The 144,179-nt window shown below is 40.9% G+C and overlaps 1 protein-coding gene across 1 annotated transcript; it reads left to right on the forward strand.

The window, feature by feature from the left end:
* The first annotated feature begins 7,268 nt into the window (after window positions 1-7,268).
* Window positions 7,269-92,251, forward strand: LOC121491391 (ectonucleotide pyrophosphatase/phosphodiesterase family member 3). Its single transcript, XM_041756284.1, has 25 exons — window positions 7,269-7,390; window positions 11,209-11,284; window positions 17,208-17,330; window positions 17,820-17,945; window positions 20,148-20,208; window positions 20,905-21,002; window positions 26,645-26,724; window positions 30,702-30,821; window positions 31,315-31,424; window positions 32,646-32,711; window positions 33,388-33,460; window positions 42,151-42,259; window positions 44,161-44,289; window positions 44,944-44,975; window positions 54,469-54,596; window positions 60,783-60,849; window positions 62,838-62,925; window positions 64,581-64,759; window positions 66,724-66,775; window positions 68,084-68,238; window positions 78,392-78,527; window positions 79,676-79,753; window positions 81,419-81,551; window positions 83,499-83,655; window positions 91,983-92,251. The coding sequence occupies exons 1-25, from the start codon at window positions 7,313-7,315 to the stop codon at window positions 92,151-92,153; spliced, it is 2,625 nt and encodes an 874-aa protein (XP_041612218.1). The 5' UTR covers window positions 7,269-7,312; the 3' UTR covers window positions 92,154-92,251.
* The last annotated feature ends 51,928 nt before the right edge of the window (window positions 92,252-144,179 follow it).

The raw sequence follows: 144,179 nt of genomic DNA on the forward strand, positions 1-144,179 counted from the left end.
ATACACATATTCACAAAATCAAGTTTGTGTAATTTTTTTTTGACTTTGTGTAATTTCAAGTGGACCACAGAACTTCCCTTGAAGCCTATACATGCAAGTACATGAAACTGTGGCAGAGATTGTGCTCTAAACATAATCGGCATGGGTGATGGGACTTAGGATCCCGCTACTCAGCCATAGTGCTTGAGTTACATTTTAAGTTACATAATGTGTATTAGAAATGTTACCTATTTTTTATTTTTGAAAAGATTTTATTTATTTATTTATTTATTCATGAGAGATGCAGAGAGAGGAAGAGGCAGAGACACAGGCAGAGGGAGAAGCAAGCTCCATGCAGGGAGCTCGATGTGGGACTCGATCCTCCGACCCCAAGACCACGCCCTGAGCCGAAGGCAGATGCTCAACTGCTGAGCCACCCAGGCGTCCCAGAAATGTTAACTCTTACCTTATGGAATTGTTTCCCTAAAATTCATATGGTGAAGTCCTACTACTGCAGAACACGACTGTCTTTAAAAAGTCTTTAAATAGAGTCATATTGAGAGAATATGAGGTCATTAGAGTAGCCCTTAATCAATATGGCTACTATTCTTATAAGAAGAGAGGACTGGAATGCAGACAGAGCCACCAGACAGGGGCATGCACAGAAAGCCAACCATGTGAAGTTACAGGGAGAAGGCGCCTGTCTGCAAGCTTAAAGAGAGGCTGTAGGAGCAGCCAACCCTGCAACACCTTGATTTTGGACTTCCAGTTTCCATTATTATGAAAACGATAAATTTCTGTTGCTAAGCCACCCAATCTAGCGTATCTTTCATGGCAGCCCTAACAAACTAATGTTTGTACCTTTCTGAATTCTCTTAGGAAAGTTTAATTATTTCAACCTCTATTCCCCTGGTATTTCATTAATATCTGGCCTTTGTGATAGATACTGGACCAAATGACAAACCAAAACTGACCTTCTTCCTATACATGGTAGAAGCTGGACGTGCCAGAGAGATTCTAAAGTTTTGGGAAATAATCCAGGTCCTGCCTGGCTTCAAGGAAGTAGAATGAAACCACAGCCTATACTTTCATTGACCTTGGAGAGCCTTGGAGAACTCAGGTAGCATGATAACACTCTGGCTTTAGGATATCTTTTCTGGAGATGTCTCTAGAATTTCTGTCCTAAATGAGGTCCACTGGAGAACACTGAAAACAAGAAGAGCCTACTAAAGCTTAGAAAACTTTTGACAATAAAATTATTTCTGAGTTTTGAAATGAATAAGAAAGAGTTTTAAAATTCTAACATTACTAGGCATATTTCTTTACTTGACGCAAAGCAAGAGGAACAGTGCTCCAGGACCCAAAGACAACCTTAGAAATGTTGGTTGTTCAGTAGAAAACAACTGCAATGCTATAGGAGGCATCAGATCAGGTTTCTGATTTCTGAATCATAAGAGGTAGTAATTGGTGGTTCAAGTGACCAGCTGTTGCAAGTCTCTTTGGTCAAGTACATTAGGGGCAGCCTTTGAAAGTTGGAAGAAATTGGAGATAGATTGGGGGTTAGCAATACTACAAAGGGCCATTAGTAAATATTTTACAGCTTTGTGGGCCAAGAGGCAAAACTAAACATATTATATAGTTATGTGTATAAAATCAGAGCTGTGTATGTATTTATATAATACATTATATATTAAAGATTGCTTTTCCCTTTAGCAAGGCATTAACATTCCTTCCTTGTTAGCAAGACATTAACATTAGAACAACTGGAAGCTTCCTGAGGTAGTCACACACATCCCACCCTGGGTGGGGTTGTTTGTGGGATATCAGCTGTGCTTTGTCCTCAGCTAGCCCAGCTCCCTCATCAATAATAGAGTACTTTTTTTTTTTTTTTTTGGTAATACAGGTTTACTGATAAGTATGGAACTCCTTCCCCCCACCCCACCCCCAGGGTTGGAAGAAAATTTTTGTTTAACTGAGGTTCAAAATGACAGTTCTCTACCTCCAAGTTGATTATAAATGTTCAACTATATTGATTAGCAAAGAGATTCTATTTTCCACCTTGGAAAATGTCTTTTCACACACAAAGGTACTATAAAATACTGATATCAATCTACAGGCACTGATTCTACTTTATTATTGTCATTGTCTGAATGTCTAGTAACCCAGTCACTTGACTTGTATTTCAGCTTCCAGAACTATAACACATGCTGAGCTTTTGCCTTGACCCTCATGTAAAACGTTGCCTCTCAGTCCTGGTTCAGCATTGCTAACACGAATCTCACCGGGACTGCTAGTCGCAGAATCACCTCCAATATTGGATCTTTACTTACCAAGGACTAACATCTGCTTTACCTGTACTGCTTATCAGGGTAGTTTTCTGTTTGCTAGGCATGCTTGTCAATCTCTTTGTATGTTTTTCTGCCTTTTCCTTATAACAGACCCTCCTTGATGTTGGCCACCTGTCCCTTGTTATGTCATGTTACTTGAGATTTTTCAACTTTGACAGACTCCTTCTGGCTGCTTGGCCTGAGCCTAGTATTTGCCTTATCTCCACCACCTCTCTCAGTGTATCTAGTTTCTTCGGACCTTCTCAGTCTGGCTTGTCTAAGTACTGCTCAAGTTCTAGTGCTAGAACCAGAAAGGGCAGGTTTATGTGACTTAAGAAAAGTTGATGTTGGCAGGCCATGGGACTTTCCCAAGACAGCAGCAAGTAGGTTTTCTGTGATTTTTAGAAAAGTTCTCAGAGTTCTGTATGATGACCTTGTTGAGTGTGAGAAATATTTATGATTGGTGGGAGATGAAATGCTAGCTGCCTATCGGAGCACAAATGTTCTAGGCCATTAAGCATTACAATATGCAGAGTGAAGCTTTCAGAACCCAGAAGGTGCAGACTGTTCTAAAGTTTGAAGGGGAAAAGAATAGCAGTGCTTCCAAAGTTCAAGTAACTTAAAGAGCACAGAATCCAGTCAAGCTAACTAGACAGTCTATGCAGTGCTTCCAAAGTTCAAGTAACTTAAAGAGCACAGAATCCAGTCAAGCTAACTAGAAAGTCTAAGTTGTATGGAGGGTGTGGATTTGGCCAGTGTCCAATGCCCAGGTGAACTGTTGGGAATAAGTTTCTAAGACTTGACACACTCAAAAGAGGTTGGAGTTTAGGGCTCATTTAGGGGAATTGCTATAGTGGAAAATATGACTAGACACTGGACTGTGCTAACATCTTTACCATACCTGCCATGTGTATGTCCCAGGTAGACTTCCTGAGGTTTACTCACCTCAGGACCTGAGGGACTAAGATATTTTTCCATTAATTTGGTAATTTAGAGATAATTTGAGGTCACCTTAAAAGTTAATAATTTGATGTCGAGTCAATTAACTTGCAAATGAAAGAGACAAGATTTTATCAGAGGCCTCTGGACTTTCTTATCTACTGCTTTTGTGTTCTCAGGGTTGAAAGAGGGAGAAGGATGAGGGAGGAAGAAGAGGAAGGATGTTCTGACAGTGGGGGGAGGTAAGGAATTACATAATAAAAATATGGAGCCAGAGTCAGTGGTATTCTGGTGAACAAAGCTGATATAGAATCAAGTGGCACCATGGAGAGTAACAGGAAAGAGCATCTGAATGCAACTGGGGTATTAATACCAGGTTAGCATCGGGGAGTCAAGGTATACAAATTATTATAGCAGACAGAGGGGTGCCTAGGTGGCTTAGTCGGTTAAGCATCTGCCTTTGGTTCAGGTCATGCTCTCAGGGTCCTGGAATAGAGCCTGCCCAGTGGGGAGGCTCCCTCACCCTTTATTCCTCCCTCCCATCCCACTCCACCCCACTCCCACTTATGCATGCACTCATGCCCTATTGCTCCCTATATATCAAATAAATACAATCTTTAAAAAAAATTGAGAAGGCAGAAACCAAGATAACAGATTCTGGAGTTCCAAATGAGAGGTTAAAATAGGGCAAAGTCTTAAGAAGAAGGAAAAATATAAGAAGATGCTCAAAATATGTATCAGAGCAAAGTCTTTTAGAGGGAGGGAGGGAGAGAGAGAAAGGAATTAACTCATTTGATTGTGGGGACTGGCAAGTCTGAAATCCATAGGGCGGAGCAAGCTGACAGGTTGGAAACCTGGGCTAATGGTGTAGTTTTGCAGGAAAATTTCTTGTTCTTTTAGCCTTAAACTGATTGAATGAAACCCACCAACATTATTGAGGGTAATTTCCTTTATTTAAAAGTCAAATGATTGTAGATGTTACCACATTTACAAAATACCATTGTGGCAACACCCTAGATTAGATTTTGATTAAATAACTAGATACTATAGTTTAGCAAATCGACACAAAACTACCATCACTGACTGGAAGATTAAAGTAGGAGAACTGTTCATGAAAGTCAAGGCAGATTAGATAGATTGTCATAAATACAAATAGAAAAGTTGAAGCTAGATGTCAGATGACTAGATAAAAGCCATGATTCCTAGGAATCTAATTTTGATGCCAACTGTGATGTAGACTTGATTTTTTTTTCTTACTCTCTGTTTGTCACAACAGCAATGATAACAGTACTCCCTGAAGTGGGAATCTCAAGACCAGGTGGAATCTCACTTCTGAGATAGCAGTAATCAAGGTGACCTTGGGCAGATAGTCAAGCTCTAGAGATCCTCTAGTCTTATCTGTAAAATTGGCAGTTTAAGCAAATCCAGAGAATGTTTGCAGAAAAAGAATTCAAAAGTGCATGCACTGCTCAAAGCAAAGTGTTTACACTGATCTTGGCTGCATATAAAATGGCTAGGAGGGATAATTTAGCCCAAAATCCAGTAGATTCTAATTCAATTGATGTGGAACCTGGGCCTCAGAATTTCAAAAATTAAAATTAGAAGACTATTCTGGTTGTTTCTAATTTTATCTAGTGCAGAGAACTGTTTGCCAAAGTTATTCAAATATGTTTTTATTCACTTCTGACTTTTAAAGACCTGGTATTGGGGATCCCTGGGTGGCTCAGTGGTTTAGTGCCTGCCTTCAGCCCAGGGCATGATCCTGGAGACCTGGGATCGAGTCCCACATCAGGCTCCCTGCATGGAGCCTGCTTCTCCCTCTGTCTGTGTCTCTGCCTCTCTCTGTCTGTCTCTTATGAAAAAAAAAAAATCTAAAAAAATAAAAAATAAAAAAATAAAGACCTGTTATCCACCGTGGTCCAGAGAAAGAAGTCTTCAGACCTTGGTTTAGGTTATCCTTATATGGCATCTTCTTCTAAAACTAATTCCTTCTATTCTAGCAATCAATGCATACAGATGCTCCCACTGGGTAGGCCTGAAGGTGAAGTTGGAGGTATACTAGAATGAGAAGGATAGCACAAATCCTTAAAAGGAAACAAGGCTCTTCTTCTTCTTCTTCTTCTTCTTCTACTTCTTCTTGTTCTTCTTTTGGATTAGAGAATAAATTTATTTCTCACAGTTTGGAAGGCTGGGAAGTCCAAGATCAGTTGCCAGCATGATCAGGTGTTGGTAAGAGCCCTCTTCCTGGTTTGTCGATGACCATCTTTTTTGCTGTCCTCATATGGTGCAAAGAGAGAGGTCTCTGGTCTCTTTCTTTTTTTATAAGTGTAAGAGGCCCGTTATGGAGGCTCTATTCTCATGACCTCATCTGAACCTAATTACCTCCAAATATCATAATGGAGATTATAGATTCCACATATGAATTTGGAGGAGACACAAACATTCATAGCATTCTGCCCTTCTTTAAAAATTCAGCATGGCTCTTATTCTGAAGAGTTTTCCTTAAGGGAGTGGGCTCTAATAATACAATCAGGGATTTAGCCATGGCTTTCAGAAATAATCTTCACGTTTATAAGTCATTGCATATTAGGATAGATTTCCTATTTTTTTTCACCGCTTTTAGGGTTGTAATAGTTTAGGTTAGTGTTTTCCAAAGAATATACTGCAACCTACAGGATTTTTATAATCTTTATGTCAGAAAAGGGTTCTCAAGTTTTTATTGACCAAGGAAGTTATCTTAGGACTAATGTTTCATGGAATTACACTTTAAGAATTACTGCCTTGGGGTCATTTAAACTGGAAGAGTTTATGCCCACCATTTACTATAACTCTCTTTGGCTACATTTGCTATTAATTGAGCTTCTTTCGTCATAACCTGTACCCCCCTTTCTTAGGGAGAGGTGTGTATTAGGATGCTCTGGTCTATATAAATAAGGAAAGAGTAAGTTTATTTGGTTAGGGAAATTGCCTTGAATTTGGGGGAATTAGAAGACTCGGATTTCAGTTCCACTTCTGGCATCTGTAATATACATGACTTGGAACAAGAAAGTCATAGATCTTAATTTGAATAATCAGACCTTTACTCAACTACAAAATAGGAATAAAATGTTTGTAAGGGATATTAACTTTGACATGAGATAAAACGTATGAAAACATATCAAACTTTTAACCTCTGTGAAATAAAAGATACAATTATTATATAATTAAATACTTTATATAAATTCAACAGAGTTTGGGGATTCCTATGTGGTTAAAGCACATTTTTAATATGTTGGTTTTCAGCTGTGCTATGAAGTTTATACAAATGAGAGACTCCCTGGAATTTCTGTAACAAGGCCTTTTGTTCCAGATTATTTTTGAAGAAAACAAATGGTCAGATTGTATTAAAACTTGATTATAATCTTATGATCTCTTTTTATTTATATTTTGATCAGTATTTAATATTTGTCTACAGTGTCCTGGAAAAGGACTTTTTTTTTTAATTTTTATTTATTTATTTATGATAGTCACACAGAGAGAGAGAGAGGCAGAGACACAGGCAGAGGGAGAAGCAGGCTCCATGCAAGGAGCCCGATGTGGGATTCGATCCCAGGTCTCCAGGATCGCGCCCTGGGCCAAAGGCAGGCGCCAAACCGCTGCGCCACCCAGGGATCCCTGGAAAAGGACTTTTATCTCTTTTTAAAGATTTTTATTTATTTATGAGAGACACACACACAAAGAGGGAGAGAGTAGTGAGAGAGAGGCAGAGACATAGGCAGAGGGAGAAGCAGGGTCCACACAGGGAGCCTGCTGTGGGACTCGATCCCAGGACCCCAGGGTCACACCCTGAGTCAAGGACAGACACCCAACTGCTGAGCCACCCAGGTGTCCCATGAACTTTTATCTCTTGACACTGTTTGTTATTACAACTTTCTTCCTCTCCTTTCATTGTCCAATCACTGAAGAGGTATAATCTCTCCAAACATTTGAAAGTTAGTCACAGCCGTGTAACTCATTCAGTTTTTCTTTGCTGGACTAGAAAAAGGAAGGAGTACTACTGTCTTCTAGTAAAACGGGTTTATACAATAATGGAGTCTATGCTGGTTTTACCAATGGAAGAAACTGTTAAGAGGAACACTGCTACGAAATATAAAATAATCTGTATCGTAAGTACAGTTTTTCATTTTAATCTTTGTAGCTTTATGACAAATGTTAAATGTATGACTCCCCATTTCTATTTGTGTTGCTATTTAAGTGTAAAGTTTAAAGTGCATGCATTTAGTTTTATCCCCTCCGACAACCCTGATGCCGAATTAATATTTTAATCATGTTTTGCCTAAAAAAAATGTGAGTAACAAACTAATATTTGATCAATCTAAAAAGTTGGGATCTGTGGTAAAACACTTTATAGCATTGACTTTAGCATGATTATAATCACCCCCTTCCAAGACACCATTTTACTGCATGAATATTTTTAAGACCAGAGAGTGAGAAATTAAAATCACTGTATCTTATATTCTTATGTTGGACTATAGCTTTTATCTTAGATTATTTCATTTCTTTTTATTATTTTATTTTATTTTAGATTACTTCACTTCTAAAGATGGTTTCACCATTCAACCATTCCGTTTTCCTGCTTGTTTTTACTGTCCTGAATCACCTTGAAAGTCAGTCCTTCTCTTCTGTCCTGCTGCATCTATAACAGTAATACTAATGTATATTATTATTATTATTTTCTCTTGAATTCTCTCCCCTTGCTTCCATGATGGTATTGGCATCCTAATTTTTATAACTTCTGTTTATCTGCATTCTTGGCTGATTTATCTTTCTTCTCATTGCACATTGCACATGGTATTTCAACTGAACCCTGTCTAAAGATCTTTTCTTTAGGCAATCTCATCTTTTTATGATCTTAAAAGTGACATTGTCAACCAAGAATTTCAAGTAAGCCAGTAGGTCTGACTTCATGGTGAGTTTCTGCCACACAATTGTTTTTTTTCAAGATTTTATTTATTCATGAGATGTGCTTGCTTGGGCAGCACATATATTCATGAGAGACGCAGAGAGAGAGAGAGGCAAAGACATAGGCAGAGGGAGAAGCTGACTCCCAGGACCCCAGGATCACGATCTGAGCCAATTACAGTCAGTTACTGAGCCACCTAGGTGCTCCCTCTGCCACACAATTTCAAATGCCTTCTTACTGGCTCCTCATCCAGTATCTTAAGGCAAAACCATAATTTCTCATACCTATCCTGCCATAATTTTCTCCCAAATTCCCTACTTTAGTTAAAGTCACCATCATTTTGTCACTCAAGCATTGTTTCTAGAAGTAAATGAAATAATGTAAGCATTGAGCCCAGGAACTAGGGCAAAGTAAATTGTCATGATATTCTATTTATTAAATATCCTTCTGGGAACTTTGGAATGCTCTTTTAACTTCTATGCTATTTATTATATTTATCCCCTTATCTTATGAATTCAAGACATTATAACTCCTTGAAAGCAAAATTTTGTAGAACATTTATTTTTCTTCCTTGTATCCTTCTAATGGTTTACTGGTATGTATAAGAGAAGCTGAGGGCAGTCCCGGTGGCTCAGCGGTTTCGCGCGGACTTCAGCCCAGGATCAAGTCCCGCCGGCTCCCAGCAGAGAGAGAGAGAGAGAGAGGCAGGGACACAGGCAGAGGGAGAAGCAGGCTCTATGCAGGGAGCCCGACGTGGGACTCGATGCTGGGTCTCCAGGATCATGCCCTGGGCCAAAGGCAGCGCTAAACCACTGAGCCACCCGGGCTGCCCTTAACAAAAGTTTCATTTAAAAAACCTTAAATGTATCTGCTGTGTCTTTAGCACTCTTCATTCACCCATCTAAAGCCAAATATTGGATTTTCAGAGGTTTTTGGAGTTGAGTCCTCCCCTCTCCACTTTTTTTTTTAAATTTATTTATAGTCACAGAGAGAGAGAGAGAGAGAGAGAGAGAGAGAGAGAGGCAGAGACACAGGCAGAGGGAGAAGCAGGCTCCATGCACCGGGAGCCCGACGTGGGATTCGATCCCGGGTCTCCAGGATCGCGCCCTGGGCCAAAGGCAGGCGCCATACCGCTGCGCCACCCAGGGATCCCCCCTCTCCACTTTTTAAGATACATATGTACCTCAATATCAAGAAGCTGATTCAGAATTACATATTTAGAGGAAATGTTTATGTGAGATTAAAAATGAACCTTCTCGAGGAACTTATAGAATAATGCAGGGATCAAGCCAAAAATATATGGAACAAGTAGAGTCATGAAGAAACAGACACTGAGATTTAACAGGAGAATGTCCTAGAATAGCCTGATCACACCTAGATGCTGTTTATTTTTCGATCAAATTTGAATGGCAAAAGGACCAAAGATAAAAATGTAAAATCAAAAATACCAATTTGTAAATCTATGATGCATGAGGTTTGTTGTAGTACTATTCCCCAGTGTTTCACTGCTTTGTATTCCTAGTCTTGGTCACCTGTGGCTTTTGAGCATCATAACGAGGGACTAAGTGGTAGCAATGCTGCTTAATAACTGTTTACATTCACTTTTCCCTCTCCATTCTCTCCACTGACTGCATGCCTGTTGGAAGATCACTCAAACGTGGGCTAACTTTCAGACTTCATAAAAGAATTGTTAATACACTATTCTAATGTATTTTCCCAATTGTTGAATCGACTTCTATAGTAAAAGTTATAGGTTTATTTTCCAGTGGATTTTCAGAATGAAAACAAACACAATGCTTATGTAGATCTTTATTATCTAAGCAGATTTTGATGCTTTTTTATGAAAGAGATTTTTTTAAAAACAAAGGTCATAAGTGTTGTAAAATACATTTTTAAGGATTTGTGTGTCTGTTGCATTCATATTTTATGGTTATACATTATTCAAGCTCTATCATCTAGCATACTTACTTTGGACTCACTGGGTAGGGAAAAAGTGGGAAGAATTCTCTAAGTATATTTTAGTTTGGGATGCCTGGGTGGCTGAGGTCAGGTCGTGATCCTGGAGACCCGGGATTGAGTCCCACATTGGGCTCCCTGCAGGCAGCCTGCTTCTCCCTCTACCTGTGTCTCTGCCTCTCTCTGTGTCTCTCATGAATAAATAAATAAAATATTTAAAAATTTATATCTTAGTTTAATTCCAGACATCGCATAAAGTCCACTATACTGTAGAGCCTTGTCAGCAGTAGTGATAATGAAAGACACACACAATCTTTGGTCACAGAGCTTCCACGTCATTTGTCCGAGCTGTAGATCAAAGTGGATCATTTGCCAGTGAATTATTTGGACACTATATTTTTACATGTGCTAAGCATTTTCATTTCCATCCATAAGACAGAGATAGGAGGGAGGGGGAACCTCTGTTCCCTAAGAGTGAGGTGTTAAAGATTTCATAGTTCAGGAATGCTTTTAGGTAAATGATCTTGAAACAAGTATCTAGTTAAGAATGGGAAATGGGCAAAGGTAAATGACTCCGATTGTTTCATTCATACTTTACATAAATTTGGGGTTAAACTAACCAGGACCCATGTATTTGAATTTGAAGATCTATAATAAATATTACTTTAAAATTCTTCCCAAAGCTTTCTTATTTTCAGGCATTTTTTTAAAAAGTACATTTCTTGGGATCCCTGGGTGGCGCAGCGGTTTAGCGCCTGCCTTTGGCCCAGGGCGCGATCCTGGAGACCCGGGATCGAATCCCACGTCGGGCTCCCAGTGCATGGAGCCTGCTTCTCCCTCTGCCTATGTCTCTGCCTCTCTCTCTCCCTCTCTCTGTGACTATCATAAATAAATAAAAATAAAAAAAAATAAAAAGTACATTTCTCTATCATTGTTGGATCTGGTGTTATGCATAATTAGCAAGCTGTGTGCCTTTAATTTTCACTGAGAGGGAGGGAGGGAGGGATCTTTGTTCCTTTTTATGTTTTTAAAAAATTGTAAAAGGTCACTTTTTTTTTGTACTAGGTTCTTCTTGCTTTGTTGGTGATTGTGTCACTTGGATTGGGCCTGGGGCTTGGACTCAGGAGACAAGAAGAGCAAGGTATACTCCTTAGTGTTTTCTCAACACAGTTTCTTATTTCTCCTTTCTTCTTACCTTTACCCCTTGAAACCTGTCTCTCCTCCTGAGCCCACTGTCTCCAGCATGGAGCACTCTCCTCCTAGGCTTCTCATCCTACCACACCACACTAATTAGGAGCCCATGTGTGTGGTAAGCATTATCCAGTCATTTTGGACTTTAGTCTTTTGCCCTCACCCCCTGTTCCTTTGAGATTCATATCATTCCTGTTTGTTCCCTGTATTTGTCCTTACCTTTGTAGAGGACTTTGATAACTGGATCAAAGGCTTCTTTTGTCTTGGCACCTACTCTACTCATTCCTTTCTGCTGATAAACTTGGTGAACTTGGTCTTGAAAGTCTTGGTTGCTTACCTCCCAGGACCTCCTGCAATGATGTTAGTACTGCTCCCTCCCTGAAATTTCACTATTTCTTGGCCAGGCAGTGCTCCATTCTTGAAGTGTAGTGCAGAGTAAATACTTCATGTTGATTTATTTATTTTTCCTTATAAGAAGCAAAAAGAAATGGGAGATTGATTTTTATCAGAATATCAAACCCCCAAGCTGCCATATCCATTCAGTATGTACAGTTAACAACCATTTACAAGTGACTATATGAAAAGCATTTTCTATATCTTGTGAAGCATTGCTTTGGTACTTTTTTACAAAGGGTAAGTATGAAGTTGAATATTAGATAATTTATTCGCCTTTTTAATCTGGCTGGTGAATTTCTGATTTGACTCTCTTTGGGAAGGTCTTGTTGCTTCTTTGTTAGGGGGACTCTTGGTGAGATTAACAGACAAACTTACAGTTATGTTTTCCCTTAAGAATTAACAAACCCCAGGGCAGTCTGGGTGGCTCAGCGGTTTAGCACCGCCTTCAGCCCAGGGCGTGATCCTGGAGACCCTGGGATCAAGTCCCACCTCAGGTTCCCTGCATTGTACCAGCCCTCTGCCTGTGTCTCTGCCTCTCTCTGTCTCTCTCACGAATAAATTAATAAAATCTTAAAAAAAAAAGAATTAACAAACACCTAATTAACACCTAAGTGGCTGGGCGGTTCAGGGTCTGCCTCCAGCTCAGGGTGTGATCCCAGGGTCCGGGATTGAGTCCTGTATCGGGCTCCCTGCATGGAACCTGCTTCTCCTTCTGCCTGTGTCTCTGCCTCTGTATCTGTGTGTCTCTCATGAATGAATAACGTCTTTAAAAAAAAGAATTGACAAACTTTCAGTACATCCATTGTAACATGGAAACTGGAAAGGTGGACTTTACTTGGACAATTACTGTCTTTTTTGGGGTCACTTGGCTGTTGTGTTTCTGAACTACTGTACCAGTCCTAGATCTAACAAATGTAGGTGGGCCACTTTGGTCATTTTATCCTGGTGTTAGTATGCACAGGTGTGCCTCACTTCTTGGTTCTTTTTTTTTTTTTTTTTTAAAGATTATATTTAATCGAGAGAGAGAGAGAGAGAGAGAGAGAGAGAGAGAGAGAAGCAGAGACACAGGCAGAGGGAGAAGCAGGCTCCATGCAGGGAGCCTGATGTGGGACTCAATCCCGGTTCTCCAGGATCACGCCCTGGGCTGAAGGTGGCGCTAAACCGCCGAGCCACCTGGGCTGCCCTTCTTGGTTCTTTTATGGCCAATTCACATAAATTAATTGCAAGAGACATACACTAATCTTTGAACACAATCTCCAATTATTTTGGCTTCTTCCTTTCCTTACATTAGTACACCTACTGGCTAATTTCCCAGTGTCATTGTTCCTTTTTCTTGTCCTTTCATCTCAGTCTATAAGTCCTTGTGTGACATCACCCCCTCCACCTCCCATCCTGGGCTTTGGTACTTAACTCCAGCTCCTCCTTTACCAGAGTTGTTAAAATGTTCATCCCCTCATTCTTCCACAACTGATTCCTAATCCCTAACCCTGGGCCATTTTTACCATTTTCCACTCCAATTAGCTCTAGTGTGAGTTCTTAAACAGGTTTTTCTGGTTTGAGTTTGTATGTGTTCTTATAAATTTATCCCTTAATGTGCGTGTTGTTTTTACTCATTCTTCAACAATTTGGCACTAACTATATGCTATGTACTATTCTAATTGCTGGGAATATAGTGGTGAAGAAAATAGACTCATCCTTCAGAGAATTTACAGTCTAGCATGGAAGATAGACAATAAAAAGAATAAATAAACCAAATATATATAATATGATCAGGAAAATGCTAAGGGGTAAGTGAAACTGAAAAGGAGATTATAAGATATACAGTGGGATGGGGGATATATGTGAAATAATCTTTGTAAAGGGCTAAAAGTGAGGGAGAAATAGGGATATTTGGGGGAAGAACATTCCAGGAAAGAGAAAGCAAGTGCAAAGGCTTAAGGCAGGAGCTTGCCTGGCAAGTTCATTTAAAGAATAACGAGGTTGGTGAACTAGAAGAGAAGAGGGAGGGAAGTCATAAAATGAGTCAACCAAAAGACCTAAAAGAAGCCAAGTCAATCAGGTTGTTCAGTCAAATCTGGCTGTAGACTTTCATTCTGAGAGTGATGGGAAGTGATTGGAGGTTTTGAGTAGAGAAATGACATGCCCTGGTTTGCTTTACAACACACTCATTCAGACTGTTGTGTTATGAATAAATGGCAGGGTGCAATGAGATGCAGAGACACCAATTAGGAAATTATTACAATAATCCACACAAGCTCTATGTCTTGAATTAGGGTGGTAACATTGTTGCTGATGAAAAGTATTTGGATCCTGGTTATCTTTTGATGTGGTATATAGATTTTACTGACAAAGTGGATATGGAGAAAGAGAGAAGTCAAGAATGACTTCAAAATCTTTGGTATGAACATCTGAAATACAGAATTTCTGCAAGTGAGATGGGGAACACTAGAAGAAGCTGGTTTGGGGAGAATGATCAGAAGCTCATTTCGGACATGTTAAATTTGAGATATCTATGAAATGTCTAACTGGAAAAGCCAGAAGATAGCTGATTATATGAGGCTGGCTTTCCAAGGGAAGTACAAATGGGCATGCAATATGGTGGTTATCAGTATCATACATATGTGGATTTACAGCAATGTGACTGGAACACACTAGCCTTAAAAAATTGGTATGATGAGGAGGGGGAGGAACCATGGATGAAGTCTAGGAAGAATTGGTCAGGGATGTGGGAGGAAAGCCAGGTGGTTATTGTCCTGCCTGGAAGCCAGGTGCAGAAAATGTTTCAAAGTAGGAGAGTGGACATACAAATGTAAAAGCCATCTGTGGGATCCCTGGGTGGTGCAGCGGTTTAGTGCCTGCCTTTGGCCCAGGGCACGATCCTGGAGATCCGGGATCGAATCCCACGTCCGGCTCCCGGTGCATGGAGCCTGTTTCTCCCTCTGCCTATGTCTCTGTCTCTGTCTCTCTCTCTGTGACTATCATAAAAAAGAACCTTAAAAAAAATAAAAGCCATCGGTATAAATGGTATATTAGCTTTTTTGGTTACTTTTTAACCAAATGTTTCTTAAGATCCATATAAATTGTTACACGTACATCTATTCTTATGCATCTATCTACTTATTACTTAGCATGTATCGCAATATGCTATCTGACCTGTGCCCTCCCTCAGTGCTGGATACTCAGGTTGACTTTTGTCCCTTTACACTACATAAATCCTGCAGGTTCCCTTATGGACCTAGGGGAGATTGCTTCATCATCAACCCAGGAATAGAATTCCTGGGTCTTAGGGTCTGTATTTTCGCTTGGGTGAGTAACCCCAGATTGATTTCTCGAATAGCTGCCACGGCCTTCTCTGTCTCTACCATGCATCCCCAGCAACCCTTGGCATTATCTGGCTCTCATTTTGGGCAGTGTAAATGTAGGTATAGAGTGTTATCTTTTATATTTAACTGTTGTTTATACCCTGCTGCTCCAAATTGTGTTGGTTACTCTCTCTCAATTTGACATATGGTTGGTGTTCCCCTAGACCCTTCATTGAATTGGATCTCATATTTATTTGATCTCTTTGTTTTTCATTTTGCTAAAAAACATACTTTAGTAGCTTCTTAAAATAGGATACATACAAGCTATAACTTGAGTACTCATCTTTGTCATAAGAACCTAACACTTAATAATTTGGCTAGATACTGAATTCCAGATGAACATAATTTTCCTCTAGAAATATGAAGACATTGCTTTCTTATCTTCTAGCTTTCAGTGCTGTGTTTAAGAAACTTGATACCATTCTGACTTGTGATGTTTTATAGATTGCTCATGATCTTTCTCTGGGAACTTTCTTTTTTTTCTTTTTTTAAGATTTTATTTATTTTTTCATGAAAGACACAGAGAGGCAGAGACACAGGCAGAGGGAGAAGCAAGCTCCATGCAGGGAGCCCAATGTGCGACTCTATCCCGGGACTCTGGGATCAGGCCCCGAGCCAAAGGCAGATGCCTAACTGCTGAGCCACTCAGGCGGCCCTACTATCTTCCTTTTTTTTTTTTTTTCACTTCGAAGCAAGCTTTAGTAAGACCAGACTGTTGACATTTTAGGAACTTAATGGCAAAGTGCAGGCACTAAAAATAATTTACATTCTCTGATTATATGTGTCAGATCCTTAAATATATATATATTTTTTATAATAAATTTATTTTTTATTGGTGTTCAATTTGCCAACATACAGAATAACACCCAGTGCTCATCCCGTCAAGTGTCCGCCTCAGTGCCCGTCACCCATTCCCCTCCAACACCCGCCCTCCTCCCCTTCCACCACCCCTAGTTCGTTTCCCAGAGTTAGGAGTCATTATGTTCCGTCTCCCTTCCTGATATTTCCCAACATTTCTTTTCCCTTCCTTTATATTCCCTTTCACTATTTTTTATATTCCCCAAATGAGTGAGAACATACACTGTTTGTCCTTCTCCGATTGACTTATTTCACTCAGCATAATACCCTCCATCCAGTTCCATCCACGTTGAAGCAAATGGTGGGTATTTGTCGTTTCTAATGGCTGAGTAATATTCCATTGTATACATAAACCACATCTTCTCTATCCATTCATCTTTCGATGGACACCGAGGCTCCTTCCACAGTTTGGCTATTGTGGGCATTGCTGCTAGAAACATCGGGGTGCAGGTGTCTCGGCGTTTCATTGCATCTGAATCTTTGGGGTAAATCCCCAACAGTGCAATTGCTGGGTCGTAGGGCAGGTCTATTTTTAACTCTTTGAGGAACCTCCACACAGTTTTCCAGAGTGGCTGCACCAGTTCACATTCCCACCAACAGTGCAGGAGGGTTCTGCCTGTCCCTCTGATCTTCCCTTAATGGTGCCTGGTGTTTTTGCATCTGGGACCTCTCTGGAGTCCTGGGGAAAAAAATCACTTATTACTTACCACTTCACACTGATGAATCATACAGCACAATTCAAAAGTATCTATTTGTCTGACCTGGTCTGTGCTAGGTACCTCTTCTGTATGCTTCTACCATCTAGTTCCGAGATATCAGAGAACTTCTTTTATTTTTTTTAAGACTTATTTACTTATTTATTTATTTTTTATTTTAAAGATTTTATTTATTTATTTATGAGAGAAAGAAAGAGGCAGAGACACAGGGAGAGGGAGAAGCAGGCTCCATGCAGGGACTCGAGCCCAGAACCCCAGGATCATGCCCTGGGCTGAAGGTGGCCCTAAACCACTGAGCCACCCTTGATGCCCCTTCTTATTTTAGAGAGAGTGAGCATGGGAAGGAAGGGCAGAGGGAGAGGGAGAGAATCTCAAGCAGACTCCCTGTTGAGTGTGGAGCCTGATGCCAGGCTCCACCAAATGACCCTGAGATCATGACCTGATCTGTAATCAAGAGTAAAATGGTCAACTGACTGGGGTACCCAGATGTCCCTCATATAACTTTTAAGCACTGGTTTCCTTATTTCCTCCACTCCCGCAGGCAGTTGCAGGAAGAAATGCTTCGATTCTTCATTCAGAGGATTGGAGAACTGCCGGTGTGATATGGAATGCAAGCAGAGAGGCGACTGCTGTTGGGATTTTGAAGACACTTGTGTGGAATCCAGTATGGGTTCTGAGGATAAGTTCATTATAGCTTGTTGGTTGTGCTGACATTAACACATGTCCAAATGCTTACCATACACCTCATGTATTGCTTTGCTAGGGCTGCCAGGACATAAAAAGTGAGGGGCTTATGTAACAGATATCCATGTTCTCAGTTCTAGAGGCGAGAAATCCAAGATGCAAGTTTAATCAGGGCTAGTTCTTTCTAAGGGTTGTGAGGGAAATCCCTTCTTTGCCCTTCTCCTAGCTTCTTGTGGGTTACAAGTCATTGGAAATGGTTGGCTTTTGGCAGCATAACCCCAGATTCTGCTTTTATCTTCACAGAGAGTTTTCTTATGTCATCACAGTCTTTCCTGTGTGTCTGGGGGGTTCGTGTCCAAATTTCCCCTTTTTATAAGAATATCAGTTACCCTGGATAGGGACCACTCTAATGCTATTGGATACTTAACAGTAAGTTAAATGCTGGGAACTGAATCGTGTGATTTTACAGCTCGAATATGGACATGCAATAGATTTCGTTGTGGGGAGACCAGACTAGAGTCCAGCCTCTGCTCTTGTTCGGATGATTGTCTGCAGAGGAAAGACTGCTGTACTGACTACAAGAGTGTCTGCCAAGGTAAGCAGAGGAAGTTGACCCATTTACCTCTGTGTGTTCAGTGACCCCAGAGCTGGCATAAATTAAAACAAATGAGAGTTTCTTGACCTACTCTGTCAGAGTAGGTCTCTTCTGTGTAGAAGAAATGGCAATGTGTTTACTATGGGAAGAAATGTAGCTCATGCACCACACAGAGAGGGAACTAGCATAGATACTATGCTACTAGCATAGTACTATACTAGCATAGATACTATGAAAAGAAGAGAAAGATTAAAGTTCCATATTGGTTGTTGAGGCATTCTCCAGACCAATGACTATGCTGGAAATATCTGTGGTTTGAGATAGCGGATGGCAGATCCTAAAGTTAAAATATGACTGAAGTGGTTATCCGGTCCTTCTATCAGTCCGTTAAACCAAAGTTACTGTTGAAATGACTGGTGTCCTGAGTGTTTAAATTACTGATTAAGGACCTTCAGAGAGTTAATGCAGAACCAAGATTAGGATGTGATTATTCAACTCCTGGTTCCAACTCTAAGTGAGTTACTGTAGATTTTTTTTTTTTTAGATTTTTTTTTTTTAGAAAGTGCCAATCCTCTGAACATCTAATGAAATTTATGAAAAATGTGTATAAACACAAAGCAACACAATTGCTTCAAGCTATCAACCCCCTTTTCATAATGCCATATCCAGGAAAGGTTTACTAATTTAAAATTTTAATAATTCTAGACAAAAAAAGATTAAGTTGAACTTGATTTTTTTAATAGTAGGAAAATGTTATGGTAGAAACATTAACTATAAACTCTTTGTAGAAAATAGATTTCACACCAATGGATGAATCCATTTTTATTACAAAATATAATTGAAAATCAACTAAAAGAGCAATCAAAAAGGAAAAATAAATGCCTGAAATGTTAACTTATTTTTCAAATAACTATTGTTGGACATTTACTATTTCATCATTAAAAATTCTGCTACCTTCAGGAAGGCAAGCATAATTTCTTATAAGTTCACTGACCACAGTGCCTCTGACCATTCTATTTTCCTATCTTCTACCTCAAAGTTATAACTCTCAATTTTCTATGTCAAGACTCATCCTTATAAGGCTCATATGGTCAAATTTCCCACTGAATCCATTGCACATTGCTGAAATTTAATAGAAACAACAGGAATTGTTATAAGCAGTTTTGACACTTACCACCACCACTTACTGGGTACTTTGATGGAATTAATTTTACCATTTCAGTTTATTTTTCAAAATAAATGTAAATGTTTTCTCTAAGGATTTAACACTTTGTTACATGATTTTTTGCCAAAATTAAAACTTCAGATAGTAGTTTGAAGGTATTTGAATAATTTTTTAAAAGCTTTTATTTATTTATTCATGAGAGAGAGAGACACACACACACAGAGGCAGAGACACAGGCAGAGGGAGAAGCAGGCTCCATGCAGGGAGCCTGATGTGGGACTCAATCTCTGGTCTCCAGGATCACACCCTGGGCCAAAGGCAGGCGCTAAACCACTGAACCACCCAGGGATTCCCAACATTTGAGTACTTTTTGTACAAGAAACCAGATAGTCACTTTTACATTTTAAAAATCTAACATACATAAAGGAGAGAATTGTATGATGGTTTCCCTATATGTCCAGCACCTATCTTCAGCAATTATCAACTCCTGGCCAGTCTAGGTTATTCAACTCCTGGTTCCAACTCTCCTCTTGGCAAAATATAATTTTCAAAAACAAAAATATGACTCCCATATAAGTGTAACATGAACATATTAAAGAGTAATTAGGTCATTCCTGAGATAACCACCTGGAATGTCCAGCAGGCTCAAAGAGAATGAAAGAGACTATGTATACAACTGAAAGGAGGTTGGAATGAAATCATAAATATTGTAACTACTGGTGGAACAGAAAGGATTTGCATTTCTCAGTGATGTTGCTATTACTTTTCTACCAATTAACTGCTACTGTTACTATGTTATAAAATGAATAGTAAGGCATAAGCTAGATAAAGGTATATACTCCCAGGTAATTACATAATCCATATGTGGGCTGGGAATGAATATATTGCTCTTAATAAGTTCTGGAAGAATTTAGTCATTGGAAAAGTCTATGTTCAAAATAGTAGTTTGGAACAAAGTAGTTTGGAAAAATCATGTTCATTGAACATATTTCTTTTCTGTGGTGCAATTGTCTAAGGATTATGATCTTGTTTTTCAGGAGAAACACCATGGGTGAAAGAAGAGTGTGGCACAGCCCAGCAGTCTGAGTGTCCAGAAGGGTGAGAAAACAGGGAGTGTTAATCCTCCATTAACAAATAGCTGAGAAGCAGGGTGGAGTTCTCTCCACTTTATATATATATATATATATATATATACATTTTTTTCTTATTTTAATTTTTTATTGGAGTTCAATTTGCCAACATAAAGCATAACACCCAGTGCTCATCCCAGCAAGTGCCCCCCTCAGTGCCTGTCACCCTGTCACCCCCACCTCCCGCCCACCTCCCTTTCCACTACCCTTTGTTCATTTCCCAGAGTTAGGAGTCTCTCATGTTCTGTCTCCCTTTCTGATATTTCCCACTCATTTTTTCTCCTTTCACCTTTATTCCCTTTCACTATTTTTTATATTCCCCTAATGAATGAGACCATATAATGTTTGTCTTTTCCGATTGACTTATTTCACTCAGCATAATACCCTCCAGCTCCATCCACATCGAAGCAAATGGTGGGTATTTGTCATTCCTAATGGCTGAGTAATATTCCATTGTATATATAAGCCACATCTTCTTTATCCATTCATCTTTTGATGGACATTCATCTTTTGATGCACATCTTTTGATGTGGTTTCCAGGATTGTTTTCTTGCTGTACTTTCTAAGTATTTTCTGATTTAGGGAATTGTAACTACTAGAGGAAAATATCTTTATTGTTTTGACAATCAAAATAACAGACTAATATTTTGTTTTCCATTTTCAGATTTGAACTGCCACCAGTTATTTTGTTCTCCATGGATGGATTTAGAGCTGAATATTTGCAGACATGGGATGCCCTCATACCTAATATTAATAAACTGAGTAAGTCTTCCAAAACCACAGGCACACAAAGATTAAGGACACCTATTTAGCCAATCTGTAGATGGGTGTCTTTCTTCCTGACCTTCCATATTAGTAGTTTGCCCTCTCCCAGGTCCTCCAAAAATCCTGAGGACTTTACCAATTGTGATACCTATTTCCATACTTTTTTGGTAGCAGGGTTCATCTTTTTGATTGTTTATTGTGATTTGTTTTGTATTTAAATATTATTTCCATCCTGTGGAAATCTGCTCACATACACTGTCTTGAAAGTGGTGTTTGTCTGACTTGAATTCTGGGTTGTAGCAAAAAGAAGGTACCAGCAAGGACAGGATTCCTGAAGGAGACTGAGTGGCAAAACAGACTGCAAAAAGTCCATCTGGTATCTATGTCTGGTTTTGCAATTAAACTGCATGGAACCTGTCTCCACTGCTTATTATTAGCTGGAGACCTTGGGCAAGCCGACCTCACCTACTGTTGCCCATTCTCTTCAGTTGTAAAATAGTCCCTTCCTATCTGATAGGAATATTATGAGAACATAAATGTAATACACACTGAAGGATTTTAAGCTATTATTATTATTATTGATTTTATTATCATGTTTATCAGGATGTTACACTTCTATTTAGGACACTTGGCCTTCATACACTTTTATAAAGTTAATTGAAAAAGAAATTAAATACCTAAGGACGTAGAGCCAAGATGTATCAGAGCATAGTTAGAACCAGAGGGTTGGCTCCAGGGTCTATATTCTTTACTGCCCTACAATGCTTTCTTTTTTCCCCTTCTGCCTGGACCTCTTGACTTCTCAGATTTACTGGTGTGCTTTTTATTTTTTTCAAAAATTGCTAAAAAAAATACCTGTTTGAGCCTAAGTAACTCATTTCCCTTGTCTGGGTCTTAATTTCCTCATTTGTAAAATGAGAGGATTAGCTCTAATGATTTCTACTGTTTATTCCAGCTCTAAAATCCCATGACTATAGAAAGATGGACTGTGTCCCCCTCTAACACAAGGTGCCATTTATCCTGTATTTTATTAATGTGTGTCCAGTGATATCTCCTTTTCCTCTCACTATCTGTGCCATATCCTTTGCAAAAACAGTGAGAGTTTGGGGTTCTGACAGAATTGATTCCAAATTCAGGACATGTCATTGAAGCACTGAGTTACTTTGGCCAGTTTCTATTTCCTTATCTGCATTTTCTTTGGTAATCTGGGTATCAAGTTCTGTATCTGAAAGGGAATTTAGCTAGCCAGGCTGAACTGAACCCCACTTGAAGTGGAATTATTTGATTTGCTCATCCCACCCAGAGTTGGAAATGACACCAGCGAAATATTGGGCTATTGAGAGTTTTCCCTTTCTAAGGTTTAATGTGTATTTTTTAAGTCACACAGACAATACTTTGATCCTTTATTTTATTTTTTTAAGATTTATTTATTTATTCCGAGAGAGAGAGAGAGAGGGGCAGAGACACAGACAGAGGGAAAAGCAGTCTCCATGCAGGAAGCCTGACATGGGACTTGATCCCCGGTCTCCAGGATCATGCCCTAGGCTGCAGGCAGCACTAAACTGCTGCACCACCGGGGCTGCCCTACTTTGATTCTTTAATGTGTAGACATCACTAATTATGTCTATGAAGCAAAATGGGCTGTTTGTTTTCAGGAGGTCTGATTAAGAGTAGATGTGACAAGGCTTAGGATTAGGACCTCCTGGGAAGAGTAGGCTTGAGGTGAGGTATGTGACCACAGGCATTACTTACTTTAGGGAAGACTAGAGCCTCCTGTTCCTTTATCCCATCAAGCTACCTGGGTTGGGTAACTGTGATAGTGGTCACAGAAACTGAGAATGAACTAATACCGCAGTACTGTGAGTCATATCTCTGATGGTTAAAAGGACTCAGACTCAACTCTAGTGAGCAAGTTAGGTTTTTGTCTTATCTGAGTGCGGGTGGAAGCAGAAAAAAAGGGATCAGGCCCAAGAACAGGAAACTGTCAGGTAAGAAAGAAGTGATTTGGCTTGAACTACAAGTCATGTTACCTGGAAAGTTGGGTGGGAAACTGAGGGTAAAGTAAGACTAGTAGTACAGGTGTATTTGGCAGGCAACATTTGCAGACTTTTAAAGATTAGACTTAGCAAGGTTTGCATTAATGAACAATAGAACTCTTAGATTCTCCACAGCAGATGCCACTTGCCGTCTGCTTCCTCCTTCTTAATTTTATTGTGGTAAAAACACTTTACATGAGACCTAAACACTTAATAGACTTTTAAGTGTATAATGCAATATCATTATCTCCAGACCCAATATTTTACAGCAGGTCTCTAGAATTTATTCATTTCATGTAAATGAAATTTTATACCCATGGATGAGCAGATCTCTATCTTCTCCCTACAGAACCTTGCAACCACCATTGTATTCTTTGCTCTGATGAGTTTGAATCTTTTATATGTCTCATATAAGTGTAATTGTGTAGTATTTGTCTTTCTGTGACAGGGTTATTTTATTTAATATCCTCAAGGTTCATCCATATGGTTGCATTTTGTAGGAGTTCCTTCTTTTAAAAGAATTATTTTTTAACAAGTATATATATATTTTTTTATTGGGGTTCAATTTGCCAACATATAGTATAACACCCAGGACTCATCCCGTCAAGTGCCTCCTTCAGTGCTCGTCACCCAGTCACCCCATCCCCCTTTCCACTACACCTTGTTCGTTTCCCAGAGTTAGGAGTCTTTCATGTATTGTCACCCTTTCTGATTTTTGCCACTTATTTTCTCTCCTTTACCCTATAATCCCTTTCACTATTTTTTATATTCCCCAAAAGAAGGAGATCATATAATGCTTGTCCTTCTCCGACTGACTTACTTGACTCAGCATAATACCCTCCAGTTCCATCCACATTGAAACAAATGGTGGGTATTTTTTGTTTCTAATGGCTGAGTAATATTCCATTGCATACATAGACCACATATTCTTTATCCATTCATCTTATTATTTTTTTATTTAAATTTATTTTTTATTGGTGTTCAATTGGTGTTCTATGTTTGACAACATAGAATAACAACCAGTGCTCAGCCCGTCAAGTGCCCACCTCAGTGCCCATCACCCAGTCACCCCCACCCCCCGCCCACCTCTCCTTCCACCCCCCCCTAGTTCATTTCCCAGAGTTAGGAGTTTTTATGTTCTGTCTCCCTTTCTGATATTTCCTACCCATTTCTTCTCCCTTCCCGTCTATTTTTTTGTCCCATTCTGTAGGCTGCCTTTTCATTTTTTTAAATAATAAATTTATTTTTTATTGGTGTTCAATTTGCAAACATACAGAATAAAACCCACTGCTCATCCCGTCAAGTGCCTCCCTCAGTGCCTGTCATCCATTCACCCCCAGTCGCCCCCCCTCCCTTTCTACCACCCCTTCCACGAACAGTGGACACTGTTCGTTTCCCAGAAAAAGGTGTCTCTCATGTTCTGTCTCCTCTGATATATCCCACTCATATTTTTCTCCTTTCCCCTTTATTCCCTTTCACTATTATTTATATTCCCCAAATGAATGAGACCATATAATGATTGTCTTTCTCTGATTGACTTATTTCACTCAGCATAATACCCTCCATATTCCATTGTAATACATATACCAAATCTTCTTTATCCATTCATCTTTCAGTGAACACTGAGGCTCCTGCCACTGTTTGGCTATTGTGGACATTGCTGCTAGAAACATCAGGGTGCAGGTGTCCCAGCATTTCACTGCATCTGTATCTTTGGGGTAAATCCCCAGCAGTCCAATTGCTGGGCTGTAGGGCAGGTCTATTTGGAACTCTTTGAGGAACCTCCACACAGTTTTCCAGAGTGGCTGCACCAGTTCACATTCCCACCAACAGTGCAAGAGGGATCCTCTTTCTCCACATCCTCTCCAACATTTGTGGTTTCCTGCCTGGTTAATTTTCCCCATTCTCACTGGTGTGAGGTGGTATCTCATTGTGGTTTTGATTTGTATTTCCCTGAAGGCAAGTGATGCAGAGCATTATCTTAGTTTCTGGTCCTCTGTCCCTTTCGGGGCCCTCAGGAACCCCAATTAAAGTAGATTTTTCTGTCTGAGGCGGTCATTTATTTCCCTTAACTTATCCTCATGATCTTTTGTTTTTCTCCTTTTTCATCAGTTTCCTTCCTTGCCATTCACCTGTCTTCTATGGCGCTCACTCGTTCTTTTACCTCGTTAACCCTCTTCTTTAGGACCTCCAGTTTGGATTGCATCTCATTTATTTGATTTTTAATTTCTGCCTGATTAGATCTAAATTATGCAGTCATGAAGTCTTTGAATCCATTATGCTTTTTTCTAGAGCCACCAGTAGCTTTATAATTTTGCTTCTGAATTGGCTTTCTGACATTGAATTGTAATCCAGATTCTGTAACTCTGTGGGATAGAGTACTGTTTCTGATTCTTTCTTTCGTGGTTTTTCCTTCTAGTCATTTTGCTCAGTGCAGAGTGGCCAAAAACAAGTTGTACTGGAAAAAGGAGAAAAGAGAGAGAGAAAAAAAAAAACAAAAGAAAATAAACCAAGCTGACTTTATATTTCTGTTTATTTTTTGTTTTTTCACCTTACTTAAATTCTTTCATTGTATAAGTAAATTTGGTCTCACTTTGTTTGTTTATCATATGACTTCTTAATAATAATAAATGTATCTTTCTCGGATTAAGGTTGAGATATATTTATTGGTAGTATTGACTAAAAAAGAAAAAGTCATGTTAATTTTTAATTATACTTAGGAATAGAAGTACCGGACAGGCCTCACACTTAGGTATGTCAGTACCACGTGAGAATATTGCCACAGGTGGAAACTTGACTGAAAATACTAAGTAGTAAACTTAGCTCATTTTGTAAATGTTACTACGTGAGATGGGCTTATGCTCTCATTCAAGTCAAATTCCTTTTCAGTTACCTAGATAGTTGTGTTGACTTTTTTTCTTTTGGATACTATCATATGAGAACTCTTAGCTGGGATTCAAATGTGATATAGAACTTCTCATCACCATAATGACCAGACCTGGGTCAGAAAGAGAGAAGCAGCAAAAACAAAGGTGGTGGCAGTCTATAATTTAGGGTATGCTTAGCTTAGAGCTCAGCAAGCTATGGCCCAGGGACAAAATGTGGCCTACTTTGTGTATGTGTGGCCTACTAAATCTAAGAATTGTTTACATTCTTAAATGGTTAGGGAAAAAAAGAAGAGAATATTTTGTGACGTACAAATTATGTGAAATTGAAATTTCAACATCCATAAATAAAACTTTTATTGGAGGACAGCCATTCTCATTTGTTCACATAGTGTCTATGGATGCTTTGGGACCTCAATAGATGTTAGATGAGTCGAGCTGTTACAACGGAGACCATTTGGATTTACAAAGCCTAACATATTTGTTACCTGGCCTTTACAGAAAAATTTAGACCCTTGATTTGGCTCGCTTCTCTACTCAAAACTGACTTTCAGATGGAGGAATTGTGGGCATCAGGATTTCAACCTCTTTTCCATCCTTATTCCACTCTTTAGTTAGTATTTAATTTCTCTGGAAAATTTTTAGGTTTAAGTTATCATTTATAAAGAAAACTTATGGGAAAACAATCAACATAATTTCTCACTGTGCTTTGTTGCAGAAACATGTGGAATTCATTCAAAATACATGAGAGCTGTCTATCCAACCAAAACCTTCCCAAATCATTATAGTATTGTCACGGTAAGTGCTTGGCCCAGTAGCAAGACTGACAGGCCATCGACAGGCAACTGCCTGTGACAGACATGCTGAGGCAGGAAGTGGCTGAACTCCATGCCACACACTTCAGGAGCACATGTGGTGACAGTTCATGGCTTAATTCAGGGTAAGAAGTAGCATGCCATTGCAAGGCCAATCTAGTGCTCTGAGGTGTTAAGTATGAATGAATGTCCCAGCAGCAGGCTAATTCAGATGTGTGACAGGCCAGCAGAGCTTCTTGGATGTCAGAAATACCATTCTTCTTTGATGTTTTGATTTGCTTCTGCTTATCTGGAGGTCTGCTGGGAATGGCCCGTTATGTGTGAGGACAACCACTTTGATATAGGAAATTTCTTTTTTTCCTAATCTTTTCATTGTATTTAACTTGACAAGGCCCTCTGATTCATAAATCAATTCATGCTGGCTATACCTCTTTTAGAGAAAACAAATAAAGGAAGTGAATTCTCATGTATAATAAGACATAAGTGATCAAAATGAACTGAAAGGAAAAGAAAATTAGTCAACACTTATGGATTTATTTATTTATTTATTTATTTATTTTAAAAATTTATGATAGTCACACACACACACAGAGAGGGGCAGAGACATAGGCAGAGGGAGAGATGGGCTCCATGCACCAGAAACCCGACGTGGGACTCGATCCCGGGTCTCCAGGATTGCGCCCTGGGCCAAAGGCAGGCGCCAAACTGCTGCGCCACCCAGGGATTCCCACTTAGGGATTTAGAACACATCTTAGGGTGTCCTTTATCTCAGTCTCTATTGCCAAAGGATATTGTGTCTTTACCGCACTGCATTTATTCTTTCATTACTATGGAACAGTAACTATAACTAACTGAAACTTTAACTCTTAAGTAATAGTACATAATGTATGTACGTATGCTTGTGTGTGTATGTATATATTTACGTATAAATTTTATACATGAATATATATGTATATATACATGCAGATATATATGTGTATGTGTGTGTGTGTATATATATATATATACACACACACATGCAGATTTCCCTAAATATTCAGGTTGTGCTGCTCATGTATTTCCAACAAGTCTACCAAGGTGACCCTCTGCCTTTAATGTTGTAGCTTTCATACAGTAAAAAAATGTCTTCACAGTGTATTGCCTATTTAGTGTCATATTTTTAACATTTGTGCTTTTTTATGATTTTTAAATTGCTGTTTAAAATAACCTTCAAGTGTAGCACCAAAATGCTCTCTCGTGTTCCTAAAAACAAGATAGCTGTGATGTGCCTCATGGAGAAGACATGTGTGTTAGATAAGTTTCATTCAGGCATGAGTTATAGCAAATCAACAATATATGTTAAATACAGTATATGTAAACAGAAGCAGACAAAAACAAGATTATATATTGATCAGCAGACAGAAGTATTGTGACTAGAGGCTTGTAGAAACCTATTCCTGTATTTTCCCTAGGAGTAGTGGCCAGTATTCACTAATTCAGTGTTTTCATCAACTTTATAGAACATAATTATCACAGATATAAAGGAAATGTAAATGAAAACTGCAATGAGATCATCGCCTTAACACCTGCCAGAATAGCTAATATCAAAAAGACAAGCAATAACAAGCATCAGCAAGGGTGTAGAGAAAAAGAAGCCTTCATGTGCTATTGGTAGGAATGTAGATTGGTGCAACCACTGTGGGAAATATGGAGTTTCCTCAAACAGTTAAAAATAGAAATATCATATGATCAAGAAAGAAAGAAAGAAAAAGAAAGAAAGAAAGAAAGAAAGAAAGAAAATTAAAGCACAAAATTGAAAAGACACAAACACCCCTATGTTTATTGCAGTATTATCTAGAACAGGCAAGTTATAGAAGCAACCTAAGTGTCCATTGATAGATGAATGTATAAAGAAGATGTGGTATATATGGAATATTTCATTTTTAAAATTTAAATTCAATTAATTAACATATATAGTATTATTAATTTCAGAGGTAGAGTTCAATGATTCATCAGTTGTATGTAATGCCCAGTGCTCATTGTATCAAGTGCCCTCCTTAATGGCCATCCCCCAGTTACCCCATCCCCCGACCCTCCTCCCCTCCAGCAACCCTCAGTTTGTTTTCTATAATTGTTTCCCTCTCTGATTTCATATTGTTTTATTTTTTCCTCCCTTCCTCTATGTTCCTCTGTTTTGTTTCTTAAATTCCACATTGGAGTAAAATCATGATTATTGTCTTTCTCTGACTGACTTATTTTGCATAACATAATACTCTCTAGTTCCATCCAGGTTGTTGCAAATACCATAATTTCTTTTTTTTGATGGCTGAGTGATATTCCATTGTATGTGGTATATAAAAAAGAATGATATCATTCCACTTTTGACAACATGGGTGGATCCAGAAGGTATTAGGCTAAGTGAAAAAAGTCAGACACAGAAACACAACTACCCTATGATTTCATTTATATGTGGAATCTAAAAACAAAACAAATGAACAGGCTAACAATCAAAAGACAAAATAACAGAAACAAAATCATAAATACAGAGAACAAACTGGTGGTTGCCAGAGGAGAAGTAGTTGTGGGGATCAACAAAATAAGTTAGGAGGTTAGGAGATACAAACTTCAAGGAAGTCTGGGTGGCTCATCCATTTGAGTGTCTGCCTTTGGCTCAGGGCGTGATCCCGGAGTTCTGGGATTGAGTCCCCTGTCTGGCTCCCTGCATGGAGCCTGCTTATCCCTCTGCCTGTGTATCTGCCTCTGTGTGTGTGTGTGTCTTTCATGAAGAAATAAATGAAATATTTTTAAAAAGAAATACAAACTTCCAGTTATAAATAAATAAGCAGCAGGGATGAAGAGCACAGCATAAGTCAACAGTAATATCATAAGGTTGTATGGTGACGATAACTGCACTTACCGGGGCAAACATAGTGTAATGTATAGAGTTGTTAAATCGCTGTGTTGCACACCTGAAACTACTATAATATTGTATGTCAAATATCCTTCAATAAAAAAGAATTGACTATATATGTGTATGTACATAAATACACATACCCTATATATAATACACATATATAACATGTATATATAAATAGTTATACATAAGTGCTATTAATTTGCTGTATCTATGTATTTGTGTTCCTAGTCATATATATAGTAATGTTCTGGAGTAATGACTCTAAAATCTATCTAAAAATATTTACAAATGCATGGACATCATAAGCATACATTCAATGAAATGTATAGAAAAAATATATGTGATCAGATTAAAGGAATTATTAGATTGATTGATGGGTGGAGGGACGATGGTTAGAGATGAGGCAGGTTCCCTTCTAAAATGCTGGTAACACACTTTAACCCCTTTACCCAAGATATTTCATACTTAAAGGCTTTCAAGCAGCACATTTCTTGCTATTTATGCCAATATTACCAGTGGCTGATCATTATTATAATATAGGAAACTTTAATAGTAATTAATCACATAAGAGTGATATTAACATCATCAGCACAAGCCATCTGCCTAATGTCATTCATTTGCTGCTCTAGACTATGGTGGAGCCAGAATACCTACACATTTATAAATCTATACTTATACCTATACTTATACCTACACCTATGTATATACATATACACATAAATGCATTTGGTATTTGGGTTCAAACTCAGGGGTTTTATTTTGAAAGGTATATGACATCTTTCCAAGATAGGAGTTACAGATCTTATACTATTTCAATTTAAATGTTTTATTGAGGGGCACCTGAGTGGCTCAGTGGTTGAGCATCTGCCTTTGGCTCAGGTCATGATCTGGGGTCCTGGGATCTTGTCCCACATCAACATCCCTGCATGGAGCCTGCTTCTCCCTCTGCCCGAGTCTCTGCCTCTCTCTGTGTGTCTCTCATGAATAAATAAACAAAATCTTTAGAAAAAGTTTTATTGATATATTATTTTATTCTAAATCTTTTTTGAAATTATCATTTTTAGGGATTATATCCAGAATCCCATGGCATCATTGACAATAATATGTATGATGTAAACCTCAACCTGAATTTTTCACTTTCATCAAAGGAGAAAAATAATCCAGCCTGGTGGCAAGGGCAACCAGTATGTAGCGTTCTACATGTGACCCCAATATAATCTTCATTTTTCGGTGTGATAGTGGATCATTCTTCTCTATTTTTACATTATCTTTATAATTTCCAGGGGTGGAGGGTGGTGGGAAGGTATTTCACCACTTATAATTTAAGTCTTCTAAATATTTATGATTGCTTTACCTAACTTGCCTTCTGTTGATACTTGGATGTAGTATTCTAAACATATCAATGTAAAAACTTCTCAGAAAGATGTTCTGTTTTTCCCCCCTCACTCTGTTTTATAATTTAAAAGGGAAAGAGGAACTATACAATTTTTACTATTTTGAAAAAAAATGATCTTTTTTACTACTTTACTGTGTTTTTGATTTTTAAATTAGATCTGGGTAATTAAACTTTTCAACTATTAATATTGTTTAGTTTCTTAAAAATGGCACTATTTCTACCAGTTCTACGCAGACTGATGATTCTCTTGACATCCACTTATCTTAAATTTTCTCTTATAGATCTGGCTGACAGCAATGTATCAAGGTTTAAAAGCTGGTAGTTTCTTTTGGCCTGGATCAGACGTGGCCATCAATGGATCCTTTCCTTCCAAATATATCCATTACAACAGGTAGTGAAGCATTTGCAGATATGACCCTATCTAGGCAGGAATGGTTAGGATGTTTTGGGTCTTAATCTTGGAGTAATTCTATTTTTCCAGTTATTTGGGTCAAAAATCTTGAAGTCCTCATGATTCCTCTTTCTTACAACCCTAATCTGGTCTGTCAGTAAATGCTTTTGGCTCTAATTCAAAATATATGCAGTCTGAGAACTTTTTGTTATTTCTGTCATTATTGCTGTGGTTGGAGATACAATCATCTTTTGTCTATATTACTGGACTTCCCTCTTTACACGTGTCCCTGCTTCTATTCTTGTCTCTTATCTATTAATCTACCAATTAGAATGGTAACTTAAAAAAACAAGTCCAAGTTACGATACACCTTTGCACCAAAAACTTTCATGGCTCCCTGTTCCACTCACAGTTGAAGCCTGCAGGGCCCTATTGGTATTGGTGACCCTAATCACCCCACTGTGTCTCAGACCCCCTCTTGCACTACTCCACCATGCTCTGATCCCTTGGGTGGGCTGAAACACACCTGGCTTGCTCTATTTAGGGCCGTTGTGCAGGCTGTTCCCTCTCCCTGAGATAACTCACTCCATGTACCTGCACGGCCCACTCCCTCACTCCCTTCAGGCTGTTGCTCAAAACTTACTTTCCCAATGTTGTCTTAGCCTGATCAAACTAAGATTTCAAATTGCAAGCCATCCCCACCCTAATCTTACATAGCATTTGTCACCTTGTGATACACTATATAATTTATTTATATATCAGATCTCTTGTTTGTTTGTCTTCAGTGGAATATCATCTCTAGAAAAGAATGCATCTTTGGTTTGCTCACTGTTAAATTTTGTTTAAAATGAACTCATAGTGTGTGGCAATAGATGCTCGATATGACATAAATGTATAAATGAATAAAATAAATAAAAACAAACCGAATGAATGGATAATGATTAATGGTCTTTTATTTCAGTTCAGGGAATGATTGAAGGAGGGAAGGATAAGAAGGAAAGAAAACAATATACCTTTACTTTGTATTGAGACAAATGTATCTCTATATAAGTATTGAAAACAGGAGTCCCTCTGAGTAATATTGAATCCCCTCCAGTATTCTGATCACATATCAATGCAAGATTTTTATCTAAAAGTACCAACCTGTCTTCCAGAGTGGGAATATAATAGAATTACTTTTGATTGGATTAATTTTTGAAAAATTATTTTTCCTCTTTTCAGGAGTATCCCATATGAAGAAAGGATCTCTACACTGTTAAAATGGCTGGACCTGCCCAAAGCTGAAAGGTATTATCTAGTATCAGAAAAGTGCTGGTACACTGGGGTATTCGTGGGTATAAAATGAAATTATTTCTTTGCTTGAGATGACCATGTCAGAAAGAAACTAGGCTTTTTTTTTCTTTTGTGATTTTCAAGAATGATTGGCTCTTGAGAAGGTGATGGGCAGTGTGGGGCAATAGACACAGAGCCAGTGCCACAGAGTAGAGGCGAGTATCACAGAACCAGATATAGACTGGAGGCAGAATGGAGAGCGGATTGGAAGCTAGAGGTGCCAGAGCAAGGCCCTGCCAGAGCCTCCCTGCCTGGAGTCAGAGCATCCTGAAAGAGCAACCAGTCAACAGAAACCAGACATTTAAAAAAGAAGTAGAACAGCAGAACAGTGAGCTGAAAGGCAGAGACTGGGAAATAGAAAGGGCTGGGCATACCAAGAGGACTTAGCAGCAAGAGCCAGGCAGATTTTCTAAAATGATTCAGACCAAGTTCACGCCCAGGAAGGTCTTATTTTCTGTTAGGAGAGCTTCTGGACTTAGGGCCAAGTAGAATCCCGGGACTCCAATAAAGAGAAGGAGGCCAGAGAAAAAGGAAACTGCCACCACATTCCAAACCTATACATTTCCCAGATCCAACCTGCAGGCTTATTCCAAATGGATCATGTCTTTCTCTGTTTCCATTTTACCTGTAGACCTGATTTTTATACCATCTATGTGGAAGAGCCTGATTCTGCGGGACATGATAGTGGGCCAGTCAGTGCCACAGTAAGTTTGTTTGATTGAACAAATGTGAAGTCGTCTAGCCTTAACCCATAAATTAAAATATTATTTAATTCCCACTGAGTAAAATGTACTTGATATAAACATGAAGACATTAAAATCATGAACAGTCTAAATGAATATCTACCTTATTAAACCACAAAACAGTAAAAGTCTAAAAGAGATACCTGTTTTATTAACTACATCTTGATTTATTTGATCAACATTTGCTGAATACTTGGGTGCAACACTATTATCATACAGTGGAAGCATCAAGGCTAGATCCTGCCAGCCAGTTCAGCATGCCAATGTAGCTTATCCCAAGCTAAGTCACCTGCAGGTCTGTTGTGGACTCTCCAGCTGTCTGTTTATGCACTGTGTTCCATTCATAAGATCCTTTTCCTTGGCCTTCATACACTAGTTCCTGAGAGTTCTTCCTCTCTTCCTGGGCCTTCAATATAATGGAAGTAGACCCCTAAATATTACCTTTGTCAGTCTCTAAACCATTATATTACATTTTTACTATGGAAATATAAGCTTTAAATATTAAAAAAAATCATCTGTCTTCTGAAGTCCACTGAAGCTTATATTGTCCTGGAGGTCATGTAAAGCTATGAAGGCCTCATGAGTATGGCATTTTCCTGCCTCGTGGAAACTTATTTATTCTGGCACCCTGACTTTGCAGTTTATCAGAAGTGCCCTTCTTATTTTTTTCTCATTAAGCCAAAAAATTCCTTATACAAGGCCTGCTCCCTACCACTTTTAAGCCTTTCATCCTTCACATTCCAATACCGCTCTTGTCTAGATCCCAGAGTTTAACACTTAATCAGGCTATTTCAAGGGTGAGTGTCATAATAACTATCTGCCATAAATTCACTTCTTTTCTATTTTAATTTTTTTGAGAGAGAGACAGACAGAGGGAGGGAGAGAGAATCTCAAGCAGACACTACCCCTGTTGAGTGGGGAGCCTGACATGGGGCTTGATCTCATGATCCTGAGATCATGACCTGAACCAAAATCAAGAGCTGGATGCTCAATCAACTGAGTCACCCAGACACCCTTCTATTTTAATTGTTATCCATACTTGATATGATTAATTGTTGGAGAGGGAACACTATAATCTGCATTTACCCAACTCCTACTGCTGACTTAATATTAGGCACTATATCTTTTTCTTCTATTCAGTGCTCTAGTTTGGACCCCTAATAAATTTTAAGTATAGTTTGAAAGGTGCCACAAAAGAAAAAAATCAGGCTGCCCTGAGAGGTGATTGAGGAGGTTCTAATCTAGTCTGTGGCAGAGAGGGGACTGGGGCTGGTTAGAAAGTTCTCTGAATAACAAAAAGGAAGAAAGTTCACAAATGATCTGGTTGAGGAAGGAGCTCAGTGAGGTAGAGGAATGAACAAATGGATAGGCAAATGAACAAATGGATAGGCCAATGGACTGATGGTTAGATCAATGGACTGCATAATAATGGTAAGAATAATAATAACAGTTAATCCTTCTTGTGTGCTCCTCTGTGCTAGGTATTGCTGGAATTGCTGTGTGGGGATAATCTCCCACCCACATCTGGAGCACTGTGGCCCAGAGACAGGGGCTAGGAGGAAGCCTAGAGGAGGAGACAGGCACCAAATTATGCAGGTCCTTGTTGGCCATGTAATGTGTAATGGAAGCACTGAGGCATTTTAATCGGGGAAGTGACATGATCAGACATGCCTGTATTTAAGGATACATTTAACTGTATGAGAGGAATGGGTTAGAGGAAATGGGGGAAGGTGAGATGAGTTAGCTTTTGCAACATTCCCAAAAAGAGATCATTGTGTCTTGGACTAGGGTAGTGGCAACTATCATGGAAACGAGATGCATTTGAGATTCGTTTGGGAGATAGAGTTGGTATGGCTTGGTAGAAGTTGGGTGATGAAGTGGGGGATCAAGGACAATTGTCTGGTTTCTATCATGAGCTGTTGCAGCAGTTTTCATTTATTTACATCAGTGAGGTGACAAATTTTGGAGAGAAAGAGCATGTTGTGGATAAGGTGCTTGTAATATTCAAATGAAGATGCCCAGAAGGTAATTGAACATGGATTTATAGCTCAGAGGAGATGAAGATTGGGCAGCTTGGCAGCGTGTACATGGTGCATGGAAATGAAGATTAAGACCACGCCATATTTAAAACTTCAGAAGAGGCAAAATGCATGGAGAAACTAGAAGCCTGTTACTGTTTTTAACCACATACTTTTTTTTTTTTTTTTTTTTATGATAGTCACAGAGAGAGAGAGAGAGAGGCAGAGACACAGGCAGAGGGAGAAGCAGGCTCCATGCACCGGGAGCCCGATGTGGGATTCGATCCCGGGTCTCCAGGATCGCGCCCTGGGCCAAAGACAGGCGCCAAACCGCTGCGCCACCCAGGGATCCCTTAACCACATACTTTATTTCAGAGTTAATATGACATAATTTGAAAGCAAAAAGGTTATTTTAGTTTGTTTGCTGACTCATGCTGTTGAAAGCTTAGTAACTTCTCAATTTTTAGCTCCTGCTCTGCTATCTCTTTAAGGTCTACTTTGAACAGTTTCTGGTGGGCCTAACCTTGTGGTAGGCATTTCTAAGGGTGAAGAATATGAGGCTGTTACCCAGAAACCATGTTGAAGGGGCAAATAAATGAAATCTGAATTAATGTATTATGAGTTTTTATTTTAAGAAACCTTAAAAATGTGATAGCTTAAACAGTGTTTAAATGGGAAGCTGGGGATCCCTGGGTGGCGCAGCGGTTTAGCGCCTGCCTTTGGCCCAGGGCGCGATCCTGGAGACCCAGGATCGAATCCCACGTCGGGCTCCCGGTGCATGGAGTCTGCTTCTCCCTCTGCCTGTGTCTCTGCCTCTCTCTCTCTGTGTGACTATCATAAATAAATAAAAAATTTAAAAAAATGGGAAGCTGATTGTGGCCTGGTATAGGTGGGGAAGGCTTTATGAAAATAGGGAAGGTGATTGGAGAGATATTTAAAGTCTGGTGAAACGAGCAATTTCTTGATACCAAATTTGTTCCAATTTGTATTGAACAAATACAATTTGTATTCTTGTATTGAAGTTGAATTAGGCACAGAGTGTTCTGACTGGTCCTGAGTAACTTTAGCTATTGGTCTAATTTGAACAAGATTCAGCTGTTAATTCATTTTTGAAAAACAGAGGACGACATCTTAGAATGAAAAGTTGAAAAGAAAAATTCAAGTTGGAAAAGAAAATTGAAATTAAGTACAGATTAAATTGTTGATGATGCTCATGTACATGATGGAGTGACTCTAGAGCACTGAGGGCTTCCACTTTTGGGGAAGCATGTGGAGGTTCAATACATGGGAAGAGTGTGGTACCCATTGAAAAGCCATGGTTTTTTTTTCATTTTTGAAAAGCAATGTTAATGCTACACGGAGCTTTCTACTAGCAGGATCCTCTACAACCTTGAATTTCATTTTACAAAAAGGAACTTCTGGATCTGAAAAAACAGTTGCGTATTGAGGATCTTACCATGTAACTCATTGTACTGGAAATGATTTTACTGGTTCCTCAATATCCACTGTGAAAGTGAATGATCACAATTCCACGTGAAAGAAGCAAGGGTTTCTACCCAAACTTGGTTTGCCTCACAGCTGCAAACATTTCTATTCCTGTTTATTATCTTACCACTCAAAAAACTGCTCACTCGTTGCCTGTCACTGGGGTTTCTTGTTTCTTTTCTTTGTCTGGGCTAGAGTAGGGGGCTGGCATCTAGTCACTTGACATTCAGTAAAATGTGCCATCTGTTGAGTGGATCCTGTGTGAAAGACTGTATGCTTGAGAAGCATGTGATGAGTTAGGTGGCAGGGTCCCTTCCCTGCAGGAGCCCTGCTTTCCTCGGGAGGCAGATACATGCACAGATGATTTTAATCTGTGGAGAGTCCAATGGTGGCAGATGTCAGGGTGCTGGGAGAAGACAGGATGGTGGGCTCTTACTGTAGTTGGGAGGAATGAGTAGGGTGACTGTGAAAGAGAACGCAATGATGGCATAACAGGTGGGAACTGTGACTCATGCTCACAAACCAGAGAGCATGGTCACCTTAAAAATGGGAGTCAAGAGGGGAGCCTGTGTGACTCAGTCGATTGGGCATCTGCCTTTGGCTCATGTCACGGATCCTGGGGTTCTGGGAAGAAGCCCTGCATCAGGCTTCCTGCTCAGCAAGGAGTCTGCTTGTCCTTCTTCCTCTGCCCCTCCCACCTGCTCTCTCTTTGTCTTAAATAAACAAAATCTTGAAAAAATAATGGGAGTCAGGAAAGCAACTCGTAGTTGCTGGATTTAGCAGCTGCTAGAGCTGGTTTGAATTCAAGTCCTGCTCTGTCCCTTATTAACTGTGGGACCATAAACATGTTACTTAACTTCTCTAAACCTCAAATTTCCTGGTCTTTCCACTGGAAATTCCAAATGGTGGAAATAACACCATCCATGCATGTTTGCCATGACAGTTTCATGAGATAAGTACTAAAGCTCTTGACAGTAATTGGCTTGAAAAATTCTTTCTCAAAAAAAAAAATCGATCATTATGTGATAGTACTACAAGAGATTACACATTTTTCCCCAATCCATGGCTATTATTTTTCCTATATGCTGAGAAAAATGAAAATTTATTCACTTAAACCTTGTTAGTTCAATGCACTATGGCGATAAAATGTAGAACATTTTAAACACAAAGGAATGTAAACAATAACATAGAAAAAGACCCTAATTCACTATTCAGAGATAACCACTATTTTTTTAATAAATTTATTTTTTATTGGCGTTCAATTTGCCAACATATAGAATAACACCCAGTGCTCATCCCATCAAGTGCCCCGCTCAGTGCTTGTCACCCAGTCACCCCCACCCCCTGCCCATCTCTTTCCACCACCCCTTGTTAGTTTCCCAGAGTTAGGAGTCTTTATGTTCTGTCTCCCTTTCTGATATTTCCCACACATTTCTTCTCTCTTCCCTTCTATTCCCTTTCACTATTATTTATATACCCCAAATGATTGACAACATATAATGATTGTCCTTCTCCGATTGACTTACTTCACTCAGCATAATACCCTTCAGTTCCAACCACGTTGAAGCAAATGGTGGGTATTTGTCGTTTCTAATTGCTGAGTAATATTCCATTGTATACATAGACCACATCTTCTTTATCCATTCATCTTTCGATGGACACCGAAGCTCCTTCCACAGTTTGGCTATTGTGGACATTGCTGATAGAAACATCGGGGTGCAGGTGTCCCAGTGTTTCATTGCATCTGAATCTTTGGGGTAAATCCCCAACAGTGCAATTGCTGGGTCATAGGGCAGAACTATTTTTAACTCTTTGAGGAACCTCCACACAGTTTTCCAGAGTGGCTGCACCAGTTCACATTTCCACCAACAGAGCAGGAGGGTTCCCCTTTCTCCGCATCCTCTCCAACATTTGTGGTTTCCTGCCTTGTTAATTTTCCCCATTCTCACTGGTGTGAGGTGGTATCTCATTGTGGTTTTGATTTGTATTTCCCTGATGGCAAGTGATGCAGAGCATTTTCTCACGTGCATGTTGGCCATGTCCATGTCTTCCTTTGTGAGATTTCTCTTCATGTCTTTTGCCCATTTCATGATTGGATTGTTTGTTTCTTTGCTGTTGAGTTTAAGAAGTTCTTTATAGATCTTGGAAACTAGCCCTTTATCTGATATGTCATTTGCAAATATCTTCTCCCATTCTGTAGGAATGGAGACTGTTTCAGTCTTTCAGTTTTGTTGACTGTATCCTTTGCTGTGCAAAAGCTTCTTATCTTGATGAAGTAAGTCCCAATAGTTCATTTTTGCTTTTGTTTCTTTTGCCTTTGTGGATGTATCTTGCAAGAAGTTACTGTGGCCGAGTTCAAAAAGGGTGTTGCCTGTGTTCTCCTCAAGGATTTTGATGGAATCTTGTCTCACATTTTAATCTCTCATCCATTTTGAGTTTATCCTTGTGTATGGTGAAAGGTAGTGGTCCAGTTTCATTCTTCTGCATGTGGATGTCTAATTTTCCCAGCACCATTTATTGAAGAGACTGTCTTTCTTCCAACGGATAGTCTTTCCTCCTTTATCGAATATTAGTTGACCATACATTTCAGGGTCCACTTCTGGGTTCTCTATTCTGTTCCATTGATCTGTGTGTCTGTTTTTGTGCCAGGACCACACTGTCTGGATGACCACAGCTTTGTAGTACAACCTGAAATCTGGCATTGTGATGCCCCCAGCTATGGTTTTCTTTTTTAAAATTCCCCTGGCTATTCGGGGTCTTTTCTGATTCCACACAAATCTTAAAATAATTTGTTCTAACTCTCTGAAGAAAGTCCATGGTATTTTGATAGGGATTGCATTAAACGTGTACATTGCCCTGGGTAACATTGACATTTTTACAATAATAATTCTGGCAATCCATGAGCATGGAATATTTTTCCATCTCTTTGTGTCTTCCTCAATTTCTTTCAGAAGTGTTCTATAGTTTTTAGGGTATAGATCCTTTACTCTTTGGTTAGGTTTATTCCTAGGTATCTTAGGCTTTTGGGTGCAATTGTAAATGGGACTGACTCCTTAATTTCTCTTTCTTCAGTATCATTGTTAGTGTATAGAAATGCCACTGACTTCTGGGCATTGGCTTTGTATCCTGCCACGCTACCAAATTGCTGTATGAGTTCTAGCAATCTTGGGGTGGAGTCTTTGGGTTTTCTATGTAGAGTATCATGTCATCGGCGAAGAGGGAGAGTTTGACTTCTTCTTTGCCAATTTGAATGCCTTTAATGTCTTTCTGTTGTCTGATTGCTGAGGCTAGGACTTCCAGAACTATGTTGAACAGCAGTGGTGAGAGTGGACATCCCTGTCTTGTTCCTGATCTTAGGGGAAAGGCTCCCAGTGCTTCCCCATTGAGAATGATATTTGCTGTGGGCTTTTCATTTTATTTTCAGGTTGTAGGTGTCCTTCTGTGTAATATGAGTCTCTTGTAGATGGCTTTTAAGATGTCGAGGAAAGTTCCCTCTATCCCAACACTCTGAAGTGTTTTGATCAGGAATGGATGCTGTATTTTGTCAAATGCTTTCTCTGCATCTAATGAGAGGATCATATGGTTCTTGGTTTTTCTTTTGCTGATATGATGAATCACATTGATTGTTTTACGAGTGTTGAACCAGCCTTGTGTCCTGGGGATAAATCCTACTTGGTCATGGTGAATAATTTTCTTAATATGATGTTGGATCCTATTGACTAGTATCTTGTTGAGAATTTTTGCATCCATCTTCATCAGGGATATTGGTCTGTAATTCTCCTTCTTGGTGGGGTCTTTGTCTGGTTTCGGAATTAAGGTGATGCTGGCCTCATAGAACGAATTTGGAAGTACTCCATCTCTTTCTATCTTTCCAAACAGCTTTAGTAGGATAGGTATGGTTTCTTCTTTAAACGTTTGATAGAATTCCCCTGGGAAGCCATCTGGCCCAGGACTCTTGTGTCTTGGGAGGTTTTTGATGACTGCTTCAATTTCCTCCCTGGTTATTGGCCTGTTCAGGTTTTCTATTTCTTCCTGATCCAGTTTTGGTAGTTTGTGGCTTTCCAGGAATGCGTCCATTTCTTCTAGATTGCTTAATTTATTGGTGTATAGCTGCGCATAATATGATTTTAAAATCGTTTGTATTTCCTTGGTGTTGGTAGTGATCTCTCCTTTCTCCTTCATGATTTTATTAATTTGAGTCTTCTCTCTCTTCTTTTTAATAAGGCTGGCTAATGGTTTATCTACAGAGATAACCACTGTTAATAGTACCTTGATATATTTCCTTTTCGTTTTCTGTGCCTGTGTGTTTACTGAGAAATGCTAAGTATATTTGAAAATGAGGGCACCACCTGGTGGCTGAGTTGATTAAGTATCTGCCTTTGACTCAGTTCATGATCCCAGGGTTTTGGGATCAAGCCCTGCACCCGGTTTCCCGCTCAGCGAGAAGTCTGCTTATCCCCCTCACTCTCCCTTTGTGTCTCTCTCTCTCTCTCTTAAATGAATAAATAAATAAAATCTTGGAAAAAATGTAACCAGGACAAGATAAGTATGGGTACATACATGGGTTTTAATCTTTATGTTTGACATTGTATTGTGAGCAGTCCCCCATGCCATGGTTCTTTAAAATACTTTATAAAATGTTCACTACAGTAGGTAAGTATATTGATGTTTACTTGTATTGAAATTATTAATTCATGAATAGCCTTAGGTATAAATCTCCATTTGTACTATGAATGTTTATGAGGACAAATTCTCAGAAGTTAGCTGTTAGGTCATAGGGTATGCCCCTTTTAAATTCCTGGTTAGGCATTGTCATGTGGTCTGTAACCATGCAGACTTCTATAGAAGTGCCTGTGAATACCCCTGTCTAACACTGGGAATTACCATGAAAGCCTTTGCAGCTGAATAACATTGTTGAGGTTGAATGTTTTTTTCAGACATTTATTGGCCAGTAGTTTGTCTCCCTTTGAAAATATGGTTTAAGTTTTTGGTAAATATGGTAGCACAGATGCTGGGCTCTGATGTCCTACTTCAAATTCCAGAAATTTTAGAGAAGGAAATGTATTTGTTTTTGCCTTCCTTAGTGATTTAATTAATTAAAATTTAAATCATGAAGACAATCTTAACTCCATTGTTTTTCTCCCTTAGGTAATTCAAGCCTTACAGTTGGTAGATAAAGCTTTTGGAATGTTGATGGAAGGCCTCAAACAGCGGAACTTACACAACTGTGTCAATATAATCCTTTTGGCTGACCATGGTATACTTTTCTTCTTAAACATATTTTATCATTGATTATATCTTATCACTTCAAGGAGTGTGCAAAAAGAGTGATATTTTAAAGTCTGTACTTCAGACCTTTCAGAAGACCTAGAATAAGCAAAGAGCAAGGTTTGTTGGTAGGCTGTGATGAATAGAGTACTAAAACAATTTATTCTACATTCATTCTGCAAATCCATCTCTATTCTTTTCAGTAAAAAGGATATTAATAGTACTTAACAGGGATATGATGGGGTTGTTGTTCAATATTTTTTGAGTGCCTATGCAATGTCAAGTACTTTACTAGATATGGTGTGTTTGGAAGTACATGAAGCAGAAATGGGCCTCTTCCAGATGGGGTGGAAGGTTAGTCAAGCTAAGCTCCAAAGGCTATGAAGGAACCAGGCATGGACGAGAGGAGGAAAAGAACTATGTCTGCAGAACTTTTGTTCGTATTTTAGGACATCAAGAAAACGAGAAACAGAGTAATTTACTTAAAATATTTCTAAAATGTCTTAACATGTCCTATTATTTTAAAATTAAAATATCAGAAAGGAAGACAGAACATAAAGACTCCTAACTCTGGGAAATGAACTAGGCGTGGTGGAAGGGGAGGAGGGTGGGGGATGGGTGTGAATGGGTGACGGGCACTGAGGGGGACACTTGACAGGATGAGCACTGGGTGTTATTCTGTATGTTGGCAAATTGAATACCAATAAAAAATTTATAACTAAAAATTTTTTAAAAATTTGTTTATTAGAGACAGAGAGAGAGAGAGAGAGAGGCAGAGACAAAGGCAGAGGGAGGAGCAGGCTTCATGCAGGAGCCTGATGTGGGACTCAATCCCAGGTCTCCAGGTTCAGGCCCTGGGCTAAAGGCGGCGCTAAACCGCTGAGCCACCTGAGCTGCCCAAAGAGAACCATTTTAATGTCTTACTTTGTTTAAAAGAAATTATAAAACATAAAATGTATGAATAAATATGAAAAAATATGAAAATAAAAATTTAAATGTAGTCTGAAGAATCTTTAAATAGTAAAGGTTTAGCTACCAAATCTTTTTTAAAGCACATGCTGCTTATATAAATTTAAATAATATACTTAAGATATAATTAGCTTTCTATAGGGGATTTTCTTCTTTGAAATTAGTTGATTTATGTTGAACAAATAATCTGTTATAATTATTTATTCTTCTCATATAAATGTGACCCCTCTCAACCACTGCCAGGATTTTCAAGGTCTGCCATTTAGAATGAAATAGGATAAATTGTACAGGTGCCCAGTGAACCTTGGTTTAGATTTGTAACATAAAATATCTCTGATTTGACATGACCCAAGGCAATTGATTGTTATTATTTATATACATATTCAATGGATTATTATTATTATTATTTGAGGCATCTGGGTGGCTTCTGCCTTTATTTATTTATTTTAAATAATAAATTTATTTTTTATTTTAATTTTTTTATAATAAATTTATTTTTTATTGGTGTTCAATTTCCCAACATACAGAATAACACCCAGTGCTCATCCCGTCAAGTGCCCCCCTGAGTGCCTGCCACCCCGTCACCCCCACTCCCCGCCCTCCTTCCTTTCCACAACCCCTAGTTCGTTTCCCAGAGATAGGAGTCTCTCATGTTCTGTCTCCCTTTCTGATATTTCCTACCCATTTCTTATCCCTTCCCTTCTATTCCCTTTCACTATTATTTATATTCCCCAAATTAATGAGACCATATAATGTTTGTCCTTCTCTGACTGACTTATTTCACTCAGCATAATACCCTCCAGTTCCATCCATGTTGAAGCAAATGGCGGGTATTTGTCATTTCTAATGGCTGAGTAATATTCCATTGTATACATAAACCACATCTTCTTTATCTAATGGATTATTTTTTATTAAATTCAGGAATGGATCAGACTTACTGTGACAAGAGGGAATATATGACTGATTATTTTACTCGAATAAACTTCTACATGTATGAAGGGCCTGCCCCTCGTATCAGGGCTCGTAATATACCTCATGACTTTTATAGTTGTAAGTATGAAGACATCTGTCTGAAAAAAAAAAGGTAAAATCAAAAGTGAATAACCCTGCTTCCTGATTCTGTTGGATGTAGGGATTGCCAGTCTCCTCTTCTGACTTTTTGGGAGAACTACACAGAAGCAAATGAGAAATCCCCTTCCTAGTTTAAATATAGTTAGTCTATAAAGTCTATGGTAATATTGAATATTGTTAGCTTGAATTTCTATTCTAGGCAATCACATTAATATTGATAAATTATTAATTAATAAATACAATGCTAATATTAATAAACTATTAACATACTCAGTTGGTAAATTACTTAATAATTTAGGTTAAAATATATTCTGCTTATCCATATCATTAGATATATGACAAATGCATAATGAAATATAGTCTACTTACATTAATAAATCCTAGTTATATTAAAACATCAATTAATTGAATTAAAATGTTAATATTAGTAAAACTCGATATAGTCTATTGATTGTTAGGTTAGGATGTATTCTACTTATAGGTTAAAATATATTCTTAAATTCTAAAATAATTTGCTTAAAATAATTTCCTATTTAATCTTACCAGATTATCATCATTAATAAATTTTTATGTCAAATTCAACCTGAGTTGTACACAATTTCAATGTGATTTATTATTTTCCTTTTGAAACAGTTAATTCTGAAGAAATTGTTAGGAACCTCAGTGTAAGTATACAGTCTCCTAATACATATATGTAAGTTAATATAATGTCCTTAAAATCTGGGTTGAAATAAATTCATATTCTGTGATTCTGAGCCCAAGCCACTTGTAAATTATTTTTGCAGCCCTCTGTTGACATTACATAGGTGCATATTAGTTGCTTTTGTCTTAGGTGTTTCCATTTGCAGTTGCCACCTGCAGAAGATTAGTTTGGGTGGAAAATGGCACTGGCTCTGGTTTTCAGAGTGGGCTGAAGTCCCATGCTAAAGGGCCATGCCAAGGAGCTTCAGGCAGCATCACCTGTTACATGTTTTGCATGACTTAATATCATGCAAGAAAACGTGAATCATGAACTCACAGATCTTTTTGTACAGGTCGGAAAAATCATCTCTTTACCCTCTAAGGGAGCTGCTTTTGGTTGGTTCCCATGCTTCAGGTTGTGAGTAAAGGAGCAGAGCCAATTTCATATAAGTAGCTGAAAGATATCTGGGTGTTTCAAAGTGGAGTTCAATACTCCTAGAGAAACTGGATATGTTGTTATGTGTAGTTTTAATAATTCTGTATTTAAGGTATATTCACAAGTACATTACCTATTATATGGAATTCATGAGTTTATCATTGCTTAAGATGGGGGCGGTTTATGTATAGGTGGCATGCAATATAGTAAAAAAATGTTATGGGATCCCTGGGTGGCGCAGCGGTTTGGCGCCTGCCTTTGGCCCAGGGCGCGATCCTGGAGACCCGGGATCGAATCCCACATCAGGCTCCCGGTGCATGGAGCCTGCTTCTCCCTCCGCCTGTGTCTCTGCCTCTCTCTCTCTCTCTCTGTGACTATCATAAATAAATAAAAAAATTAAAAAAAAATGTTATGATAAAATATGAATGATCGAAGGTGAGAGAACACAGGGTAAGGAATGTTACTGTAAACTGGGATAGAGCATCAATTCTTTATCACTCCTTTTTTTCCCCTTTTTTTTCTCTCTTAAAGCTTCTGATATTATGATCTTGAGTACTCATGGTAGACATTCTCACCCCCTGCTGGTGAAGGGTGTATAGGCAATGTGTTCATGCTAACTGGATGGGCGCTTCAGAATTTTCAATGTGTGGATTCTCTAAAACCACAAGTTTTTGTTCTTTTTCCCCATCACCTCATGAGCCATAGAGCTGATCTCCAACAATTCCGGTGGTGGAGGGGATTGGATACCACTCGCTTTGGAAATCTATTATGGTAGTCCACTATTCCCAGGAAATATTTCATGTGGTAGTACAGTATGAACCAGTAATGCTGTTCCATGGGCCTGTATTGAGCTTATATTGGACAAACATAACCAAACACGAACAGGTGACTCATTCTGGCTATATGTCAGACAACAGCATCTGTGTTCTTAGATAAAATGACCCCAAATTTTCCCAGCTTTAGGGTCCTCAGCCTCAATCCTCAAATGCAGAGTATAACCCCATACTTCTACAGAAGTTGGCAGCAGTTTCCTCTGGATTTGCTCTGGCTACACACCGACTAGGAAAGTGTGACTATCACGTGACCTCTGGTCCTCAAGGACACATTCTGCTCCCTTGTATCTTTGAGGAGGCCACATATCCCATAGCTGCTGTCATGTCTTTGTCTGGATATCGCAAAAATATTGGCTTCTGAAGGAAATCATGATGAATTAAAAAGAAAAAGAAGAAGACTGGTAAAGATACCAAAATAGGCAAGAAGAAACCTGCCCAACATATCTGTGGAAGAAATAATTTCTCTTCCTCTTTATATTCTATAACTATCGTTGCTCTATTGTCCATACATCTTTTTACATTTTTTTCAATTTCATTGTGCCTTTTTTTCTTATACAAATTGAGCACAAAATAGTAGTGACAGCCTTAACATAGGAGATTATTGAGACTTAAAATAAGAATGAGGAAGTAGGAAAAAATTTAATTTTCCCAGATTCTTCTTTGTATTTTTTTCTTAGAAAGGTCATAAGGGAGAAAAAGTCCCTTTGTACCTCTAGCTCTCATTTCCTCACTTTCTTTTTAGATGACTGTGAGTTGTATTTTTACACAGTTTAAAGATATGTCATCAAGTTACCATAGTAATTATTAAAGAAATAACATGTCACTCCAGTTTGTAAGAGATCCATGATTTTTTTGACAAATAAGGAGCCTGTACTAGGTCTCAAGAGCTTTTGACTTGATTGGACAAATAAGCATATGTAGGTTATTTCAAGGGTTAATTGAATCCATGGTAAAAGGATTTTGGTGCAATTAAACTGATTAAAAAAATTTTTGCTGATATTTACTAATGTGTTAATATACTTTTCATACATAATTTAAATTCAAGATTTGTAATTGCCACTCAAAATCTAGACATATCTACTGTCTGTCAAAAGAGGAGGGGGGGTTTATGGTGGTTGAAGATATGTACCCAGGAAAACATTTATTTTATTTTATTTTTTATTTATTTTTCTTTTTTTAAATTAATTTTTATTGGTGTTCAATTTACCAACATACAGAAAAACACCCAGTGCTCATACCATCCAGTGTCCACCTCAGTGCCCGTCACCCATTCCCCTCCAACACCCGCCCTCCTCCCCTTCCACCACCCCTAGTTTCTTTCCCAGAGTTAGCAGTCTTTACGTTCTGTCTCCCTTCCTGATATTTCCCAACATTTCTTTTCCCTTCCTTTATATTCCCTTTCACTATTATTTATATTCCCCAAATGAATGAGAACATACACTGTTTGTCCTTCTCCGATTGACTTATTTCACTCAGCATAATACCCTCCATCCAGTTCCATCCACGTTGAAGCAAATGGTGGGTATTTGTCATTTCTAATGGCTGAGTAATATTCCATTGTATACATAAACCACATCTTCTTTATCCATTCATCTTTCGATGGACACCGAGGCTCCTTCCACAGTTTGGCTATTGTAGCCATTGCTGCTAGAAACATCGGGGTGCAGGTGTCCCGACGTTTCATTGCATCTGAATCTTTGGGGTAAATCCCCAACAGTGCAATTGCTGGGTCGTAGGGCAGGTCTATTTTTAACTCTTTGAGGAACCTCCACACAGTTTTCCAGAGTGGCTGCACCAGTTCACATTCCCACCAACAGTGTAAGAGGGTTCCCTTTTCTCCGCATCCTCTCCAACATTTGTTGTTTCCTGCCTGGTTAATTTTCCCCATTCTCACTGGTGTGAGGTGGTATCTCATTGTGGTTTTGATTTGTATTTCCCTGATGGCAAGTGATGCAGAGCATTTTCTCATGTGCCTGTTGGCCATGTCCATGTCTTCCTCTGTGAGATTTCTCTTCATGTCTTTTGCCCATTTCATGATTGGATTGTTTGTTTCTTTGGTGTTGAGCTTAATAAGTTCTTTATAGATTTTGGAAACTAGCCCTTTATCTGATATGTCATTTGCAAATATCTTCTCCCATTTCTGTAGGTTGTCTTTTAGTTTTTTTGACTGTATCCTTTGCTGTGCAAAAGCTTCTTATCTTGATGAAGTAAGTCCCAATAGTTCATTTTTGCTTTTGTTTCTTTTGCCTTTGTGGATGTATCTTGCAAGAAGTTACTGTGGCCGAGTTCAAAAAGGGTGTTGCCTGTGTTCTCTTCCATGATTTTAATTTTTATTTATTTATTTATGATAGTCACAGAGAGAGAGAGAGAGAGAGAGAGAGAGAGAGAGAGAGGCAGAGACACAGGCAGAGGGAGAAGCAAGCTCCATGCACCGGGAGCCCGACGTGGGATTCGATCCCGGGTCTCCAGGATCACGCCCTGGGCCAAAGGCAGGCGCCAAACCTCTGCGCCACCCAGGGATCCCTCTTCTATGATTTTGATGGACTCTTGTCTCACATTTATATCTCTCATCCATTTTGAGTTTATCTTTGTGTATGGTGAAAGAGAGTGGTCCAGTTTCATTCTTCTGCATGTGGATGTCCAATTTTCCCAGCACCATTTATTGAAGAGACTGTCTTTCTTCCAATGGATAGTCTTTCCTTCTTTATTGAATATTAGATGACCATACATTTCAGGGTCCACTTCTGGGTTCTCTATTCTGTTCCATTGATCTATGTGTCTGTTTTTGTGCCAGGACAACACTGTCTAGATGACCACAGCTTTGCAGTACAACCTGAAATCTGGCATTGTGATGCCCCCAGCTATGGTTTTCTTTTTTAAAATTCCCCTGGCTATTCGGGGTCTTTTCTGATTCCACACAAATCTTAAAATAATTTGTTCTAAATCTCTGAAGAAAGTCCATGGTATTTTGATAGGGATTGCATTAAATGTGTACATTGCCCTGGGTAACATTGACATTTTTACAATAATAATTCTGGCAATCCATGAGCATGGAATATTTTTCCATCTCTTTGTGTCTTCCTCAATTTCTTTCAGAAGTGTTCTATAGTTTTTAGGGTATAGATCTTTTACCTCTTTGGTTAGGTTTATTCCTAGGTATCTTATGCTTTTGGGTGCAATTGTAAATGGGATTGACTCCTTAATTTCTCTTTCTTCAGTCTCATTGTTAGTGTATAGAAATGCCACTGACTTCTGGGCATTGGCTTTGTATCCTGCCACGCTACCAAATTGCTGTATGAGTTCTAGCAATCTTGGGGTGGAGGCTTTTGGGTTTTCTATGTAGAGTATCATGTCATCGGCGAAGAGGGAGAGTTTGACTTCTTCTTTGCCAATTTGAATGCCTTTAATGTCTTTTTGTTGTCTGATTGCTGAGGCGAGGACTTCCAGAACTATGTTGAACAGCAGTGGTGAGAGTGGACATCCCTGTCTTGTTCCTGATCTTATGGGAAAGGCTCCCAGTGCTTCCCCATTGAGAATGATATTTGCTGTGGGCTTTCCATAGATGGCTTTTAAGATGTCGAGGAAAGTTCCCTCTATCCCAACACTCTGAAGTGTTTTGATTAGGAATGGATGCTGTATTTTGTCAAATGCTTTCTCTGCATCTAATGAGAGGATCATATGGTTCTTGGTTTTTCTCTTGCTGATATGGTGAATCACAATGATTGTTTTACGAGTGTTGAACCAGCCTTGTGTTCCGGGGATAAATCCTACTTGGTCATGGTGAATAATTTTCTTAATATGATGTTGGATCCTTTTTTTTTTGTTTGTTTTAATTTTTATTTATTTATGATAGTCACATAGAGAGAGAGGCAGAGACACAGGCAGAAGGAGAAGCAGGCTCCATGCCCCGGGAGCCCGACGTGGGATTTCATCCTGGGTCTCCAGGATCGCGCCCTCAGCCAAAGGCAGGCGCCAAACCGCTGCGCCACCGAGGGATCCTATGATGTTGGATCCTATTGGCTAGTATCTTGTTGAGAATTTTTGCATCCATGTTCATCAGGGATATTGGTCTGTAATTCTACTTCTTGGTGGGGTCTTTGTCTGGTTTTGGAATTAAGGTGATGCTGGCCTCATAGAACGAATTTGGAAGTACTCCATCTCTTTCTATCTTTCTGAACAGCTTTAGTAGGATAGGTATGGTTTCTTCTTTAAATGTTTGATAGAATTCCCCTGGGAAGCCATCTGGCCCAGGACTCTTGTGTCTTGGGAGGTTTTTGATGACTGCTTCAATTTCCTCCCTGTTATTGGCCTGTTCAGGTTTTCTATTTCTTCCTGCTCCAGTTTTGGTAGTTTGTGGCTTTCCAGGAATGCGTCCATTTCTTCTAGATTTCCTAATTTATTGGCGTACAGCTGTTCATAATATGTTTTTAAAATCGTTTGTATTTCCTTGGTGTTGGTAGTGATCTCTCCTTTCTCCTTCATGATTTTATTAATTTGAGTCTTCTCTCTCTTCTTTTTAATAAGGTTGGCTAATGGTTTATCTATCTTATTAATTCTTTCAAAGAACCAACTCCTGGTTCTGTTGATTTGTTCCACAGTTCTTTTGGTCTTGATATCATTTGGTTCTGCTCGAATTTTAATTAATTGTCTTCTTCTGCTGGGGGTGGGGCCTATTTGTTGCTTTTTCTCTAGTTCCTTTATGTGTAAGGTGAGCTTTTGAATTTGAGTTCTTTCTAGTTTTTGAATGGATGCTTGTATTGCGATGTATTTCCCCTTCAGGACTGCTTTTGCTGCATCCCAAAGATTTTGAACGGTTGTATCTTCATTCTCATTAGTTTCCATGAATCTTTTTAATTCTTCCTTAATTTCCTGGTTGACCTTTTCATCTTTTAGCAGGATGGTCCTTAACCTCCACGTGTTTGTAGTCCTTCCAAACTTCTTGTTGTGATTAAGTTCTAATATCAAGGCATTATGGTCTGAGAATATACAGGGGACTATCCCGATTTTTTGGTATCGGTTCAGACCCGATTTGTGACCCAGTATGTGGTCTATTCTGGAGAAAGTTCCATGTGCACTTGAGAAGAATGTGTATTCAGTTGAGTTTGGATGTAAAGTTCTGTAGATATTTGTGAAATCCATCTGGTCCAGTGTATCATTTAAAGCTCTCATTTCTTTGGAGATGTTGTGCTTAGAAGTCCTATCTAGTATAGAGAGAGCTAGATTGAAGTCACGAAGTATAAGTGTATTATTATCAAAGTATTTCTTCAGTTTGGTTATTAATTGGTTTAAATATTTGGCGGCTCCCACATTCGGGGCATATATATTGAGGATTGTTAAGTCCTCTTGTTGGATAGATCCTTTGAATATGAGATAGTGTCCCTCTTCATCTCTCACTATAGTCTTCAGGGTAAATTTTAATTTATCTGATATAAGGATGGCAACCCCTGCTTTCTTTTGAGGACCATTTGAATGGTAAATGGTTCTCCAACCTTTTATTTTCAGGTTGTAGTTGTCCTTCTGTCTAAAATGAGTCTCTTGTAGACAGCAAAGAGATGGGTCCTGCTTTTTTATCCAGTCTGAAACCCTGCGCCTTTTGTTGGGGTCATTAAGCCCCTTCACGTTCAGAGTTACTATTGAGAGATATGAGTTTAGTGTCATCATGATATCTATTCAGTCCTTGTTTTTGTGGATTGTTCCACTGAACTTCTTCTTAAAGGGGAATTTTAAGAGTCCCCCTTAAAATTTCTTGCAGAGCTGGTTTGGAGGTTACATATTCTTTCAGTTCCTGCCTGTCTTGGAAGCCCTTTATCTCTCCTTCCATTTTGAATGAAAGCCTTGCTGGATAAAGTATTCTTGGTTGCATGTTCTTCTCATTTAGGACCCTGAATATATCCTGCCAGCCCTTTCTGGCCTGCCAGGTCTCTGTGGAGAGGTCTGCTGTTACCCTAATACTCCTCCCCATAAAAGTCAGGGACTTTTTTTCTCTTGCTGCTTTAAGGATCTTCTCCTTATCTTTGGAATTTGCAAGCTTCACTATTAAGTGTCGAGGTGTTGAACGGTTTTTGTTGCTTTTAGGGGGGGATCTCTCTATTTCTTGGATCTGAATGCCTGTTTCCTTTCCCAGATTCGGAAAGTTTTCAGCTAGGATTTGTTCAAATACATATTCTGGCCCTCTGTCCCTTTTGGCGCCTTCGGGAACCCCAATTAAACGTAGGTTTTTCTTCCTCAGGCTGTCATTTATTTCCCATAATCTATCCTCCTGGTCTTTTAATTGCCTGTCTCTTTTTTCCTCAGTTTCCCTCTTTGCCATCAACTTGTCTTCTATGTCACTCACTCGTTCTTCCACCTCATTCTTCCACCTGGAGGTGTATGACTACACCTCGTTAAGCCTCCTCGTTAGGACTTCTAGCTTGGATTGCATCTCATTTAATTGATTTTTAATTTCTGCCTGATTGGATCTAAATTCTGCAGTCATGAAGTCTCTTGAGTCCTTTATGCTTTTTTCTAGAGCCACCAGTAGCTGTATAATAGTGCTTCTGAATTGGCTTTCTGACATTGAATTGTAATCCAGATTTCGTAACTCTGTGGGAGAGAGGGCTGTTTCTGATTCTTTTTTTTGAGGTGAGGTTTTCCTTCTAGTCATTTTGCTCAGTGCAGAGTGGCCAAAAACAAGTTGTATTGGGAAAAGGAGAAAAAGAGAAGGAAAGAGTAGAGAAAAAGAAAAAAGAGAAAGAAGAAAAAAAAGGGGGAAAAGAGAGGAAAAAGAGAAAGAAAAAGAAAGAAAGGAGAAAAAAGAAAAAAAAGGGGGGTGGGGTGGGGGAAGCAATCATAAATCAAGAAGAAAGAAAGAAAAAAAGCACAAAACAAAAACAAAAACAAAAACAAAAAACCACGGGGGAGTATCTTCCGATTCTGTATACTTTAAGTCCCTTGACTTCCCTTGGAACTGGTCGGTGTCGCTGGTCTTCTGGGGGAGGGGCCTGCTGTGATGATTCTCAGGTGTTAGCACTTGGGGGAGCTGCTCTGCCCCTGCCTGGTGCAGGGCTCAGTGGGGGTTGTTCACCCCGTGAGGCCCCGGGAGGAAGCCACAGTGGCGGGGGCAGCTCTGGGACCCTGGAGTCAGCCCCCGCAGTAGCTCCGGGGCTCTCCTTCTGCAGGGCCTGGGGGCTCCCGGGCGGGGCCGCTGATCTGCTCAGTTCCAGGCAGGAGCGTCCTCGCTGTCCTGGGCCCTCCCGGCCTCTGCCTGTCCCAGGGGAGGCCGGATCCTGGGCTGTGTCCCGGCGCCCTGTGCTCCGGGGCCTGCGCTGTTGGATTCGCGCTCCCGCCCCCCAGCCCCCTCCGCGGAGCCGCCGCCCGAGCCCCTCCGAGCTGTTCCCGGAGTCGCGCAGCCCCCTCCGCGGAGCTTCTTCCTCCGCCCGAGCCGCCGCCGCTGAGCTGTTCCCAGAGCCCCGCAGCCCCCTCCGCGGAGCCGCCGCCCGAGCCCCTCCGAGCTGCTCCGGGTCCCGCCGAGCGCTGCAGCCCTTAGGGAGCTCGGCGCATCTCCCGGGGCGCAGGTGCCTGTTACTGTCCCAGGGAGCCCGAGGGCATCCCCGCCCTCCTGGGTCCTGCTCCACCTCCCTGCGGGCCCCTTTCCGCCCAGGAAGGTTGGTGCAGCTCCTGCTCCTCCGGGACGGGGCTCTCCTGTCCTGGGGACACTCGCCCCGGCCTCAGCCCGGCTCCTCGCGGGGCCCCTCCCCCTTGGAGGCCTTTTGTGTCTTTATTTCTTTTTCCCCGTCTTCCTACCTTGATAGAAGCGCGAACTCTTCTCACTGTAGCGTTCCAGCTGGTCTCTCTTTAAATCTCAGGCCGAATTCATAGATTTTCAGGATGATTTGAAGGTTATCTAGGTAATTTGGTGGGGACAGGTGATTTGGGGACCCTACTCCTCCGCCATCTTGCCCCTCCCCCCGGAATAAAAATTTAGAATGTCAAACACCAAATCATAATTTAAATCATATTTTAATTGCCATTTAAATATTGTTGCAACAATAAAAACAACATAACTGGGGAATTTGACCACACTGATGCTAAGTTTAATATCCTTATTTTATTAGCCAGGCTTAAACCCTGTTACTTTTAAAAAGTGCTTAGTTGTCTTAGAAGATGAAATTGTTGAATTAGCTTGCATATTTTATAACATACACAAAGAAAGAATTTACTTATTTTTAGTGCCGGAAACCTGATCAGCATTTCAAACCCTATCTGACTCCCGATTTGCCAAAGCGACTACACTATGCCAAAAATGTCAGAATTGATAAAGCTCATCTTTTGGTGGATCGGCAGTGGCTGGCTGTGAGGTTTGTGCCTATATTTACTTGTCTCCTAATACTTTTAACAACTGTCTTTCATTATAAATTACCTTAATTTTACCCTGCTTTTATGATCCTGTAATTCTTCCTGATCCTGTAATTTTTCCTAATACTAATAATTCCTTGACTTTTTATATGCTACCAAGCACTTCTGTGTTTGAAACCCCTGTTACTAGGGGGCCAATCTTAGCTTCCTAATCCTAACAATATAGAGGAGTGGGAGGAGGAAGCTTGATGCTGTTTATAGACCATTCCAGAAACTGTCAATACCAGCCAATTGCTAACCCCCATGGGGTCTTTTTCCAGTGGTAGACAGGATGTAAAGACGATATCCGTTGTCTTCCAGGTTGGTAGTAAGTAATTGATTAGATGGCTCTTTGAGATCTTTGTCCTCTTTGTGCTTTTTATGAAAGAGCACCTTTATGGCTCTAGGGACAAGCTAACCAATTAGGTATTAACATTCCTTTCTTTTTGTCTAGTTATAATTCATGTTGATTGTTGAGCATTTGCAAATTATCATTGTGTGTAGAGAAAATAAAAACCATTCTGAATTGGTTCATTCCAAAATAACCAATTAATCCACTGGTTTCACAAAATCATATCGGTGTTATGGTATATGCTGGGCTTTGTTCTAGGCATTTGGGATACAGGCAGGGTTCTTGTCAAATGAAGACTGAAGATAAACCAGCAAATACATACACACTTTCTGGAAGTTTAACTAATGTTTCCTACTTTAAATGGAATCAAGATTCTGTTTTCTGGCCTTGTTTGTATGCTATGTAATGCCAGAAGATACAGGGGAAAATAGGAATACAGAGTCTGAAAGATATTTTTCACAAAGAGGAGGCAAAAAAAAAATGAGGTAGTTGGGCTCTAATATAAGTGCTTGCCGGATGAGGAACTGGGATTTTGGTAGAGCCTGTTGTATGAGACAACCCAGAAACCCAAGCAGTACCCGGCTGACCCAGAGAGTGTGCATGTTGACCCCTGGCCTCTAAATGGCACTGACCTCTCTTCTTGGGATTGGAGTTTCATAACCATTCTCTGGAAGGTCAGTGGCTTTCGGTGTGACTCAACGTAGCATTCTCAAGAAGAATGAAAAAGACTAAGCTTGACTAATATTAAGTATATAAGGTTTTTCCTAATTTAGGTGCATCATATGTGAACAAATAATATGTCCAAATGTCGGTGAATTACCCAAATATTTACTGTTGAGGGTATGAGATTGAAGAAGTTAGGAGGCCACTAGTGCAAAATGAGGAAGTGCTCATCCATCTTATAACATGGCTTATGGGTTATAGAAGGAGAGTCCAGCCGCCACAATACGTCTGGGTATTTATTATACATTAATTAATATCTAGTCTCAAATTATGAGCCTTGTATGTTTAATAGCTAGCGGTGAGATGTAAAAAGAACAGCAGGCTGGGATTTCAAGGCCCACCTCCACACCCTAACTTAGGGGAACTGAAACAAATTCATGTCTCAGGGCTTCATTTTCATCATATGTAATACAAAATGAGCCTTATTTTATTACTCCCTTGATATTAAAGTAAACTGATTTACATCAAGGGAAATGGTGACTACAGCTCTAACCAGAGCAATCAAGGCGTCTCACTAATTAAGTCCTGGGTTCACTCGACTCTTTTAACACATGAGCCTCAGGCTACCTAGTTTCTATATTAAAGTATGCTGTCTTTAGTTATAATGTCCGATGTTTGATAACTAGATTACATTTCCTTTTCAGAATTATAGCAAATTCCATCATTTAGTGTAATCTATCACCACCATTATCCTCCTTATTTTGCTTAAAATGTTTAGATTTTGCTAATGTGCAGAAACCCAATTATTTGAACAACAGCTGAAATATTGTTAAAGTGCCCCCCTTAAAGAACATGAATAATAACTTTTTATTTTATGATCGGAACATTACAAATACTCCCCAGGCACTTTTCTAAGAAATGGGGATAGGCACAGTCCCCACCCTAATGATCTTTGTGCAGACAGGGAGGAAGACAACAATTATAACCAGGTGTAACAAATGCTGAGCTAGGATCAGGTACAAGGTACAAGAAAACAAAAAGAGAGATGACACAGCCCAGTTATGGACGTCAAAGAAGGTCAGATGAGACTTCCTGGTAGGTGTGGTTCCTGCTCTGGACTTTGAAGAGTCAGGATGGGTTAGGCTAAGTGCTGTCACATACAGCAGGTCTGTCCCAAGCATTGTGCAGTCTGTGCATTGTCCAGAGGCACTCAGCCAAGAAGATGTAAGGCAGTGGACGCATAACCCTTGCTCAGGTCACTGAGCTCTGCCTGGAGGCTCTGTCTGCAGGAGGAAACGGACCACTTTTCTTTGCTGGAAGACATCCATCTGCTGACCAAGCTTTGAGCACTGTCAGGCTGTATCATCTCAGAAGTGCTTCTGTCTTGAAATAGACAGACGTCCCAGAGCACTGGGGCATCTTTTTTAAAGTCAGCAGTTGCACTGGGACAAGGAAGTATAGAAATAGATTTGCAGGCAGAAGGAAAGTTTCCGGTGGTGAAGGAAGCTGCTCTCCTCCTGAAGGATTCTACTGTCATGACTACATAGTGTGACTTTGACTACTGTAAAGAAAATTCACATTGGTGGATACAATGTGGCTGGAGGTGAATATGTGGATGTATGGATTTGCATTTCAGAGAGTTCACAACGTTCAATAATAGTAGGTGGGTATGATCTATGAAGGCAAGGGAAATAAAAGCAAAACCGAACTATTGGGAATTAAGATAAAAAAGCAGGGGAAAAGAAAGCAAAAGAAACACAGCAAAAGAAACAGTCAACAAAACTAAAGACAACCTACAGAATGGGAGAGGATATTTGCAAATGATGTATCAGATAAAAGGCTAGTATCCAAGATCTATAAAGAACTTATTAAACTCAACACCCAAGAGACAAACAATGCAATCATGAAATGGGCAAAAGATACGAACAGAAATTTCCTCAAAGAAGACATACACATGGCCAACAAGCACGTGAGAAAATGCTAAGCATCACTTGCCATCAGGGAAATACAAATCAAAACCACAATGAGATACCACCTCACACCAGTGAGAATGGGGAAAATTAACAAGGCAGGAAACAACAAATGTTGGAGAGGATGTGGAGAAAGAGGATCCCTCTTACACTGTTGGTGGGAATGTGAACTGGTGCAGCCACTCTGGAAAACTGTGTGGAGGTTCCTCAAAGAGTTAAAAATAGACCTGCCCTACGACCCAGCAATTGCACTGCTGGGGATTTACCCCAAAGATTCAGATGCAGTGAAACACCGGGACACTTGCACCCCGATGTTTATAGCAGCAATGTCCACAATAGCCAAACTGTGGAAGGAGCCTCGGTGTCCATTGAAAGATGAATGGATAAAGAAGATGTGGTTTATGTATACAATGGAATATTATTCAGCCATTAGAAATGACAAATACCCACCATTTGCTTCAACGTGGATGGAACTGGAGGGTATTATGCTGAGTGAAGTAAGTCAATCGGAGAAGGACCAACATTATATGTTCTCATTCATTTGGGGAATATAAAAAGTAGTGAAGAGGATTATAGGGGAAAGGAGAGAAAATGAGTGGGAAATATTAGAGAGGGTGACAGGACATCAGAGACTCCTAACTCTGGGAAACGAACAAGGGTTGGTGGAAAGGGAGGTGGGTGGGGGTTGTGGTGACTGGGTGACGGGCACTGAGGGGGACACTTTACAGGATGAGCACTGGGTTCTATATATGTTAGCAAATCGAACTCCAACAAAAAATATACGAAAAAAAGTCGTGTGTGTGTGTGTGTGCGTGTTTGTGTGTGTGTGCGCGCACGTATCCTTTTTGGGAAGATTCTGAAGTTCAGAGTTAGGATAACCAATTAGGAGCTTTGTTCTGGTCAACTTAGAATGATGGCAGAAGAGGATAGCAGGGGAAAATGTGAACGGTTCTACACTGGCTAGGACTCTGGCAGCTGCCGGAGGGGCAGGAAGTAAGTCTTGCTCATCTCCCATCTGTGTCATCACTCAGCTGTGGCAGAGGAACTGGCCTTGATTTTGACTTGAGAAGATAAAAGAGAATTAGTTCCAGAAGATTTCACATGGTACTTGGAACTTGAGCTAAATCATGATAGATAAAATCAACTCCTTTTTTCCAAATGCTAGATTCTGTTTTTCCATATGTAATTTCCAGGGTCAAATTAATGGTTGGAAAGCATAAACATGAGCAGTTAGAAGAGCAAATTTCTAGAATTTTCACTAGAGAAGAATAGAAAATAGTGTTTTCCAAACACTTTCTCATCTTTAATTTTTGAGTGAGTATTGACTTTAGTATTGACTGAAGTTTTCTAATTGAGCTGGGTTAGAAGTAAAATATTTTTTAAAAAGGCTTGTTCTGAAGATATAGAAAGGATCCATTTTAGAAAATTTTACCAATGATTTGGTTCTAAAGACCTTTTTTCTTCCATTAAGGAATAGTCTAGCCTCCCACAGAGAATTTAAAACTTATCCCCAAACAGTTCCAATAATCTTGCAAATATCTATGCAATAAAGATAATTTTTTTTATATTTTAAAATATTTTAGGGACACCTGGGTGGCTCAGCCATTGAGCATCTGCCTTTGGCTCAGGGCGTGATCCCAGACTCCCAGGATTTGAGTCCTGCCATCGGGCTAAACGTAGGGAGCCTGCTTCTCCCTCTGCCTAGGTCTCTCTGCCTCTCTCACTCTGTGTCTCTCAGGAATAAATAAATAAAATCTTTAAAAATATATACATATTTTAAACAACTCTTATCTCATGTCAAAAATTTTATTGGAATTAACCAAGGTAATAAACTGGCACCTTTGAGTAACTGAATTTAAAACCCTTAAAGAGGAGTCCTTAAATAGGACTCCTCTTGCTTTCCCCATTCTAGCTAGTCCTTAGCCTTTCCTTTCTTCCCTCTGTTGGGTAGTGTTGAGTGTAGCCTGCTCAGTGTTGTGATTTATTTTTCATTTTGTGATTTGTTTTTATTTAAGCTGAGTGAGAGTCAGTTATAAATGTTTTGAAAGTTGATTTTTTTTAAGACACTAAATTAAAGTCCTGCCTACAATGTGAAAACAAGAAAAACGTGTGTGCATGTGTGTGTATTTGCCTGAGGAGTGGGAGGTGGGTAGTGGGAAAGTAAATGAGACAAATCTCTTAAGGCCAACTGTTGGGCATGGGACTCTTTTTCCATTAGAGACTTAATTTTTTTTTTTTATTTTTTATTGGTTTTCAATTTGCCAACATGCAGAATAACACCCAGTGCTCATCCCATCAAGTGCCCCCCTCAGTGCCCGTCACCCATTCAACCCACCCCCCGCCCCCCTCCCCTTCCACCACCCCTAGTTCGTTTCCCAGAGTTAGGAGTCTTCATGTTCTGTAGAGACTTAATTTGAACCAGTATGACGTTTTTACTTTAAAAAAACAAATCTAGGTTTATTTATTGCTAATATTGCTCAATTACAATGCTAAAATAAGAGGAGATAGGCAAAAGACTCATTACATTTGAAAAGTCATTCAAGTAATACAGCAACCCCAAAAATAAAAATAAAATGAATTTATGAGAATGTACTAGCCTTTTCTTACCAAGTATTATAGTTAACTTTCTATCTTGTCTATATTTTATGCTATTTTCCTAGATATGTGTGGTGTAAAATAGGAACCAATATTTTTTTCCCAGTTTCAAAGACTTGTTTCTAAAGTACTGAAATGCTTAAAGTAGTATATTAGTTAAACTATTCTTAATCATACGGACATTAACTAATATCCAAAAAGATACAGGTAAGCTTGAAGACAATTCTTTTAACATTTTTAATTAATTTTTAATTGATGTATAGCTGACATATGTTATATTCAAATTCTTTTTTTAAAAAAATACATGCTTCAGTTATTGTGCTGTTAATGTCTAAGAGTCAAGGGCTTTTAAATTATATTTATAGAATCTATATTCTCCTTCCTTCTCTCCTACCATTCTGTTTGTTCCTCTAGTTATTAATTTGAGTTGGTAAATTATTATATTTATGCCATTGACAGAAAAAAATGCTTCTACAAAAGAGAAGCTACATAAAAATCTATTAAAGCTCAGTATACTCTAAGATCTTATATCGATGTACTGATTGCAATGTAATATTATTTCTTTAAAGGAGTAAAGCACATTCATTCTGTGGAGGAGGCAATCATGGTTATAATAATGAATTTAAGAGCATGGAGGTAACTACTGCTTTATTATTTATTTTAACAAGTATTTATTGAGCACCTGCTTTTTTTTTTTGAAGATTTTATTTATTCATTCATGAGAGACACAGAAAGAGGCAGAGACATAGGCAGAAGGAGGAGGAGTCTCCCTGCAAGGAGCCTGATGAGGGACTCAATCCGGGGACTCTAGGATCACGCCCCGAGCCAAAGGCAGGCTCAACTGCTGAGCTACCTAGGCTTCCAGAGCACCTACTTTGTGATAAGCAATCTTTAGGACCCTTGTGTACAGCACTGAATGAAACAGATAAGGATCTCTGCTCTCATGAATCTTTCATTCTATCAGAAGAATATAGACAATTGGCAGAATAAGGAAATACATTATTTGGTATGTTAGGAGATAAGTGCTATGGGAAATAAAAGTAAAGCATAGTAGGTAGAAACTGGGTGTGTTTCAGGGTACCAGAGGGGGTAGTATGCGGTTTTACATAAGGTGGAGAAGATAAGATTCATTGAGAGGATGTTTGAACAGAGACTCAAAGACGGTGAAAAAAATATCAGTCTTTCAAATATTCAGGGGACAAGTGTCCCGGGCTGAGGAAAGAGCCAGTGCAAAGGCCCAAGGGGGCAAACCTGCCTGATAGGCTGGGGATGAGAGAGCCTTCATAGACTATGACTGGCTGATGCAACAGGAAGGACCAAGGGTTCAAGTGGGTATCTTAAGTTCAAAATATGTATTAGACATGCAAATAGAGATGTTATATAGGCACCTAAAGAGAATCCATCTACACAGAGATTAAAACTTGGGTTTTAGGAATGTAAATTATGCAAGATATGCAAGTAGATAAGACCCCAGAAACTGAGGTAAGTAGAAAGGAAGACCAAGTACTGAGTTCTAAGCAATTATACTTGAAGAGGTTGAAAGAAAGAGAATCACTGGCAAATATACCTATAAGTATAGCCAGTAAGGAAGGAAGAGAACCAGGAGCATAATATGTCATAGAAGCCCAGGGAAGAGACTATTTGGAAGAGTCCATGAGTAAAGTGTAGCTGATATTCCCCCATAGGTAAAGCTTTATGATTTTTGCAGCCTGGTTTTCTTATCTATTTCCATTAACACACACACAAACACACCCCTTCCCAAATAGAGAAAATGTGTGGGGCTCTTTTTGAATATAGTGCATTTCAACATTGTCATGCTGAGCTATATATCCTTGTAAAAATTTGGAAAGTCTCTGGAGACAGAGTGCTTCTCTATTACATAGAGTATTATTTGATAATTAATCTAATCACTATCAGGAAAACTTATGCCTTAGGTTTTTGCAAGAAAAATTATATAGCCCTGTTACTGCAAAATAATTTGGAACATAAATATATATGGCCCTGTTACTGCAAAATATGTATGTTTGACACTTTTCTTCTTGTTCTTTACAACCTGGAAGTATTAAATGTGTTATGAATAATATAATTAAGTTAAACATGAGTTAATTCAATGTAAATAAAAATATTTAGGTTTCTTCACCCTAAAAGTAAAGGGGAGATATATTTGAGAAATCAGTTGGTTAATATAAGTTGTGAGAAAACTTAGTGTTTAGAAACATCAACAGTTTTTGGCCATGTGTTTTGAATGATGATATGAAATGACTATGAAAAGGGCATCTGATGTTATATGATGAATTTATAATTTATACTGTCTAGATATAGAAGAACTATGCTTACATTGGTTGTCTACCATTTGTTTCTCCTCATCTGTAGACATAAGAGGTGCTGTGGAAGCAGGTACATTTAGAGAAAATAAACACAACACAGATGATATTTGATTTTACTGTTGAGATCCCAATCATAGGTGCAAATGATATAAAAATCACTTTCAAATCTGAAAAGAAATCTTTACAATAGCCTCAGACATAACTGGAGAGCTATGACAGAAGGAAAATTGTGTCTCTTCCAACATCTGTTTTTGAGTTGAGATGGTATCTAATAACAGTAGGACTTTTACCACCTAGGCTATCTTCTTGGCACATGGATCCAGTTTTAAAGAGAAAGCTGAAATTGAACCATTTGAAAATATTGAAGTCTATAACCTTATATGTGGTGAGTACATCTATATAAATTTAACATCAAAATGTGGATATGGTAAAAAAAATGTGGCTATGGTTTTAGAAATATGTATTTTGAAATTGGTAGTAAACTGAATCCCCGAGGTGGATGCTCTTTATAAGAAAGTAGAAAAGATGGGAATGAGTCCTCATTCAGAATGATTGAACTGTAAGAGGGAATTCTTTGTTTCCTGATAATGATAAACATTAGATGTCAGGAGACCAGCTTTTCAATCAGTTACTTATAGTATTTGAAAATTTCATAAAACTTAGACAAATAAAATTACATTTCTAAGTTTTCAAAGCAGGATAAAAAACAACCCTATAAGCTCAAGTGTTTTTATCTATCTATCTGTCTATCTATCTATCTATCTATCTATCTATCTATCTATCTATCTATCATCTATTTATTTATTTTGTAATTACAGAGAAAAAGCTTCTGGCATAAAAGGATGATAGAAAGTCCTATTATGGGCAGATGCTTGGGATTATACCCAGTGTTTTAAAAAAAACACCAAAAGCACCTTAAAGAATTAGAGTCCTCAGGGGTCTCCTCTATCTTTCCGCCTACATGCTTACTTCAGACCATTGTACTAATAAATCATTTATCTAGGCAAGGCAAATGGATAAGTTGCAATTAAGCCTTGCGATTTAGGAGTTCTGACATAAATACACTCATAGTTGTCATTCCTAATCTTGCCAAAGGCCTGTGGTGTTTGAATATGGCTTAGAAACCAAAAAGCATCCATTTGAAAACAATGTGTTGTAGTCTTAACAACTTAGACTCTTGGTTACCAAGCTGAGTTTGTGGTCAGGGATGCTGGCCCTTTATGGGGAGGCTTAGAAGGAACTAGATAGGATTTCAGTTCTAAGTGAGATCTATTTGGTGGTATTCAGCAGGAGCCACTTAAAGAACTGTGTTTGTAAACTATTTATATATTGTGTTGTTGTAGAAAAAAACAGAAAAAGCTATCTAAATATTACACAAAATTTATGAGTTTAATATTTTAAAGATATTTGTCCTTAGAGAAGTCTCATATAACCAAGTGAATATATCACAACTAAGATTGTAAATTATTTAAGTTCTTCAAAATTGTTTTTGATAAAAGTATAGCTTTGTATGCTAGAGAGCCGGGATATGCTTAAGGAACAAAGTGATCATTTAAGCGATGATACTTTTCTCTGGAGGAGCAGAAACAGTTCCTGGAAATGCCTGTAGCTTCTATCACAAATGCTGGCACTCTCTAGAAAGAGGTGGTGATAGAAACCCTGTTGGAGAGGGCAGTGGCGCCTGGGTGGCAGTTAAGAGTTTGACTCTTGGTTTCAGCTCAGGTCATGGTCTTGGGGTAGTGGGATTGAACCCCACATCAGGCTCTCTGCTCAGTGGGGAGTCTGCTTGGGGATTCTCTCTCTCCCTCTCCTTCTGCCCCATCCCCAGGCTACCCCTCTCTAAAAAAAAAAAAAAACACTCCCCCCAAAACCACCAAAAAACCAAAACCAGAGGGGAAGAGTCACTAACTTGAACGGCAGATATAGTACAAGACCATGTTACAGGATAATTTATTAAAGGCAGTTTTGTTTTCTTCTGTCTTCTATGTAAATGCTGTTGCCTTTTAATTTAAAACTACTTTGAACTTATTTTAAAAACAGATCTTCTACACATTCAACCAGCACCAAACAATGGCACCCACGGTAGTTTAAACCATCTTCTGAAGGTACCTTTTTATGAGCCATCCCATGCAGAGGAAGTGTCAAAGTTTTCTGTTTGTGGCTTTACTGTTCCATTGCCCACAGATGCTCTAGATTGTTCATGCCCTGAGCTACAAAATGTAAGTAATAACTTAACATATCCATAAGAATGTAAAGGGGCAAGTAAATCTATAACTTATAACTTATAACCAGGGTAGCTGACCACCAGGTTTGTGTTCTAGCTTAGGCATTTGCTAAGTAAATGTATGTGGTTTTTCCAAAACTTGTCTGGAAATGAGAGATGCATTGTAAGATTGAGTGTGTGAATATGCTTTGTAAACTGGAAAGCATTATCTGGAAATTATTAGTTCCCTTGTGAGCTAAGTGTCAAGCCTTCAAAACAGTAGAATCTTGGAGCTCTCTCGGATTTCTTTTGTTTTTTCTCTGACAAACACTTTTATTATTATTACTTTTTTATTATTTTTTTATTGGAGTTCAGTTTACCAACATATAGCATAACACCCAGTGCTCATCCCACCAAGTGCCCCCGTCAGTGCCCGTCACCCAGTCTCTTGGATTTCTTTTATCAACATAAACCTCTTTCAGCTGCAAGACCTCATACAGGTCTTTTTAGTGGTTCAGGCACTCGGCTGAGTTTATGGGCTTGACTTCAGATCCCAGGAGACTCAGTAAGGTGAGATTCCAGTGGTAGGAGCCCTCACCCCTACCCCCAAAGACAAGGACTCAGAACAGAAGCTCCAAATTTAAGGACCAACCCTACCCATGAGAACTGCAACACAAGGATGTGGGCTGGGATTTTGGAATGGAGTTGGAGCCCAGTTATCAAGAGTCTATCAAGTTAAAACCAATGTCAAGGTGCATTTGATGCCAAATTTAAAATGTTGTGGAACTGAATAAGTATCTGCTGTCTCAGGTAAGAATTATTCCTTGCGGGATCCCTGGGTGGCACAGCGGTTTAGTGCCTGCCTTTGGCCCAGGGCGCGATCCTGGAGACCCGGGATCGAATCCCACGTCGGGCTCCCGGTGCATGGAGCCTGCTTCTCCCTCTGCCTGTGTCTCTGCCTCTCTCTCTCTCTCTCTCTGTGTGTGACTATCATAAATAAATAAAAATTAAAAAAAAAAAAGAATTATTCCTTGTAGCCAGGAGTCAGCAAAGACTTGATTTTCTCTAATCCTCATAAACATTACACCACATAGATCAATAAGTATTTATAAATAAATGCTGACCAAGAGTCTTGAATGGACAAAAGTCCAGTCAAGATTTCCAATAAAAATCAAATCCACAGCCAAGATCAGGGTAGGGGTGTGGATTCCTTATCTATAGCTTACCTCGATGAAACTGCCATTGAAAATAATTGTCTTATCATAATAAAACGTTACAATGTGAATGTTTTTATCTCTGTTTTAGGAGCAAAGAAGGGTCAGAGAGGCTAGGTAAACTGCCCAAAGTCACAGAAATTTGGTCTACCTGACTACAAATGTCCAAATTCTTCTCTGTAAAGAATGCCCTTTGCTATTCAAAATGTGGTCACAGGATCAGCATCTGCTTCACTTGCAAGCTGATCAGAGGTCCAGAATCTCAGGGCCCACTGGGCTCAGGTTTACTAATTGAAATCTACATTTTAATAAGAGCCTCAGTGAGTTGTACTCATACTAGCTTGAGAAGCCCAGGGATGTTGTCCTGCCAATTTAGTAGTTGATTCTAGCTGTGGTCAAAATGCTTTGCCCCATTATCTTGTATCTTTGCAGACTCCCACACAAAGCATCCCAAGCAGTAGTAGTATGTCTGTATTTCTGAGCGTGGCAGAATGGGAATTTAAACTCAAGTTAGGGGGATTTCTGGGTGGCTCAGTGGTTTAGCGCCTGCCTTTGGCCCAGGGCGCGATCCTGGAGTCCCGGGATCGAGTCCCGGTTCGGGCTCCTGGCATGGAGCTTGCTTCTCCCTCGTCCTGTGTCTCTGCCTCTCTCTCTCTACCATAAATAAATAAATAAATCTAAAAAAAAAAAACTCAAGTTAGTTTGGCTTCCTTTTACACGTGTTATCACTTTGACTTACTTTCTCTTTCCCATGTTGTTTTTGCAGAGTACTTCTCTAGAACACGTGAATCAAATGCTAAATCTCCCTCAAGACCAAAGTAAGTCAATAGAAAATATGTTAAGCCTTTGGTGTGTAGGCCTAACAAAACACAATATTGTCTTTTGGGGATTCTTTATAATAAGCTCCCATAGGCTTTTGAACATAAAGATTGTATTGCTGATATACAGCAAGAAAAAACCTCCACAAAACCATATCTAATAACAACAATTGTAAGCCTGGGGCACTTGCAGTGGTTCCAGGAACATAACAAATTTCCTTCAAATGGTTGTGGCTGTTCTTTTTGTTACATGTGAATGGCCCAAACTGCCTACCCCTGCAGCTTCTTGGCTGTGTGACTGGGCCAAATCACTTAACCTTTCTGTGCCTCAGTCTCCTTATCTATAATCATGGTACCCACGTCATGTCATTGTAAAGACTGAAAGAGTTAATCCATGGAAAGAATCTAGAACAGTGCCTGGCCCATAACAACATTCTTATTACCTATAATCTTTTATTTATTTATTTATTTTTTACCTATAATCTTTTAAATGTTCTTGTGTTAAACTCACTAGGCCTGTTGCATCATTTATAAAACGGGAGTACCTTCTCTATAGAGCTTTTGTGAAAATTAAATGAGTTAATATAGATGTGTACTTAGAATGGTGCCTGGCACACAAGAGTTCAGTAAATATCTTTGTTTATAATCTTTTTATAGTCTGTAGGCATGACATGAATACCTTGTAGGTTTTTAAACCATCAATAACTGATGGTTTTAAAAAATATAATAACAGGCATATAAAAATAATTATATTAGGACATACTTTTCTTTATAAAATGGCAATATCTTTCCTATGATAATTATTAAGGTGGATCATCTTTGTTACAAAGTATGTCCTTTGGTTTTGAGGTTTTATCTCTTCAAATATGTCCTGTGAGCGGTTAGCTGCTTGGCCAAATTACTTTTCTAAGTTCTCGTTTTGTAATATACAGAATGGAACAGTAACACTTAGCCTCAGAGTTGTAAGGATTAAGAAGTTAAGTACGTAAAATATTTATCAGAGAAACTGGTGCATTATAAACCACCAGAGATGGGATCCCTGGGTGGCACAGCGGTTTGGCGCCTGCCTTTGGCCCAGGGTGCAATCCTGGAGACCTGGGATCAAATCCCACGTCGGGCTCCCAGTGCATGGAGCCTGCTTCTCCCTCTGCCTATGTCTCTGCCTCTCTCTCTCTCTCTTTCTGTGACTATCATAAATAAATAAATAAATTAAAAAAAAATAAACCACCAGAGAATAATGACGCTTTTATGCTTGGAAGCGTTTGCTAATTTTACAAGCATTTTCATTTTATGTTATTTTTACTCTAGTAACAGCAACAGAGAAACTAAATTTACCATTTGGGAGGCCCAGGGTTATGCAGAAGAACAAGGAACACTGTCTTCTATATCACAGGGAATATGTCAGTGGATTTGGAAAAGCTATCAAGATGCCCTTGTGGAGCTCATATACAGTACCCAAACCAGTAAGTACCTGTGTCCCTTGATCCATGAAGACTGGAAAAAAAATCTGTGGTTCCCTCATATTCTAAGAACTGAATTTTGATTTTTCAGTAGAGATCCCAAAGGGAGTTCACAGTGTCCCAGTTATTTCTCAAAAGAATTTGTGGGTGCTACGTGGGTGCAAAAGGGGAACACGTTGTGTTCTGCCCGGAGAAATTAAAAGATGTGTATGGGCCAATTTTAAGGCAATTAGAAAAGAAGCTTTTGAAGAGCGACATCAGAAAACACAGAGGCACACTATCTGTTTTGTATATCCTAAGTACACAGTGGGTGCACCTAAAAGGTGATGCCGAATAGATTATAAAGGGCTTTACGTTTATTTGGTTGTTTACCGCATACTTTACTCTCTGCTGTGTATTATGGTAGGCACAAAGAACATAATGTGAATGAGCAGTAATCCTTCCTTTAGAATCTACTGCTCCAATAGATCAGGCTAGACTTACATGTATAGATGTGCTATATCATAAATCTCTCGAGGCTGAGGTTGAGAATGCAATTATTGATACTCTCTTCTTTTTTCACTGTCTAGTAATCTCTCTTTCAACAAGTGACCCAGGGACATTTGGCTACCAAAAGGAAGAAAATGTCAGATCTCTGGCTCACACCATATACAAAATTAAATTGCTGGTGGATTTATAGACCTAAATTTGAACAGCAAATCCATATTTTCCTTTGCGTGTATCTTTATGACCTTGGGATAGAGATGATTTCCTTAGGACACAACAACAACAAATACAGAGAGAATTGGTTAATTTGGCTATATTAATGTTAATGTGTGACAAAAAGAAAGTTATGGATGAGACAATATATTTGTGTTGTATGTGAGAAACTAGAGGTGAATATCCAGAATGGTAATTAAGATCCAGAGTAGCTAATAAATTTCCAATAAACAAGAAAACTACAAATGTCTTAGTTAATAAATGGGCAATGAGTATGAGCCAAGCAATTGAACCTCATTAGCAACCAGGGAAATGTAAAGGAAAGCAAAAATTAAAATCTGCCAAAAGTCAGTCAAAACACCCCTTCAGGGCAGGGATGGTTCTGATCGATGTATCCTCACACAATACAGCTACCCAGTAAATGTTTCCTGAATGAATGTGTTGGCTACATTAATGCAGCCATTATTTTTAAGGACTGAAGGACAAAGCAGTACTTTTCAACTAGAAGGGTAAATAAATAATCAAGAAGCTGTTTTTGCAAAGAAAACTGTGATATCTTAGGTCCAAGACTGATGACAAACCTCAACCTATTACTCTTCTTGCTTAGGGGAGAGAGACTTTTTTTTTATGGCAAGAAAGTGATTGGTTGTATCTGATTTATTTACTCTTCTTGTATTTTATTTACTCTTCTTGTTCTACTTCAAGATTTCTGGAGAAAAAGATTTCTGGTGTGTGTTCTGAACACCAACTCTGTTGCTGAAAATGGTTTAATTGTGGTCAGTAGTAGGAGAGCACTGATGTTTCCCAATGTGGGCAAATATTTTTACCAAGTTACCTGAGCTCATGTGTATGGTTAATGGCAATGTCACTATCCTATCATGCAAAAAGTTCAGTTTGTGATTTTCTTCAACATACTGTGGAACAACAATGTGAAATTATTGATTCCTTAAAATAATTTGTTTTTGTTTTTGAGAAGGGCAGTATGATTCAAGGCCAATCAGATGATTTAGTTCTCTATTTGGAAAGTCCAGGTATCAGGGATTGTGTGGAATTAAGGGGAATGTTTGTGTTTTTCATACTTTCCCCTGCTGTCTTCCATTCCTGAATTTATGTGAGCTAAAGCAGAAACCAGAGGCAGGGAGATTTTAAGGGTACTCAGACCAAGGATTTAGTAAAATTCTTTATTGTTATTGTCTTAAAACTTGTTTCTTTGTTACCAAAAGTTCCTGTCCTTTAACTGATCCCACAGAACATACACAAGTATGTGTATTTCTCCCTCCATGTGACAGCATGGAATTCTAGCACTTTTCTGCTTTCTAATTAAAAAATCACTGTGTCAGTATATTGTGGTTCAAGAAAAATACTTACAAGGATGTTCTGATATTCACATAAAAATGTTTTAAATCAAGAAAACCCAAAAGACTCCACCCCAAGATTGCTAGAACTCATACAGCAATTTGACAGTGTGTCAGGATACAAAATCAATGCCCAGAAGTCAGTGGCATTTCTACACACTAACAATGAGACTGAAGAAAGAGAAATTAAGGAGTCAATCCCATTTACAATTGCACCCAAAAGCATAAGATACCTAGGAATAAACCTAACCAAAGAGGTAAAGGATCTATACCCTAAAAACTATAGAACACTTCTGAAAGAAAGTGAGGAAGACACAAGGAGATGGAAAAATATTCCATGCTCATGGATTGGCAGAATTAATATTGTGAAAATGTCAATGTTACTCAGGGCAATTTACACGTTTAATGCAATCCCTACCAAAATACCATAGACTTTCTTCAGAGAGTTAGAACAAATTATTTTAAGATTTGTGTGGAATCAGAAAAGACCCCGAATAGCCAGGGGAATTTTAAAAAAGAAAACCATAGCTGAGGGCATCACAATGCCAGATTTCAGGTTGTACTACAAAGCTATGGTCATCAAGACAATGTGGTACTGACACAAAAACAGACACATAGATCAATGGAACAGAGTAGAGAATCCAGAAGTGGACCCTGAACTTTATGGTCAACTAATATTCACTAAAGGAGGAAAGACTATCCATTGGAAGAAAGAGTCTCTTCAATAAATGGTGCTGGGAAATTTGGACATACACGTGCAGAAGAATGAAGCTAGGCCACTCTCTTTCACCATACACAAAGATAAACTCAAAATGGATGAAAGATCTAAATATGAGACAAGATTCCATCAAAATCCTAGAGGAGAACACAGGCAACACCCTTTTTGAACTTGGCCACAGTAACTTCTTGCAAGATACATCCACAAAGGCAAAAGAAACAAAAGCAAAAATGAACTATTGGGACTTCATCAAGATAAGAAGCTTTTGCACAGCAAAGGATACAGTCAACAAAACTAAAAGACAACCTACAGAATGGGAGAAGATATTTGCAAATGACATATCAGATAAAGGGCTAGTTTCCAAAATCTATAAAGAACTTCTTAAACTCAACACCAAAGAAACAAACAATCCAATCATGAAATGGGCAAAAGACATGAACAGAAATCTCACAGAGGAAGACATGGACATGGCCAACAAGCACATGAGAATATGCTCTGCATCACTTGCCATCAGGGAAATACAAATCAAAACCACAATGAGATACCACCTCACACCAGTGAGAATGGGGAAAATTAACCAGGCAGGAAACCACAAATGTTGGAGAGGATGCGGAGAAAAGGGAACCCTCTTACACTGTTGGTGGGAATGTGAACTGGTGCAGCCACTGGAAAACTGTGTGGAGGTTCCTCAAAGAGTTAAAAATAGACCTGCCCTACGACCCAGCAATTGCACTGTTGGGGATTTACCCTAAAGATTCAGATGCAATGAAACACCGGGACACCTGCACTCCGATGTTTCTAGCAGCAATGTCCACAATAGCCAAACTGTGGAAGGAGCCTCGGTGTCCATCGAAAGATGAATGGATAGAGAAGATGTGGTTTATGTATACAATGGAATATTACTCAGCCATTAGAAATGACAAATACCCACCATTTGCTTCGACATGGATGGATCTGGATGGTATTATGCTGAGTGAAACAAGTCAATCGGAGAAGGACAAACATTGTATGGTCTCATTCATTTGGGGAATATAAAAAATAGTGAAAGGGAATAAAGGAGAAAGGAGAAAACATGGTGGGAAATACCAGAAAGGGAGACACAACATGAAAGACTCCTAAATCTGGGAAACAAACTAGGGGTGGTGGAAGGGGAGGTGGGCAGGGGGTTGTGGTGACTGGGTGATGGGCACTGAGGTGGGCACTTGACAGGATGAGCACTGGGTGTTATTCTGAATGTTGACAAATTGAACACCAATCAAAAATAAATTTATTAAAAATCAGCCCTGTGTCTGAAAAATCAGAGTTTAAATAAGCAATTTTTGGAGCATGGGCCCAATTGGCTTATGCCTTGAAGTTTTATGGAGCTGTTGTTTTTCTATGGTTTTGATGGTTTTTCTAATTTTTGTTGTTGTTAATGTTATCTCAAAAGAGTTCTGGAGAAGTAGCTGTGATTTGAAATCATGGTCCTGCAACAATAACTTCAAAACTATTAGGGTTGAGTAGATTGTATATAGGTTTTGCTTCTGGGGCCACACAGTAGGATTATGTGAACTACTTTATCAGTTGCTGGGTGAAAAACTGAAATTTAGAGCAATAAATTTGATTATGTTACATTTACCTTATAAATTTGATGTAAATCAAAGAACGTTTTCGGAGAGGAAAATCTAGCACTCTTGAAAAATGTTTCCATTTCTCTCGATATATATGTGTATATATGTACCATATCATTGAATTTTTAATAGCCTTCTCTGGTTTCAAAAGCTTGTTAGCACTAATATAAATAATGACCCAATCATGTCTTATGATTCTTCAAAAAACTAGGAACATTATTCATATCACACATTTTTGAACTATAAAAATTCCCTGTAGGAAAAAACTATGACTAGAATTTTATTTATTTCGTTATATATATATATATATTTTTTATTGAGGTTTTTTTTGCCATCATATAGTATAACACCCAGTACTCATCCTGTCAAGTGCCCCCCTCAGTGCCCGTCACCCAGTCACTCCAACCCTCCGCCCAATTCCCTTTGCACTACCCCTTGTTCATTTCCCAGAGTTAGGTGTCTCTCATGTTCTGTCTCCCTCTCTGATATTTCTCACTCATTTTCTCTCCTTTACACTTTATTCTTTTTCACTATTTTTTATATTCCCCAAATGAATGAGACCATATAATGTTTGTCCTTCTCCAACTGACTTACTTCACTCAGCATCATACCCTCCAGTTCCATCCACGTCGAAGCACATGGTAGATATTTGTAGTTTCTAATGGCTGAGTAATATTCCATTGTATACATAGACCACATCTTCTTTATCCATTCTTCTTTTGATGGACACCGAGGCTCCTTCTACAGTTTGGCTATTGTGGACATTGCTGCTATAAACATATAAGTGTCTGGCGTTTCACTGCATCTGTGTCTTTGGGGTAAATCCCCTGCAGTGCAATTGCTGGGTTGTAGGGTAAGCTGTATGTTTAACTCTTTGAGGAACCTCCCCACGGTTTTCCAGAGTGACTGTACCAGTTCACATTCCCACCAACAGTACAAGAGGGTTCCCCTTTCTCCACATCCTCTCCAACATTTGTGTTTTCCTGTCTAGGATTTTGATGGATTCTTGTCTCGTATTTAGATCTTTCATCCATTTTGAGTGTATCTTTGTGTCTGCTGTAAGATAATGGTCTAGTTTCATTCTTTTGCACATGTTTGTCCAATTTCCCCAGCAGCATTTACTGAAGAGAATGTCCTTTTTCTGTGGATCATCTTTCCTGCTTTGTCAAAAATTCGTTTACCATACAATTGAGGGCCCATTTCTGGATTCTCTATTATGTTACACTGATTTATGTGTCTGTTTTTGTGCCAGTCCCACACTGTCTTGATGATCACAGCTTTGTAGTACAGCTTGAGATCCAGCATTGTGATGCCCCCAGGTATGGTTTTCTTTTTCAATATTCCCCTGGCAATTCGGAGTCTTTTCTGATTCCACACTGATTGTTTGTTCCAGCCGTGTGTAGAAAGCCCATGGTATTTTGACAGGGATCGCATTGAACGTGTACATTGCCCTGGGTAGCTTAGACAAGTTCACCATATTAATTCTTTAATCCATGAGCATAGAATATTTTCCATCTCTTTGTGTCTTCCTCAATTTCTTTCAGAAGTATTCTGTAGTTTTTAGGGTATAGATCCTTTACCTCCTTGGTTAAGTTTATTCCTAGGTATCTTAAGCTTTTGGGTGCAATTGTAAATGGGATTGACTCCTTAATTTCTCTTTCTTCAGTCTCATTGTTAGTATATAGAAATGCCACTGATTTTTGGGCATTGATTTTGTATCTTGCCAGATGGCTGAATTGCTGTTTGAGTTCTAACAATCTTGGGGTGGAGTCTTTTGGGTTTTCTATGTACAGTATCAGGTCATCTGCGAAGAAGAAGAGTTTGACATTTGGAATGTCTCATTTCTTTTTGTTGTCTGAGGCTAGCACCTCTAGTACTATGTTAAATAGCAGTGGTGAGAGTGGACATCCTTGTCTTGTTCCTGATCTTAGGGGAAGGGCTCCTCGTGTTTACCCATTGAGAATGATATTTGCTGCAGGCTTTTAAGATGTTGCAGAATGTTCCCTTTATCCCTACACTTAGAAGCATTTTGAATAGGAATGTATGCTGTATTTTGTCAAACGCTTTTTCTGCATCTTTTGAGAGGGTCCTATGGTTCTTGTTTTCTCTCTTGTTGATGTGATGTATCAGATTGATTGTTTTATGAGTGTTGAACAAACTTTGCATCCCAGAGATAAATCCCACATGGTCATGGTGAAGAATCTTTTTTCTTTTCTTCTTCTTTTTTTATTATTATAAATTAATTTTTTATTGGTGTTCAATTTACCAACATACAGAATAACACCCAGTGCTCATCCTGTCAAGTGTCCCCCTCAGTGCCCGTCACCCACTCACCCCCAACCCCCGCCCTCCTCCCCTTCCACCACCCTTAGTTCGTTTCCCAGAGTTAGGAGTCTTTATGTTCTGTCTCCCTTTCTGATATTTCCCACACATTTCTTCTCCCTTCCCTTATGTTCCCTTTCACTATTGTTTATATTCCCCAAATGAATGAGAACATACACTGTTTGTCCTTCTCCGATTGACTTGCTTCACTCAGCATAATACCCTCCAGTTCCATCCACGTTGAAACAAATGGTGGGTATTTGTTGTTTCTAATGGCTGAGTAATATTCCCATTCTGTCTCCCTTTCTGATATTTCCCACTTATTTTTTCTCCTTTCCCCTTTATTCCCTTTCAGTATTTTTTATATTCCCCAAATGAATGAGACCATATAATGTTTGTCCTTCTCCGATTGACTTATTTCACTCAGCATAATACCATCCAGTTCCATCCACAATACGTGAAGTTTTATAGTAAAAGGATAAAGACCTGTGGTAGGAAACATCAACTCACAATATTCTTTTTGTTTCTGGGGCTCACAATTGATACTGTTGGTTTGGTTCTCCCATTTTATGACATCTTCACATGCCCCTTTGTCATTCAGAACTGTTTACTGTGATGTGTTTTTGAAACAATATAAACAAATGTTTTTAGCTTTCCAGTGTCTGCAACTAGGAGAGTGAAATAAATGGTGGGAGCTAATCCATGCCTCTAATACAAATATCTTCATATTTCTTGGTTTATTTTTGGGTTTTGTGGGTTCTATCATTCAGGAACTTCCTGAGAATGCAAGAAGGAAACGTATGTTTTTGAGACTTTATGCATCTTAAATATTCTTGTTCTATCTGTATAGTTATTGGATGGTTTAGCTTTAGAATTTTAGAGATAATTTTTCTTCAAGTTACTAGGACATAACATTTCCTGCACTGACTGTCTAATATTTTTATATGTTCCCTATTTTTTCCATCTTTTGTCTTTAATTTTACTTTTGAAAGATATTTGCAACTTCATCTTACGAATATTACTGATTATTTTATTTCTGTTGCCATATTTTCTTTTAAATCCAAAGAGCTGTTTCTGCTTTTCTATAGCTTTCTCTTCTTTCTATATTGATGCCTTTCATACTCTCATCTCTCCAAGGAGCGAGTTTTCTCTTCTCTCTGCATTGTCTGCTTTTTATCTTGGTTCTTCCTCAACCTTGACAAAATATTTGGTGATCCTTGGTTGTAATTTTATATGGAAGGGAGAGATGCTAAGCTTCATGGCTGAGGCTGGCCTAGTGATAGACTGATAGGTTGTTCAGGAAAGGAACCAGCCATTTTTGGGGAGAATTTCCAATTGTAAGCATCTAGTTTTCCTTTTAGGCTGGTTTGTTTCCCAAAGAAAAGACACTTTAAAACAAAATAAATTTATTTTTTATTGGTGTTCAATTTGTCAACATACAGAATAATACCCAGTGCTCATCCCATCAAGTGCCGAACTCAGTGCCCACGACCCAGTCACCCCCACCCCCCACCCCCCGCCCACCTCCCCTTCCACACCCCTAGTTCGTTTCCCAGAGTTAGGAGTCTTTCATGTAGAAAAGACAATTTTAATCTGACCCAGCATATAGAATCAGGCAGCATTCCTGTGAGCAATGAGAATGGGAGGAGTCTTACCATCCAGTATATACATTTGTATTTAATCCCATTGCTTTTAATATGGTGCACCTGCTCTCTTGCCTGTCTTGTGTCCATAGACTGAACATTTCTCTGGTTCAAATTCTCCAGGGAGTAAATTTTCTATCTTCAACCTGGTCTCTTCTTTCTGGCCCTATGTACATCGCTTGTCTTTAGGAAACTCCCAAGTTTTACCCTTGGGGTTTGGTAGTAGGAATCCACTCTGTTTTGCCTTCCCCAGTCATGGTTTTTTGTTGTCAGTACTTAGTGGTCTACTAATTCATGTTACAATAGTGAACAAATATGTTGATCTGATTTCCAGCTTTTGAAAATTTCTTATTATCCATTATGTGTTTCCATCATTAACGTTCTTTTAGTGGGATTTTGGAAGGGAGCAGAGATAAATGTGTTCAATCAAGTTGAGGAATCTACTCAACTTCCATATAGTGTTTTCCGACTGGGGTATTGTAATTTGTTAGGGAGTACATTCTCTGGCTGGCTTTCCGCAGACTTCCCTCATCCTCATCTCCTACCTATTCTATACCTCATCATGGTACTCTCCTGCTTATGTATATAGTGCAGTGTTTTTTGCCTTTTTCTTTGTGAATTCATCTTTTACATTTTATGTTTCTCCAGCTTTATTGATATAATAGGCATAAAACATGGTATAAACTTAAAATATACCATGTGATGATTTCATACGTGAATATATTATCAAATGATTACTCTATATGTTTAGACACCAGGTTATTTTCGCTTTTACTACAATGCAGTAAATAGGGGAAGGATATCCTACATTAATTAAACCTTTTTTTGGTTCTTGTTAAGAAATATATACATTATGGGCAGTATTGGGCATTTGAATCAATTAAAATTAAATGGAAAAATTAAATGAATAGCAATGTTTATTTACGATTATATGCTAATTGAAATATGATGATTTAAAACTATAGTGCCTTAAACATTTGGGTTAGGCAGCCTATTTATAGGATGTCTGCTAATGGATTAATTATTGTTTTAGTGTTTAAATGGAGTTACAAAAAAAATAAATGGAGTTACAAGGAAAATTGCAAAAAAGAATATTCCTATATTACCTAATGACTGAAGCATAGCTACAATTTTTTAAGTCCCCAAATAAGTAAGTTCAGAAAACTGAGGCTTCTTTGAATTATATGTTCTCAGATTTCCCAACAGTTTATGTGTATTTTATTTTTTATTTTTTAATATATATTTTTAAAGATTTTATTTACTCATTCATGAGAGACACAGAGAGAGGCAGAGACACAGGCAGAGGGAGAAGTAGGCTTCCTGCAGGAGCCCGATGTGGGACTTAATCCCAGTTCCTGGGATCACATGAGTCAAAGGCAGACACTCAAACCACCCAGGTATCCCTCGTATGTGTATTTTTAAAAGGAATTATTTTTATTTTACTTTCAATATTTACTTGTAAGTACACCATATGTCATTACCACCTAAAAATTAGATCCTGAAAAGAATTTTTTTTTAGCAGGAGCTCTCATTATTCATTTGCTCTTAATTTAGGATTTTATTCTGCAAATATTCCTTTCCTGGATGTATTTGATTTGCCCTCCCACTGTCCCTAACCAGAAGGGACCACAGAAGAAAAATTTGAAGACACTCATTTCCATTGCTTGCGTAGACCTGATTCACTAAGAAAAAAGGATAGGAAAAGGTTAAATGAAAAACATTCTAGGGAAGTTACAAACCATATAAGGTGTTGGTTAGCCACAACTGTGGGCGTAACTTTTTTTTTTTTCTTTTTCTCTCTTTCAACAGGGAGACACATCACCTCTTCCTCCCACTGTCCAAGGCTGTCTGCGGGCTGATGTCAGAGTTGCTCCTTCTGAAAGCCAAAAGTGTTCCTTTTATTTAGCAGACAAGAATATCACCCATGGCTTCCTCTATCCTCCTGGTTAGTATGACTTTTTTAGGGCAGCACTTTAGAAAGCCCTCATCAGCTGGATGTGGGCGTGTGCCTTAAACATATTCTCCCCCCACCAAAACTACCTGCTTGGGCAAAACTAGCTGCCTAGGAGGCTTCCAGTGGTTGTAGGGTGACCTATAGCCAAGCAACAGCTATTAGAAAGACTAATAAATTTTGCAGTGGGAACCACACATCAGCTCTAATCTAGCTGAGATGTTCAGAGAATTTGGCAGGTTTAGTTTAATTTTAAAACTGAATGAAGATTCTTTGGAAAGGGACACAAGCCATCTAAAAAAAATTTTTTTTCTGTCTGCTACCCAAGATAAAGTCTGCATGGAGCATGCAGCTCTGCCTGTAGCAAGAAATCAGGCTGGAATTCGGGCCTGTGACACATGGAGCATGCACATGTCCATCAATTTCATACCGTAGATTAAGCAGCTGAATGAACTTCACATTTATTTATTTATTATTTTTAGAAAACATCTCTCTTGGGAACATGCAAAAGCCAGTGTCATTTTTTCTGAACTCAAATCTCTTCCTTATTCAGCAGGAAATGCCATTTTTATTAACTCACTCAATAAGATTTTCAGCAATTTCAGCTTCTGGGAATGGATTTACTCTTATAACTTAGGGATTTTTAGAGTGGGGGAAAAAAAAGCTTGGTGAAAGTACGTAGTATATCAATTTAAATACCCAACACAGACTTAGGATAAATAAACTGATATATCTTATTAAAATACCTACAGATGGGACACCTGGGTCGCTCAGTGGTTGGGTATCTGGCTTTGGCTCAGGGCGTGATCTCAGGATCCTGGATAAATCCAATCAATCCAAGATAAATCTCATCTTGAGACCCATAACTCTATGTGTAAAGACCCAATTTTCCTATGTATCACATTCACGGGTACAGGGGATTAGGACTTGGACATATCTTTCTGAAGGTCACCATTCAACCTATAGGTATCAAATGTATGAAACTGCTGGCCTTATTTATAACCTTTACTGGAGAGTACTTAGTATTCCTATATTTCAACTGCTAATAAATTTTCATTGGTATGTAATAGTATTTTGCTAATTACGTATTTTGTTATATTTTCTCTTCTAGCTAGAGTTAATCAAATCCATTTGTTTTACAGCAAACAACAGGACTTCTGATAGTCAATATGATGCTTTAATCACAAGTAATTTGGTCCCTATGTATAAAGCATTTAAAAGTAAGTATACATTTAGATTATTAATGTAAAAACATCTAAATGGCTTTATGAGCTTATAAACTAAACACATCTTTTTGATGTTGTTTGCAATTTGTCCCTGATATTGAGTCATTTGTTCTAATGCTTTAATATAGAAATAGGAAGGATCTCTGACATAGTTTTCTTTCTTTCAACTTACCTCAATTTTGGATGCCTTATGACTAGAACTTCAATAATTTGTTTTTAATCTAATTTAGCTGTAAATGGCTAGTCACAAAACAAAATTTTACTGACACTTACCATAAGTATGTGAAATGTGTTTGTCCCTAGAATCGTAATTAATAAAGTAGTGTGTATATTCTGACCACTATTCGATATCACTGTCCCCAAAGCACCTCAGCACTAGGAAAGAATTTGGAAACATATTTTACTTGGGATAACTGGGTAGCTCAGTGGATGAGCATCTGCCTTCGGTTCAGGGTGTGATCCCAGGGTCCTGGGATTGAGTCTTGCATCAGGCTCCTGCTTCTTCTTCTCTCTATGTCTCTGCCTCTCTCTCTCTCATGAATAAATAAATAATTTTTTAAAAAGGAAATACTTTACTTAATTTCAAGACTGCAACTACATCAGCAACAGGAAGTGTCATCAATGTGACTATTTTTCTAAGATTTTGTTTATTTACTTATTAGAGAGAGAGAGAAAAAAAAAATAGAAGGAGTGGAGGGGCTGAGGGAGGAGCAGATTCCTTGCTGAGCAGGGAGCCCAAAGCAGGGTTTGATCCCGGGACCCTGAGATCATGACCTGAGCTGAAGGCAGACATACAACCAACTGAGCCACCCAGGCACCCCCATCAATGCGACTATTATTTTTGTTACATGGACTGTTTTGCAGAATTACCTAATCACCACTGGCAATTATTAAAATACAATTTGATGCTATTTAAATGTACCTCCCTATTATAGAAAATATTTCCATGTTCAACAAAGGTAGATATTTTTGAGGACCATTTGACGGTAAATGGTTCTCCAACCTTTTATTTTCAGGCTGTAGGTGTCCTTTTGTCTAAAGTGAGTCTCTTGCAGACAGCAAATAGATGGGTCCTGCTTTTTTATCCAGTCTGAAACCCTGCGCCTTTTGATGGGGTCATTAAGCCTGTTCACGTACAGAGTTACTATTGACAGATATGAGTTTAGTGTCATCATGATATCTATTCAGTCCTTGTTTTTGTGGATTGTTCCACTGAACTTCTTCTTAAAGGGGAATTTTAAGAGTCCCCCTTAAAATTTCTTGCAGAGCTGGTTTGGAGGTCACATATTCTTTCAGTTCCTGCCTGTCTTGGAAGCTCTTTATCTCTCCTTCCATTTTGAATGAGAGTTTTGCTGGATAAAGTATTCTTGGTTGCATGTTCTTCTCATTTAGGACCCTGAATATATCCTGCCAGCCCTTTCTGGCCTGCCAGGTCTCTGTGGAGAGGTCTGCTGTTACCCTAATACTCCTCCCCATAAAAGTCAGGGACTTTTTTTCTCTTGCTGCTTTAAGGATCTTCTCCTTATCTTTGGAATTTGCAAGCTTCACTATTAAAATACGAGGTGTTGAATGGTTTTTATTGATTTTAGGGGGGGGATCTCTCTATTTCCTGGATCTGAAAAGGTAGATATTTTTAACGTCTTACTCTATTATTTTTAGAAATGTGGGATTACTTCCACAGTTTTCTTCTTGTAAAACTCTCCATGGAAAGAAATGGAGTAAATGTGGTTAGTGGACCAGTATTTGATTATAATTATGATGGTCATTTTGATGCTCCAAATGAAATCACAGGGTAAGTAATTTGCAAACAAATGGATTTTTTGATTTAGCAATAGGGTATCATGAGGGGAAACCTCAGTATTCTAAATAAAAGCTTAGTCTTCTAAATATTACACAATATATTTACATAGGGATGTTATTATTGACTATCTTCAACTGGTCTATAAATAACTGCAAAATATTTATATGGCAAATATCTAGACTAATGTGCAAAGAAAAATTAGCAAAATTTTTATTTAGGAAATTTCTAAATAAATGGGCACAGGGAAAATGTGATTTTGTAAAGGTTAAAGAGATAAGAACGACTCACTGTACTATCAATAAATATAGAGCCAGCACATAAATGAATTTAAAAAAAACAAGTCGTGATGATTCATAATATTGTCCATAGTGGATGATTCATAAACTATCTCCCAGGAGAGGGTAGAGGTTTCCCCTAGAAAACCAGTTGTGTTAACTTGTATGTCTTCGTACCAAACCTGGTCATAATACATTGCTAAGAATTACCTTTGAATGCAGCACACAGGAATAGAGAGGTTTAGAAATTTTATCCATTATTTCTTTTATTATCAAAGTGTATGAAGGACCAAACTAAACAATTATGCTGTCTGAGCCTAGATTGTGTAATGCAATGGTTTCTACCTATACCTTTTTTTTTTTTTAAATGATTTTTATTTACTCATGAGAGACAAGCGAGAGGCAGAGATATAGGCAGAGGGAGAAGCAGGCCCCTGGAGGGAGCCTGATGTAGGACTCGATCCCAGGATCCTGGGATCATGCCCTGAGCTAAAGCCAGATACCCAACCACTGAGCCACCCTGGCGTCCCTCTACCTACAGCTTTTGATAGAGGAACATTTTTGACAACTCAGTGTATGGCCTTTATCTGTTTCATTTGTCTTGTCCTTATTTTAGTGCTTATTAATCCTTCATTTCACCATTTAATAATTCTAGCAAACACTTTGATAGCACTTTACTACATAAGTATCTTTTTAAACACATACATGTCATTTAGTCCACAAAACATTCCTATGTTAGATTCTGTTAGCCCCCCTATTTAGAGATGGAGAAACTGAGATATAGAGAGGTTAATTAAGTATCTTATTTATGTTCCACAGCTAATAAGTGGGAAAGCCAGAATACAAACCTTCTGAGTTCATGTAGAAATCCTAAAATCACTATAATATCACTATTTAAGCAGTCATATTTCTTTTCTTTTTAAGATTTATTTATTCATTTGTGATAGACATAGAGAGAGAAAGGCAGAGACACAGGGGGAGGGAGAAGCAGGCTCCATGCAGGGAGCCTGACGTGGGACTCAATCCCAGGACTCCAGGATCGCGCCCTGGGCCAAAGGCAGGGGCTAAACCACTGAGCCACCCAGGGATCCCCAGCAGTCATATTTCTTTTAGTGGGCTCGTAATTGGCACTTAAAACTTTTAAAAGCGCTTTCATGTTCATTATCTAAAACTGAAGGACTGTCGTATCGGTTGTATGATCTATCCCCATGTCTGCACTGTGAAGTTGGTAGTACAGGATCACCTCCATGTTAAACTTGAGGAAACTTACAAAGTCTTAGAATGTGAGAGGATTAGCACTCGCCCAAACATCTTGCAGAAGTGCTCCAGTTGGAATTTGGGTTTCTTTGTTTCCAGTCCTTGTTCTACTGTAAAATGTCACTATGAAGTATAGAGTCAACAAAACTAGGAAACACAGGAGGCGTAATATCATGGTCTGCTTTCCTTGGTATTCTCATATTTTACCTTAGTATTATAATGACCAAGTTTGGACTTCTATAAAGTTCTGTTCTGGCTTATGGAAGTCTAAAATCATGTGATAAGATTTTGTACTTTCTAGACTATATTTTTACTATAACATTTCTTTAAAAATGTGTAACAACATTTATTAGTTTTAGAAGCAAAAGTATAATAACATCAGATCTTTTCCATTGTGTTTTTTTAGATACCTAACGAACACTAGTGTTCCCATCCCAACGCACTACTTTGTGATGTTGACGAGTTGCAAAAACCGGAGCCACACCCCCAATGCCTGCCCTGGGTGGTTGGATGTCCTACCTTTTATTATCCCTCACCGACCTACCAATGTTGAGAGCTGTCCGGTGAGTCTGTACAAAAACTCCATCAACTTGGAACATGAGGTCTGAGATTAATTATGGACACATAGACAATGAGTTAAAGTAACACTTTTTAAAAACATCCTGTGTTAGTCTACTTCAGTATTTTTATGGATTAAGGAAAATGGTATGTAAATAGTTACTTAAACTTGCATATATATTTGATTGAGTCCCACGTCGGGCTCCCTGCATAGAGCCTGCTTCTCCCTCTGCCTGTGTCTCTGCCTCTCTCTCTCTCTCTCTCCATTAATAAAAATTTTTAAATGAGTTATATAAATGAAATGTAAATAAGGATAAATGAAATATAGACACGAACGGGTCAGCTTATTATAGAAAAGTTATTTTATTTTATTTATTTTATTTTTTTAAAAAGATTTTATTTTTTTATTCATGAGAGACAGAGAGAGGGTGTGAGAGAGAGGCAGAGACAGAGGGAGAAGCAGGCTTCCCACAAGGAGCCTGATGTGGGACTTGATCCCAGATTCCGGGATCAGGACATGAGCTAAAGGGAAACACTCAACTGCTGAGCCATCCAGGCGTCCCAGAAAAGTTATTTTACAAATAAAAAATAAGAGATGTCACAAAGTTGCTTTAATTGCTAAATCCAAAGTTGGAATAACTGCTAAATAATATTATAAGGATTTAGTGTTTCAAATTCAAAACACATTTGGCTGGAATAATCAATAACGGAAGGTTATAAAAAATGAAAGAGTAGGGCCGGGCCCTGAAAATGGGCACAATTTGAAACAGATTGAGAGGATTGAGAATACCTTTCAATGGAGAAAAGGTCTGGAACTGATTGTGCGCAACAGCTAAAGAAGAAGGGATACTCGAAGATGAATCAGATTTTAAATGTAGGTAATTAGGAAAAAAAAAGATGGAAATTAGGAATGAGAACTATTTTGGCAAGTAGCTAAGACAGTTAAATTTAGGCCACGTTCTTTGTAGAAATGGGTGTTCACATGGAAAAATCCCACAGGCTAGTAGAGACTGGAAATTAAAGCTTTGGTTCCAGGCCAGATTGGGATTCATCTCAATGGTGTTCAGGTGTTCAACACATAACTGCCTTCACCATACTGTGTATTGTGGGAGATACATCAATAAATTAGACATGAATTCTATCAAAGGGGGCTCACAGTTTAGCCCTTGAATGCCTCATATAAGAAGGAGGATGAGATAATTGTCACAAAGAGGGATAGATAAAATTACCATAGGATTTCAAAGAATAGAGAAGGTGACATTCTAATTGGGTGTTGAAGACAGCATTTTAACTTGAATGTTGAATGGCCTTTCAATGACTAAAGATGGAGAGGAAAGGCTACAGGCTAAGCAGTGCGTCTCTCATAGTCCTAGTGTGGGCAAGGGTTTCCAAAAAATGGTAAGTCATCATTCTTTGCTAACTCTTCCAGTGGCAGACAAAGGTAGCTAATACGACGTGGTACTGGTTATCATTGAATCAGAATTTAGTAGTTCTCTTTTTTTTTAGAAAGATTTCTTTTTTTAAAGATTTTATTTATTTATTCATAGAGACAGAGAGAGAGGCAGAGACACAGGCAGAGGGAGAAGCAGGCATCATACAGAGAGCCTGACTTGGGACTCAATCGAGGGTCTCCAGGATCACGCCCTGGCCTGCAGGCGGCGCTAAACCGCTGCGCCACCGCGGCTGCCCCTTAGTTCTTTATATCAGAGTCTAGGTAGCTACTATGGATTGATGAAAATGGGTATGCAAAGAAGAAACCATGGCTCTCCCTGGTCTAGGCTTTATTGCCTTCTACCAGAAAAAATTTTTCAAATTTTTTTTATTGGGGTTCAATTTGCCAACATTAGCATTACACCCAGTACTCATCCTGCCACGTGCCCCGCTCAGTGCCCATCACCCAGTCACCCCAACCCCCCGTCCACCTCCCTTTCCACTACCCCTTGTGCACTTCCCAGAGTTAGGTATCTCAGGTTTCATCACCATCACTGATATTTTCACTCATTTTTCTCCTTTCCCCTTTATTCCCTTTCAATAATTTTTATATTCCCCAAATGAATGAGACCATATAATGTTTGTCCTTCTCCAATGGACTTACTTCACTCAGCATAATACCCTCCAGTTCCATCCACGCTGAAGCACATGGTGGGTATTTGTAGTTTCTAATGGCTGAGTAATATTCCGTTGTATACGGAAGACCACATCTTCTTTCTCCATTCATCTTTTGATGGACACCGAGGATTTTTCCAGTTTGGCTATTGTGGACATTACTGCTATGAACATCAGGGTGCAGGTGTCCCGGCATTCATTGCATCTGTATCTTTGGAGCAAATCCCCAGCAGTGCAATTGCTGGATTGTAGGGTTGTAGGGCAGATCTATTTGGAACTCTTTGAGGAACCTCCACACAGTTTTCCAGAGTGGCTGTGCCAGTTCACATTCCCACCAACAGTGCAAGAGGATTCCACTTTCTCCACATCCTCTCCAACATTTGTTGTTTCCTGCCTTCTTAATGTTCCCCATTCTCACTGGTGTGAGGTGGTATCTCATTGTGGTTTTAATTTGTATTTCCCTGATGCCCAGTGATGTGGGGCATTTTCTTATGTGCTAGTTGGCCACGTATATGTCTTCTTCTATGAAATTTCTGTTCATGTCTTTTGTCCATTTCATGATTGGATTGTTTGTTTCTTTGGTGTTGAGTTTAAGAAGTTCTTTATAGATTTTGGAAACTAGCCCTTTATCTGATATGTCATTTGCAAATATCTTCTCCCATTCTGTAGGTTGCCTTTCAGTTTTGTTGACTGTATCCTTTGCTGTGCAAAAGCTTCTTATCTTGATGAAGTCCCAATAGTTCATTTTTGCTTTTGTTTCTTTTGCCTTCGTGGATGTATCTTGCAAGAAGTTACCGTGGCCAAGCTCAAAAAGGGTGTTGCCCGTGTTCTCCTCTAGGATTTTGATGGAATCTTGTCTCACATTTAGATCTCTCATCCATTTTGAGTTTATCTCTGTGTCTGGTGCAAGAGAGTGGTCCAGTTTCATTCTTCTGCATGTGGATGTCCAATTTTCCCAGCACCATTTATTGAAGAGACTGTCTTTCTTCCAATGGAAAGTCTTTCCTCCTTTATCCAATATTAGTTGACCATACATTTCAGGGTCTACTTCTGGATTCTCTATTCTGTTCCATTGATCTATGTGTCTTTTTGTGCCAGTACCACACTGTCTTGATGACCACAGCTTTGCAGTACAACCTGAAATCTGGCATTGTGATGCCCCCAGCTATGGTTTTCTTTTTTAAAATTCCCCTGGCTATTCGGGGTCTTTTCTGATTCCACACAAATCTTAAAATAATTTGTTCTAACTCTCTGAAGAAAGTCCATGGTATTTTGATAGGGATTGCATTAAACGTGTACATTGCCCTGGGTAACATTGACATTTTCACAATATTAATTCTGGCAATCCATGAGCATGGAATATTTTTCCATCTCTTTGTGTCTTCCTCAATTTCTTTCAGAAGTGTTCTATAGTTTTTAGGGTATAGATCTTTTACCTCTTTGGTTAGGTTTATTCCTAGGTATCTTATGCTTTTGGGTGCAATTGTAAATGGGATTGACTCCTTAATTTCTCTTTCTTCAGTCTCATTGTTAGTGTATAGAAATGCCATTGTATTCTGGGCATTGATTTTGTATCCTGCCAAGCTACCAAATTGCTGTATGAGTTTTAGCAATCTTGGGGTGGAGGCTTTTGGGTTTTCTGTGTAGAGTATCATGTCATTGGTGAAGAGGGAGAGTTTGACTTCTTCTTTACCAATTTGAATGCCTTTAATGTCTTTTTGTTGTCTGATTGCTGAGGCTAGGACTTCCAGGACTATGTTGAATAGCAGTGGTGAGAGTGGACATCCCTGTCTTGTTCCTGATCTTAGGGGAAAGGCTCCCAGTGCTTCCCCATTGAGAATGATATTTGCTGTGGGCTTTCCGTAGATGGCTTTTAAGATGTCGAGGAAAGTTCCCTCTATCCCAACACTCTGAAGTGTTTTGATCAGGAATGGATGCTGTATTTTGTCAAATGCTTTCTCTGCATCTAATGAGAGGATCATATGGTTCTTGGTTTTTCTCTTGCTGATATGATGAATCACATTGATTGTTTTACGAGTGTTGAACCAGCCTTGTGTCCCGGGGATAAATCCTACTTGGTCATGGTGAATAATTTTCTTAATATGATGTTGGATCCTATTGACTAGTATCTTGTTGAGAATTTTTGCATCCATCTTCATCAGGGATATTGGTCTGTAATTCTACTTCTTGGTGGGGTCTTTGTCTGGTTTCGGAATTAAGGTGATGCTGGCCTCATAGAATGAATTTGGAAGTACTCCATCTCTTTCTATCTTTCCAAACAGCTTTAGTAGGATAGGTATGGTTTCTTCTTTAAACGTTTGATAGAATTCCCCTGGGAAGCCATCTGGCCCGGGACTCTTGTGTCTTGGGAGGTTTTTGATGACTGCTTCAATTTCCTCCCTGGTTATTGGCCTGTTCAGGTTTTCTATTTCTTCCTGATCCAGTTTTGGTAGTTTGTGGCTTTCCAGGAATGCGTCCATTTCTTCTAGATTGCTTAATTTATTGGCGTAGAGCTGTTCATAATATGATTTTAAAATCGTTTGTATTTCCTTGGTGTTGGTAATGATCTCTCCTTTCTCATTCATGATTTTATTAATTTGAGTCTTCTCTCTTCTTTTTAATAAGGTTGGCTAATGGTTTATCTATCTTATTAATTCTTTCAAAGAACCAAGTCCTGGTTCTGTTGATCTGTTCCACAGTTCTTTTGGTCTCGATTTCATTTAGTTCTGCTCGAATTTTAATTAACTCTCTTCTTCTGCTGGGCGTGGGTCCATTTGCCGCTTTTTCTCTAGCTCCTTTATGTGTAAGGTGAGCTTTTGTATTTGCGTTCTTTCCAGTTTTTGAATGGATGCTTGTATTGCGATGTATTTCCCCCTCAGGACTGCTTTTGCTGCATCCCAAAAATTTTGAACGGTTGTATCTTCATTCTCATTAGTTTCCATGAATCTTTTTAATTCTTCCTTAATTTCCTGGTTGACCCTTTCATCTTTTAGGAGGATGGTCCTTAACCTCCATGTGTTTGAAACCCTTCTAAACTCTTTGTTGTGATTTTGTTCTAGTTTCAAAGCACTATGGTCTGACAATATGCAGGGGACGATCCCAATCTTTTGGTGTCCATGAAGACCCAGAATGTGGTCTATTCTGGAGAAAGTTCCATGTGCACTTGAGAAGAATGCGTATGCAGTTGAGTTTGGATGTAAAGTTCTGTAAATACCTGTGAAATCCATCTGGTCCAGTGTATCATTTAAAGCTCTTGTTTCTTCAGAGATGTTGTACTTAGAAAACCTGTTGATTGTAGAATGTGCTGCACTTAAGTCACCAAGTATAAGTGTATTATGTCTTTACTTTGGTTATTAATTGATTGATATACTTGGCAGCTCCCACATTCGGGGCATAAATATTCTTGGGGCTGCCTGGCAGCAGGAGCGTCCTTGCTACCCTGTGTCCTCCCGGCCTCCGCCTGTCCAAGGGGGGAGTGCTGGATCCTGGGCTGTGTCCCCCGCCCTGGGCTCTGGGGCACGTGTTGCTGGAATCGCGCTCTCAGTGGAGGAAGCCCCCTCGGACCAGAGCCGCCGCCGACCCGCCACCTGAGCTGCTCCTGGGGCCCTGCCAGGCACTCGCTCCAACCCTTTAGGGAGCTCAGTCCGCGGTGTATGGCGTGCTCTCCCCTGGGGCGCAGTTCCTCTGTTAGTGCCCCTGGGAGCCCGAGGGCATCACTGCCCTTCCTGGGATCCTGTCCGAGTTCCCTCTGAGCGCCTCTTTGTCCCGGAAGATTGGTAAAGTTCATGCTTCTCCGGGACTGGGCCTTCTTGTCCTGGGAACACTGGCCACCTGGTCTTAGCCCGGCTCCTTGTGAGGGACCCCCCCCCCCCTTGGATGCTTTTTTATTTATTTATTTTTCTTTCTTTTTTTTTAAAAAACATTTTCTTGCGTTGATAGGAGTGTTAACTCTACTCACTGTAGCATTCCAGCTATTCTCTCTTCAAATCTCAGGTCAAAATCATAGGTTTTCAGGATGATTTGAAAGTTATCTAATCAGGAACAACACAGGGATGTCCACTCTCACCACTGCTATTCAACATAGTACTAGAAGTCCTAGCTTCAGCAATCAGACAACATAAAGAAATAAAAGGCATTCAGATCGGCAAAGAGGAAGTCAAACTCTCCCTCTTCGCAGATAACCTGGTAATGTACATAGAAAACCCAAAACACTCCACCCCAAGAATGCTACAACTCATAGAGCAATTTGGCAGCGTGGCAGGATACAAAATCAATGCCCAGAAGTCAGTGGCATTTCTATACACTAACAATGGGACTGAGGAAAGAGAAATTAAGGAGTCAATCCCATTTACAATTGCACCCCAAAGCATAAGATACCTAGGAATAAACCTAACCAAAGAGGTAAAGGATCCATACCCTAAAAACTATAGAACACTTCTGAAAGAAATTGAGGAAGACACAAGGAGATGGAAAAATATTCCATGCTTATGGATTAGAAGAATTAATATTGTGAAAATGTCAATGTTGCCCAGGGCAATTTACAATTTAATGCAATCCATATCAAAATACTATGGACTTTCTTCAGAGAGTTGGAACAAGTTATCTTTAGATTTGTGTGGAATCAGAAAAGACCCCGAATAGCCAGGGGAATTTTAAAAAAGAAAACCATAGCTGGGGGCATCACAATGCCAGATTTCAGGTTGTACTACAAAGCTGTGGTCTTCAAGACAGTGTGGTACTGGCACAAAAACAGACACATAGATCAATGGAACAGAATTGAGAATCCAGAAGTTGTCCTCAACTCTATGGTCAACTAATGTTTGACAAATGAGGAAAGACTATCCCCTGAAAAAAAGACAGTCTCTTCAATAAATGGTGCTAGGAAAATTGGAATCCACATGCAGAAGAATGCAACTGGACCATTCTCTTACACCATACACAAAGATAAACTCAAAATGGATGAAAGATCTAAATGTGAGACAAGATTCCATCAAAGTCCTATAGAACACAGGCAACACCCTTTTTGAACTTGACCACAATAACTTCTAGCAAGATACATCCATGAAGGCAAGAGAAACAAAAGCAAAAATGAATTATTTGGACTTATCAAGATAAGAAGCTTTTGCACAGGAAAGGATACAGTCAACAAAACTAAAAGACAACCTACAGAATGGGAGAAGATATTTGCAAATGACATATCAGATAAAGGGCTAGTTTCCAAAATCTATAAAGAACTTCTTAAACTCAACAGCAAAGAAACAAACAATCCAATCATGAAATTGGCAAAAGACATGGACAGAAATCTCACAGAGGAAGACATACACATGACCAACAAGCACATGAGAATATGCTCTGCATCCCTGGATGTGAGGGAAATACAAATCAAAACCACAATGAGATACCACCTCACACCAGTGAGAATGGGGAAAATTAACCAGGCAGGAAACCACAAATGTTGGAGAGGATGTGGAGAAAGGCGAACCCTCTTGCACTGTTGGTGGGAATGTGAACTGGTGCAGCCACTCTGAAAAACTGTGTGGAGGTTCCGCAAAGAGTTCCAAATAGACCTGCCCTACGGCCCAGCAATTGGACTGCTGGGGTTTACCCCAAAGATACAGATGCAGTGAAATGCTGGGACACCTGCACCCTGATGTTTCTAGCAGCAATGTCCACAATAGCCAAACAGTGGCAGGAGCCTCGGTGTCCATCGAAAGATGAATGGATAAAGAAGCTGTGGTCTATGTATACAATGGAATATTACTCAGCCATTAGAAATGACAAATACCCACCATTTGCTTCAGCGCGGATGGAACTGGAGGGTATTATGCTGAGTGAAATAAGTCAATCAGAGAAGGACAAACATTATATGGTCTCATTAATTTGGGGAATATAAAAATTGTTGAAAGGGAATAAAGTGGAAAGGAGATAAATATGAGTAGGAAATATCAGAAAGGGGGACAGAACATGAGAGACACCTTTTTCTGGGAAACGAACTAGGGGTGCAAGGGGAGGTGGGTGGGGGGTGGGGGGGTGACTGGGTGATGGGCACTGAGGTGGGCACTTGACGGGATGAGCACTGGGTGTTATTTTATATGTTGGCAAATTGAACACCAATTAAAAATAAGAAAATCCCAGGCAAAAGGAGACTTTCTAAATGATAAAAGATTTTTCTGTGAATGAAAAATAATGCCCTTTGAAAAAACAGTCTTTTGTTTCTCTTTTATAGGAAGGTAAACCAGAAGCCGTTTGGATTGAAGAAAGATGGCAAGCCCATGTTGCTCGGGTCCGTGATGTGGAACTTCTTACTGGGCTGGACTTTTACCAGGAAAAAGCACAGCCTGTCTCTGAAATTTTGCAACTAAAGACATATTTACCCACATTTGAAACTATAGTTTAACCTAATATATAAATGAATTCTGGGAGAATATAAATGATTTTTTCCTGTTAAATAATCACAAAATAAAACTTTCTATTTTTCCTTAACTCCTTAAAAAAGCCATGTGGTGTGATTTCATTCTTCCTTTTCACCTTTTCATCTATGCAAATGTGAACTTTATTTTGAAGTCCCTTTTTTTTTGTTATGCAGAGATTGTGCTGTGTTATACCTACCTTATTATATTTCTTATCTCATTTATAATCTTTGGCTATATTTCTCTGTCCAGCATGATCTAAACAGAAGGGAGAGCAAGAGAAGTGTCACTTTGGTGAAGGTTGCACAAGATGTTAGATTTGATGATTAGACAATATTTATTAAAAGAAACACATTCAATAATTTTACTTGTAAAAACTGTCAACAGATCTTTTACAGTAGGAAAGACCAGAAAACAACCTCAAAGACTGGTTGAACAAATTATGGAATTTGTTTAAACAATGGAATGGAATAATGCTATTCCAATACTATGAAGAAAGAAGTAGACCTCTATATTGAATGTATGTCTACTGTTAAAAGAACTAGGTAAAATAGCATGCTGTCATGTCTTGGGGGTCAGCTCTTTTTCTTTAAGGGAGCATCTGGGTGGCTCAGTCAGTTAAGCATCTGACTTTGGCTCAGGTCATGATCTCAGGGTCCTAGGATGGAGCCCTGTTTCCAGGTTCCCCATTCAGTGGGGTGTCTGCCTCTCCCTCTCCCATTGCTTCCCCCTCCTTCATGATCTCCCTTTCTCTCATAAATGAACAAAATAAAAAAAGGGGTGGCAGATTATAAAATGTCTTAGGCCATATAGTCCCCTAGAGTCAACTCTGCCATTAAATCAAGGAAGAAGTCATAGATAATACATAAAAGAAATTGGAGTGGCTGGGTTTAAATAAAACTTTATTTACAAAAAAGAAGCAGAGGGCTAGATTTGGTTCCAATAAACTTTATATTTAAAGACATAAGCAAACAAACCACAGATGGGCTATCATTTGTCAATCCCTGATTTTATAATAAAGCTGGGTAGGGGACAGGTAGGAATTTATGGTAAAGAGAAAGAGAGGGAGATAAATTTTTTATTTTGTGACCTTTTGGTATTATCTAAAATTTTTAAAAATCACTCTGTTTATCTTTAGTAAATCAAGGAGATCCGATGCTTTTTGAGAGGAAATACCATTGATCAGATTTTTGGATTGCTAGACTAGCAATCCAGATGATTGTTCATCCAGGGGCAGATGCTTTGGTTAGTTTAAGTGCCACTCACTTTTTGTTTTGTTTTTAACATATTTTTTCCACTTATAGGATTTATTTTATTTTTATTTTATTTTTTTTTATAAATTAATTTTTATTGGTGTTCAATTTACCAACATACAGAAAAACACCCAGTGCTCATCCCGTCAAGTGTCCCCCTCAGTGCCCGTCACCCATTCCCCCCGACCCCCACCCTTCTCCCCTTCCACCACCCCGAGTTTGTTTCCCAGAGTTAGGAGTCTTTATGTTCTATCTCCCTTCCTGATATTTCCCACACATTACTTTTCCCTTCCTTTATATTCCCTTTCACTATTATTTAGTTTAAAAAATTGTGCAGTGAAAACTGTAAGACACAATTTCTATTTCTATTTCTAATTACCTGGAACATTAAATCAGAAACATTAAAACCCTGAACATACATAGAATTCGTCCAGTTCATGTTCCTCTGCCTCATCACCGCCAGGAAATTAAATAAGATCACCTGAATTTAGACTGCACCGTGAGGAGACGAATGCAGCAGGATGGTTGCAATCCTGAACTGAATTTAACTCTGAATGTCCTTATTCTTTCTGAATTTCTCTGAAAGTGACTGGATCATTTTCTATTATTAGATCAAATGAGTACTCAACACAAATACAAATTTCAGTCAGAAAAATTGAAGGTTTTTGCTTAGAGATTTGTGATATTATACCTTTTGAATAACCATTATCCTATTAAAAAGTGCATATGTGTGAAATCATTTTGAAGGAAGGATATCAATTATTTGACAGGTCATGGAATCACAGGAGCTTTGAAATTGCTACTTTACAACTTTAAGTATGTAGTCAAGTTTTTACAGTGAGCTTGTTTTATTTTTTTAAAAATCTGAAAATGTAGACAATAAAGCTAGTTGCATTTGGAAAACATTTTTTAGAGTTTCCAAGATACAGAAAATTTACAAGAATGATATAAAGAACTCTTGTATAACCTTCACCCAGCTTTACCAATTGTTAATATCCTCACTATATATGTGTATATATACATATACTATACTATACATATAGTCTTCCCCCACCCCAAAGTTTATGAGAGTACATGGTAGTTATCACACTTATTTATCCCTAAAACTTCAATTTGTATTTCGTAAGATCAAGCTGTAGTTGGGAGGTTTAATGTTTGTAGAATGACATTATTTAATTTATAGGTCTAATCCAAATTTTCTCATTTTCAGTAATGTGCTTTATATTATTTTCTGGGATCCAAAACAGAATTGTTCAATGCTTTGTTTTCTTTCCGCTTTGGTCTCTTTTAATGTAAAATCAGGCTTTCCCAAATAATGTTGACAATTTTGATGAGTCTAGGTCATTTATTATGTAGGCTGTCCCTCAAATTGGGTTTTCTAACATTGCCTCACAATTGGATCAATGTTTTGCATCTTTGGCAGGAACACTACATCAGTGATGGTGTGTTCCCAACGCTTTGTATCGAGAAGCACAAGATGTTCAGTTATGCCAGTTACTGATGCCAAATTTGATCAGTTGGTTAAGTTGGTGTTCAACTGGCTCCCCTTCTGTAAATATAGTATTTTCCCCTCTATAATTTATAAGTTATTTGTTGGGGATACCTGAGACCCTATAAACTTCCTGGTTCATTAAATCACTCACTGTCTTTAATAATTATTTAATACTTAATAATTCTTTCTGATTAAATTTTTGCTATGATAGTTGCAAAAGGTTTCTTAAACTGCCACTACTCCTTCTACATTTATTAGCATTCTACTGTAAGGAAAAGTGTTCCTTTCTTATGTGTTCATTTGGCCGTTATTTGCTTATTATTTGTACAGACTCATAGATTCTTTTTATTCCTATGAAGTAAAATACACTATAATCATTACTTTTTGTTTTTTTAAAAATTTATTTATTTATTCATGAGAGACACAGAGAGAGAAAGTCAAAGACCTAGGCAGAGGGAGAAGCAGGCTCCTCACAGGGAGCCCGATGTAGGACTCAATCCCAGGACTCCAGAATCATGCCCTGAATTGAAGGCAGATGCTCAACTCAACAGTTGGATATGCACCTGTGCTGGATTGTCACACAGCTCACATTGCAAGTTTGCTGAGCTGAAGGAAGAGATAGATCGTCGTTCTGGAAAGAAGCTGGAATATGGTCCCAAGTTCTTGAAATCTGGGGATGCTGCCATTGTTATGGTTCCTGGCAAACCTATGTGTGTTGAGAGCTTCTCTGACTATCCTCCTCTGGGCTGTTTTGCTGTTCGTGACATGAGACAGAAGGTTGCTGTGGGTGTCATCAAAGCAGTGGACAAGAAGGCAGCTGGAGCTGGCAAAGTCACCAAGTCTGCCCAGAAAGCTCAGAAGGCTAAATGAATATTATCCCCAATACCTGCCACCCCAGTCTTACTCAGTGGTGGAAGAACGGTCTCAGAACTGTTTGTGTTAATTGGCCATTTAAGTTTAATAGTAAAAGACTGGTTAATGATAACAATGCATTGTAAAACCTTCAGAAGGAAAGGAGAATGTTTTGTGGACCATTTGTTTTTTGTGTGTGTGTGTGTGTGCGTGTGTGGCAGTTTTAAGTTATTTTTATTTTTTTTAAGTTATTAGTTTTTTTCATATTTCATGTTTGTATTTATTTATTTTTTAAATTAATTTTTATTGGTGTTCAATTTACCAACATACAGAAAAACACCCAGTGCTCATCCCGTCAAGTGTCCACCTTAGTGCCCGTCACCCATTCCCCTCCAACACCCGCCCTCCTCCCCTTCCACCACCCCTAGTTCATTTCCCAGAGTTAGGAGTCTTTATGTTCTGTCTCCCTTCCTGATATTTCCCAACATTTCTTTTCCCTTCCTTTATATTCCCTTTCACTATTATTTATAGTTATTAGTTTTTAAAATCAGTACTTTTTAACGGAAACAACTTGACCAAAAATCTGTCACAGAATTTTGAGACCCATTAAAACAAAAGTTTAATGAGAAAAAAAATGCCACCCAGGCATCCCTAATTGTTACCTATTTTAGTACTCAAATTGCCCTAGATTTGGCCTGTGGGAGCTCCATTAAGGGAACTCTTGTGTTCTTTGACATATCTTCATCATTTTTAGAGCACCTCCTTACTTTTTGATACAAAAAAGGTATAGGCTCCTCTTATACTTCCCTGTGCTAACTCTGGAGTCAGCCATTTCTCCAAGGAGCTCTGATTCCATTTAGTGAGTGCTGGTGCCCTAATTACTTCTGGAGTATCACTGCATCTATACCCCTTTGTCAACAAAAGTGCAATCTATATCTACATATTTTTGTCTAGGATCTCTCTATTTGTATCTCTACTCATATTTATAACTACATGTACAAAAAAAGTGAGTCCATTGTCTGGATATACTCATCTATTCATTCATTCACCTATTGAAAGATACCTTGGTTGCTTCTAAGCTTGGGCAATTATGAATAAAGCTGCTATAAACATTCATATATAGATTTTTGTGTGGGCATGAATTTTAAGTTCCTTTGGGTAAATACCAAAAAGCATAATTGTTGGATCATATGGTAAGAGCATATTGAGTTCTTTAAGATATTCTTTTTTTACTGGAGAGAGAGAGAGCATAAAGGGAGGGAGCAGAGTGAGAGGGAGAAGCAGACTCCCCACTGAATGGGGAGCCTACCTGGAAGCTCAATCCCAGGACCCTGAGATCATCACCTGAACCAAAGGCAAATGCTTAACCAACTGAACCACCCAGGTGCCCCTGTTTAGTTTTGTAAGAAACTGCCAAACTGTCTTCCAAAGTGGTTCTACTATTTTGCATTCCTATGACAAAAAGACAAAAAACAAAAAACAAAGTTCCTGTCATTCCACGTCCTTGCTAGCTTTTGATGTTGTCAGCGTTCTGGATTTTGGCCATTCCAATAGGTGTGTAGTGGTATCTCGTTGCTTTAATTTGCATTTCTCTGATTATATATGATGTGGAGAACCTTCATATGCTTATTTGCTATAGCCTTTGGTGAGGCGTCTGTTAAGGTCTTAAATCTATTTTTATTTTTTATTTATTTATTTTTTTTATAGTAATTGTGAATTTATTTGTTTTAAATTTTTTTTAATTTATTTATGATAGTCACACAGAGAGAGAGAGAGAGGCAGAGACATAGGCAGAGGGAGAGGGAGAAGCAGGCTCCATGCACCGGGAGCCCGACGTGGGATTTGATCCTGGGTCTCCAGGATCGCGCCCTGGGCCAAAGGCAGGCGCCAAACCGCTGCGCCACCCAGGGATCCCTTAAATCCATTTTTTTAAAAGTTTTATTTATTTATGATAGTCACAGAGAGATAGAGAGAGGCAGAGACACAACACAGGCAGAGGGAGAAGCAGGCTCCATGCACCGGGAGCCCGACGTGGGATTCGATCTCGGGTCTCCAGGATCGCGCCCTGGGCCAAAGGCAGGCGCCAAACCGCTGTGCCACCCAGGGATCCCCCTTAAATCTATTTTTAAATAAGATTTTTTTAAAAAAATTTATTTTCTCCTGGTCTGTGGCTTGTTTTCTAATTCCTTTGATATTGTCTTTTGCAGAGCAAAATTTTTTAATTTTACTGAAGTCTAGCTATTATTTTTTTTGTGGATTGGGACTTTCGTACTGTATCTATAAAGTCATCACCAAATTCAATACCGTCTAGATTTTCTCCTATGTTATATTTTAAAAGTATTATAGTTTTTCATTTTACATTTAGGTATATGATCCATTTTGAGTTAATTTTTTTTGAGTTAATTTTTTATAAAGTGTGTAAGGTCTGTATCTAGATTCATTTTTCTGCATGTGAGTGTCCACTTGTTCCAGGACTGTTAAAGTGGAAAAAAACTATCTTTGTTCCATTGTATTGCCTTTGCTCCTTTGTCAAAGACCAGTTGACTATATATCTGTGAGTTTATTTCTGGGCTCTCTATTATGTTCCATTAATCTATTTGTGTGTTCTTGCAGCAGTGCCACCCTTTTTACTACCCTAGCTTTCTAATAAATCTTGAAGTCAGGTAGCAACAATCCTCCAACTCTGTTCTTTTCTTTCAGTATCATATTGGCTGTTCTGGATCTTCTGCCTCTCTATAAACTTAGAATGAGTTTGTTAATATCCATAAAAGATTTGCTGGGATTTTGATTGAGATTGCTTTGAATCTATAGATCAAGACTAACACCCTAACGACATTGAAACCTCCTCTTCATGAACATGGAGTATCTCTCCATTTATTTAGTTCTTTGTTTTGTTCACCACTTTAGTTTTCCTCATTTAGATCTTGTAAATATTTTGTTAGGTTTATATTTATGTCATTTTGGGGGTTGCTAATGTAAGTGATACAAATCCCACTTATTCATTGCAGGCATAAAGAAAAGTGATTGACTTTTGAAAATTAATATTGTATCTTGCAACTTTACTAAAATCACTTATTAGTTCCAAAAACTGACTGAACGTCAGACACTTGAAGTGTTTTCTTTTTTAAAGATTTTATTTATTCTTTCATGAGACACACACACACACACAGAGAGAGAGAGAGAGAGAGAGAGAGAGAGAGGCAGAGGGAGAAGCAGGCTCCATGCAGGGAGCCCCACGCAGGACTCGATCCCTGGATTCCAGGACCAAGCCCTGGGCTGAAGGCAGGCACTAAACCGCTGAGCCACCCAGGGATCCCCTTGAAGTGTTTTCTTTCGAGGGAGTCCTTCCTCAGTTGGCTAAACTATGTGCATTATGGGTATTTTCTCCACTCTGAGGGCATCTGAGCAGAAGGCCGCTCAGCAGGAGAGAGGTCACAGGTGAAGACCTCATGTTGGTTTTTCAAGGGCACGTATTGCAGGGCACCTGGCTGTGGTTCGGTCAGAGGAGCCTGTGCCTCCTCACAGGATTGGCGTGTGTCCCGAGCGCCAGAACTGCGTCAGATGGGTGTACACATGACCTCAACAAGCTAGATAGGCAGAAGAATCAGAGACCAGCGATGGCGCTCGCTATTGCCTCCTCTGGGTCCCCCGGGACTGATTCCTAGGAGTGGGATTGCTGGGTCCTTTTGTAAGAGTGTGTGCCCCTCGCAAAGGCATCACCCCTCTCCAGGACCTTCCTGGAGATGGCGGCTCTCAGCCGATGGGGCCGCAGGCCGAAGGGAGCGAGCAAGGCCACGAAGGAGGTCCAAACCAAAGACACTGGGAAAGATGGCGTCTCTGGGGCACCACCTTGACCTCCCCCCATCAGCGCATGGGGCCCCACCCAGAGGACGACCTTGACGTCAGACCGATGAACAAGCAAAAGGGGTGGACGAGTTTGTCCCCAACAAACTTCATGTGGCACAGCCCTCCTGAGCAAACGAAGGCCCGAGGACTGGCAAACCCTACATGCTTGTCTATTGGGTTGAACGAGGAGGAGAGATTGGAAGAGGAACTCAACTATGTGGGGAGGCTAAAAGAACATAAGGATTTTCTTTTCTTTTCTTTTCTTTTCTTTTCTTTTCTTTTCTTTTCTTTTCTTTTCTTTTCTTTTCCTTTCCTTTCCTTTCCTTTCCTTTCCTTTCTTTTCTTTTCTTTTATTTTCTTTCCCTTTCCTTTCCTTTCCTTTCCTTTCCTTTCCTTTCCTTTCCTTTCTTTTCTTTTCTTTTCTTTTCTTTTCTTTTTTTTTAATAACAAGAACTGTCTGTCCAGAATTCTCATGCTCATACTCAACGTCCTGTCCTTGAAGACAAGAATGTCATTCATCCCCTCCTGGCACCTCCTCCAAGACACCTTCCAGGGGCATGGGAGAGGGTGTGCTTCTCGGGATGAAAGGGAGGGGAGTCAGCACACCCTCCTTCCACCTGTTGGGGGTGGGGGTTGCGTGTGTTTCTTTTCTGTTGCCGCTACTTCTTAAAAGTGTCTATAGTTTGAGACACCGGGGTGGCTCAGTGGTTTAGTGCCTGCCTTCAGCCCACGGTGTGATCCCGGGGTCCTGGGATCAAGTCCCACATCAAGCTCCCTGCATGGAGTCTGCTTCTCCCTCTGTCTGTGTCTCTGTCTCTGTCTCTCTCTGTGTGTGTCTCCCATGAATAAATAAACAAAATCTTTGATAAATAAATAAATATATAAATAAATAAGTCCATATTTCAAAAATGTATTTCAGATTCCTTTATATCCAAGTCTTATCTCAGATTTGACTTTTGGCAGGAGGAGGGCGGGCGGGCACATTTTCTTCTGCCACAGTGGAGAAGCATAAGATGGGTGCAGACCTGTGCATATTCTTTTCTGTCTGGGGGGTGAGCAGAGGATTCAAATTCAGCTCTTGCAGGACTGGATCTAATTTCTCTGTGAACAATTGGGCAAAATAACAGGCGAACAGAGAGCGAGTGTAGGTGAGAAGAACATGGACAAGATCGGCTGTAGATGCTGGAGTTTCCAGAGCAATGATTTCAGCAAAGGAATGTGAATGTCAAAGATTTCTGGGGACCATGTTTATGGGCACCTTGGTGTGTAGGTCACTTTAGCATATTGTCTCTAGCTCCTGTGAGCAGTGTGGTCATGCAATTATCATATGGGCCCAATGGGGGATGGAACTGTGTCAGAGAAAGGGAGACAGCATCAAGTCATTGAGCCTAAGGCATGTTTAAGACAATGACTCTTTACAGTAGATTGAGGCAGAAGGAGGCCAGCTGGATTTCTGTTTTGTAGGGTGCATATCTATGGCAATGGGTGGGTGTGGGTGGCTGTTGTTTTCTGGATGAGGTGAAAGAACTCTTCCAGTGAAAGTATTTGAACAAGGGGTCTGGTGGGATGGGAGGGTATGGGTCAGTCCATTCACCAAGAAAACAGGAAAATCAGGTTTTTTAAGAACTAAGCAATGGGAGGAGTTTAGCTTTGCTCGTTGCAAAAGCTATGCAATGCTTGCAATGCACTATGCAATGCAATGCACTTGCAATACAAGTGGCAAAAGCAGAAACAACAAAACATTCCCTGAATGAATTGAGCCAAAGTGAGCATGCTCCACCACCCTCAGCGGGTGCATACATATTAACACACGTGTGCATGCACACACACATCCAGTCTTCCATTCCCAAATCCACTGGAGGACTCAGGGTTGGGGGGTAGGGTTGAGGGTGGCTGGCAGCTGAAGGGAGGTTCAGGATGATCCATTCCAATGGGCCTCATTCAGTCATTTCATTTAAATGCACAAGGCTGTCTGTTATAGTCACAGCCTGGGACTTCTCTCCATTGAATGGCTTTCTTCAACTCCCCCAACCCTCAGGCAGCAGCTTCCAAACTGTGTGTGTGTGGGGGGGGGGGGGGGGGGGGGGGCGGGGAACCAGGGGAAGGGAAGGAGAAAGAGGATGTCTGAAGAACTCTCCTTGTCTGGGTGCCAAAGAGAGTCCCCTCCTGGTTTCCTAACCCAGGAAACCACGATAAACCCTTTGGGAATCTATCCTGGATGTGGAGGATGACATCTCACTCTAATGCCTTCCAGGAGTGGGGGTGCATCTGGGAGGGCATGAAGGGCATGGCATGGTGTGGCCTGCTCAGTCTTAGGGGGACTTAAACACATGACAGTGGTGCCTTAGGGTTCAGAGGTCAAACACAGGCATGGAGGGATAAGGGCGAAGGACTAAGGGAGGCCTGGCTAGGGACAGTTCTGACTCATCCATCTTGGGTAGAGGGCCCAGCAAGCACACTCTTTCATCTAAAACAATACCAACAGTTTCCTGGTTCTACATTGACTTGTCTTCCCTCTTGCACCCATTTCCCAAGAAAATCCTCAGTCTCATTCGACATAGTCACTGGCTGTTTCACAAGCCACCTTCTGTCTACTAAAAGGAGGAAGGAAGATGGACAAACATGAACCAGCCCGAGAGATGTCACCTCCGCATGGAGGAGTGGGGAGGGTGGGCCTCACCGGACAAATGGTGACTCTGAAGCCATGATCTCAGGGTTCTTGAAAAAATGAAATGGCAGGAGCAATTGGGCGGCTCAGTCTGAAGAGCACTGAACTCTGAATTTCAGGCAGGGTTGTGAGTTCGAGCCCTCTGTTGGATCTAGAGATAATGAAAAATGAATGAACTAACTTTTAAAAAATTAAGTATGTATGGGGTGCCTGCGTGGCTCAGGACTTGAGCATCTACCTTTAGCTTGGGGAGTCATCCCAGGGTCTTGTTATTGTGGAGGTCGAGAAAATTAGGGCCATTCAAGTTTAACATTGGCACAAGTACAGCCATTGTAGCTTCGGCAGCCATCTCAGGCCACTGTGACCAGGCCACTGTGACCAAGTACTGAACTCTATCTTACCTCTGCTACAGGCAAAATCACAAAGCACGCCCTTATCAGAATAAGGAAGCAAGCGCTTGTGAGACCTCTTTATTGGAGATTCTCACACCACCACCCTTACTGAAAAACCCCACCTTACCCCTAGACCAGCCCATAAAAACCCAGCTGGAAGCCACCTCAGGGTCCAAGTCCCTGATCTGCTGTGTCGGGTATACTTGGACCCAAGCTCGATCTTGTTAATAAACCCTCATGTACTTGCATTGGTGTTGGCTCTGTGGAGGCCGAGAAAATTAAGGCCATTCCACCTTAAGTTCAGCGTTAGCACAAGTATAGCCATTTCAGGACCCTGTGAATAAGAGCTGAACTTTACCTTACTTCAGTTACAGGAAAAAACAGCTTAACAACCCAGAAAGCCCCATATTAGAATGAGAACAGCTCAACACCAGTGGCAGAAAGTCCCATATCAGGATGAGAACAGACCTCAATGTCCTTGAAAGCCCCATATCAGAATATAAACAGAACTTGAGAAATTCCTCCCCCCCTTCTAGAGGTCCCCGAGACCAGCCCCTAAAACTAAGCTGGAACCCACCTCGGGGTCCAAGTCCCTGCTCCGCTGTGTCGGGTATACTTGGACCCAAGCTTGAGCTTGTAAATAAACCCTTGTGTACTTGCATTGGTGTCGGCTCCTTGGTGGTTTCTCAGATTCGCAATCGGGCACAACAGTTATGGAGTCCCGCATTGGGTTCCCTGTGGAAAGCCTGCTTTTCCCTCTGCCTGTGTCTCTGCTTCTCTCTCTGTGTGTGTATCTCTCATGAGGAAAGAAATAAAATTTTTAAAAAATTAAAATTAAAATTTAAAAAATGTAATGGAAAGATAACGTGGCGAGGAAGGTGTGAACGTATCTAATACTGCTGAACTCTAGGCTTAGAAATGACTAAAATGCTCCATTGTAGGTGATGTCTATTTTTAACCACATTTAAAAAACAAAACAAGACCCCCTGTCCTTGGCTCAGGATTAGGGAGTTCCTGGGTCACGTTGGAGGGGCTCCTGTTGTCCGCAGTGTGGAAAACCAGGGTTCAGCAATCTGGAATATTTTCTTCCTCTCTAGGTAGACAGACGTGGTCACTAACATCATCCCTGTAAAAGCAAGGCAAGAAGGAAGAACTTCAGCCTTTGAAAGCACCTTTTAGGGGCACCTGGGAGGCTTGGTCCCCTTAAGCATCTGACTCTTGGTTTCATCCGCCAGGAGGTGGCACTCTGGACTCACCTGGTCAGGCTGTGGGGAACTCTGGAAGGAAGGTATCAGGCCAAATTTCCAAGGGGCTTGATTGGCTCCAGAAAGTCGATCTGAGTTTCTCCAGTTGTCTCATCCTATCTGAGTCTATGCTGTTGTGCCCAAGATTGAGAATCTGAGAAACCACCAAGGAGCCGACACCGATGCAAACACACGAGGGTTTATTTACAAGCTCGAGCTTGGGTCCAAGTATACCCGACACAGCAGAGCAGGGACTTGGACCCCGAGGTGGGTTTTAGCTTAGTTTTAAGGGCTGGTCACGGGGACCTCCAGAAGGGGGGGAGGAGTTTCTCAAGTTCTGTTTACATTCTGATATGGGACTTTCAAGGACACTGAGCTCTGTTCTTATTCTAATAGGGGCTTTCTAGGACGTTAAGCTGTAAGCTGTTTTTTTTTTTTTAATAATAAATTTATTTTTTATTGGTGCTCAATTTGCCAACATACAGAATAACCCCCAGTGCTCATCCCATCAAGTGTCCCGGTCAGTGCCCGTCACCCATTCACCCCCACCCCCCGCCCTCCTCCCCTTCCACCACCCCTAGTTTCTTTCCCAGAGTTAGGAGTCTTTATGTTCTGTCTCCCTTTCTGATAGTTCCTACCCATTTCTTCTCCCTTCCCTTCTATTCCCTTTCACTATTATTTATATTCCCCAAATGAATGAGAACATATAATGTTTGTCCTTCTCTGATTGACTTACTTTACTCAGCATAATACCCTCCAGTTCCATCCATGTCGAAGCAAATGGTGGGTATTTGTCATTTCTAATGGCTGAGTAATATTCCATTGTATACATAAACCACATCTTCTTTATCCATTCATCTTTCGATGGACACCGAGGCTGCTTCCACAGTTTGGCTATTGTGGCCATTGCTGCTAGAAACATCGGGGTGCAGGTGTCCCGGCGTTTCATTGCATCTGAATCTTTGGGGTAAATCCCCAACAGTGCAATTGCTGGGTCGTAGGGCAGGTCTATTTTTAACTCTTTGAGGAACCTCCACACAGTTTTCCAGAGTGGCTGCACCAGTTCACATTCCCACCAACAGTGTAAGAGGGTTCCCTTTTCTCCACATCTTCTCCAACATTTGTAGTTTCCTGCCTGGTTAATTTTCCCCATTCTCACTGGTGTGAGGTGGTATCTCATTGTGGTTTTGATTTGTATTTCCCTGATGGCAAGTGATGCAGAGCATTTTCTCATGTGCTTGTTGGTCATGTGTATGTCTTCCTCTGTGAGATTTCTGTTCATGTCTTTTGCCCATTTCATGATTGGATTGTTTGTTTCTTTGGTGTTGAGTTTAAGAAGTTCTTTATAGATTTTGGAAACTAGCCCTTTATCTGATATGTCATTTGCAAATATCTTCTCCCATTCTGTAGGTTGTCTTTTAGTTTTGTTGACTGTATCCTTTGCTGTGCAAAAGCTTCTTATCTTGATGAAGTCCCAATAGTTCATTTTTGCTTTTGTTTCTTTTGCCTTCGTGGATGTATCTTGCAAGAAGTTACTGTGGCCGAGATCAAAAAGGGTGTAGCCTGTGTTCTCCTCTAGGATTTTGATGCAATCTTGTCTCACATTTAGATCTTTCATCCATTTTGAGTTTATCTTTGTGTATGGTGAAAGAGAGTGGCCTAGCTTCATTCTTCTGCACGTGTATGTCCAAATTTCCCAGCACCATTTCCTGAAGAGGCTGTTTTTCTTCCAATGGATAGTCTTCCTCCTTTATCGAATATTAGTTGACCATAAAGTTCAGGGTCCACTTCTGGGTTCTCTATTCTGTTCCATTGATCTATGTGTCTGTTTTTGTGCCAGTACCACACTGTCTTGATGACCACAGCTTTGTAGTACAACCTGAAATCTGGCATTGTGATGCCCCCAGCTATGGTTTTCTTTTTTAAAATTCCCCTGGCTATTCGGGGTCTTTTCTGATTCCACACAAATCTTAAAATAATTTGTTCTAACTCTCTGAAGAAAGTCCATGGTATTTTGATAGGGATTGCATTAAACGTGTACATTGCCCTGGGTAACATTGACATTTTCACAATATTAATTCTGCCAATCCATGAGCATGGAATATTTTTCCATCTCTTTGTGTCTTCCTCAGTTTCTTTCAGAAGTGTTCTATAGTTTTTAGGGTATGGATCCTTTACCTCTTTGGTTAGGTTTATTCCTAGGTATCTTATACTTTTGGGTGCAATTGTAAATGGGATTGACTCCTTAATTTCTCTTTCTTCAGTCTCATTGTTAGTGTATAGAAATGCCACTGATTTCTGGGCATTGATTTTGTATCCTGCCACGCTACCAAATTGCTGTATGAGTTCTGGCAATCTTGGGGTGGAGGCTTTTGGGTTTTCTATGTAGAGTATCATGTCATCGGCGAAGAGGGAGAGTTTGACTTCTTCTTTGCCAATTTGAATGCCTTTAATGTCTTTTTGTTGTCTGATTGCTGAGGTGAGGACTTCCAATACTATGTTGAATAGCAGTGGTGAGAGTGGACATCCCTGTCTTGTTCCTGATCTTATGGGAAAGGCTCCCAGTGCTTCCCCATTGAGAATGATATTTGCTGTGGGCTTTTCATTTTATTTTCAGGTTGTAGGTGTCCTTCTGTCTAATATGAGTCTCTTGTAGATGGCTTTTAAGATGTCAAGGAAAGTTCCCTCTATCCCAACACTCTGAAGGGTTTTGATCAGGAATGGATGCTGTATTTTGTCAAATGCTTTCTCTGCATCTAATGAGAGGATCATATGGTTCTTGGTTTTTCTCTTGCTGATATGATGAATCACATTGATTGTTTTACGAGTGTTGAACCAGCCTTGTGTTCCGCGGATAAATCCTACTTGGTCATGGTGAATAATTTTCTTAATATGATGTTGGATCCTATTGACTAGTATCTTGTTGAGAATTTTTGCATCCATGTTCATCAGGGATATTGGTCTGTAATTCTACTTCTTGGTGGGGTCTTTGTCTGGTTTCGGAATTAAGGTGATGCTGGCCTCATAGAACGAATTTGGAAGTACTCCATCTCTTTCTATCTTTCTGAACAGCTTTAGTAGGATAGGTATGGTTTCTTCTTTAAACGTTTGATAGAATTCCCCTGGGAAGCCATCTGGCCCTGGACTCTTGTGTCTTGGGAGGTTTTTGATGACTGCTTCAATTTCCTCCCTGGTTATTGGCCTGTTCAGGTTTTCTATTTCTTCCTGATCCAGTTTTGGTAGTTTGTGGCTTTCCAGGAATGTGTCCATTTCTTCTAGATTGCCTAATTTATTGGCGTAGAGCTGTTCGTAATATGATTTTAAAATCGTTTGTATTTCCTTGGTGTTGGTAGTGATCTCTCCTTTCTCCTTCATGATTTTATTAATTTGAGTCTTCTCTCTCTTCTTGTTAATAAGGTTGGCTAATGGTTTATCTATCTCATTAATTCTTTCAAAGAACCAACTTCTGGTTCTATTGATCTGTTCCACAGTTATTTTGGTCTTGATTTCATTGAGTTCTGCTCAAATGTTATTTTTTTTAATTTTTATTTATTTATTTATGATAGTCACACAGAGAGAGAGAGAGAGAGAGAGACAGAGACATAGGCAGAGGGAGAAGCAGCAGGCTCCATGCACCGGGAGCCCAATGTGGGATTCGATCCTGGATCTCCAGGATTGCACCCTGGGCCAAAGGCAGGCGCCAAACCGCTGCGCCACCCAGGGATCCCCTCTGCTTGAATTTTAATTAACTCTCTTCTTCTGCTGGGTGTGGGGTCCATTTGCTGTTTTTTCTCTAGCTCCTTTATGTGTAAGGTGAGCTTTTGTATTTGAGTTCTTTTCAGTTTTTGAATGGATGCTTGTATTGCAATGTATTTCCCCCTCAGGACTGCTTTTGCTGCATCCCAAAGATTTTGAACGGTTGTATCTTCATTCTCATTAGTTTCCATGAATCTTTTTAATTCTTCCTTAATTTCCTGGTTGACCCTTTCATCTTTTAGCAGGATGGTCCTTAACCTCCACGTGTTTGAGGTCCTTCCAAACTTCTTGTTGTGGTTAGTTCTAATTTCAAGGCATTATGGTCTGAGAATATATAGGGGACTATCACAATCTTTTGGTATCAGTTCAGACCCAATTTGTGACCCAGTATGTGGTCTATTCTGGAGAAAGTTCCATGTGCACTTGAGAAGAATGTGTATTCAGTTGAGTTTGGATGTAAAGTTCTCTAGATATCTGTGAAATCCATCTGGTCCAGTGTATCATTTAAAGCTCTCGTTTCTTTGGAGATGTTGTGCTTAGAAGACCTATCGAGGGTAGAAAGAGCTAGATTGAAGTCAGCAAGTATAAGTGTATTATTAGCTAAGTATTTCTTCATTTTGGTTATTAATTTGTTTAAATATTTGGCAGCTCCCACATTCGGGGCATATATATTGAGGATTGTTAAGTCCTCTTGTTGGATGGATCCTTTAAGTATGATATAGTGTCCCTCTTCATCTCTCACTACAGTCTTCGGGGTAAATTTTAGTTTATCTGATATAAGGATGGCTACCCCTGCTTTCTTCTGAGGACCATTTGAATGGTAAATGGTTCTCCAACCTTTTATTTTCAGGTTGTAGGTGTCCTTCTGTCTAATATGAGTCTCTTGTAGACAGCAAAGAGATGGGTCCTGCTTTTTTATCCAGTGTGAAACCCTGTGCCTTTTGATGGGGTCATTAAGCCTGTTCACGTTCAGAGTTACTATTGACATATATGAGTTTAGTGTCATCATGATATCTATTCAGTCCTTGTTTTTGTGGATTGTTCCACTGAACTTCTTCTTAAAGGGGAATTTTAAGAGTCCCCCCTTAAAATTTCTTGCAGAGCTGGTTTGGAGGTCACATATTCTTTCAGTTCCTGCCTGTCTTGGAAGCTCTTTATCTCTCCTTCCATTTTGAATGAGAGTTTTGCTGGATAAAGTATTCTTGGTTGCATGTTCTTCTCATTTAGGACCCTGAATATATCCTGCCAGCCCTTTCTGGCCTGCCAGGTCTCTGTGGAGAGGTCTGCTGTTACCCTAATACTCCTCCCCATAAAAGTCAGGGACTTTTTTTCTCTTGCTGCTTTAAGGATCTTCTCCTTATCTTTGGAATTTGCAAGCTTCACTATTAAAATACGAGGTGTTGAATGGTTTTTATTGATTTTAGGGGGGGATCTCTCTATTTCCTGGATCTGAATGCCTCTGTTTCCCTTCCCAGATTAGGAAAGTTTTCAGCTAGGATTTGATTCTGGCCCTCTGTCCCTTTTGGCGCCTTTGGGAACCCCAATTAAACGTAGGTTTTTCTTCCTCAGGCTGTCATTTATTTCCCTTAATCTGTCTTCATGGTCTCTTAATTGTCTGTCTCTTTTTTCCTCAGTTTCCCTCTTTGCCATCAACTTATCTTCAACTTGTCATCTACTCACTCGTTCTTCCACCTCATTAACCCTGGTCGTTAGGACTTGTAGTTTGTATTGCATCTCATTCAATTGATTTTTAATTTCTGCCTGATTGGATCTAAATTCTGCAGTCATGAAGTCTCTTGAGTCCTTTATGCTTTTTTCTAGAGCCACCAGTAGCTGTATAATAGTGCTTCTGAATTGGCTTTCTGACATTGAATTGTAATCCAGATTTTGTAACTCTGTGGGAGAGAGTACTGTTTCTGATTCTTTTGTGGTGAGGTTTTCCTTCTAGTCATTTTGCTCAGTGCAGAGTGGCCAAAAACAAGTTGTACTTGATAGAAGCGCAAACTCTTCTCACTGTAGCATTCCAGCTGGTCTCTCTTTAAATCTCAGGCCAAATTCATAGATTTTCAGGATGATTTGAAGGTTATCTAGGTAGTTTGGTGGGGACAGGTGATTTGGGGACCCTACTCTTCCGCCATCTTGCCCCTCCCCTCTTCCTGATTTTCAAGCATATAATACAGTGTTGTTTATCGTAGGTACTTGGTTGCAGATAAAATTCCAGAACACATTGAATTTGTATCATTGAAGCTTTGTACCATACCTGCAACATTTCCCCCTTTGTCCCTCCTTCTAGCTGCTATTCTATTCTCTGATGCTGTGTGTTGACTATTCTAGGTTCCACATATACGTGCCATCATTCAGTATTTGTGTTACACTGCCTGGCTTATTTCTCTTAACATAATTGCCTCTTGGGGCACCCATGTCATCACAATTGCTGAGATTTCCTTCCTATTAACGTGGAATAATATTTCATTGTAGAGATACACTAATTTTTTTATCCTTTTGTTCATCAATGAACATGAAGTCGTTTCTTTGTTCCTGGGTGTTCTGAATGGTGCTGCAGAAAATGCACAGATATCTCTGTGAAATTCAGATTTCAACACTTTGTGAACTATTTGCCAAAACTCAGATTGTTAGATTATTCAACAGATCTTTTTAAATATTGGGGGGGGCGGGGGCGGGGAACAACTCCTTGTTTTTCATCGTGACTTTTTCAGTTTATAGTTTCTATTGACTACTTTAAGAATATGACAACTCCAAGGCCTTTCTACAGATCACTATGACTCAGGTGGCTCTGGAAAGCAAATTACCAGTAATGGGATCGTATTTTGAACTCTGATATTTTGGAAGATGTCAAGAAGGTAGGAACATTTAGCTGGGCTTTACAACAAGCTCTATGAGTGAAGGGAATCTATCAGTGGAATTGATGAGCACATCAGTTCTATTTTACATTGATTATTTCATGCTTAAAGTTACCATTGTCCTTTTTTAAAGTTCTTATTTATTTGAGAGAGAGAGAGACAGAGAGAAAGAGAGAGCATATGCAAAGGGAGGGCAGAAGGAAAGGGAGAAGGACAACCCCACTAAGCAGGGTGCCCAAGGAGGAGATGGATCACAGGACCTGGGACCTTGGCCTGAGCTGAAGGTTTTTCCTCATCCACCAATGAGGATGGCCTAGCAGTATCTCCCTTTATGCTTATTACCCTGTCATTACCATCCAGTCTTCCCCTGTATTGATATAAACACTGATCTCACTAATACCTGAGCACCACAAACAATGCACTGATAGTTATCCTGTGTCCTCCTAGATGTTGCCAAGGCTGTGGTGCCAGATTTTGTCAACCAAAACTCAGTGAATGACTCTCCACCCACTTCTATGGTAAGCCCGCCCCATTTTGCCTGAATTAGAAATGCTGCTCTCTTGGTTTTCCTCTTTTTGAAGTGAATATATATAAGATAAGGAACAGTGTATTTTTTTGGTGTAAGGACAATTTTGGTGGGGCTTTGGAAGGGGAGGATGTTAACTGTGTGGTAGGGGACATTTACTCAGAAGCACTCTCTCAGCCTTGAATTCTGAATTTGGAATTGCTGCTTCAGGCAACTTGAGAGAAAAGCCCATACTTTTTCCATGGGTGCAATCTGTGCTTCATTTACAGGCCTTTGACATTACTATTGTTGCTCATTTGGTGTTCAATACTCACCAGCAGAACGAATGACAAAGTATGCACATGAACTGACCCTCATCTTATCTTTTTTGTGTAACTGCAGGTCATCTCATAAACTGGTATGTATTCTGGAATCAGTCTCTTTCTGGGAAAAAATCTAAATAGTAAGGCAGATGGGGCTACCTTGCTGCACTTAGTCTGGACATACACCAAGATTTCATATTTCTGAAGCTGCAGAGTGTGTGAGATAAGCAGCTTTTCTAGGTGAGAAAATAGGTCCATGTTTCTACACTCCTTGGAAGCCAATGTATTCTCTGTGCATGGAGTGGGTATGAGTGCAACAGGCTTGGTGGAGGTGACTTGTTAACTCTATGCAGTGTGTGAGAGTGTGAGTGTGTGTGAGAGAGAGACAGAGGAGATTGAGACAGAGAGAGAAAATAAAGACAAATAGAGACACAGAGAAATACAGAGAAATGGAGAAGGAGAGAGAAAGTGGGAGGTAGATTCTCCAGCAGATATGTCCCACTGACACCACACGATGGACTCAGTCAATATTCTTGAAAAAACAAAAAACAAAACAAAACCCTCATTACACAGCACATTTTAGAGTCCTAAGTTCATGGGTGGCCCATCAATGCATATCAGCCCATGCTTCATAACCACATGCCTCTGTATTCTCTAGCCTTCCATTTATAATGAGCAACAGTCCCAAAGTTAATCTCTAATTTTCTTCAAGACTTAATTTATGTATTTGAGAGAAAGAGAGCAGATTAGGGTGAGAGGTGCAGAAGGAGAGAGAAAAACACAGCATTTGCTGAGCAGGGAGCCCCACACTAGGCTTTGTTTCAGGTCCCAGAGAGCTGACCTGCACTGAAGGCAGACTCAAATGAGCAACTCAGGCACCCCTACTTCAGTTACTCTTGAGTGGCATTAAATGTATTGACGGGTACTCTGTGTTCTTCTAGATTCACTCTATGATCCTTTGGTCATTACACTCTTCCAGATGATCAGAATGGAAGTGATAATTAATGTTGTCAAGGTGCGCTTGAGTATCTTGGACTGAAGAATGAATGTCAAAGATACTTGGTTGTTTTCTTGGTTGCTTTCCACACAAATTCCAATGAAAATCAGACAGTGTCCAATTGAGATGAAAAACATAATCTTCCTGCTGGGAAGAGTGCTGAGTGATTGCCTCTTGCCAAGCATTACCTTATTTGAGAGGATGTTTAGCGTGGGCGATACCAAAGCTGGAAATAAACAGCGTAATGGGGTAGTTTCCCTCAGCAAGAGTTTCTCCTTATTGGTTCAGGTTTGTTGTAGTCACCATCCTGAATGAGCTGAAGAGACACATCCTTCAGGAAAAGTAACTTCCTCCAGGCATCCTGTCATTTATTTGGGCACCAACATCTCAAACCTCATGTTCCATCTGGCTTCCTTAAGTGATAGCTTTAAAATAAGTGCAGACAGACAGTGTAACAGAGAGATGAGCCTTATGGTGTCCTCTCTCCTGTACCTGCAGGTGGCTTCAGGAACTTGTGAAAGTGGTACGTATTCTGGAAGAAGTCTCTTCCTGTCTTTAGTCAGGAGCAACAATCTGATTCTAGGTTCTCACTGGAATGAGGATCACAAGTGTGAGAAAAACAAAAACAAAAACAAAAACAAAGAAGAGTGGGAAAAATCACAGAGGGTGACAAAATATGAAATACTCCTTCCCAAGGAAATGAAAAGGGGGTAGTGGAATGGGAGTTGGGTGGGAGGATGGGGTGACTGGGTGGTAGGCACTTAGGGGGGCACTTGATGGGATGATTACTGGGTGTTATACTATATGTTGGCAAATCAAACTCTAATAAAAAATATATATACAAAAAAGAAACACCAGATAACCTGTCTTCCAGGTGAAGACCCATGGTCTTGTTTTTACAAGCAAATATATAGCATTCAGGTAAAGAGTTAGTGTCCATGGAGATAAGGGGAAGTGGAGGGACATGGACTCCAGTGCTCAGTGAGCTCAGCAAAGAGATGGAGGCTTATTCCAGAGTCAATGTGCTCTTTGCAGCTCCCTTTTATGGCCCGCAGGACATCCATTTGAGGGTTTCCCTGAAATGGTCTTAGATTCATAAGGTCCAAACTCTATCTCCTCATACTCAAGGTGACAGGATCAGTGACTCCTAGTGGTCACTGCAAAGTCATCAACAAAACCTTCCTCATTTCTTGTCCCCACAGTATTCAATCCTGAGCAGCCCCAGTTCTAAAACCCTGGGCTGGGATCCAGTTCTAGGTTGGAAATGTCCCTGTTCAGTTTGTCTGGGGTGTGTAGCCCCACACTAAACTAATTACCTACCCAGGCTCTAGCGTCCATCAAGAAGGAAAGACTGTGGTCAATGTCTTGTTGAAAGGCTCTAACTCTAAGAGCCCAGGGAAGGTCTGAGGATCAGAGAAAGAGCAGGTGTTGACAGGTGTTCCCAAAGTGGCCTCAGCTGGAGTAGCAGGAACACGGGGCCCCACTCTCTAATCACCTCACCCTCATGTTTGTGTCTCTAAAGATTGGGTGGTGGAGAATATTAGGGACGGAATTACTGAAGATGAAGAATCCACAGGTAGGAAACTACAATGAGTCGGGAATCAACTGGAGAGGGTCCCTGGAAGCAGTGGATTATACCGGCTAGTTTGAAGACTGAGAATGGCAGGATGAAATAAAAGATGAAGTATAGGAATGTGATTGTTTTTTTCTTTTATTTATATTATTTGTTTATTTACTTACTTATTCATTTATTTGAGAGAGAAAGAGAGAGAGGAGAACGGGAAGGGCAGAGGGAGAGGGATATTCAGACCCTGCACTGAACAGGGAGCCTGACACAGGCCTACTCCTAGGATCTTGGGATAATGATCCAAGCTGCAGTCAGACACTTAACTTACTGAGCCATGAAGGTGCTCTTCTTTGGTCTATTCTATCATAAATAGTAGGGTTATTTGGATAAAATAGTAAGAAGCATTCTGACCTGGGATTGGGTTATGCAGTTGGTTATATTCTCCTTTTATTTTTATTCAGTTATCATTGCTGAAGTCCAGTTCCTGCTCCCTTTGTCACTGGAAAGCATCAAAGGCCTTGTTTATCTTTGGATATAATCTCCTGGGAATAGAGCAGGAGAGGTTTTGGTTCGGGTTACTGCCTTTGGTCTTGGATGGAGCCAATCTCTTGAGATACAGCTCTGCCATGCACATCTGAACTTGCACAGACTCCTTCTGTTGTCTCCAGGTGCTCGTGCAGCTGGGAATCCACTCCCTCTGCACCCATATGTGACACAGTAGCAGTGCTGGGCTACCCTCAGTTCTGTCCACGGGTGGAAGGGCACTCTAGGGATGGGCATCACAGAAATGGCCCCTCTCAGAACCTGCTCCTGGGTCCAGCAGAAGTGAGGTGGGAGGGACGGCCGGGAGCACAGTTCCCTCCTCCCATCCTTGCACAATCCTCAGTCCTGGGACAAGAATAAAATATGTCCTTGCCTCCATATGAGACAGGCTTGAGTGCAGTGACTGAAGACCTTCACTAGGTGCAGGGAATCTAGAGGAATGTTTGAGAGCAGCTGGGCTGGTAGCACACACTTGGGTTCAAGGTCCTGCGGAGCTAGTTTCCTTGTCTGACCAGGCCCAGGACACAGGTTCTAGGCAGGGCAACCAGCATTTCTGCTCCTGTCCAATCCCACTGCTGGGCCTGCTCATCACAGAGTGCTGGGCCTACTCCCCAGACCAGAGTTTAAGCCCAGCCTAGGACTTTCCCTCATGCCTGCCTGGAGCCCATGTCCCAGCCCTTCCAGGGATCAGGGCAAATGCTGGCTTGAGCTGGTATTGATGAGGCCTCACCTGCTGTAGAAAACCCATCATCCCAGTTTTAGCTTAAAGGAAGTTGGGCAAGATTCTTTACCTCTATCATTACATTCATCTCCACTATGGGCTACGATATGTATGGGCTGTTCTAAAGATTCAGTGTGTCCCGGATATAGAAGTCTCTCATGCTTTGTCTCACTCTCTAATTTTTCCCACTCAATTCCACTCCTTTCTCTCATAATCATCTAAACCTGAACCCTCTCCTCTACGTGAAAAAAAAGTCTGTTTTGCCTATGTCTGCTTCTCACGATCTTAATTCTTGTTCCCACCACTTCATCAATGATGATTTGGGACTTTGAGGTCATTTCTGGATAACTGGAAATGAACAAATTCATTCCCTAGAGAAATCTCTTAGAAAAGAAGGAGGATGAATGGGGAGCACCGTCTGTTGATACACTGAGGCCTCCCAAAGAATTCGGCATCAAAAGTATCATTAACAAAATTTTTGGCCAAAGCTAAAGAACAATTCGACAGCGCTAGGCAAGAATAAACTAGACCCACCTGTTTAGTAAATACTCCCTCTCCCTTTTTCCATCTGTCTGCACTTCTCTTTTGTCCTGGTGTCTCTACCTCCTGCACCTCCTTTCCACTCCTTCCCTTCTCCAGATGCCTCATTTTCCCCCTGACAATTTACCTGAAGCACCAAAGTGCCACTTGCCTGTAAAAATCGACCCTTCCCATAGCCAGTTGTGCAGGCAAGAGTATACAGTTGAAACCTTGAATCTGAGCTTAATGAAGAGATGCACTTAAACTTTTTCCAAACCCAGAGAAAGCCAAGACATATTCTTATGCTATTTAAAATTCTTTTAGGTGCACATATGACCCACTGTTAACTGACCAATGTCAGCTTATACACACACATGGTTTGGACACTCAGATGATTCATTTTGAATGGCAAAGCTGACTAGATTGATCTGGAAAGACACCTACAAGATCCCTTTTTCTACAGTAAATGAATGGTCAAAGACTTATACAGAGGACAGGGGAGTTGGCCAGACACTTGATTTTGATTTAGGTCATGATATCAAGCTCCTGAGTTCAAGCCTCTCCTCAGGCTCCATGCTGAGCAAGGATCCTGCTTAAGTTTATCTTCTTCCTCATCTACATCTTCCCTCCACCCCCATCCACACTTACACTCTTTCCTTCTCTCAAGAATGAAATAAAAATAATGGAGCTTTCAGGCCATCCAAAAGAACTCAGTGAATGGTATGTGTATTCGGGATCCCTGGGTGGCGCAGCGGTTTGGCGCCTGCCTTTGGCCCAGGGCGCGATCCTGGAGACCCGGGATCGAATCCCACATCGGGCTCTTGGTGCATGGAGCCTGCTTCTCCCTCTGCCTGTGTCTCTGCCTCTCTCTATCTCTCTGTGACTATCATAAATAAATAAAAATTTAAAAAAAAATTAAAAAAATGGTATGTGTATTCATCAAAGTGAAAGAAGTGAGTCTGAAAAATCAATATGGTTTATGATCCCAAATATATGACATTTTCGAAAAAAGAAAGGTGTAGAATGTGAAATGGATCCATGTATTTGCTTCCAATCTTCACAAAAAGTAATATAGAGTTCAAAAGAAATTACAATTTTGCTAGAACACAGTTCATTATTTAAGATATAACAAAAAAAAGATATAACCTATTTAAAAAGGGGAAAATATTTTCATCCATCCATTAAAAAAGGAAAAACTTTCAGAAACCTGTGAGTTCCCTTGGTGCAAGTTTCCCTTGGAGAAACAGACGCTAGCAAGAATGGCTAACCAGTCCATTCCCTTCATTACATAGTGGTTCTTCCATTGTAAATTAGGATCTGGAAGATCCACATCCAGGATCTAGGAATATCAGCACCCAGACTACAGGGCACTACCTTTCTATATGCACCGATGGTAACATCTTAAAGTAATCTTAGGCTATTACCCAAGTTTTTCACCACCAAGTTAAGGCAAATGTTCCTTAAATTTTCCTAGCAATCTTTTTCCTATTCTTCAATAGGAAATGTTTCTGAGGGAAGAGAAAAATGAAAAAATGCCCAAACACATCACTGAAAGGGAACTTATCAGGCCTATGTAAAAAGAGCAATGAAACTCTAGGAGGTTGAAACTTTCACTAACTTTAAACATACTCAGAATTGGAAAAAAATATGAAGGCTACTCAAAGAGGCACCTCAGACATCTTCTGGAATCAGTCAGTCATTGGAAAAGGGCATTGACCCAAGACTTTCAGAACAGGCAAATATGATAGATAGTGGGCAGCTTCCATCCAAGATAATGGGTCAAGGTTCTCATCTAATTCATTTTCCGTTTTCTATTAGCTCAGTTAAAATAATTCTTCTCACTTTTCACAGACCCCCTGTGGCCCTTCACCCAGAATGACCCCTTTTACCCTTTTCTTCTTCTTATACTTGTTATACTAATTATAATCATTGTTAGGTTGGGACATAGCAAAAAAAAAGGCCATCACTCTCTTTCTGACTACTGGATATGCCATCCATTAACGAAGCTCATGGTAAATCCCTCTGGGAGATGTAGATTTCATCCAAAGAAATGAATCACCAAGGCTGGAATTTCCAACTTATATGTTAGTTCCACTTAAGATCACTTTTGTTTGTTTAGGCACATTACTTGGAGGAATTACTATTTATGCCAAAGATTAGAAAACTGTTCCCATGGGTGGAAATTGCACAAATCAGAAAGCCATAAATACAGCTACCTCTAATTTTGGCAAATGTTAATGATAATACAATGTATGTTCTAGATGGAATACAGATCAATCAAATCCTATTGGCATGAATGGTGTTAGACTAGCACATTACCCTAGATTTCTTGGTGCCTGGGTGTGGAGTATCTGTGGCATCGTTAACAACTTTTGTGCTGGACCAATAAAGTCGTGTGGGCAGAACAAGCTGTGAGGTGCCTTAAGGAAGAATCTCTCTGGCTTTCAGGTTGTTTCTCATGGTTCCAGGATTTGTTCTCTTGGTCTGGCTTGGGCAAATGGGGTTCTTGGTTTTGAGGCACTTTTTATGGACTCTTAACGTGTTCCTTGTTTGTTTGCTTGCTTTCATAGTGGTCATAGTCCTGGTCGATTGCATTCTATCTGAAGCCTTAATGGCTTCTATAGAGATGAACTTGCATGACACAAATAGACAAGAAGATCTTCCAATTCAGTTGAATATGAAGATGATTAGACCATATGAGGCAGCACAGCTGGGATCTCTGTTTTCTCTGAGTGGATCTACCTCTCCCAAGTGAGACAACGATAAAAATGGAGGACTGCAAATGGAAGACACAAATGGGCCTTGGCATGATCATAGATAAACTTGGACTCTGGCATGAAGGCATCAGCAACTCGCCAATGAAACCAACCAATTATCTAGGTTTTCCTACTTACAGGAAGCCATAACAGTATCTTGGGCAAGGAGCCCAGGGAGCTAACCAATAACCTTTGTCATAATTGATCCCAAAAGGTCAAGACATGGTTTGTTCCTGAGCCAGTAGGAATTACTATTTATGCCATTTTTTCCCTTGGCAACAAACCACCAGCAGATAAAAGAGCCCAAACCATGACATGCAATACCTTGCCAAAAGGGTGGAAAGAATTTTTACACTGGGGATCTGAGAGGTGGCACCTTCTTCCCGTGACACAGGGCAAAGAGGCCGAGAAGATGAGGCAGCAAGAAGACAGAAGAGATGGAATTGGAGAGCATGATGGAAGGCGAGGAAAGTGAGAGTGAGAGATGGAGGGTAAGAAGTTCAATTACCATTTTTGCTATTTAGGTTCCTAGTGTGGATGAGAAAGAGAGGCAATCTGGTCAGTCCCACATTTTCCAGACAGTGTATGTAGAACAGAATATTTGCCAGAGATGGTTGACATATGGTGCCAACAGTAAGAAAAAAGGTAAAAAATGAGGACTCAGCATATACCATGCTCTGTTCCCAAATTAGCTACTTAAGTCCCCACAGGATGTTGGACATGTTGTGACTGGAACTCCATTCCCAAAACTCAGATGCCAGAGACTTGACCTGGTGGTCAAGTGACCCACTGTCCAAGGAAATTGCATTTATTAGTCTCCTAGTATGTATAAGAAAACCCATTATATGGACAGCTTCTCATGGGTCCTCACCACTGGCAAACTAGCATACAACCAACATGGCCCCATCGTCTAATAGAGCATGGCACACAGTAAGATCACATTTGGTGTGGGCTGAATAAATGCATCTGCATGTACCCTTGGTTGCTTTACTGCTTTCATTCCAAACTCTTCACATTTCTTCTTCTAGGTTGTCTTTGCTCCACTCTGTTTTTTCTGCTCCTTCTCTTGAATAGTATACTAGGGGACTTCTTTACACCAGAAAAGAAGCGAAGAATGAGACATTCCAGAGCCCAAAAGGGAAGGAAAGCCCTCCAGTGGAGAGAGCTCGGCAGAGTCTGACTTTGGAGGACTGGCCACCTGTGTGTGTGTGTGTGTGGGGGGGTACTCAGGCCCTTCGGACTCCCAACTCTGTTCCCTTAACACCACTCCTGACTGATCGGTGACATTCAGTGGTCCAAACACAGGTCAGGAGTCAGGATGACACCAGCAGATTAGGTGAATCCTGCAGGGTGACATAAATTATAGAAACTGGAGATGCAAGGGGGCAAAGCGTCAGTTTGGGACCATGTTCTCCAGAATGATAATCATTCATGAGAGGCAGGGAGAGAGAGAGAGAGAGAGAGAGAGAGAGAGAGATACAGGCAGATGGAGAAGCATGCTCCATGCAAGGAGCCCAATGTGGGACTCAATCACTGTTTCTGGGATCACGCCCTGAGATGAAGAAAGACACAACTGCTGTGCCACTCAGGCATCCCCAGAATGATAATCATCCAAATGTAGGACAGGGTAGAGGCACAGAGGGAACTTATTGTTAAGCAAGAAATAGAAGAAAGAAGTGCTAGCAGCCAGGTGTAAGTGTCATGCATATGGCTGGGGCCTGTGTCCTAATCCTCAGGATTTGTAAGACAGGCTTCTGTGTGCATTGGGGCAGTGACAGAGACAGAATGGCCTTGGGAAAGAGAGAATGGAGTCACAGGTGATGAGAACTTGGGTCACTGTTCCTGGGATTGTGTCCCTGAACCTGGAGCACCACTATGTCCTCAGTACTGCATTCCTCCAGGGACCAGAGTCTGTTCTCCTGGGAAAGGGAGGAGAGGATCCATATCTCGAGATCATTTTCTCTCTCAGATTTCATAACTGAGTCCAGAGAGCAGCCCCTGAGACATCCTGTCCATCCAAGAAGCAGTCACTGTCCCCATGACATCATGTTGGGCATATTTACTGCCTCCCTATTCAACCCCCCTCCATGAACACATTACTGTCATCTGCTTCCTGCCCATTTCTTTTTCTGAGTTGGTCTACACCTTTGTGTTTCTCTCCAATATCAGAAAAGTAGAGAGGAGTTGTCATGGTTATGTTGACACACTCCCTCACCAAACAATTGATTAATGAATGAATCCTACCAAATCCAGGGGCACTGTCATGGTTTGCAAGACTCCTTGGAGAAGTAAAACAACTCTGCAAACCTGTCACCAACCTGTGCCTTCCCTGACCTCAGAATCTTGGGAGACAAGGAGCTACACCCAGCCCTTTCTATCCCATGGCACCTCTGGCCACATAGAAAGGTGAATATAATATTAGAAGTAATCTATCTTGTTCAAAGCCCCCCAGTCTACAGGTGAAGTGAGGGAAATGGACAGCCTTTTCTCCTACCCCTGGGAGGGCTACCAGCCTTTGACCCCAGGATTGGAAGGATTGGAGAGACCATTTGAAGGCTGGAGGGATGGTCCCAGGGTAGAATCATTACCCTGATGTTGGGAACAGACCTGTCACTCAGTAGCTAGGCTAGCAGAATCACATGGGAGCAGAGAACCTGGCCCTTCAGCCCAGAGTCTCAGTCCTCAATGTGGTCGATCCTAGGAAACCAGCTCTGTGGGAACAGGAGAGGGAGTGTTTGTGGCTACATGAGTAGGATCACACAGGCCTCTAGAATTCCCAACACAGGGAGGATCTTGAAAGGCCATACTCAGATCTGTCTACAAAGCAAGATGTAAAGTTACTGCATACTTAACAGGCTACAGTGTAGTGCAAATGTAACTCTTCTATACACTGTAAACAAACTAGAAATTCATTTGACCCACTTTATTGGGACATTTGGTTTATTATGTTAGTCTCAACAGAACCTACTCTTTCTCAGACATTTTCCTGTATCATTGTACAGATCACCATGACTGGCCTTGAGTGAGGATGCTGTTCTCTTGAACTTAAAACATTGGAATTGGTCACCCTCTATCCTCATATGGCCTGCTTGCTGTCTTTGGCATCCTTTGCCCCCCTGTGTCTTTTTCCTCTTAAAGTTCAGCCCATGGCTCTGAACACCTTGGTCTCCCATGTAATCCACGGGGCAGCTGTCTCTGGATCCCTAGAATTCTCTCTCATGGTATCACTCACTTTAACAATCACATGAAGCCTAGGTCCCCTGAAAGCACCACTGGGAAACTAGGATGTAGAGATTAAGGATGTCTTGTGACAAGAAGTATGATTCTGAGGAAAATAATTGCTGTTTTCAATGAAGCAGCCCATCTCTTTCTCCATGGAAATATCAACATCAGTAGTGCAATCCAGTTCAATTTCAAGAGTATGTGTTTCATACAGGAGTCATATTGCAAAAGGATACTTAAATAATAAATCACAATTACTTGATATTATTACTAATCATCCTTTTTAATGTTTTGCAGTGCTTTATTTTTTTAAATTGAAATATTCTTTATATAGTCTGTATGCTTATTTGCATATCAGTCGCACATTTCTTAAAGTCTATGTCTTTTTTTATTTTTTATAAATTTATTTTTTATTGGTATTCAATTTGCCAACATATAGAATAATGCCCAGTGTTAATCCCGTCAAGTGCCCACCTCAGTGCCCGTCACCCAGTCACCCCCACCCCCCGCCCACCTCCCCTTCCACCATCCTTAGTTTGTTTCCCAGAGCTAGGAGTCTTCCATGTTCTGTCTCCCTTTCTGATATTTCCCACTCATTTTTCTCCTTTCCCTTTATTCCCTTTCACTATTTTTTATATTCCCCAAATGAATGAGACCATATAATGTTTGTCCTTCTCCGATTGACTTATTTCACTCAGCATAATATCCTTAAACAAATACCGTGAGTTGTTTCCTTGTAATGGTCTCCAGGATAAGCCAAGAATCTGATTCATTCCCTAGATCTTCCAGGAATGTGAACAGCTATCCTGTCATCATGTGCTGGGTTTCTCTGGGCCTTGCAACATACTGCCTTCCATCTGCACTCCTAGGTGGGAACCCAACTGCCTACCCTGACTCTCACACCATGGACAAGACCTTGTGCTTCTCTTCATTTGGCAGAATGTTTCTTTTCCAATCACCCAGAAACCATGACTGACTTGGTGTGATGGCAGGCCAACTTCCACAAGGGAAGCCATTTCTGACTTTTGGCAGCTTTTTCTGAAGCAGAATATTAGACCGTAGTGGGTGAAATGTGGACAGAAATTGCACCAAGTCTGTCCTGATAGCCTTCCTCCTCTTTGGATCCCTCCAGAGCTGGGCATGGTATGTAGCTGCATGGGGCCTGCACTTGCCACAGCCCTCTGGCTAAGAGAGAGGATTCATTCTCAGGATCCTTTAATTAAAAGGGTTTGGGAACAGGAGGAGAGTCAGGAGGGAAGTATCAGTGGGGAAATATCGCTTTTATCCTGAAGGAACTGATGAAGCAAGGATTCTGGGATCAGTATAGTCTCCAGTGTGCAGAGTCTCACATGTGGAGGAATAGTAACAAGGCTTAAAAGTATTACTGATACCAAACATAATGTAGAGTTTTAGAGTCTCCCCTGCAGAAATTAGAAATGTGGACAAGGTGTATTGGATTTTGGTTAAATGGTCGCGTCCCAGAGACTGACTCCCCATCTGCTAGTCAAGTGCCTTTTCATGATTCGCCACCATTCGCAAGCATGCTTTTCTCATAAGTCCAATAAAAACAGTCTATGTCTTTGTTGTGATGTAATCAACCATACAGCCCCAGGGGGACCATGAAGTCCGATTCAGTCTTGAGTTTTATGATCCCATGAAGTGCTTATTGACACAGTAGAAACATGGGTATGTGATAAATGGAATCCTCACTTGAGATGGAATTGGTGAGCCAGAAGAGGAAGCTCTCCTTGCATTCTTTTGCAGACCCAGGAGGAAGAGAAATAGGTCTAGCAGCATGAAGAAAAAAATGTCTTCTTATCATAACAACAGAACTATGGGACACTGTCACGACTAGGCAACGGAAAGCAAATATACTTGAAGTGCCCAGGTCACTCTAGTGGGTTTTTTTTTTTCCCCAAGAGCCTGCCTACCCCATGCACCCACTTCATAAGGAGGGGGAGATCCTCTTCTCTTTTCTCCCTGCTTGCCCATAGCTTCCCTGTTCTTTTTTTTTAATAATAAATTTATTTTTATTGGTGTTCAATTTGCCAACATACAGAATAACACCCAGTGCTCATCCCGTCAAGTGCCCACCTCAGTGCCTGCCACCCAGTCACCCTCACTCCCCGCCCTCCTCCCCTTCCACCACCCCTAGTTTGTTTCCCCGAGTTAGGAGTCTTCCATGGTCTGTCTCCCTTTCTGATATTTCCCACTTATTTTTCCTCCTTTCCCCTTTATTCCCTTTCACTATTATTTATTTATTCATGAGAGATACACAGAGAGAGATAGAGGCAGAGACACAGGCAGAGGGAGAAGTAATCTCTATGCAGGGAGCCCAATGCGGGACTCAATCCCAGGACTCCAGGATCACGCCCTGGGCTGAAGGCGGGCGCTAAACCACTGAGCCACCCAGGGATGCCCAGCTTCCCTGTTCTTAAGTATGCAATCCCTTGGTCATGATTATTGCTAGTAGCTAAAAGGAACTGGAAACAGAATGCTGGGTCAGATCTCAAGGTCAGACAAAGCTCAGACTTCCCTCATTCTCAAAGCTTCCCTTCAAGGTAATAATACACTTGGACAACACAGAGCACCTCTGAGACCTCTAAGCTGCTAAAGGCATTCCAGTTTGGGGGGATGGTCAAACCAAGAAATTACTGAGAGGAGGAGGTAGAGTGTGATGAAGATGTATCATTTGAAGCATGGGCATCTTCAGCTCCCTGACAACATTTATTAAAATGGGATGTGAGAGTGATTAATTTGGGGGCTGTGTCCTCAGTTTTGACCACAAGAGTGGAAGGGAATGTTTGCATCCATACATTACCTACATTTCACTATGGAACAATCACAGGTGGCTGTACAAGATCCGTACATACTGCAGGTTACTCCCAAGGAAACCAGGCAGCCTGGAGACTGAACAAAAGGCACTGTTGGTTTTGAGTATTCTGAGGAGTTGGGGGCTGATCTCAGGGCACCACAGTGGACAGAAGAGGGCTATCCACCCTTCCCTCCGGGACAGGTGGACTCTGGAATGGCTCGAGGCAGCAAAAACTCTCCTGCTGCTAGGCACCCTTCAGTTTGAAAAATAGTGCCCCAAGGTGGCCTCCAGAAGGTCTAAGCCAGTGTACACTTGGAGCCTACAGTTCAGGACATACGGAGAGCTCCTGGCTTGAGGGTTGGAAATGTGGTCACCGCCAATTTTTTCTTTTCTCCTTTCACCTGGGAGAAGCAAAGCCTTGAGGGAACGAAGACATCACAGGACACACAGCTCTTTGTGAAACCTGCCACCTGGCAAGAGACAGGGCATCTCCCCCCAGGCACAGACACATGAGAGTCACTGCAGCAGGACCATCCCCCAGATAGACAGCTGGGATAACAGGGGAACAGAAAGTTTGCTGACCAGCACTAGAAAACAATAGCGCTGAGGCAAAATAGTAGAGAGAGCTTAAATATTTTCCTTATGATTCAATTACCGGTCATATTAAAACTTCCCAATATTATTTCTCATTTCCTGCCTTACCTACAACATAATAACAACTCTTTGTTTTAAGATTTTTCCTTTTTGACTAATATTCGACAAAGCAGGAAAGACTATCCACTGGAAAAAAGACTTTCATATTCCTACATTTACCTGTCTTAGATATATTCTTCATTTTCAGATTCCTTTCAATGTACCTAATGGAATTTCGTAGATATATGAGTTATGGGTTTGGGTGGGTTGTCTTGTTTCATTTCATAGTTGTGGAAGTTAGCACCTTCTAACATACTGACCAAAATACACTCAGAGCCATGTGGAGCCCTGTGGTTGCTATTCTGCGATATTATATTCTCTCTTCCTTTCCATTTTACCCCTCTTATATCTTGGTTCTGCCTTTGTGGTTGCTGTTGTGTCTCTATACATGTTTTGCTGGGTTCTTTAAATTTGGATTTAGCACCTCCTATAATAAAGGCCAAAATACACTCAACAGAAGAGATCGACCTCTGGGTCTACTCTGTGAGACTATATTCTCTCCCACGGACCATGTCCTCCCACCCTTTCTTTTTTGTTTTATACTATTTTTTAAATAAATTTATTTTTTATTGGTGTTCAATTTGCCAACATATAGAATAACACCCAGTGTTCATCCCGTTAAGTGCCCATCTCAGTGCTCATCACCCAGGCACCCCCACCCGCCTCCCAACTCCCCTTCCACCCCCTTAGTTCGTTTCCCAGAGTTAGGAGTCTCTCATGTTCTGTCTCCCTCTCTGACATTTACCACTCACTTTTTCTCCCTTCCCCTTTATTCCCTATCACTATTATTTATATTCCCCAAATGAATGAGAACAAATAATGTTTGTCCTTCTCCGATTGATTCATTTCACTCAGCATAATACCCTCCAGTTCGATCCACGTCGAAGCAAATGGTGCGTATACTATTTTTTAAATTGGTTTTTCCCTTTGTGTTCTTTTATTTTTTTATTTTATTTTTAATTATAAATTAATTTTTTATTGGTGTTCAATTTACCAACATACAGAATAACACCCAGTGCTCATCCCGTCAAGTGTCCCCCTCAGTGCCTGTCACCCACTCACCCCCACCCCCCGCCCTCCTCCCCTTCCACCACCCCTAGTTCGTTTCCCAGAGTTAGGAGTCTTCATGTTCTGTCTCCCTTTCTGTTATTTCCCACACATTTCTTCTCCCTTCCCTTCTATTCCCTATCACTATTATTTATATTCTCCAAATGAATGAGAACATATAATGTTTGTCCTTCTCCAATTGACTTACTTTACTCAGCGTAATACCCTCCAGTTCCATCCACGTCAAAGCAAAAGGTGGGTATTTGTTGTTTCTAATGGCTGAGTAATATTCCATTGTATACATAGACCACATCTTCCTTATCCATTCATCTTTCGATGGACACCGAGGCTCCTTCCACAGTTTGGCTATTGTGGACATTGCTGCTAGAAACATTGGGGTGCAGGTGTCCCAGCGTTTCATTGCATCTGTATCCTTGGGGTAAATCCCCAGCAGTGCAATTGCTGGATCATAGGGCAGGTCTATTTTTAACTCTTTGAGGAACCTCCACACAGTTTTCCAGAGTGGCTGCACCAGTTCACATTCCCACCAAGAGTGTAAGAGGCTTCCCTTTTCTCCGCATCCTCTCCAACATTTGTTGTTTCCTGCCTTGTTAATTTTCCCCATTCTCACTGGTGTGAGGTGGTATCTCATTGTGGTTTTGATTTGTATTTCCCTGAAGGCAGTGATGCAGAGCATTATCTCATGTGCGTGTTGGCCATGTCCATGTCTTCCTCTGTGAGATTTCTTTTCATGTCTTTTGCCCATTTCATGATTGGATTGTTTGTTTCTTTGGTGTTGAGTTGAATAAGTCCATTATAGATCTTGGAAACTAGCCCTTTATCTGATGGGTCATTTCCAAATATCTTCCCCCATTCTGTAGGTTGTCTTTTAGTTTTGTTGACTGTATCCTTTCCTGTGCAAAAGCTTCTTATCTTGATGAAGTCCCAATAGTTCACTTTTGCTTTTGTTTCTTTTGCCTTTGTGGATGTATCTTGCAAGAAGTTACTTTGGCCAAGTTCAAAAGGTCTTGCCCGTGTTCTCCTCTAGGATTTTGATGGAATCTTGTCTCACATTTAGATCTTTCATCCATTTTGAGTTTATCTTTGTGTATGGTGCAAGAGAGTGGCCTAGTTTCATTCTTCTGCATGTGGATGTCCAATTTTCCAAGCACCATTTATTGAAGAGGCTGTTTTTCTTCCAATGGATAGTCTTTCCTCCTTTATCGAATATTAGTTGACCATACAGTTCAGGGTCCACTTATGGATTCTCTATTCTGTTCCATTGATCTATGTGTCTGTTTTTGTGGCAGTACCACACTGTCTTGATGACCACAGCTTTGTAGTACATCCTGAAATCTGGCATTGTGATGCCCCCAGCTATGGTTTTCTTTTTTATTTTTTTTTATTTTTTTTTAAAATTTTTTTATTTATTTATGATAGTCACACACACACACACAGAGAGAGAGAGAGAGAGAGAGAGAGAGAGGCAGAGACATAGGCAGAAGGAGAAGCAGGCTCCATGCACCGGGAGCCCGACGTGGGATTCGATCCCGGATCTCCAGGATCGTGCCCTGGGCCAAAGGCAGGCGCCAAACCGCTGCGCCACCCAGGGATCCCATCAAAGTATGTCTTCACTTTGGTTATTAATTGATTGATACATTTTGCAGCTCCCACATTCAGGGCATATATATTGAGGATTGTTAAGTCCTCTTGTTGGATGGATCCTTTAAGTATGATATAGTGTCCCTCTTCATCTCTCACTACAGTCTTCGGGGTAAATTTTAGTTTATCTGATATAAGGATGGCTACCCCTGCTTTCTTTTGAGGACCATTTGAATGGTAAATGGTTTTCCAACCTTTTATTTTCAGGTTGTAGGTGTCCTTCTGTCTAAAATGAGTCTCTTGGAGACAGCAAAGAGATGGGTCCTGCTTTTTTATCCAGTGTGAAACCCTGTGCCTTTTGATGGGGTCATTAAGTTCGTTCACGTTCAGAGTTACTATTGAAAGATATGAGTTCAGTGTCATAATGATATCTATTCAGTCCTTGTTTTTGTGGATTGTTCCACTGAACTTCTTCTTAAAGGGGAATTTTGAGAGTCTCCCTTAAAATTTCTTGCAGAGCTGGTTTGGAGGTCACATATCTTTCAGTTCCTGTCTGTCTTGGAAGCTCTTTATCTCTCCTTCCATTCTGAATGAGAGCTTTGCTGGACAAAGTATTCTTGGTTGCTTGTTTTTCTCATTTAGGACCCTGAATATATCCTGCCAGCCCTTTCTGGCCTGCCAGGTCTCTGTGGAGAGATCTTCTGTTATCCTAATACTTCTCTCCACAAAAGTCAGGGATTTCTTGTCTCTTGCTCCTTTAAGGATCTTCTCTTTATCTTTGGAATTTGCAAGCTTAACTATTAGATGTCGAGGTGTTGAACGGGTTTTATTGATTTTAGGGGGGGATCTCTCTATTTCCTGGATCTGAATGCCTATTTCCCTTCCCAGATTAGGAAAGTTTTCAGCTAGGATTTGTTCAAATACATATTCTGGCCCTCTGTCCCTTTTGGCGCCTTTGGGAACCCCAATTAAATGTAGGTTTTTCTTCCTCAGGCTGTCATTTATTTCCTTTTTTCGTCATGGTCTTTTAATTGTTTGTCTCTTTTTTCCTCAGTTTCCCTCTTTGCCATCAACTTGTCTTCTATGTCACTCACTCGTTCTTCCACCTCGTTAACCCTTGTTTAGGACTTGTAATTTGGATTGAATCTCATTCAATTGAGTTTTAATTTCTGCCTGATTAAATCTAAATTCTGCAATCATGAAGTCTCTTGAGTCCTTTATGCTTTTTTTCTAGAGCCACCGGTAGCTTTATAATAGTGCTTCTGAATTGGCTTTCTGACATTGAATTGTAATCCAAATTTTGTAACTCTGTGGGAGCGATGACTGTTTCTGATTCTTTCTTTTGAGGTGAGGTTTCCTTGTATTCATTTTGCTCAGTGTGGCCAAAACAAGTTGTATTGGGAAAAGGAGAAAAAGAGAGGAGAGAAAGAAGGAAAGAAAAGAGGAAAAGAAAAAAGGAAAAAAAAAGAGAAGAAAAAGAGAACGAAAAAGAAAGAAAGAGAAAAAAAGGTGGGGAAAGCAAAGCAATCAAAAAGCAACAACAACAACAAAAAACAAACAAACAAACAAACAAAAAAACAAAAAAACCCACAAAAAACAGAAAACACAGGGGAGTATTTTCTGATTCTGTGTTCTTTAAGTCCCTTGACTTCCTCTGGAACTTGTCCCTCTTGCTGGTCATCTGGGTGAGAGGCCTGTTGTGCTGATTTTCAGGTGTTAGCACTTGCGGGAGCTGCTCAGCCCCCTGACTGGTGCAGGAGTTGTTTACCCCGTGAGGCCCCAGGAGGAACAATCACAGTGGCGGGGGTCAGCTCTGGAGCCCTGGAGTCAGCTCCCGCAGTAGCTCCGGAGCTCTCTGTCTGCAGAGGCCTGGAGGCTCCGGGGTGGGGCCGCTGATCTGCTCAGCTCAGGGCAGGAGCGTCCTTGCTGTCCTGGGCCCTCCCGGCCTCTGCCTGTCCCGGGGGTAGGTCGGATCCTGGGCTGTGTGCTGGCGCCCTGTGCTCCGGGGCCTGCGCTGTTGGATTCGTGCTCCCGGCGGTGGCGCAGCCGCCTGAGTCCCTCAGAGCTGTCCCGGGTCCAGCCATTTGCGTGCTGCAGCCCTTTAGGGAGCTCGGCACATTTTCCATGGGGCACAGGTGTCTGTTAGTGTCCCAAGGAGCCTGAGGGCATCCCTGCCCTCCTGGGGCCCTGCTCTAACTCCCTGTGAGCCCCTTTTTGTCCCGGAAGATTGGTGAAGCTCCTGCTCTCCGGGATGGAGGTTTCCTGTCCCGGGGGCACTTGCCCAGCCTTAGCCCGGCTCCTCACGGGGCCCCTCCCCCTTGGCTCCCTTTTGTTTCTTTTTTATTTTTCCCCCCATCTTCCTACCTTGAGAGAAGCGCGAACTCTTCTCACTGTAGCATTCCAGCTGTTCTCTCTTTAAATCTCAGGCCGAATTTGTAGATTCTCAAGATGATATGAAGGTGATCTAGGTAATTTGGTGGGGACAGATGATTTGGGGACCCTGCTCTTCCGCCATCTTGCCCCTCCTCACTGATCATAGCTCTGTTCTAAGTGTCTTGTAGCCACCATCCAAGGATCCTAGCTCCTATGGGAGTTCCAAGCATTCACAATCCTTCTATAGGAATTTCCATTGGAAATGGTGTCTTCACCTCGGAGATACTAGCCCATGTCTGCAGGTTGCCTCTTGCCTCACACGCAGGTACTGACAAGCATTTCCCTGAGGATGTTAGAAACTGAATCCACAGGCAGTGTGGACCTCCGAGGGACAACACGTGCAGTCAACTATCAGAAGTAATTATGACTTGAAGCTAGTTTTTCACTAGCCTCGCATTGGTTTCTCTTGGAATCTAGCTCCATTCTAAGTGACTATGTTCCCAGAAAGTCGCTGTATTGTACAGGGAGATACCAGAACAGCTAGGTAAGCAATGTTCACTTGCCTCTCAAACAACTTGGTACAGGCATCGGATGTAGGATTTGAGAAGCTGACTGTCCAGGCAGTCAGGAAGGGGGACGTACAGGTCATGAGCCGATCCCCCAGAGGTAAGTAGGCCTCGCATCAAGCTTACAGCTACATTCGCTCTTATAGGAGTTAGTGGCTAACTTCATTGTGCAGTAGGATTGACCTGGCGAAAGCTGTCTTGACCGCGCAGAACCAAGCCTTCCTGGCTGGCAGCTTTCCATTGACCTTGTGTGCACTTCTGTCAGATATCTAAGGAGGATGTGTGAAAGTCAATCCACAGGCACTGTGGAACTGGGAGCGATGGCATCTTGGCTCAGCTCTCAGAAGGAAGTCGGCCTTCAAGCCAGATTTCAGCTACCTTCTCATTTATTCGAGTTAGCCCCTGGATTCATTCCAATCGTGCCTGGTACTGGGAAATCGCCATCCTGCATCGAAATACCACAGACATTGAGGCCTGCAACCTCCACACGCTTTTCACGCAACTTCTGCCAGCATGGAACACAAGGATGTTGAAAGCAAGGCCACAAGCAGTGAAGATGCAGGAGGGTCCTGCAAGCAGCTCACCTCCCACAGGTAAGCAGGTCTTGGTGTCAGCTTTCAACTAGCTTCTTTCTTCTCAGAGTTAGAACTTATCCCCTCTCTTGGTGTGGAGGTTCTAGGGAAGCGCTCTACTCGTCCCAGAGAACAATTTTTCCAGGCCCGTGACTTGCCGCTGAGTTCTCTCGCAGCATCCCACAGTCCTCAAAGATGGGATGTTAGCAATTACAGCCTCAGGCAGCGAGTAGGTGCCAGGGACAGCAGTTGTGTTCAACTCTCTGGAGTACAGATGTCTTAGGACACTACAGTGTCATAGGACACTAGCTCCTATGGGAGTTCCAAGCATACAACATCCTACTGTCAGAATTTCCATTGCAAATGGTGTCTTCAACTCGGAGACACTAGCCCCCCAAGCCTGCAGCTTGTCTCTTGCCTCACACGAAGCTACTGACAAGCATTTCCGATGAGGATGTTAGAAACTGAATCCACAGGCAGTGTGGACCTGCGAGGGATAACACGTGTGCTCAGCTCTCAGAAGTAAGTATGACTTGAAGCTAGTTTTTCCCTAGCCTCGCATTGGTGTCTGTTCGAATCTAGCTGCATTCTAAGTGACGATGTTCCTAGGAAGTCGATGTATTGAACAGGGAGATACCAGACTGCTACGCCTGCAACGATCACTTGCCTCTCAAACAACTTGGTTCAGGCATTGGACGTAGGATTTGAGAAGCTGACTGTCCAGGCAGTCAGGAAGGGGGACATACAGGTCATGAGCCAAACCCCCAGAGGTAAGTAGGCCTCACTTCCAGCTTACAGCTACATTCGCTCCTATGGGAGTTAGTGGCTAACTTCATTGCGCAGTAGGATTGACCTGGCAAAAGCTGTCCTGACCATGCAGAACCAAGCCTTCCTGGCTGGCAGCTTTCCATTGACCTTGCGTGCACTTCTGTCAGATATCTAAGGAGGATGCGTGGAAGTCAATCCACAGGCACTGTGGAACTGGGAGCGATGGCATCTTGGCTCAGCTCTCAGAAGGAAGTCGGCTTTCAGATGTGGCTCTGAGAAAAGGTGCACTAAGAAACATTGTCACAGTTTCAATATTCCCTCCCCACGATTTGTGAGACCCAATTACTTCCAAACTCCCTTTTCTTCCTTTTTGTTTTGGATGGCAATGCTGCTCTGTGACTGAGCTACACAATCAATGACTCAGTAAGTATCACAACAGTTCAACTCTGTGGAGAGAACCCAAGGGTCTGCTGGGGAAGTATGAAGGAGAACTGTGGACTTGCTTGTTTTGCTTTCAGAAATCAGCATTAAGGCTCCTGATAGGAAGTTCAAAAGACTTCAGGTAGTACTCTGGGGACATAGATCGAAACCTGGTGGGGACGGAGCCTGTCTCTGTGCCTGCCATATAGAAGACCAAATAGACGTCTTTTTGGAATTAATGGGTGTTGAATAAATAGGATAATCTGTGTATGCTGGGTCTGTTTCAGGTCACTGATTCATACTTAGGGAGAGACATTAATCCAGGGAATGGTTCTCTGAACAAGTCTTGGGAAAATATATCCTAAGTTTTTTTTAAAAGATTTATTTATTTATTCATTCAGAGAGAGCGAGAGAGAGGCAGAGACACAGGCAGAGGGAGAAGCAATCTCCATGCAGGAAGCCCGATGTGGGACTCGATCCCAGGTCTCCAGGATCACACCCCGGGCTGCAGGCGGCGCTAAACTGCTGCGCCACCAGGGCTACCATTTTTTTTTTTTTTAAAGATTTATTTAGTATCCTAAGTTATTTGAAAAGGAGTAGTAAGATAGATAAGGAGTTCAGAATTGAGAAATATATTAAAATCGTTTGAGGAAAGTAAAGGTGTTGATCACGGAAGTGGGTTTCTTGCAATATACTCACTTATAGCTTGTATATTCTGAACAGAAAAAAAGAAAGGGAAGGAACCGCATGTGCTTGAGGTCATCAATTTCATCTGTATAAAGGAAATAATACGGCTGGTCCCGCAACACTGTTGTGAGGACTAGAAGTGATGGCTGTTGATGTAAAGAGTTGCTAGGTCCAGTCACCATAAAATGTAAAAACAACACATTTTATTAATATAGCTACCAATATAGCTGCAATATACTTTTTCTTTCTTTCTTTCTTTCTTTCTTTCTTTCTTTCTTTCTTTCTTTTTTTTCTTTCTTTCTTTCTTTCTTTCTTTCAGAGAGAGAGAGAGAGAGAGAGAGAGAGAGAGGCAGAGACACAGACAGAGGAAGAAGCAGGCTCCATGCGGGGAGCCTGACGTGGGACTTGATCCTGCATCTCCAGCATCACACATCGGGCTGAAGGCGGCGCTAAATCGCTGAGCCACTGGGGCTGTCCTGCAGTATACTTTTTAAAAATATATTTTATTTATTTATTCATGAGAGAGAGAGATAGAGAGGCAGAGACACAGGCAGAGGGAGAGGCAGGCTCCATGCAGGGAGCCTGAAGTGGGACTCCATCCTGGGTCTCCAGGATCACGCCCTGGGAAGAAGGCAATGCTAAATGGCTGAGCCATCCAGGCTGCCCTTTTTCAAGTCTTCTTAAAACACACAATTCGACTTCTTTCTAGCAAAGTTTTATGTGAGTTGGTGTACCTATCAATTAAAAGCTGTAGGGTATGGATCCCAGGCTGCCCCTAAGGTGCATGTTCAGAGCCCTTGCAACTCCTCCAAGTGCAGCCTGGAAACCACTGAGCTGGTCTGAGGCCACATCCACAGCTGTGGGAACCAAGTGCCAGAGGCAGTCACGATTTACTGGATCAGAAATCCAGTTCTCTCCTGAAGCATCTGAGTCAGGGAATTGGTTTTTCTCAGGGCAGGGTGAAAAAACCTTACACGATCAGGATTTCTCTGATCCCAAGAAAAATGCTTAGAGTTTTTTTGTTGGTTTATTTTTTCTCATGTTGCTTGGCTGTTTCTCTTGTCACATTGCCCTACTTCCTTTGGGAATTAGTTTTGGAAAGAAATCACTCACATAATGAAAATGATCTAGAAACTCAGGTTAACAAAATTTTCTAGCCAGCGTGGATATGTGTGATTCACAGTTGCATTAAGCCGACAGAAGTTTGTTTGCACAAATTAATAACAACTTTTAATAAACGGACTTTACTGTTCACTGCTAAAAATATTCCTGTCAGAGGGGCAAGATGACTGAAGAGCAGGGTCCCCAAGTCACCGGTCCCCACCAAATTACCTAGCTAACTTTCAAATCATCCTGAAAATCTATGAATTTGGCCTGAGATTTAAAGAGAGAACAGCTAGAGTTCGCATTTCTATCAAGGCGGTTCCCACCTGGGCCTCAGCCAGACCTGGTGACTCTAGTCCCCAACTGGGCCTCACCTGGGCCTAGTGACTCTGGTCCCCATCTGGGCCTCATGTGGACCTGGTGACTGTAGTCCCCACCTTGGCTTCACCTGGACCTGGTGACTGTGGTCTCCACCTGGGCCTCACCTGGACATGGTAGCTGTGGAATTAATCTGGACCTGGTGACTGTGGTCCCCAACTGGGCCTCACTGTACCTGGTGACTGGGCTCCTCAGCTACCAATGACTAGGATCCAGGATGGACCCTTAGTTGCTACTGATACTGGGACCATCCCCAGGGTCTCACTTGTTCCTGGTGACTATGGTCCTTGTCTGGGATGACCTGGCTCATCCTTGGCTCTGATCGTCTCATGGGCCTCCCCTGCTCTTGCAGGTATGGTCCCCCCTCTCGTGGGTGTGTAGTGTCTATGGTCCTTTCTGGGCCTCACCTGATGGTACTGGGCCACGATATTGGCCCTTTGCAAGGCCAGCAGGGTCTCTGAGTCCTCCTGCATGGTGCTGGAATCCAAACACATCCAAGAATGATGGCGCATGAGAACCTTCCGAGGACACGTGCATCAGGGTGCTCCCTGAGGTCAGGTCCCCTGCCGTCCGACTGGAGCTGGAGACAACCCCATAGCTCTGAGGGGCACAGGCTGGGCTGGAACATCACACATGGGCCCTCACTGCCTGTCTTTCGCTCGCCCACCTACAGTCCACCTTCCCAGCCACTGTCCCAGGACACGCCGTCATGCTGGGATCACAGAGCGCTCCCACCCCAGTATCAGGAGCACACAGGCGGGGGACCCAGGAGGCTCTGGGGAACTGCCTATCTGATGCTCGGGGTGATGTCTCCCAGCCCGGGGGAGATCGAAGGTTTCTCTTAGATTCCACAAGCACAACGACCAAGGGGAGAAAGCAACGGACTGGACTTCATCAAAATTAAAACCTGATGCCAGCAAGAGTGCGACCAAACTCCCCACCCTGAGGGCGACGATGCATGAATAGCCTGAGGGGGGTCTGGGGGGAACACGAGGGACTCCGCGTTCCAGTGCATGAAGAGCAAGCCTGCTCACCGGCCAGGGGGGCCCAGCAGGCCCTGACCGTCCTTCTCTGACCACAGGGTGGGGCGGGGGGTGTCATCCCTGTCGGGGTCCATGCATCTAGGATGGGCTAGAAAGGTCATGTATTGGGTCTCCCTGCATAGCACAGGGCTTACAGGGGAGCGGGAGTCCTGGGGGAGCTGCCGAACTCCAACTGCAGCCTCCTTCCCTGGACAGGGCCTTAGGGGGCCGCCCTCACCCTGTGGGGCTATGGAAGGGCTGCAGGAGCTGCTCATGGTCATCGCATTGGGGTCGGGATGTTTTGGACCCCAGCCCGGGAGGCCTGTGCCCCCACCCAGACCCACAGGCCCCAGAGTGGCCGGCAGGGAGCATGCATCAGCAGCCACTCACCTGTGACCTGTCACTGTGTGAGTGCCTCCTCTTTATGCACTGGGATACTGGGAAGAGTGGGAGAGTTGGAGAACTTGGGAGAGTGGGAGTTCTGGGGTACTGGGGAGAGTGGGAGAGTTGGGGTACTGAGGATAGTGGGAGTACTGAACTACTGGGGAGAGCAGGAGAGTCGGGTTGCTTTGAGCCAGATCCAGAGCCCGAGTGCTTCTGAAGGTCTGCGGATGCACAGTGAGCACCAGGCAGCAGTGGAACCCGGGGGCGGCACAGTTCTGCCCACAGTGGGGTCCCGCATCATGACTGTGGGCAGGCAGGGTCCAATCAGCACTTAGCCCTTCACCCTGAAGGCTGAGGGTCCCGGGGGAGGGTCCTGTCCCCACACCGGGTGGGAAGGGGATGCAGGCACCCTCCCACATCCTCAGTTTCCATCCTCAGGCCCTGCAGGCCTTCTGCCCTTCTAGGCAGACTGGGGGTCACAGATGTCTCCCTGACCCCCAGAGTTCACAGCATGGGGTTGCACTTAAGAACATTTGAGGGGCTCCTGGGTGGTTCAGTCGGTTCCACGTCGACTCTTTAGTTTGGTTCGGGTCAGGATCTCGAGGTTGTGGCGTGGAGCCTCGCATGGGGCTTGGGCTCTGGTGGGTGAGGAGTCCGCTCCAGGTTCCCCCTCTCCCTCTGTCCCTCCCTACTGCACCCTCTCTCAAGTAAATCTTCTAAAAATTAACATGAAGACATGTGAGCATCTTTATCCTCTCTGCAGAGGTGCCTTTGTGTGTGTAACGACTGTGTAAATGCCTTTCACGGACCCACCGGGAGTCCTACCAGAAACCCCTTTTCCTTGATATTTATTGAAGTACAGTCGACAAACAACGTGACAGTAGTTTCAGGGCTACAACTAGTGACTTGACAATTCTGTGCCTTACTCAGCTCCCCCCACGAGAAGTGGCGTCACCGTCTGTCCCCGTACAAAGTTGTCACAACAGTACTGACTCTATTCCCTAGGCTGTACTTTCTAAATTTCTGTGACTTATTTATTTGAGAACCAGACCCTTATAGCTGTTACGATTGTTCATCTATGTTGCCCATGTCCTACCCACGGCCCCTCTGTCCATTGGTCAGCAGGATCCATCACATTAATCAGAGAAAGGACATGGGGCAGCCCGGGTGGTTCAGCAGGTTAGCGCCTGCCTTCGGCCCAGGGCGTGATCCTGGAGTCCTGGGATCGAGTCCCACTTCGGGTTCCCTACATGGAGCCGCCTTCTTCCTCTGCCTGTGTCTCTGCCTCTCTCTCTCTCTCTGCCTCTCTCACTCTGTCTCTCAAGGATATGTAAATAAAATCTTTTTAAAAAAGAAAAACAAGAGAAAGGACAAAAAGCATACGAACCTCTCAAGAGTTGCAGAAAAAGCATTTGACAAAATACAACATCAAAAGCATAGTGGGTTTTGAGGAAATGTCTATCAACAGAATAAAGGCCGCTTGGAAGGCTTGCAGCTGACGTCATCCTCAAGGGTGAAAACCTGAAATCATCTCCCCTGAGCAGGAACAAGCCAAGGAGGTCCCCTCTCAGCGCTGGAAGTCCTAATGTAGTCAACAGACAGGAAACAGCAAAGGTTCCACACCTGGAAGGGGGACGTCACACTGTCCCTCTTTGCTGAAGACGCGGTACTAGAAACAGGAAACCCGAGAGCCTCCACCAAAACCTGTTAGAACTAAGGAGTGAGTTCAGTAAAGTCACGGGACACAAACAGACCCTACAGAGCTCAGTAGCCTTGCTGTGTCCTGACAATGAGCACTCAGGAAGGAAATGAAGGACGTGACTCCCTTCATGAGCATCACAGAGACTAAATAATGAGACTGAACCAAAGGAGCACAAGACTTGTGCACTGAGCCATACCAGGCTTTGGGAGGCCGTCCTGGGCTCGTGGGGTGGGAGCCTCATCTTGTGAAAATTTCCGCAGTTCCTGAAGCCATCCTCAGTGTTAATGTCATTCCTATCAGAATCATGGTGGCAGATCTTAGAAATAGGAAAAAAAACCCAAAACATCCATCCGCCCCCACAAATGACCCCGGACAGCAAATCAGTATAGGAGAAGCAAGACAGAGCGGGACACAGCACTTTCCTATTTCAAACGATGTCACAGAGACACAGGAGAAAGCAGTGTGGTTCTCGGGCCCCCGGCTGGCTCCGTTGGTTAAACATCTGACTCCTGACCTCACCTCCGGTCCTGATCTCGGGGTCGTGAGTTCTAGCCCTGGGCTGGGCCATGGAGGAGGCGTGGCACCTACTTAAACAAACCAGACCCACGGGGGGTGGTCCCTGCATAAGCGGAAGGAGCAGAACAGAGAGTCCAGAAGGAAATGTGCTCTGATACAACTGATTTTTTAAACTTAATTTAATTTAAACCCAATTAATTAACGTATAGTGTATTATACTTTCAGAGGAAGAATTCAGGGATTCACCAGTTGGAGATAACAGCAGTGCTTGTGACATCACGAGCCCTCCTTCATGCCGGTCCCCTGTTATCCCCTCCCCCCTCCCCTCCCCTCCAGCGACCCTCAGTTTGTTTCCTATGATTAAGAGTCTGTATTTCCTGCATCTGTTTTCATCTTATTTGTTTTTCCTTCCCTTCACAGATGTTCATCTGCTTTGCTTCTTTCATTCCACCTATGAATGACACCACACGGTCATTATTTCACTTAACCTGATCCCTCTAGTTCTATCCACGTCATTGAAAATGGCAAGATTTCCTTCTCTTTGATAGCTGAGTACCATTCCTCTCTCTATTACCATCATCTATCTCCCATCCTCTTTATCCATCATCTGCCCGAGGGCACTGAGGCTCCTCCCACAGTGAGGCTACTGTGGACCCAGCTGCTGTGGACATTGGGGTGCAAGTGTCCCGAGCCTACTGCATCTGTATCTTCGGAGTGAGCTCCAGGCCGTGCACCTGCTGGTCACAGGGCGGCTCTATTTGTAACTTCCTGAGGAGCCTCCACACTGTTTCCAGGGCGGCTGCACCAGCCCGTGGTCCTGCCCACAGTGGAAGAGGGTTGAGTGAGTTTTGCAGGACGTGGTAAAAGTCTGGTCCACATTTCATTTCGCGTCCTGTGGGCTCCAATTCATTGTCCTTAAGTATTTCTGGGGAAGCCCTGTGTTGGGCTCCGTTTCAGTGAGACGTTTCCGAGGCTCACAGGCCTCAACTGGAGCCTGGAAGGAGGCAGGTGCGGCCCAGGGCGCTGACAGGTCGCCTCCTGCAGGGCCTCCTGCAGCGCCTGAGCATCCCGCAGGGGGCGCCCGAGCCCAGGCCCCGCCCAGGGGGCGCGCATGCCCAGTAGGCCTCCTCAACCTGCACTAACAGGAGCCCGCCTGTGCTGGGGAGGCCTTAGGAGGATGTGGGGCCACGTCCACACTGATGAGCCGCAGCCTCCTCAGGACCGGCGGTGAGGCTTCAGGGAGACATTGGGCCGTGTTCATGGTGACAGGAGCCTCGGTCTCCTCAGAACCCGCGGGGAGGCTTCAGGAAGATGTGGGCCCGCATCCATGCTGACAGGAGCCCTGGGCCGCCTCAGGACCCATGGGAAGCTTCAGGAAGATGTGGCGCCGCGTCCACCCTGGCAGGAGCTCCCGGGCCCCTCAGGACATAAGTTGAGGCTTCTGGACGCTGGGGGCCGCATCCACGGTTACAGGGGCCCCGGCCTCCTCAGAACCCGCGGTTCCGGCTCGGGAGGTCGTGGGGTCACGTCCACAAACAAGACGCTGACTTCCTCCGGACCCCCGGTGCAGACTTTGGGAAATATGGGGATGCGTCCATGCGGACAGAGACCCCAGCCTTGTCAGGGCCTGTGGTGAGGCCTAAGAAAGATGTGGGTGCCGCATCCACACTGACAGGCGTCTCCGGCCTCCTCAGGACCCACTGTGAAGGTTTGGGAAGATATGGGGCCACGTCCGTGCTGACAGGAGCCTCCAGCCTCCTCAGGTCTTATGGTGAGGCTTGAGGAAAATGTGGGGCCACGTCAACACTGACAGGACCCCCGTCCTCCTCAGGACCTGCACTTTGGCTTCGGGACATACAGGTCTGCGTCTATGCTGACAGGAGCCCACAGCCTCCTCAGGAACCGCAGTGAGTTTTCCGGGGGACGTGGGGCCATGTCCAGGCTGACAGGAGCCCCCGGCCTCCTGAAGACCTGCTGTGAGGCTTCCAGAGGATGTGAGGCAGAGTCCACAGTGACAGGAGCCCTGTCGTCCTCAGGACCCACTGACTGTGACTCAGGAACACATGGGGCCACGTCCACACTCACAGGAGCCCGGCTTCCTCCGGACCCCCTGGAGGACTCTGGAGGTGCCATTGGGGGCCACGTCCACATCAGAAGTGACTACTCAGAACCACAGGGTAAGTGAATGGGTAGAATGAATGGTAGGGTCAGGGGAGGGGAGGCAGTTGGTGGTTAGGGTTAGGTGAGATGTTAGGGGTTAGTGATTATGCTTATGGTTACTGAAGAGAGGTTAGGGTAAGGGATAAGGGTAAGGGTCAGTGGTTAGGACTTAGGATGGGGGTTAGGGATTAGGGAAAGGGGTTAGGGTTAGGGTTAGCGACAGGATTTAGAGTTGGGTTAGGGTTTAGGCTTTAGGGATTAGGGCAGGAGGTTAGGAGTTGGGGATAGGGTTAGGGTTAGAGTTAGGGCTGGGCTTAGGTTTGCAGTTAGGGTTAGGGGTTAGGGTGTGAGTTAGGGTTAGGGGTTAGGGTTAGGGGTTAGGATTAAAGTTAGGACTAGGTTTAGGTTTAGGGTTAGGGTGAATGTTAGGTTTAGGATAGGGGTTAGGGCTAGGGTTAGGGTTAGTGTTTGGTTAGGGGTTAGGTTTAGGGTCAGGTCAGGGTCAGGGTCAGGGTCAGGGTACGGTTTTGGAAAAGGGTAAGAGATAGGGTTAGGGAGTGGGTTAGGGGTTAGTTTTAGGATACAGGTTAGGGTACAGTTTGGGGTATGAGATAGGATTAGTATTAGAAGGTTAGGGTTAGGGTACAGGTTAAGGTTAGGAATAGGATTTGAGTACATTAAGTTAAGGTTAGGGTTAGAGGTTAGGGTTAGGGTTAGGGTTAGATTTAAGGTAGAGGTCAGGGTTAAGGGTTTAGAATAGGTTTAGGAGTTAGAGTGAGGGTTGGCAGGAAGGTTCAGTGAATGTGTTTCGGTTTTGGGGTTTGTGTTTGTTTTTTGATTAGTGATAGGTCTTGTTTAAGGGTTAGGTTAACATTAGGATTAAGTGTAGGGTTAGGGTTATGTCTGTGTATGGTGAGAGTTTGGGTCTTGGCATGTGCCTGCACTGGGACTCCCAGTATCTTGGGCAGTTTAGTTTTATGCACTCTGTTTAGGTTTTGGGTTCAAAGATAGCCTGAATCCAACAAGTCAGTGGCCTCCCCAGAGAATCAAAATCCAGGCTTCTGCTGGGATCAGAATAGACATGGCAGGCTTATCCTGAGCTGAGCTAAGGAGGGGATTTGTGGCTCTACATACACTTTATTTGGATTTTCAGTTGCCTTTCTGATCTTATCTCTTGTGCGCACATGTTTCATCAATACTACCATTATTATTTTAAAGTTTTACTTGAATTCCTGTTTGTAAACACAGTATGATACAGTTTCAGGTTTACCACATAGTGATTCAACCTTTGGATACAACGCCTGGTACTGGTCACAGGTGCCCTCCCTATCCCCATCTCCTGATTCCCCATCCCCCCCACCTTCCTCTGGTATTTATTAGTTTATTCTCTGTGGTTAAGAGTGTGTTTCTTGGTTTGCTTCTCTCATCCCCCCCTCCGCGCCTTTGCCAGTTTGTTTGGTTTCTTAAAATTCATATGTGAATGCAATTGTATGGTATTTGGTATCTGTCTTTCTCTGACTGACTGAGTTCATTTAGCATAAGTCCTTTCCACTTCTCCCACGTCATTGTAAATGGCTTCATTTCATCCCTTCTGATGACCGAGTGATGTCGCAGCATGTATATTTACCACATCGTCTCTGCCCATTCGTCTGCCGATGGACATCTGGGCTGTATCCACAGTTTGGCTGTTGTTGATAACGCTGCTACAAACACTTGGCTGCGTGTCCCTCTTCGAATCTACTAAACTACTTTTGTATCCTCGGGGTAAATACCTAGCTGTGCAATTTTGGAATCATCAGGTAGTTCTACTTTTAACTTCTCGAGGACCCTCCACACTGTTTTCCACAGTGGCTGCACCTGTTCGCATGCCCACCAGGAGTGTAAGGGGGCTCCCCCTTCTCCATAGCCTCACCAACACCTGTTGTTTCTTGTGTTGTTAATTTTAGCCATTCTGACGGCTGTCAGGTGACATCTCATTGTCGTTTTGGTTTGCATTTCCCTGATGATGGGTTACACTGAGTGTCTTTCCATGTGTCTGGCGGTCATCGGGATGTCTTGTCAGAGACCAAGTCCATTCATGTCTTCTGCCCATCTGCAGTTGGATAATTTGTGTTTAGGATGCTGAGATTTATATTTGCTTTATGTATTTTGGATACTAACTCTTTATTGGATGTGTTGTTTACAAATATCTCCTCTCGTTTTGTATGTTGCCTTTGAGCATTGGTTGTTTCCTTCACTTTGCGGAAGCTTTTCAATTTGATGAAGTCCCAAGAGTATTTTTGCTTTTGTTTCCCTCGCCTCAGAGGCATATCTAGAAAGAAGATCCAATGGCCAATGTCAAAGACGGTGCTGCCTATCTTTTCTTCTTTTTATGGTTTCAGGTCTCACATTTAGGTCTTTCATCCATTTTGAATTTATTTTTTATATATATGGTATAAGAGAGTGGTCCCGGTTCATTCTTCTGCATGTGGCTGCCTGGTTTTCCCAACACCATTTGTTCTTATCCTGGGGTCAGGGTTAGGGTTTGTTGAAGAGACTGCTTTGTGCCATTGGATATTCCTTCCTGCCTTGTTGTCGATTAATGGATCATAGAGTTACAGGTTTGTATCTTGTTTCGGCTTTCCATTCTGTTCTATTGATCTAAGCGTCTCCTGGTGGGAGGTTCTTGATTGCTGATTCAATTTCTTTGCTGGTTATCTGTCTGTTCAAGTTTCTTATTTCTTCCTTTTTCATTTTTGCTATGTTATATATTTCTAGGAATTGATCTATTTCTTCCTGGTTCGAGGTGGCTGGCATATAATTTTTCATAATGTTCTCTTATAAACGTTTGTATTTCTCTAGTGTTGGTTGTTATTTCTCTTTTCTCATTTGTGATTTTATTTGGGTCCTTTCTCATCTTTTTATTTTTTTCTTTTTTATAGATTTTATTTATGAATTCATGAGAGACACAGAGAGGCAGAGGTATAGGCAGAGGGAAAATGAAGCTCCATGCGGGGAGCCCGATGTGGGCCTTGATCCCCCAGGACCCCGGGATCATGATCTGAGCCAAAGCAGATGCTCAACCACTGAGGCACCCAGGTGCCTTGCGGATTCAATTCCTTTGCTACTTATGGGTCTGTTCACATTTTCTGTTTCTTCCTATTTCAGTGTTGCTCGTTTGCACATTTCTAGGGATTTGTCCATTTCTTCCAGGTCTCCCAGTTTGTTAGGGTATAGTCTTTCATAGTATTCCCTTATAATTGTCTTATTTTTCTGGTGTTGATTGTGATCTCTCTTCTCTCATTTGTGATTTTATTTATTTAGTTCTTGTCTCTTTTCTCGTGGATAAGGCTGCCTAGGGATTGATCCATTTTATTTATTATTTTGAAGAACCAGCTCTTAGTTTCGTTATTCCATTCTACTGTTTTGTTGTTTCTGTATTGTTTATGTCTGCTCTCATCTTTATTTTTTCCCTTCTTCTGTAGGCTTTAGGCTTTGTTGGCTATTCCTTTTCCAGCTCCTTTAGGTGTGGGGTTAGGTTGTGTATTGGAGACTTCTTGTTTCTTGAGGTAGGCCTGTATTGCTATGTACTTCCCTCTTAGGACCTCCTTTGCTACATCCTAGAGGTTTGGAGAAACATGTTTTCATTTTCATTTGTTTTAAGTTTCCTCTTTAATTTCCTGGTTGCTCCATTCATTCTCTAGTAGG

The sequence above is a fragment of the Vulpes lagopus genome, chromosome 1, assembly GCF_018345385.1.
Source record: "Vulpes lagopus strain Blue_001 chromosome 1, ASM1834538v1, whole genome shotgun sequence".
Taxonomy (NCBI): domain Eukaryota; kingdom Metazoa; phylum Chordata; class Mammalia; order Carnivora; family Canidae; genus Vulpes; species Vulpes lagopus.

Coding starts and splice junctions, on each gene's coding strand:
- LOC121491391 (XM_041756284.1), top strand. CDS start 7,313: ATGGAGTCTATGCTGGTTTTACCAATGGAAGAAACTGTTAAGAGGAAC. Junction 21,003..26,644: donor ACCTAATATTAATAAACTGA/GTAAGTCTTCCA, acceptor GCTTTGTTGCAG/AAACATGTGGAATTCATTCA. Junction 64,760..66,723: donor CATGCCCTGAGCTACAAAAT/GTAAGTAATAAC, acceptor TTGTTTTTGCAG/AGTACTTCTCTAGAACACGT.